This window comes from Rhipicephalus sanguineus, chromosome 4 (genome assembly GCF_013339695.2).
Source record: "Rhipicephalus sanguineus isolate Rsan-2018 chromosome 4, BIME_Rsan_1.4, whole genome shotgun sequence".
NCBI classification, from domain to species: Eukaryota; Metazoa; Arthropoda; class Arachnida; order Ixodida; family Ixodidae; genus Rhipicephalus; species Rhipicephalus sanguineus.
Window position 1 is genome coordinate 86,617,682 of NC_051179.1, and position 144,179 is coordinate 86,761,860.

Sequence of the window (144,179 nt, forward strand, 5' to 3'; positions counted from 1 at the left end):
CGATGAATCGCCGTCGCACTTCCTCGCTACCGATAGGCCTAGACGTCACGAGCCTCTGCGGAGAGCGCGTTTTGCTGTCGAGCCGACTGGCAGAACAGAAGCTGCGTCGGCACCGTGCATGACATCGTGGCTTACTCGAGACGCACGCGCGAGCGCTATTTATTCAGCGGAATAATTCTTGGTCCATGGTTGCGACTTTGGCAGCCCCAAGATCAAGCTGCACATGTTCTGACGCGCCGGCCGTGCGATTGCCGGTGATAGACGCCCCCAAACACGAGACTTTGGCGCAGTTTGGCGCAGTTTTCGTCGATATTATCAGGATGGCGCAGTAAATACAATTTGGCGCACTTTGGCGCAGTTGGCGCAGGAGTGGAATCACTGCACAATGCTCAATTGGTAGGGCATGCGACGCGTTATCCGATGGTTGTAGGTTCGGTCCCTACCTGCGGCAAGTTGATTTTTCACCCACTTTAATTCCTCACCATCTATATATAATAATTGCTACACTACACTTAAAAACTACAAATAAAGTCCCCTATGCTTCCCTTGGCTTCATTGCATGTTGGTTCAATTAGGTTGTGTCTAACAAATAAACAAATACCTTGAGCCAATACCTCTTTCGAACTTGTGTTGTGTTTTTCTCCATTCTTGCGTATTTTTACGGGTTTCGCACCATTTACTTCTATTTAATCTCTTTTTTGTAATAGAGTACGCTCAACGCTTAGGTTTACCACCGATATTTCATTCAATGTGGATGTAAAGTTGTCAAATCGATGCTACATCGCCAGGTTTCTGGGGAAGCGTTCTGTTGAGGTCTGAGCGTTCATTCACATAGGCGACTAGCACCGGTCAGCGACTGAGCCGTAGCTGCCGCTTTGGTCGAAAAGTGACCGCTCCAGCTCAGTCGCTCGCTGCTTCATTTTCGAGCGGCGCAAGTGCAGTAGCAAACCTCGTGAATCAGTCAGATGCGCAGGCATAGGCGTGCGCACGGGGGGGGGGGGGGGGGGGAGGCAAGGGGGGCGGCCGTTCACCTAAAAGAGGGGGCGCAAAGTCAGCCACACACATTGACAAAGTAGCGAGGGGGGCCCTGCGAACTCAGGGAGGCAGGGAGGGGGGGGGGGGCGAAATGTCAGCCCCATACATTGACGTAATTGGGAGGGGGGGCGCTGCGACGACCCCCCCCCTAAAGGGGAACCCTGCGCGCACCTCTGTGCGCAGGAACAGAATATCTGCTTGGTTCTACGAGGCAATGGAAGGGCGCGCACACGCGAATTTGGTGTGGCGGCGGATATGGGTTGCGCTAGGCGGTGTGAACATTAGTTACAAGACATTAGTTACACCTTACTGTTACTGGGCACCTTAGTTTCAACAATGGCCTGGATTCTCGTGCAAGCACCGCCTTTAAGAATCCTTACCTTGTTGCAGGTCGTGAGCTTCGCCGTTCCCTGGCTCCAAGTGCGAGAAATGACTAACAACGCCGTTTTTAACCACATCGTTTATTTCCTTCGATCTACTTCACTCAACTATCACTCCTTGTCGTTGTCGGAAAACAAGATCCACGTAGGAACATCCCCGTCACTTCTCTTTACAAAAATACTAGCCTCGCTAAAAGTGGCTTCGATCCGCCGAGGATTCACGTTAAAAGAAGACGTTAGTCAGTTGCTTCCATCGATAAGGTGGATGGAACCGGTGGGAGTCCTCGCTACCTTTGTCACATGACTCTACTGTTGCACTCTGACCAGGAGGAAAGGTAAACATTCGGGCAAACCGTCTTACAGACACATAAGGAATTTTGATAACTTTTCAAAGCAACAGTCGGCAGGTTTCCATGACGCGCATTATCTTCGAAACGTAAACATGTTCGTCAATTTTCCCCGAACTTTGCCGTCCCTTCAGCAATTTCCAGCTGTTGTTCTTATTTACCTATTAACTGTGGCTCACAGCCATTGTGAGGGATTGGCTAAGAATTGAATGGTGTTTAAATTTATATAAACTAATTTTTAGAGTAGAAAATTACCGAAATTGTTGAGGAAATCTTGGTGCAGGACAAAATGTACTCTAACCATTCCATTTCTTCCTCTTTGTTATTTTGTGTTTATAGCTTTTTTTCCGGCCCAATTGACCCTGACATATTGCACAATATGGCTATGAATAGTTTTTCTTTTCTTGCAGGATTGTCGCTAGGACATTTACCGAAACAACCTAAGCTCTCGGCACGAAACTCGCTACGCACATACAGGACATATATAAAGCGAAATGGCTTCGGACACTGTGCTTCATCGGGCCAAAGCAGCGGCAGTGAGGGTTTTGTGAATTTCTACGTACTTGAAGAACGAAAATTCTTTCGCGGACATATAGCTATAACGACAAAGACAAAGTGCGCGTCCCAGTTTTTATGTTTTAATTTCACTGGACTAACACACTGAGAGTGTTCCATGATGGACCCCAAGACCGAACACGCCTACAATCCCATCCGTCTAAAAACAGGTACAGTTGTCAACCACTAGTATCAACAGGTGTATCTCACTCTTTTTCGTTTTTATGAGAACGCTTACGCGCTATATCATTGCCGCTAAACGTTTTTCACCGAGTTACGGTGAGTGATAACTTGCCTTGCATGACACAACACAGGTACTCTATCATTCAGAGAAACAATGAGCAAAGTCTGAAATAGAGTAGGACTGTGCAACGGAGGAGTAAACGCCGAAAAACGTGGTAAATTGAGTGTCCGATTACCAACCACAATTCCGCAAGGGGGTCGAGCGTTTCTTAGCATTAGCACTGAGATGTAAATATCTCATTTCATGCGCCCGTTGCGGAGCGTAGTTACGACAACAACCTGTAGTCTCGCCAAACCATGTCCTTACGTGAATGAATCCCTATGTCCCACAATCCCTGCAATAAATGCAATCGTGTATTGTACACGCGGGAGCACGTTCGCTTGCATAGGGTCCTACGTGACCACGTGAGATCAGTGTCTGTCCCTTCTAAATGTTTCCGTATGGTATTCCAATAATATCATATGTTTCCTTTCAAAATCCGTACATTTTCGATATATTTGCAGTATATTTCCATAAATATCTTATGGAAACAAACAAAATTATTGGAATGGCACCGAGTAAAGTTGCAGTAGGTAGGTAGATGTTATAGGAGCATATGAATTATATTGAGGGATCGTAACGTACTGTATTTCGTTTGTGCTACCAGCTGATAACGCAGAACATTCAGCTCGGCGCGGCCATCAGTGATGGAATTCCTGTCTTCCTTTCAGCTATCCTGGACGCACAATGACAGCCATTTTGTAAGGCAGCTGGCTGGGCTAGTTGGTTATTCAAGCTGAAAGATTTTTCGTCCCCGCGTTTTTTTTTTTTTTGCGCGGTTTACTTTAAGTAAGAATTAGCCGAATGTTTATTATTTGTTTAGATGTGGACTTTTCTTTTGCATCTCCGAGCCTCTAATCAGGAAAGAACGTTGGGTCACCTTATCTTCGACGCATTTATTCGTATTGAGCATTAGAGATGGTCTCTCCTAAGAGGGCTCGCAAAGGAAATTGAATGGCGCAAATATTAGATATCAGTCTCTTAAAAATAAGATTCTGAAAGGAAAAACACTGTCACGTGCCTGTAGGGATCACTCGGACCGGTTTCTCAGTAGAAGTTAGTTTTCACGTTTCTTGTTTTTCTTTTAAAGCGTCCTGATGTAGGGATCTGATCTGGTGGGATCAGTGCTTTTCTGAGGTGGATGCTGAACGATATTTGAGCTGAATAGAACAAGAGGAGAACAAGTAGACTTAACATGTAGCGCGGTAATAGCACTACGGAAAAAGACCTGCGGGAAATCCGGAAGAGTGACGAAGTTTAATGAATGTAACACCCGAGAGTATAGCATAAATCGGGAGAACTAATTTTCCGCGGAGCTCGGTAAACACATGCATTCACTGTCACTATATCTTTGAGCTGTCGATAAATTGGCCAGCTTTGCGTGCCATTCGCTACACTGTCTTGGTTAGCAGAGATATTAAGGTGACCCTCCCCAGAAAGGCATTGGTCCTGGGTAGGATCCTATCATCAAGACGAATTGTTTACTAGACGATGAAACGGAATGAAACAAGTATGGACATGCTGTTTTTCCGTTTGATCCTTTCAGCGCGAGAAACAACACAAGAACAACATGATACAACACAGGCGCCTGTATTTTTCATATGTCACACTGTGTTTGTTTTGTTTCCTGCTCTAAAGCCTGAGGTGAAACTTATTTCCTGACAAACGAGTATACTTGTCCATTAGTTTCGTGCTACATGGTAGTAGGTTTTGTTTTTGTTTTTGTTTTTCACGGAATTGGCTCAACCTCGCGAATTTCACGTCGGATGCGCTAGAAGAGCAGCTTGGGCTAGTTGTGATTCCCCTCAACTAATATGTCAGAGAAAAAGGTGTAGTTCGCAGTTGTATACGAAGAAATAAATAGATTGGAAAACACATTTCAAAGATCTAAAGTACCCGAACTGTTGAACTGAGTGCACAGAGGCTGCGTTTGACCAGACAGAACTTACACGATATATAACTTAGGCAGTCAACAGTTATGTGCAAAAAGGCATGGGTAGCAAACCAGTTCATAACATGTTAACTATTATGGGGCAAATAGGGTGAATCGCGACACTTGGCAATACTGTCTGTGCTATAAAAGGGAATCATGAAATTAAATCAACAGAGTGGTTATTTTTCTCGTTATTTATTATTTATTTATTTATTTATTTATTTATTTATTTATTTATTTATTTATTTATTTATTTATTTATTTATTTTCATTTACCACGACACTATAAAAGAAGTTCAATGGCACAAAATGACGTTATAAGCGTTACCGTGATTAATAGCCTGTAAAAAGGTAACATCAATAATTGCAAAAATGTTGGCTCAGTGTTTTGACAATAAAAACGTAGTAACACGATAGGATGACAGCCATGTCCAAACACAAACTCTTTCTAGGCTCATATTCTCAAACGATCGCGAAAGGGGATAGTGTCGCGTTTGGTGACGTAGAATCTGATGCATGAAGAAACACTTGCCTGTGACGTCGTTTTTGCACTTGCCGCTGATGTTAAGAATGTCTCAAACCACAGGAGTGGGCGTACCGTGCGAGCGCAGAGCGACACGAGTGCATCGTTTTCGAGCGTATGCTGCCTTCTACGCAGTGACCAGGCTTGGCTGCGGCCACTTGAAATATAGGACGTGTTGAAACTGCTTTCAACGTTTTTTGTGCATTTTTTAACGCAAAGTATAATATTTAAAGAATGCAACTTGGCGTCAAATGTATTTTCGTTAAGAGTTTAACACGGCGTACTCAGAAAGCTCTGCTGTAGTGTGCCGCCGCAGCGACATCGCCTCAACATCTCAACATATTGCCGGAGCGCGTTAAACCACGCGTACAATGCACGGTTCATGTTCCTGGAACGTTCAAACCACGAAAAAACACGCGCTGGCAAAGAACGAGTACTGAAAGCACCCCAAGGTAATGCTCACTGAAAGCTTCAACGTAAAAAAACGGTGCGTACATCCACCGAGGATTGAATACTAGAAGCTACCGCCTGTATCACTGAAATGCAAGACTTCACCATCAACCTACGGTACTAAGGTGTGTTCGTTTCTTCGAGGAATGTCAGGAGCGCCGTAGAGCACCGTCACGTCGACGGAAATACTAGATGGCGCCCTCACTTTTCTAGTTTTTCTCAATAGCCAATCAGCGCGCACCAAAGGCAATATTTCTGCAATTGTCGCCTTTTGCGATCGTTTGAGAGTAAGGCCCCTGATGTAGTCGTGTTCTTATCGCTTTATCTACTGTTATTTAGTCAAGGAATTACGATTTCATAAATCTGTAATAAAAGACACTATCTTTTGAGTTGATCTCGTGCTTCCAGTTATCGTTCAATCGAGCGTATTGAACAAGCTCTATTTCAATTTGTGAGTACACCATGCCTGAGTTAGTCAAGCTCCAATTCGTGCGTGAATTGAATCCACGGATGACAACCACGCTGCTGGATAGCATGTCGCAAGGAACTTTGAAGCTGAAGTGCTGCCTACTTAATACGACATACACGGGGCCTTAATGTTTAGGGTGGCACCGCTTTCATTTCTATTTGCGTATTAGTGGACGAAGTTAGACGTCACCTTCGATGCTAATGCAAAACGACTACAAAGATTAACATGACAAAGTCAACGTGGCAGATGCCACTGTGTTCGTTTGCACTGTACGGCTCAGCCATTACACACATCACCTGTATACCGACGCCACAGCACACTTCTACCTGCATAGTTAATCTTGTGCCAGACCTCCCGTTTTTATTTGGGAAGCAACAAACCGACGAGCCGCGCTAAATCTTTGGAGGCCCAGTTCTAGACCGAAGCGCCGTTCTGATCACATGGTCCTCCATCTTTCTCCTTCAGGGTGTCTCATGCGAAAGCCAGCGATGCAACAGAGCAAATAAGGTCTTATCAGCTGCTGAGCACTATATAACGTCAGTTTCATCCGCGAAAGTCGCCTCAACCCTTTTGCAACTCGAAACTCCACATTCCTATAATAAGACGCAAATCTCAGTCGAACAGTTAATAATTCCAGTCCTGACTTTCTCTTGAGCAGTGCCAAGCCAGGAAATGATGTAACATACGTAAACTTGCGATGCAGGGCCGCGTTTTCTAAACGTCGTCTCTATTGGAAACAGCCATGTAAAATGGTTTGCGTACTGTCTATTGAAAATCATTTTCACGCGCATTCTTCGCAAACATGACGCATCGTGACCTACAGGATGTGAATAAAATACACGAAAACAATGAGCCGGCGAACCCATTTGAACTTGTTCGCGTTCGGGTTTTTGCAGAGCCCATGTACGAATCTTTTCTCAGTCGGTAAATAAAAAGTAGGATGCATCACATCATGCATAAGAATAGCACGCGTTGTTGGCCTCTGCGTCATTCAACAGCACATTCTCAGTCACAACCTAAGAAAAAAAATATAGGCCGTGCCCACAGCCATCGCGTTCCTTCGCCGAGATAGTTTGTTTAGATGCTCCGTCGAACTGCGCTTGCTCATTTTTGTGATATAAAATATTTTTGCGCATTTAAGGTTGTTCATTTTTCCATATACAGACATGCGTTTGCGAAGGTGGTATTAGGTAGAACGCTTGAATGTAACTAGAAATTTTATTTGAGATTTTGAATTCACTGCTCAGCCAAATACAATATTTTAGGTAGGAAGGGCGACCTTTTAATGCCAAATCAGCGTAGTGCGTGCATTAGCAGAAAGAAAGTGCTACGCTTCGAACGGAAACTAACTAGCCCGACTGTCTTACACAGGCACGCCGCGGCGCCGATCTTGCATTTTTTTATTACGTTGCAACCGACCAAATTATAACTTCAGTCAGAAATGCAGCCGGTGCGATTGAAATCCAGACTAGCTACAACAAATTAGACCCAGGTACCGTTCCACGTGGTTGCATTGACGTCTGAACGGGGCAAAAATTCTCACTGCGTCCTCTTGGGCCAGCTGTCATTACTTATTTGACATAGTTCGTAGTACACCATTGACCAAGAATCCAAATCACATCCAGTCGGTATGAGCATCTAGAGATATCTATCGCACTAGTCAGCATTCACGCCATTTCTCCTCCTTACTGCTTCGCGTAGCGTGAAACGCCTTACACTACGCGTAACGTGAAGTGCCTTACTGCACAGCGATAATGAGTAGACACATCAATTATTGCACACAAAAGGGAGACAGGAATGGTAAAAACCGACTGGTGGTGTAGTCTTAATGACGTCAACACCGTAATGTAGAGACCAAAACTTACAAACCCTCATCGTTTCCATCGAGATGCCAGCCACGCTTCAATATAACGCGGCTTTCTGACCTGAAATGCTGGATGGAGTGTCGAACCACGCTTGCACCAGCCTGCGTCCACAAGCATCGTGTTCACGTACACCGACTGCCTGTGTGCAGGAATTCGACATCACAGCACTTCCTGCTGAGCACGTTGACAGGAGCAGAGTAGTGCCTGTAGTGCTCTTTGTTATGGCTGATAGGAGGGACGTGCCCGCGATGACGTCGCATCTTCGCAAAGAAGGTAGTCCAGCCCACCAAGGCAGGGCACACGTAATGCTGAAAATTCTCCCTTCAAGGTGCTTCCTTTCTTTCTCCACTCATAAACAGGAAGATCAGACACTTGTTCGTGCTCGCTATACCTCCTAGTTATATTAGTCACTGATGCTTCATCTGCGACAGAAATTCAGGAACACTTCGCCGTCTTGACTACGACTTTACGGAAAGAAAACTGATCCGTGTCTCCGAGTTCCAGTCATCGATCGCAGCGAAGGCTCTTTGTGGCATGCAGGCAGTGCCTCCTCGTTCACACCGACGCCGACCGCCGGCGTCATAGGATGCGACAGCGGTCCCTTCGACCCTGGTCGCCGGCTCCACGCGCACCGAGTCCTCCCCCGTCGTCCAGGGCTCTCACGATCTCTCGGAAGAGCAGACCCACGTGCCAGTTGTACTTGGCCGAGCACTCGACGTAGCCGCACCGCCAGTGCTTCTTGACGAGGCCGGCGACCTCGCGGTGCTCGCGGGGCTCGCCCAGGTCGTGCTTGTTGCCGACCACGAAGACGGGCACGCCCTGCATGTTGCGCGACTCGAAGATCTGCTCGCGCATGTTCTTCACGTACTGGAAGGTCTCCGGCGCGTTCAGGTCGAACACGAGGACGTAGGCGGACGCGCTGCGCAGGCCGCAGTAGCGGAAGTCGCTCCACTCGTAGAACGAGTTGGCCGGGAAGTACGGCACCACGGGAAGGTCCGTCACCTGCGTCAAGGGAAACGGCGACAAAGTCGAAGTTGTTCGGAACGGCTTGACGTTGATCATGTCGGTGGGCATTTAACGCGAACGTAAGGAGGCCTACAAGAACGCACAGTACAAGAGAAGAGCCAACTGACAGGTGAAATACCGCAGAGATAGAGTCAAGAAATCGAAGAAACAAAACATGTCTTTACGCACTGAAGCATTGACAGCATTGTTTAATAGACGTCTGTGTCGCCTTTTTTGTTTCCACAGGTGTGTGGAGCAGTGCCTTTTGTGGCTCGACATAGCTTTTTCTGCATTTAGACAGGCGTGCAGGAGTGCTTTAGACAGGAGCGAAAACACCTGTTTAATACCGTAATACGCGATACGTAGTATTGCGGAATGTGCATTAAAGTGCGACTTAAGTAGCACGATAGGCCGCTGACATTCACGAATTGCCGCTAAGCCTCATTTCACATCATCCGCTCTTATTAACATTAATGCAAAGCTGAAACAACTAAGAATGCTACATTGACAAACGTTTTCTAAGTAATGTGTTTAAGCGGTTCGGCAGGACTGTCAAGACCGTTCATTTATATATGATTACTCACAGAACTTTATTAGAATGTTTGTAGCATTGATCAGTCTTTCTTTCTAGCAGGAAAAATAAAGGCACAATCTATAGTACGAACCTACGAGTAAAGCTATCATACTCGAGAATACTGGATAGCGCGGATTTACCACAGGACACAGGAAAGCGCTACTCGCAAGTAGCGAGCCCTTTCTGTGAGTGTTCTTCCTGTGTTCTGTACTGAATCCGCGCTATCCAGTATACCTGCGTATGAACGCCACCTTAAGGGTTTATCTTCAAGACCTGAATAAATTTTATCATACCATACCAGCTGGCCCAGCAACGAATTGTGTTACGTCATACTTAGGAAGCCAATATGGTATTTCCGTTTACCTGCAAGTCGTAGAGACGTCCGTTCACCACCACCGACGGGTGGTAAGTGCGTCGGCTCTCGGTGGGCACGTATGTCTCGCTGAACTCGCTCCACACGAACTGGTGGATGATGGACGTCTTGCCCACCGCCGGCGCGCCCAGCACCACCACCTTCACCAGGCTCATCCGGCATGCACCACCGGGCACCAGCACCATAGGCGACCACACGCCGCCAGGGCTGCACCGCCAGAGAGCAAATGCGCTGGGCTCGTACCTCAAATGGTGTGACTTATACACTATTTTACGAATAGGTTTCGGTGCCGCCATATTGGGCTGTAGCCTTGCGGTATTGTATCTTTACCAGTTAAACCAACAGTGATACGGTAGACGCATACGCATGAAAATGGTTGTGTTGATGCACTCGACGTGAAATGATGCTGTTAATTCACGTCGCAATATACAAAAAATTAGGGAAGGGCGAAACAAGTTTCAGCTCCACTAACGTGAAACCTGTGGAGGCGCGAAGCATGCAGTGTGCGCCGGTGTTTCCCACAGCAGAGTCACTGCAAATGGGCAATGAGAGACAGAAGAAAGATTAGGCACAGAGAGCTGCAGTCCGCTTATAGTTAACATGCACGCTGCGAATCTTTATTGTTCAACTACGCGCAAGAGAGATCTCCCACCGGCACTACATTGCAGGTCAATATCGAGCGGCTATATATACGGGGTGGTCGGTGCGCAGTTGTGCAGCGCGAGCGGTCGTTTTTATTGCGATAGCAATAATATGGACAGTCTTAGCTGGATTTTGCCGTCGCCGTCGCCGCCGTCATGCACCGTATATGTATAAGTATGTATATATATATGAAACCCCCCCAAAAAATAATTCGGAAAAATGCTTCCGAAGCGCGGAATCGAACCAGGGCTCCGAAGCGAGTGGCGCTAACCACTACGCCACGAAACGCAGATCCGCCACGTAGCTAACGGCGAGCGTTATATACACACCCTTTACCTCTGGACGGACTCAGAGACGGCAGGCGCTTGTAAGCGTTTCTTCATTACCAGTGAGATGGCGCTAGGAGCACGACGGGCGCATTTAAAGGTCGTCGGCGAGCTCGCTCGCTTCTTATATTTGCGCCGGGAGAACCTTGCCCTTCCGCTGTCTGCTCGCGCGGTTTTCTCGTGGTGAGGGGAAGAGGAATGCTTCAAGCTTTCACCGTGATGTCCGCGTTCATGTTACGGAGCGTACGAAAATAACTGGAGCTCAAGGGACGCCGCTAAACGAACAAACAGAAGGTGAGCGCGAACTATCAAGTTTCACAGCTCGACACTTGAAGCACGCTAGTTTCCTTCGCTGCTTCGGCCGCCTTTGCAACAGGAGCGCTGTTCAAACTGAGAGTATCCATTGGCGAGCCTCACTTCGTATAGCATTAGTTTCTTGCTATCGCATTCATTGCTTTGCCCTTGCGGTGAAACTGTGACTTCTTTTTTTTTTTCAATAAAGAAACTCGCTAGCAGACACTGCCTGCGTCAGCGTTGTCTCTCGCGGGTGAGGGCGTGTTCTCGTTCCTTGCGAGCTAGTAGTTCAGCGTTCATCGCAGAAAGAGCGTTTCCTTAGTCAACGCGCGCCGTTCGCTCTCTCTCGCCACGCGGCGAGCGTTGAGGCGATGGCGCCCTCTCTTGCGCTCAAGCAAATGGACCGTTGCGACAGCAGACGACGATGCACGCCAACACGCCGAGATCCTATAAGGTGCTTCGCCCCTAAAAAAATTCGTTTAATCGCGCCCCCACCTTGGGCGGCGCAATTAAACGAATTTTTTTTCTCGATTGCTTAGAAAATATTATCTGTGTAATGTAATTACTTTTGAGTACTAAGGTAAAAAAAAAGAAGCTGGTGCTGCACCTTGGCGTTGTCTCTAGGGCTGCTTGTTGACGTCGCAAGGAAGTACTTACCGTGTGTCATGACTCCCGTGGCTGAAGAACGGCTATGGTTGCCGGGCCGTGGCCCCTGAAGTGCCTCTCAGTCTGTCGCCATTTCTCCGTGCTTTACCTGCATATACAATAATAAAAAAAGATTCCTTGAGAAAGACCCTTTTCACAGCTGTTCTGTTTTTTTATGTTTTTAGCGCATCGCATCAACTAAGAGTTCGAAGACAGAAAGATCGCTCACTGTCAGGGTTGGTGTAAGGGCATATTCGAGCTTCCGTGGCCGGGCTTTTATTTTGGTCGCATAAAGATCCGCGAGCAAAAATGGTATCTCGATTGTAATGCATAAGTTGGCGAGGCGCCATCTTGATTGATTCTGTGCCACGAACAGCACTTGCCGAGTGGAGTGGTTCGAGTGACGGTTACTCCATAGCGACGACCCTCACGCCTTGAAATATTCACGCCACGATGTGTCGGGCAACAGTCGCTAAGATTAAAAATTTGAAGCTCCCGTCACAAGCGCCAAGAAGCGCTCCGAACCTCGAAAAGTCGCGGACATAACAAAAGAAGAGTGAACGTTGCTAAAATGATGGATGAAGGTGCGAGGCATTACAAGTGCATTACAATGGAGAATGTAAAAATTGCCGCAGCGTAGGGAGGAATAAATAGCCTCGGTAGTGGCCAGTCTTTTGTTCTTTTATTATTAAGTTATGAAGTCCTCTCAAATAGGAGTGCCGTGACGTTTCATAGTATGACAAGACAGAAAAGACTGAAGGAAGAATAAAATGTCCAAAATTAAAAAAAGACGTTGCACCCAATTTTCTTTAGGGCTTTCAGGAGGCCAGTCTGAGTAGGATGAGGTAATGTACGAATAAGAAGGAGCAGCAGATGAATTGGAGTGAGTTTCTCGGTTTCTAAAAAATTTTTCTTCTCGAAGCCCCTATGAATACCGTTGCAGGCATGTCTGCTCAGCGATAAGGAACAAATGGCTCTTTCAAGGCAATTTTTCTGCCGACGAATACAGTGCTCGGGGTTATTTTATATTCCTCCGATCATTCCTCGCATAGATATTTCTGTTCCTTTGCTATGAATAATAAATGGTTTTCTTGTTGCACCAAGGGAATCTTGGTTATTCTGTTATAATGGGCACGCGCAGTCACTAAAAAGAATGCAAAAGAAAACGTCGCATTACAGAAACTCTTTCAAAGACAAGTAGCAGTGCCGACAGACTACGCATCCAAACCGCACCACACATGCGGTAGATATTGGAGATTCCTGCAACCGTGGGTTGTCCACTAACTCTACAAGGCCGTGCTTATTGGTCATATCTTTGCCATAACAGTAGGATCCATTCAACGCGGCTCAAGGTGTGGCGGAAGAAGAGATATTCGTGAATTGTAAGTGACTGGCGCGCACGAAGCGCGCATTCGAATTTCCGAGAACAAGATTATCTACATCGCGTTACGACACCGGCTAAAACTAGCCTCTCGACTAGGTGAGAAAATGGCATAGGGAAGGGGAAGACGCCCCCCCCCCCTCCCCTCTTCCTTGTGCCCACTCCTATGAATTGCAGACAGCTTGGCGGTGAAAGCCGCTCTTTTAGCCTGTCGATTATTCCGGTGTCAGCGTTCATACACACCGAGAAATTCAAAAGACGAGCAGTAATTGAAGACTCTTGCAACACATTAGTTAATTACTTATCAAAACGAGTACCGGCACCTCTTGTTCCCTTGGCGTCTCTACCTGAAAATAGCAAGAGCTCTTCACGAAATTACGCCGTCGAGTTCCATAAAGTTGCAATTTTATACGCCTAGAGCTGGTCTGGCTCGTTTCCCTCCGTGCTCATTTTGTAATGACAGACAAGAGCGCATCCTCTTAATGCATATCGCGATGTATTCCATGTAGCCCACGCACAGTCGTTCCATTCAATCAAGTCTGTGCGGTCATTCGTGCTCCAACCACACTCACTTTGATTATTTCAAATAAAGTTGTATCCATCCATCCATCCTTCGCATTATCATGGGCGTATTCGCACAGCTCAAAGCAGCGCTCGAATGTGGCTGAAGTCATTTCTCGCGCGTAAGCATATTTGGCAAGAAGTATAGTTCTTTAGGTGTGGGCGGACTCAAATTTCCGGGCTCAGTGCTATTCTCCTACCGCATTGCGTGTCGACACGAGAGAATCTCGAATCGTGGCGGACGTTGGCGAGACGCCAATGAGAACAGGTTCTCTGCGACAGACCGAAATTTGTCTGCTTGCATACTGGCGACAGCCGCGGAAGTTGTATACAAAAGAAAGAAAGAAAGAAAGAAAGAAAGAAAGAAAGAAAGAAAGAAAGAAAGAAAGAAAGAAAGAAAGAAAGAAAGAAAGAAAGAAAGAAAGAAAGAAAGAAAGAAAGAAAGAAAGAAAGAAAGAAAGAATCGACCTCTTCGTCAACGGTCTCGTTTATTCGTTGTACGCAGCGCACAGAAGAACAAAGAAACAACGAAACAAAAGAATGGTATGCGAGGTAGAGAGCGGGCGTACTCGCTTCACATGTAACAGGCTAAAGAAGTAAGGCGAGTCAACGCGCATCGTCCTATTAAGGTCAAGGCCCAGGGTAGTTTTCATCAGAAGACGTCCTATCGCCTGTCTTTATTTGTGCTTGTTTTTCATCGTTGCAGACGGCGAGAAAGCGCGAGCTCGGGAGAGTCAGAAAGCGAGGCAGACCGTATCTGAGAACGAGTCGGAGAGCTATCCCCTTGCGTGGTCTCCGCTTAGCAATCTCGCCTCGTCGCCGAGTAGATTGCCGGGTGCCGGCTGATCTCATTGCGAGACAGCAATCTCTTGCTGTCGTCAGGACGCGCGCGCGCGTGTGTGTGCGCACACGAAGGAAGCCTGACGCTGGAATGAGGAGGGAAGCCTCGCTGATTCATTACGGAGCCGCTTTCCTCAAACAGCCTGGCTGCAGCGATATTGCGAAGCCAAGGTCCACGTAACGAAATCAAAATAAGATCACAGTAACGAGAACCAAGAACGTGACTGCTTCCTTGTCGATAGCGAGCGTGTGCACCACGATTTTGTGTTGTGTGTGTGTGTGTGTGTGTGTGTGTGTGTGTGTGTGTGTGTGTGTGTGTGTGTGTGTGCGTGCGTGCGTGCGTGCACGTGCGTGTTTGCATGTGTGTATATGCGGCGCATGAGTGGATGTGTATGTGTTCGGGTATAGGTATATGCGTGCCACCTGGTGGAACTTTACGGATGTGTGTTTGTGTGTGTTAACATGTGCTTGTCTGCACGTGTTGGATGTGTATGTGTTCCTATGTGGATTCGTACGTGTCAGCTAGTGTGTTTTCATACACTGTAATTGCAGCTTGCCTCGAGAGCAAAATGCACAGTGAAATTAAAAAAAAATGTCCAGCCTGTGAAGCTTTATCTGCTTTTCTGGAAGTCAGGAGCAACGAAAGCTTGACGGGACTCATTGCCATGGACGCAAGGTTCAGACCACCAGTCGCACTGCCACTTTACGAATAGCAGTACGTGACGTCCACGTCACTCTTTCCTTTGTTGTATCCTCCTCCGTAAGCGGTTCACAGTAGCCCGCCATTATAAGATTTATATTTTCATCATCTTCAAACAGCGAACACAAAACGAGACACAATATAGAAAAGACACAACGCTTGTGTCGTCTTTTGTCTCTATGCCATCGTGTACGTGTGCTGTTTGAAGGAGAAGCTACACCAGCTTGCCCAAATTGCTACGCTGCTTACATTAGCATCCTAACTTCACGGGTGTGGCCTCTCCAATAACTATAAATGCATAAAAAGTATCTACCGTGTCTTTGTCGCTTCGGTGGAACGCAAATGGGGCCCCTTGAACAAAACGCAACAGGTCGGTAGCGCCCGCCGATCGTTCCTATATACCGCTCTACTATGCGCCGCATTCTGACAGCAATCCCCGCGCCGCGGAGGTTTCCATGGAAACCGAAAACGCTGTTTGCTCGTCCCGAGGGGATTGTCGATCCAAAACGCATCGAGAAGATGGCCCAGGTAAACGACGGCACGTGGACCGCTTCGAAAGGTCACGCTGAGCCGCTTCTATGCGAGACATTCAGGACGTCTGTGCAGCAACCGTGAGCAATGTCGCGTCCTTTTCTAAAGCAAATACGATTACATGCGCGAGGTCCATTACCTCGGTCGTGCATGGCAAGCCATTTCGGGGAGCACTTGTAAAAACGCATCCGCTAAAGCTGGAGACAGCTCCTGCGAATGGCTTTGAACCGAGCGAAAGCTTTTGGATTCGTTGTGTGGCTGGATATGATACAGCGAAGGAGTTAAGTAATCGGTTGTCATGGTGATCGCTGGCGGGCTTGGGCACATTGGTTTATACTTGATATTCTGTGTACAGCGTCAGCGCAAGGGCGTCACAAAGAAATCGTGGCACGCATAAAGCTTTGTGTAATGTATACTCTCTCTTTGTGCTTAACCCTAGTGCGTGCCGTGCGTATAGGATTGATTGATTGATTGATTGATTGATTGATTGACTGATTGATTGATTGATTGATTGATTGATTGATTGATTGATTGATTGAGTGAGTGAGTGAGTGAGTGAGTGAGTGAGTGAGTGAGTGAGTGAGTGAGTGAGTGAGTGAGTGAGTGAGTGAGTGAGTGAGTGAGTGAGTGAGTGTGAGTGAGTGGTGAGTCACGGCGTTTGACGTACAAGATAAAGCGACTCTAAAAGACTCTTTGGCCACAAACCACCAATTTCTATGGCCTAAACCAGCGCAGAAGGTGCGCGTACATAATGAAGAACACTGGACCGTCTCAATTTGATATATGAGGCGAGTAGAAATACAATCATCAGTCAGCGGAAAAGCAAGTTGAAGCTCCAGTTGCAATAGAGAATGGAGGGCATGTGTCGCACTGTTGTCACATGATGATTCCTAAGTATCATTTGGACCCTCTCGTCCAAAATTAGCTGCGTAATATTTTTATGTGTAGCGCACGCATGCACTGTAAGCGGTTTGTTTCACTTAGCAAGTTAGGTTTTCAAGCTAGTAACTGGCGAAAAGATGAAGGAGATTCGCGTCCATATAATGCCGGTTGTGGCTGTGATGCATGTCAAAAGATCGCGTCCGCAAAAAAATTCTGTGCTAGTATTATTCCTACGAGGACATTTCAGTAAATCGTCAGTCCAGGCTCATTACTAGCAAAACCAAACACAAAGAAAAACTTACGAACGTCAGCCTCTGTGAATTCGGTCCCAGGTATTGAATTCATGAGGCTCTTTTTCGTTCGCAAGCGTTCCTTGCGAGTGGGCGGTTGCCTTAATTATTAACATGCTTCGCGACTGGCCGAATACTTTTTTTACGAGCATTTATAACGTTAAAGGGTTTTCTTTTTTTTGTGTGTGTGGATACGGACCCTGGACTTTTTATCCTCATCTCTCGGATAAACATGCTCTGGCTGGTGGGCGAGTGCTCAGAACGATCGGATCCCATTTTCAATGTTTCATCCACCTCCACTGCATAGTGGACCAAGCACTGTTAGGAAAAAAAAAAGAGTCCTTTGACTCTTTTTCGCGAGTTCGGACTTTTCGCCTCTCTCTTTAAACTCTCTTTAAAGAGACATGTGAACTCTTTTTGGGGATCATTATACTCTCATCGGGGAGTCGTGTGACCCAAGATAGAGTTAAGGAATCTCTTTAACGAGAGTCACGTACTTGGTGAATCAGGACTCACCGAAAAGAGTAGCATATATCCTTTTTTTTTCTTTTAGAGTAAACGGTCGCACCTAAAACTGCGTCCGTGGCAACATATCTGGCTGCGCATATTTTTTTTTTCAATACCACTAGCCTCTAATGCTTCCACTCATGTTAATTTAAAGTGTTTGTTAGTGACCATTCATTAGTAGGGAAACGATTGAATGGAGCTTTGCGAAGAAACTGCCTAGAGAACGAACTAATGAATAAAAAGGAAGACGCACTGATGAACCGTCCGAACACCAGAGTGACTTCTGCATTTCTTTATTCATCATCATTTTGTACAAGTAACTTTACGTTGACCAACATGCCTTCGCTCGTTTTATTCTCTAAGTCATCCCCTTGTTACACATCGCCTCACTCGGTCACGTTCGACATCTCGGCAACGACACTTTTGCTGATATATGTGATCTTAGTACGTGCTTCAATATGAGATCACCGCGAGCAACAAGTAAACGTGTCAGAAATTTTTCACGACGAACGCCGGCATCACGGAAGACGTCGCACGACCCTCTTGGTTAGTCCTAAATTTTCATTGCGAGACGAGACTGCTCGAGAACAGAAGAAGCAACGAGGAGTTCTAGAATCACTCGGCACCGAGATGACCCTAGGGCCTCGTTTCGCGAGTTGTTTATTTTATTTTATTTCTTTTTATGGTCTTACCCGTTTCCCAACACGAAAGAGCCGGCGACGACCGGCCAATAGCGCCAACATTTTTTCTGGCTCCTCTCTCCTTCACCGACTTGCACTACTTCAACACGTCTCCCCGACAACAGTCCTGCAATCTCATCACACATCCTTCTTGTTTTTTTTCCCGTTTTATACCGCGCTAGCTCTGTCCTCCTCAACGAGCGGCAGTGCTTCTTCCCGCGACGACGACGATCGCGTTTAACAACTCTTCGGCGGCGCTTCGGACTCGTAGTGCGGAACGAGGCCATCACAACAAAAGAGGGTCTCCCCGCTCTTAGCGCTCAAACGCAGTGTCTCGACGCTGTACTCAACGGACGAGCAGCGAATAAGAAGGAACTAGGGAAGCACGGAGTAAAAAAAAAAAGGATATAGTACACGGGATTGTCGCAAGTACTCGCTGACATTTCTTTTTTCGTTTTTCTCTCGACCATCAATTGCAGGCAAGAGGCCAGGCCATGGCTGATTTTTACTGCTCCTGGAGCGGCGATTACGACTGCTGGCTGACCACCCGCAGCCTGCACTGCCGTGTTCTGCGCGAGACAGAAAGAATCGTGACTTTATTTTCTTTTCTTTCTCTCTCTCTCTCTCTCTCGACCTTACTTATATACACTTAGTTCATTTTCTTTGTCACTTTGTTTAATTGTTTCCTTCTCCTCTCCACCGCCACGGCTATCCGGTTGGGGTATAATGTCAGCCATAAGCGACAAAGTTGAGAACTCAAGATACGGTGGACGTTAAGAGGCTCGACCGTGTCCGCTCGAGCCGGCCTTAGCTTACTTATTACGCAAGACAAATTTCACTCGTCCGACAAAGACTGGAATCGTCCGGACTTGTCTGTTTGTAGAAGGAAACGCAGACAAGACAAACAAAAACACTCCCGCTTGCGCTTATATATTTACAGCAACAAAAACGAAACGGACAAGCAGGGGCCACAGCTGTGGAGAACTGTATATTCGTAGATGTTCCACTCGTTCTATCGCGCAAGGAGAGGATGCGGATAGGGCGAGCGAGAGAAAGAATAAGCGTCTTTATTTGGGGAGATGGCTTAGGATAGCCGGCCTTAGTGCAGGATGTCTTGAGCTCGGGCCGTGCCCTGGGCCCTCGCGCCAAGACTTCGCTGACCGTCGAGAATGGCGGTGTGTAAGGCAGCCAGGCTCACCAAGGCAAATCTTTTGGTTCGCTACCGCACTTAAAGGGGTCATGAAGCACCCCTTGGGCTGATTGAAAAAACACATCCTGCGGAAAGCTGACACGGCTATGAACTGCTCTGCCAAATATTACAGTCGTGCGCGCCGCGTAATGGCCACAAGCGGAGCGCGAAGTTGCCGTTTCCCCAGGTACCCTCTTTTCAAACAGAGGCCGGTTCTCACTCTCGTCGGTGGGCGGGGCGTCTGTCCGCTGTACGTCGCAAAGACATAGCATGCTTATTGGCCGATAGCCGACGTAAATCGAGAGCGGCGTTCGGATCAGATGCGCTTTTTGCCGCGGAATGCCGCCACTTGCCGGCGCCGCACTCGCGCAAGCGAATCACAGCGAGAGAGCGATCGCGTTTCATGACGCGCGCTGGCGTAACTTCTTTCCCCCATGCCATCCCTCCCTGTCTAGCTTCCAGTGCGCTCGTCGGCACGAGAAAAGAGAGAAAGCGCTGGTAGCGTGCGCCAAACCCCCGTAACTCCGCTGATTCTTGACGGATTCGAGAAATTTTTGCGGCAATCGATTCGGGAGGCAGTACACTCCGATACTGAGGCCATTAGATCATTACTTGGAAAAGTGGTTCATAACCCCTTTAAGGAATAATTGTGATGAATGAAAGAACTTGCCCAAGCCTTAATCCTAGTAAAAAAGAAGAAAAGAGCAAAAGTTACAAAATTAAGAGCTCGATGGCCGCCTTCCTCTCTCCCATTTGCCGAGGCTCGCAAACCTCATGATTAGTACGAATATAACGTCGTTATTCGGCCCTTGTGGTGATGCGGTTTTCATATTCACACATTTCTTTTAACAGGTTGACAATTAGACGGCGGGATGCAAAAAAAAAAAAAGACAACGAGAACACTTTCAGCGAGCAAGCTTGAAAGATATCTATCTATCTATCTATCTATCTATCTATCTATCTATCTATCTATCTATCTATCTATCTATCTATCTATCTATCTATCTATACAGGCCTTGGTGATGTCACTGTGGTCGCTTTCCTACCTTGGTATGTATCAGAACATGGAGGAAGGAAAAACAAAGGAGGGAGCATGACGTCACGCGATTGAAGCCCACCGTGTCGGCCCAACACGTGATCAAAACGTCAGAGCGCGCGGGTAGGTTTTAGTACTACCGGTGGAGTTCCGTTTTTGAACGTCCTCTGTGAGCCGGCCGGTCTGCGCCGAACAAGTGCGCTTCGATTAAAAGCTACCGGGTGCCATACCCGAAATCTCGACAAACCTCATTTCTTGCGTGATTTTGACGCAAAAGGTCACGTGTTGGGCCGACACTGCTGGCTTCAAAGCGAGTTGGCTTGCCAAGGCTGGCTGCGTGACGTAATGCTACCTCCTTTCTTTTTCTTTCCTCGATGTATCAGAATGTTACATGTCATCACGTGCGTGTAGACATCAATGACGCAAACGACACGACGCCATATCGGCCGTTTCCGAAACTGGGATATCATATCGTGGTATGAATGGCAAGCATTTACGACATGAAGTAAATGTGAGCACAAACATGACCAGACAAGAATGGCATAATGAGACGATGTTGACGCTGTCGTTCTTTTTGTAGAGCTATAAAAATTCACACGCACGACATACTGTGAATAACGTGCAATGGCATGTGGAACGATAGGCATGTCATGACAAAAATAAGTTACATAACGTCACATTCGTGCTACTGTCGAGGTAAAATGGTAACATGCAAAACAGTAAAGACATGTACTGTTTCATCGACGCATGTAGTCATTGTGGGGAGTGAAAGGGCCACCAGTCTCAGCCATGCAGCAAGCGAACCACTCACCTTTACTTCTATAAATTTCGCACGCTCTCAATGGAGGTTCCTTATCTTTAAAATAAACCGTTGCAAGAAACATGTTCAGCCTTAGCTTCAGAGTGTTAGTTGTAATCTGTTTCTATATCCGTCGCCTGCTGAATCTCAACGTTCTCACTGATGCGTTCGTGCTGCATATTCACTGAGAAAGCTTTGCAGCCATCGTTACCATCACTGTGACGCGTGAGATCAAATGAGAAACTTATGCAAATGCTGGGATTCATAGAGGCAGTGCAGACAGCCCCTTAGTCTTCATTGCACGATAAAGACACAGGCTATCGTTCATACACTGGCCTCATTCGAGCTTTCGCTGCTATCAGCTGAAGCACAGTGACGTAGAAACTTTGGCAATAAATAAGACTCTAGTGACACTTGTTTCCTTTATCTTTTATGCACTTAATAAAAAAAGGAAGTCCATGGCACGTTCACAACAGCTGCAAGGACACGACAGCGAATTGAGGCAACCGTCGTGTTCAGAATTCGTGTTATAGTGCACTGTTTCGCTTCTGCTAAAGCACCAAAAACAATGAACACGACGGCCGAAACCCGGAAGTATCTAGGTTCATAAATTATGCCTGAAGCCTTAAAGTCGCTAGAAGACAAGAAAAAAGACGAAACAAGCTCAGTGGCCTTAACGATGGTTCTTCCCAGAATAATGCAGTTGCTTCGACTACGCGTCGCTTGCTGTCGTCGCGGGAGGTCACCACGACACACAAGAGAAGTCTGTTCGCATAACGGCAAGTGCCATGATCTACGGAGTTACACGGAGCGTGATAGCGTGCAAGAAAAAAAATTCTTTTTTATTTGCCCGTACACTATCCTGCTGATTGGTCGCTGACTATTGCGAATGTGGGGGAGGTGTCTGCTTGGCAGCTGTTTCCGGGAAAGACGAAAGGGTCGAGACCCGATGGACAAATATAAGACGGGCAAAGAATAGCGAAACCAGATGAGGGGTTTCCGGTGAGAAGCAACTACAAGAAAACGACGTCAACCTAACAAACGGACCAATCGGAAGGACGACCGAGTGGGAGAGGGAGTGCTAGAAAAGAAGCAACAAGCGTACGCGCCAACCCGTTCCTTCAGGATTGAGGAGTAAGGACGAGTGCCCCGGTGCTTCCATCCATCCATCCTTCCAGAAGGTTTGGCTCGGCACGTGCGCGCGCTCCATCGGAGAGAAAAGAAAACGGTCGTTGCTGTTGCTCCGTCTGGAGGGACGAGTTATACGACGGGACCGGAGTCGACAGGGGACCCGGGGCAGAGAGGAAAGGAAGGAATAAACATTGGGCATGCAGTCGGACAGCTAGGGGATGCTGCCTCGATATATATAGCCGGGACGGACGACGCGTTCCTCCGTCCATTTGTCACGGCAGATGTTTACGCCCTGCTTTTCCGGAGTTCCACCTGCTTTCGTCGGGTTTTCCGTCAAGAAAACGGTGTAGTGCGGGTGAAACCAAGCGGGAAAAGGAAATCGAGGCACGGTTTCAGAAATGCAGTCGTTCGGGCTTCGCTTCCTTCTCGGTGGTTAGGAGGCCTATAAGTATGGGGACATGCGTCGAGGGGACGGCCTCGGCTGCTTTGTAGATGTATACGTTCGCAACATCCGCTCCGAGTAAAGAAAGTACGTGTTTTCGGATTCCGTTTGTGTCATCAAATGTATTATGCCTTTACTCGCCATGTATACGTACCAGCGACGTTACTAACCGGCTGGCGACTGCGCGAAAGACACTTGTATAACTTGAAATAACGTAAGCTTGTGTCAGTTGGCAATCTATTTTAACGTTTATAGTGCACCGAAGGAAGGAGACACAGAGTGAACAAGCTGTGTCCGCGTCTTCCCTTTGCGCTCTGTTCCTATGGCATGCTATAAACGTTGAAATGCACATTGGTATGTTGATACATTTTTAAACAGAAGACTTAGCACACAGCACATGAAGATCATATTACAATCATGCAGACGCTCCTAATTGTGCAAGGTGTAATAAACTGTATCAATGTCTCTATAAGATCGCTGCCCATAACGCCACAGTTATGGTAATTTTGAAGTAGACTTGATTTCGGGCCAGCCCTCCTCGAAATGTGTATTCCGTAGCAGTCGCGCTCCAAGAAATATGCAACGCAGCCGCGTAGAATTTGATGTTGCTACTGAAGCCGAGCTCTTCAGACACGTCCGGTGGTCGCCTTTCGCCAATTTCGAAGCCCAGTTGACACATGCGAGGCGCATCTGTTATGCTTATTTGTTGCTGAAGACTAACACTGACCCACTTGGGTTGTACAAGGAACGGGCGTTTTAGGCTGTATACGCTTCTACACACCCAACTTGTTTTGCAACTTGTGTAAAGTATCTTGAGCCATCTCCTTTCCCGGTGGTACCAACTATTGCGTTTGTGTGTGTGTGTGTGTGTGTGTGTGTGTGTGTGTGTGTGTGTGTGTGTGTGTGTGTGTGTGTGTGTGTGTGTGTGTGTGTGCGTGCGCGCGCGCGTGCGTGCGTGCGTGCGTGCGTGCGTGCGTGCGCGTTATTTTCCCTATTTTGAGCCACCGTGTCTTGTTAAAAGCAAGTGACCGTGGCAAAAGTCGTCGGCAGAGTATGCAAGACGAGGATTCTCAAATTTAATTTGCAACCTTCCGCCGGCGGTGCTTTCACATGCTTCGACGCGTTGCTCTGGCAACGGCAGGAGTCAAGAGCCCACGTGTTCTCATCGGCAATGCAAGCGCTTTCAGTCTGGTCCGCCTTTCTCATCCCCTTCCCGGTTCTAACGCAATTCGCTTCATGCTGATGGTGCGTGCGTAGCATGTAATGAATTTGTCAGGCGCGGCGCTTCCGCCAGCACAATGCGCACACACACACACACACACACACACACACACACACACACACACACACACACACACACACACACACACACACACACCACACACACCACACCACACACACAACACACACACACACACACCCCACACACACACGCACGCACGCACCACACACACACGCACGCACACGCACACAAAAAAAAAAACTCGGACACATCGGGAAGTAACTGGCCTTGCTCTTCAATGCCGTCCAAGACTTAATGCTACTATTCAAAAATTCACTCACAGACGTCATTTTATCGAATATCTTGTCGCTGTTTCTTCAATGCCGTCCACGACTTTATGCTACTATTCAAAAATTCACTCACAGACGTCATTTTATCGAATATCTTGTCGCTGTTGTCGTTCTTGTTGTTCGGTGGTGGTAGTGGTAGTGACAGTGTGTTTATAAAACGCAAAGGGAGAAATCATATCCGGCTGTGGGCGCTGCAAAGCAAGACTAGTCAATGTAGCTTATATTCTGGAACCACTGAAGCAACACGAAAAGTTGCCTTTCTGTGTCGGCGCCAGTGGTCAAAACGCCCAAGGGCTGCTGCCAGAACGTAGTGGGAGTTGTTGCATGAGGTTGTATGCGTGACAGGCTGGCATGTCAGGAAGAACGTACTACGCCACTGTTCAGCGCAATACTGACGAGTCATTCACCGTCACCGTATTGGTAGCAGCTAGCAAAAACGTGTTGGGTTCCGCATGTGGCCAAAGTGTTCTAAATCTGGCTGACAACGTAATAGCATAGCACAGCACAGCACAGCCTAGCATAATAAGAATACCATAGGGCTAGCCCTGCCTCCATTGTCGCATAACGGCAATGCCCATGAAGATCAAGTATTTGGGTCCCAAAATATGTGTGTGTTTTTTTTCCCCAGCCCTACAGTTACAGTTTACAGTTACAGTTTAAGGCCTTGGGCCTTAAACGGCGCTCGTAGGCTTTCTCGACAGTGTTTCAGCACGTACAAAACGAAGCAAAGAATAAAAAAAAATAATGAAAGCACAGACCTATATCCTGTGGTTTTTGTTGTTGACGTGTTTGTCATGTTTTTCGTACGTACTCAAGTACTGCAGCGTGCAATTAATGCACCATCAGTGCTATTCTGCAAGCGAACGTTATCGAAGCAGGTCTCAGATCGTTTTATTACGCTGCTGTGCCAAGTAAAATAAAACATTGCCTCTTTCTTCTATCCGCCAACAGTTATATGACACCTCTTCCATCTACCTCCCCACACTACAGATGCAAGAAAGCACGTCAGCTTAAGCTCTGTGTGGACGCCTGATCTGTTCTGCCTCACTCTCTTGTTTCTCTCTCTCTCTCTCTCAAGGTTTGCGTGCGTAGCGTGCTTATTTTGAGGCACGCATGAACGCGTACACAATAGCGCATATCTTAATCTTTCGAAATGTGCACTCCCTGTATTGAGTGGCGCTGAGGAAAATTTTCAAGCGAAGTGTCTTTCGAAAAAAAAAGAAAAGAAAAACGAACGCGACTAGTTGGCGCCTGCGCGCCGTCCGAACAGTCAGGCGCGAAGGCAACGGGAAAAATAAAATGGAAGAAAGGGGCGCCTATGTCTCTCCGGCTTCTGTCTCTACGTGTTTCTTCGATGTATTTATGTTTCCTTTTTCTTCTCTCGCTGAGCATGTAAAAGCGTCCGCGCATACATTTGTCCGAAGCCCGACAGCCGGCAAAGAACGAAGCGTCCGCTCTGAGCGTGCGACTTGCAAGCGCACACGACGATTTGGCAGCCCAGAGAAAATCGCCCATGGAAAAGCCCCTATAACGGTTTCGAACGAGGAATATAGAAACGAGTACGCGAAAGAAGGGCTATAAACTTTGAATGGACGGAAGGCCGAAGTGAATAGAAGATAGTGGCTGGGACCAAATCGCGAAGCTTTACGATCGTAAGCCCTCGTTGTCATTGATATTTGGTAGTAACATATCCAGTCCCGGAACTGAAAGGAACTTTCTCGTACGAGCAATCCTAGTGTAAGAAGTTTCTTTTTTTTAATTTTTTTTTAAACAGCGACGCTCAATATGCCTAGGTTCTGGTGGATCGCGTTCGCGAACAAAATACGTCTAGAACAACAATTGCTGGCGAACCGATTAGCTCGTCTAATTCAGCGTTCTTGAGTCGAAAAAATAGACATTGCGTAAAATTAAGCATAAAGGTGCATGATCTCGCCGACTTGGCAGAAAGACATGAACAATTTTGCCTGAAATACAAGACCTCTTGTACAAGAAACGAACGTCGTGCCATGTTGCATGCACTTTCGAAACAACTGGGTTTCTCGTGTACTGCAGGATTTCACTTTGAGATCGCCGTTGTTCACCGCTGATGAGATAATATGCTTCATGCGCAAGTGACACACCGGGATCTTTGAGTGTACGTCTCCTTATTCGCTCAATATAGTCAGTAATGATAATATATAAATTCGCCATAGCCAATCAGTCAATACCAGATCCACCATAGCCACAGCTTCGCTGACTTTTCCATCTTCGAAGTAGTAGAAGGGCTCTGAATTTTTTGCTGAATACGGACAGCGTGTATCTTATAGTAAACAAGCGAACTCAAACGCCGGAGCCGTGAGGAGGAAAGAGTCACTGACAACTGCGGGCACTCCATCGACAAGCTCCAGGTCGACGGCGGCGCCATCTTGAAGTATCGATTCCTCTCCTCAAAAAAAAAAAAAAAGCGTCATTTCCTAATTGAAAAGCACTCCTTCGGGGTGGGCTGAAGGGCGAGTAGGAAGGATCCACTCCAGCTCTGCGGCTCCTTGGCGATGTGTTTCAGACAGGAGGAGAAGTGGGGAGGGAGAGAGGGAAGGTGCTACGCGAAAGGGTGTTCTCGCTATATGGAGCAGGATGTCTGCGAGTTGTAAGCTACTCTCCGTGTACGAGAGTGGAGTTATGGTATTTATGGGCTGTGTGGGCGTGGTCTACCGCGCTGTGTGCGTAGGGTTTGCTTAGAGCCACCACCGCTCTCGTCTCAGAGGTTATGATTTTCTGTTGATGCGGAAGCCGTCTTAGGCTAGGTCTCCGAAGAAACTCGTGTGGGCGTGCGTGTGTGTGGGTGAGTGCGAAACAGCCCGGCATAGTATCCAAACAAACAAAAAAAAAGAAAACAGTTGACGCGAAAATAAATTAAACCGCTACACTTGCCGCAAGACCGGGTGTCCCGGGATGCTACCAGAAGTCATTAGTACTTGCTAGTGTCGGTTAGTGTTGGCTAATAATAGTCAGTGTCGGCTAACTATAGCTATATCATGGTTGTCTCAGTCAGCGTTTCTATAGTATGTTGATCAAACGAATATTTTCCGAAGAATGCTTACTTGACGATTTCTGACCAAAGCGTTTCTGTTATCTCGTTTGCTTTTTTGTGTGATTGAGCTCCATTAATTTTATTTTATGCACCCCAAAGGACACCGTTAGGAATTGCGAAACGTTTTTCGTACAGCACATATAGTTTGCGAATGTATGACGAAACACTGTAACGAACAATATTCTCCGTTAACAATGACAGAAAACAGTTGCTGATGAAGCATTTCTATTTAAAAATTCGGACATTTTATGCGCATTGGTAGAAAGCATAGAACAGAACGCTTGCAATAGAAAACACGCGTAAGCATAAATACAGTGGCCTGAGATTGTCTCTTTTACACTGGCAAAAAAACGAATTAAGAAAGCGTGGCGGCCCTTAGAATATAGATGCCGCGGACTATTATTGCAAAAGGGTGAGAACGATCAGGAACATTCTTCGATGTTTGCGCTAGCGGTTTCCTAATCAACGAAAAAATAGTTTCATTACGTCTGAAGACATGTCCGCATTGAGTATGGCGGATGTTAGGTTACTAACCTGGCTAACTGACAACTGAATGCTTGACAGATCATAGGAAAGTCTTCAGGCCGAATTTACAGGGCTTGCCGTTTGTTACTCCTAGTTGGTTAGTTAGTTAGTTAGTTAGTTAGTTAGTTAGTTAGTTAGTTAGTTAGTTAGTTAGTTAGTTAGTTAGTTAGTTAGTTAGTTAGTTAGTTAGTCAGTTAGTTAGTTAGTTAGTTAGTTAGTTAGTTAGTTTTTCTTTGGCAAGGCGAGAGAGCACGCGATGTCCGCGATGCTGAGGCGAAAGGCGTCGGCATGAGTCACCTCAGTCCCTAAGCAATTTTAGTTCATCCCCTTAATTACCACAACTTCCGACAAAAAGAAAGCGAAAGCCCAAGCAAAACAGGAACATGATTTCTTGGATTGACAGAGGTTGTCTAGAGGCTATTTAATTGTAACGAAAGCCAGATAAATCAAACCTGAAGCGCAGATCACGACAGCCACTCCTTTCAAGTAAGAGGCGTTGAAAAAATACGTCACCGGCTCTTTGTGATGGCGTCAAGCAAAGGCGAGCCATCACCGGGCGTTCACGCCCCAGATGTTGAAGGTCGAATTTCGACCCCCCCATCTCCGATGACAGGCGGCGCACGCCCACAATAGGGCGGCCCGAGAATGAAAGCCCGTCGAACAAAGCCTCAAAAGGCGTTGCCAGAGGCGTCAGGACAAATAAGCAAATGAAGGAACGAGCGCCATAGAGATTGCCCATCAATACATCTATTGTTGAGAGGATGCGGAATGAGAGCGTGGCAGCGAGCACAATAGCATTGGTTTGGTGTGCGGCCTACACAGAATGGCTATTGCGGGCATTTTAGGTCGGCCAAAATGCGTTAATCGATAGAAGTTTATTTCGACTGCAGTTACTGAGGAGATAATTGTTTACTTGTTAAACCGGTTGTATCAACAGACAGCCGTTTTTGTAGATGCGCCGAACAGAAAGTGACGGATGACGATTAGTAATTCGAGGCAAAAAGGTGGTTGAAACGTGGTTGACGTATTTCCGTGACGGAAATACGTCACTAAAGTCTTGGTAGACCCGGACATAAAACACTTCCGTGTTTAAAATAAAAACTTCACAAATATTGAAAAAAAAAAATTGCCGCCCAAGTACACCGCAAGGAAGGCTAACCAGCGAAGCTAAAACGCGTAGCCCCGCTGTGTTTATGACTGGTTAATCGCGACGGTTCACCGAAGTCTTCCTCAATTATTGCTTACGTCTCCCCAGAAATCCTAATTGGTGCTTGCCGACCGTCTGTTCCCTTCACCATTTTTAGCGGACCAAGAGTGAGCAGTGGGATACGCCCAATATCTGTGGCACATACAAGCTGGGAGTTACTGCGTAGCTAGGACGGACGAATTTCGACCACGCCTACCCACATACAGCATCTCTGCGAAATGTCTGCGAAGTGTGTATGCATAATTTACACTTAGGCTGTAAGGACGCCTTTGAGGGGACTCAAGCGACAGACCCCTACTGTGACAGAAGGCAGTGGTGGATTGCGAATTTTTTTTGTTGCACGTTTTAGTTTTGCCGTGACACGAAAGGCGCTTGAGGCAAGATGTATACAATACTGGAAGGGTTACTGTGACCAGAGCCTGCATCGTTCTCATTCACTCTCAAGCTCTCACGCCCTCCGTAACAATTTCATCAGTATAGATTATCCAAAGGTACCCTTTCTGTTTTGTCGCGTACGGATACCTATTGGTTGACTTGGCTTGTTTTCCAGGCGCATCATCTGCACCAAACTAGGCAATCGTTCAATTTTTCTCTTGTTGGTATGAGATTATTTTTGCTTTTAACGCAGACCATAGAGAAGCATTTTTTTTTCTTTTTCTGCGCACATTTTTAGCATAGGCGTCCGACCAACGACAATGAAAACATACGAACCAAAGGCTCTGTCGATTCGTCCTCTTGTTTTTTTGGACTTGCATTTCTGCATAAGTTCATTTGTTATGCGCAACTTATACCCCTGCTGTTTTGGCTCTTACCGGGGCCCAATACATAAATAAGTACACAAATAATGCCTTCAGAATGCTCGCTAGCATCGTACCTTCATTACTCGAACCTTTTGTAATCCTGCAACTAAGAATCACCCTGTCCTTTATTTATCCTAAATGTCTCAAGCGGCGTGCCCCTTCGAGCTACGTCAAGTGATCACACAGCTGCCCAATAGAGATGTAAAAAAGATAACCTATCTAAAAGTGCTAAGCCCGGGCTTTTACTGTGTGTTGCGAGTCCACCCCATAATCGCGAGTGAAAATGGTAGATGCATGGATGCGCGGAGGCAAGATATATGTAACAGAAATCTCAGTCTTGAGAACTGCAATCGACTCGCCAGACGCAAATATGGATTCGTATCGATCCATTGCCTGTTTGTCCGGAGAGCGCACGAGCGCCCCGGATAGCTGTCCGCCTGAGTTCCTTTCTTCTCCTTCTTTTATTTTCTTTTTGCTTGAATAAAAATTTTATGCAAACGCGAAACCGAAAGGACCATCGCAGTTCAGGAAAACTAAAGAGCACGAGGGTGGAGACGCACAATGGTCTCTTCTAACTGGTTTGCTGTGGAGAAGTTGAGGCTGCTCCCCTAGGCTCCATTTCGAGGGTCGTATCCCCTAGGCTGCTCCATTTCTATAAGTTCGGTGGCACAAAACAACAAGAACAACAACATCAACAAACAACGAGAGGTTATTCAAAGATTAAAATGAAAAAGTGCAGAAAATACATATAGCAAACTGAAGCAAATAAAAAAGTAACACGGCAATGGACCTTTCGCTTGCAGGAGCTCACTTTTTAATAGAACACTTTGCAGAATGATTTGCAAGCCTTGCAGTGCGCAGGAAGATGCTCAAGTTCTTGCACATCTTCCTGCGCACTGCAAGGTCTGCAAATGCGAACCACGATTTCATGAGGTCAGGATTCTGGGTAAGAGCAAGCATCAGAGAGCACGTGAGTTATTAGAAGCCTTTTACGTTACTAAGGTGTGCGGTGGATGTATCAGTGACACGTCGATACAGCTCGTGGCCTTCAGAGACTAGATTATCGGAGAGCTGGCTAGGTTAGGCAGTGTTGTTGGCCAGTCTGAGCATGTGTATGTCACATGTATATGTATGCTCTTTTTCATGCCTGAAACAAATCAGTTGGAAGTGTCGCCCATGTCGTCGTGTTCCTGTCTTTCTTGTGTGTGTTATTTTAACTAGCGGCAAAATGTCATACAGTAAGCAATACCAACAAGGCCAAGAAGAAGTTCTCCTGAAGTGCACTTCCAGTACAGTTGGCCCTTCTTTTAGTGTTCTCTCTCCGATTGAACTGCCGAAGTGCGACTTGCTCGTCAGCCATATCGTTGCCACTTCTTGTCGGGAAAGGTATGTTGGTTTCTGCCTCAAAGAGAGTCTTATTATTCCCGAAATTACCTCGCTTTTTGGTCATGTGGCCCCTTCCATGCGTCATGCCAAGCGTCTCACACAAAATACTCTGCTCTGAACTGTGGCGGCAGGTTTGTCTACTCAACGTCTGACTACGGGTAGTCCACTTCGCTAAGGATCCCCCTTGGATAGCAGCACATAAGTTGAAAGATTCCGGGCGGTTGGCCCAGGAAATGACTAAGTACTGGTGGCGACTTAACCACGGTTTACTTCTGAAGGTCCGAAAGAATGATACAGAAGGAAGAAAATATGGTAATGAAGCGTTGGTGTTGACAGATACCAACACCCCTGGAAAAATGTCTGCCCTGCTTCCAAAAGGTCCAAAGTGCAGTGTTGAGCCCAGTGTTCCTGTTCACGAACTGGAGGCCTTCAACCGACAAGTTGCCAAAAAGGCGGCCCACGAAGACCAGGAAAGATGTCTGCTCGACGGAGTTGACTGTCTTCAGAAGAGTTTTGTACCTTCCAGAACAAGCTGAGCAGTGTTATCGATCCGTAAGATTGTGGACTTTTGCAAAGACAAGAATTTAGTAAGGTAATTTTAGAAGCCGACAAGGATTCTCGCTTTGTTGTTCCTTCTCAGGCCACATTCTGTGATAAAGCCTCCAAGGCATTGGAGAACAACTTTCTAGCTGTTAAGAAGTCCAACTCAGCAAGTAAAAGCAAGACAATTACATTATGTAACGACTTAAAACTTAGTGTGTTTTTCAATGAAAAAACACAAACGTCCGATACACCGTTAAGAACGGTAGTCAGCGAAAGAGGCACTTGACAACTTCATGCTAGCCAATACTTATTAAAAGCACTTACTTTCTTAAGGATGAGTTACCCTTTTATGACGAGTAATTCGCATGAGGTCGTGCAATTCCTTCACGATGGCCACAACAATGGTACTGCCTTCTCTATCGATATCGATGATCCATTTTACTCGATACCCCATAACGAACTTTTTGCAGCTGTGAATCGCGCATTGAAGAAAACGGCACGATTCCCTTCCAAAATTCAGCTAGTGTCACGGTGGATTTTTTTAACGCTTTTAGAATTTTATTTAAGGCGCACTTTTATTCTTTTTGACAAAGGGTTGTACTAGGGAGCCTTCATGTGTGCGCGCCCCCTCCGTAGGGGGCGCGCACACATGAAGGCTCCCTAGGTTGTACTGGTAAAACGCGACATTTGCATCGGCTCATGTAAGTATAGCGCCGGTCTTGTGTAACATTTTTCTAGCTATTGTTGATCGCCAGCCTGTCGATGCTTTAGAACAACACCACGGTCTCCAGATTTTAAAGGTTTTTAGATATGTTGATGACTTTTTAGTAGTTTTTAACCGACTTCGTTTACTGGAGCGTTACGACGATATTTTAAACCTGTTTAGACTGCACAAGAAAGGACTTCATTTCACCCATGAACTACCCCTCCGGAATTCGTTACATTCTTTTACTTATGTTTAACTTTCCACAATAGTCATGCTTGCTGTCAGTACTCGCCTCGTGCAAACAGGTTGTGGTTCCGTACGATTCAACTACCTCCAAGCTGATAAAGCGGGATGTTGCTATGCTCTGCCTGGGTTCTGCGCCAACGAAATCGTGCATTCAGAAGATGCAGGCTGCCTTTGACAGACAAGTTAGGCGCCTTATTATGGCATGCTTCCCTGGTTCAATGCTAACGTCAGTGGTGGAGACCCTTTTGCAGAAGATTAAAGGCAGCAAGAAAGCGGCGGTAGGAAGCACGGCTACTGGGACCGCAAGACCTGCAGCGGTTCCTTATATTCCTGCAGTGGTTGCCACATAGACCTGCAGTGGCTCCCACATCCTCAAAAAGGTGGCAGGCAGGTATGATATACCTCTTGTTTTCTCGGCCCCTGTGAAGCTGTCTCAGCTCTGCCCTCGCACCTCCGGTGAGAGAACTACAGGCTATGGTGTAAAACATGCTACGGCTTACACCAAATGTGAGACTGGAGTTGTCTATCAGATCCCCCTGACGTGCGGTAGGTACTATGTTGGACAGACTGGCCGCTGTTTGAATGTACGAGCCAGGAAACATGACCGAAATCTAAAGAAAGAAAATGAGCTTGCACATCTTCCTGCGCACTGCAAGGTCTGCAAATGCGAACCATTATTTCATGATGCCAGGATTCTGGTTAAAAGCAAGCATCAGACAGCACGTCAGTAATTGGAAGCCTTTTACATTACTAGGTTGTGCGGTAATGTATCAGTGACACGTCGATACAGCTGACGATCTTCAGAGACTAGAATATCGGAGAGCTGGCTAGGTTAGACAATGTTGTTGGCCGATCTGCGCATGTGTATGTCACATGAATTTGTACGCTGTGTTTCATGCGTGAAATATATCAGTTGGAAGTGCCGCCCATGTCGTCGTGTTCGTGTCTTTCTTGTTTGTGTTGTTTTCACTAGCGGCGAAATGTCATACAGTGCTTGGGGCGGGGGGGGGGGGGGGGGCGATTCATGGTGACCTTGAACTAACGCGCCTGTCCACGAGTAGGAAAGGGAAAAACACTTTTTTTCCCGCCGGCCTCAGTGGCGCAGTTCGCCCTTGCGCCCGATCAATCGCCGCCTCCGCTCACTTCGCCGTTGCCAAACGTCCGGACACTGACACAAGAACCACGTGGTGTCGTGTGACGCGAGAATGGGCAAACAATGGGAGACGATCGCCTTCACTTGTGCCCCGTACTTACCCAGGATTAAGCGGACGCGTTGTTGAACAAGCGCAAACGGAACTGAGCTTTTATTGACAATGGGATATTTTGCTTATTCCATTCCCTACAGGGTTTTTTTTTCTGAATTGCTTCAGGGGCCCTTTGTGTTTGCAAAATAAGTGAAACAGCAGCTTCCCATTGCAGCGGCTAAACAAGAAAAAAAAAGATGTCAAACTCCAGCCATTCCTTCGTCTGCGAATTGCCTCAGCAGTGCTGCCTCGCTGTCCACACCAGGGCTCGCATTCACCTCAACAAATTACGTTTTAAATTTTCGTAAGATAGTATTTCATAGAGTCATGATAAAGGACATATCATCAACTGAGTCAGCTGATGAGGAAACGAACACTTATAAAAGAGGTCTCGGAAATTCGGCCCCATATTATAACGACGCTACGGTTGGTTTCCTAAGATAATTTACGCATAGAGACGTTTGATTTCGTTAGTTCGAAACCTACTTATTAAAACCACTTTAGGAATCATTCACTGGTCGTATAAATGTTTTAGGGGTGAGATTTCTGATGTGTGTATTATGTTCCTAGCAGTGTGGTGAAACAGTACTAATTTGTGACGCCCTGACTCATAGGGGCGACATCCAGGCAACCACTTGCCCTGCGAGTTGACCATAGGTCGGCAACAAAACTAGGACTCACTCAGACTCAGTAGAGAAATATATTTTCTGCTTAGGGCTCAGTGGGACCCGGACTCGCCGATATTTTCGTCAACCGGACTCACTCGGACTCAGACCCCTTAAAGTTTCTTTAACCGGACTCAAACTCACCAAAACAGTGCTCACCCGGACTCACAGGTGAGTAACGTTTTGGTGAGACTCACGGCTCGGTCTGAGTAAGTCTGAGTGAGTCGACGCATGAGTTTGTTATCGCATAATTAGCTTTTCCGACCAAGGTGCCAGTGCCCTTTAACACTGCTGTACGTGGCGCCGTTTGATCTTGGACTTTCATATACGTGTCATCAGTGGTATCAATACAGCAAGGACATTTGTATTGAAAGACACCACTCGCAGATGTATTTTTATGAAGAACTTCCCGTGTAAGTGTGTGTGTGTGTCTGTGTGTGTGTGTGGGGGGGGGGAGGTTAGTGGGGCGAACAACGAGTGACTTGTTTTTCTTCCAAGCTCTTCCGGTCGATCTCTTACATCCGGTTTTCGGAACATCCGGGAAAAGTCGTCTCAAAAACCAAAGTCGCTGCTTCTGCTTCTAATTCAGAGTTATAATGGATACATATAATATAGGAGCACAAGTTTACTTAACCCGTATACGCCCAAACTCGAAAAAACTGAGCAAACAAATATTTTTATTCACGAATAGGGGATTTGTGCCCTCAATAAAACGCACAATATATTTATTTACTGTCGGGTAAATGCAACATGGTTTTGCAGCGCTTTTTGCACTGAGTTTCTTTTTTTTCGTGGCACTGAGCTCAAGTTGTATATTTGCAATAACGGGCAATAGTATGGTCACAGCTACCAAACTACTTTTAGCACGAATGGTGGAGTGGCGGGAAATGTGAAATAATTTGAAGAAAAAGAAAGCGTCATAACTTAGTCTATCCTCCGCTCCAGGGCCTCTCCCGACCAGAGTACACGTTCGCTCAGATGAAGTAGTCCGTACGTGGCAATATTAAGGGCAAGCAATGTGTAGGCTATAGCACATGTTTCGGCAGACACCTGCTTCATTTGCTATAAATGGCTCCAGTCTTTTCCTAAAGAAGTAGCGATTTTAAAGCACACCAAAGAAGCGTCCTACATGTAGGACACTGCGCATATATGGGTTAAGAGAAACCCCAATTAACTCTCGGGATAATTAACGAAAATTAATTGAATGAGTTCACTGACGGAGCAGACGGTTTTCTTGTGAGCAGCTGGGACCGTTGCGGCGCCTGGCGGAGCAGATCTCAACCACGTGCTTCCTTCTACGTGGCCTCTGGGATTCGCTTCGGCAGCCCTACAAAACGCGAAGGTAATCAACTTGACGCCACGGCACACAAACGCCGACCTGTGGGTGCCACTGCTACACGCCTAAATCAAAGATTAGGGTCGTCTCCATTGTTCTTCCCCGGAATCCAGCATTTCCTAATAACAAAATGCCGTCACTCCACCAACACGGACCACTGTTATCACTGCTGCAAGAGCTGCTGCTGTATCGTTAACGGCGGGTCCTGGCGCAAAAGGTCGCGGACCTTCGCCCGAACGAGTCGGGGATCGCGGCACGTGCCTAACTTGTATTGATTGTCGCCCGACAACCTACGCGTAGGAAAATGAGGATGAATGAACGGCAAGGGTAAACATCTCATCTGGCGATTGCGGCAACAAATAATATCGTGGGCGATGGCCGCCTTGAATCAGCGTCGCCAAAACTTCTCTTCTATAACGCTGAACTTTTCAATGTGGACATTGCAGCTTAAGGCACGGGAAAAGCAAATTTGTTCCCGAACGCAAAACAACGACGCCGCCTCAACATAAACAAATAAGGAATGAAGGGGGCGATAGGGATAATGTTTGCGAGTCGCATTAGCTCACGCCGCTTATTGGTTTGTTTATTTTGTCCAGGATCCTTAAGCGTAGGGACCGCTTGTTTATATTATGATAAAGGTTAACGCACAGATGCAAACATAGAGGCTAAGCATTAGAGCCTCCATTCAGTTTGTTTGAGAAAGGAGGCTCTCAGTTTTAGACGTATGTAAATGCAACGCTATTACAATGGAAATAGGACGAAAGGAACCGGCCTACGCGTATTTCCTCTGGGCGATGATTCCAGCGCTGCCCAGAGAGCACGCGTAGGCCGGTTTTAATATCAAACCCGAGTCGTAGTTCTTCTGAGAAAGTGCTTTATTTCTCGGCAACCGAACGGCATGCCATCGACAGTACACACACTCCCGCTGTGCGAAGTGAACGAAATTTTTAAGGGGTCATGAACCACTCCTCGGACTTTGTGAGGAAACACATCCTGCGGAAAGCAAAGCCGATACTGCTATGGGCAGCTCAGCCAAATATTGAAGTCGTGGGCGGCGATGAGAGCTTAGAAACGGTGCGAGAAGTTACGATTTTTTCAACCGCGCTCTTCTTCATACAGGGGTCCTTCCTCACTCTCGCCGGTGGCCGGGGCGCCTGCTGTATGACGTCGAACAACAAATGGCACGCTATTGGCCAATAGCCAGCATAAATAAAAAGCGGCGTTTGGATCAGATGCGCTTTTTGCCACGACGTTGCCCATGGATGGCGATCTTCCAATTTGGGCACACGGCAGCTTCCTCATTGAAGTTCCTCATTGCTCTCAATTGAGAAATTTAAACATTATTTTCTTATCTAAAAACAAAAATGTAATCATAAAACTTGCCACATAAGAAGAACTATTTATTCGCATTAGATTGAGGTATAAATGCATGGATGGATGCTAAGTTTTATTGAAAGTCCTGAAGTGCTCGACTCAGCGCGCAGCGGGCCGCTCTGACGTTGGATGGTCGGGCTTGGCCTGATTGCGGTATAAAGCTGATTTTTAATTGGAGCGCCAAGTCGTGTAAATTGCGTTTCAATGCGGTCCGAAATGATAATTTTCGCAGGTTTGTGATCTTTTCTCCTTACATTTAGAAACTTCAGTGCTTTGAAAATATTTTAGATGCGAAGGCGTAAAGGAAGTATTCATTACTCAGTTATTCATGCATAGCGCAATACTATAATGAGAAAAAATGCAAACGAGGAACATTTTGGCGAAATTACTGCAGGCGTATATCGCAGACAAATTGCAGTAATATTCTTGAGCTTCAAACACCTTACACAAACGTCGTTGCTCAATATGTAAGACAAATTTTGTATTGAACGAGAAACAATACTCTCAGAATACATTTTCTGGCAAACAACACTCGGACGACATTTTGGGAAATTCGAAAGGCTCCTACGGGACCAAAATCTTTTCTGTCCCTCCGAAATATTTCACCAATTCACTGTTTTCAATGCAATAAATCCGCGCGATCTCTTTCGAATACATTTTGAGATGGTCACCAAAATGGCTGGGACGTTTCGCGTGGAATGACCCAAACTTAATATTAATCTGAATGTTAGGCCGAATGCTAGCTCCGTGCTGAATATGACTCTGACTGAGCCAGCGGCTTAGCTGAAAGAGTCACGTGCATTCTATGTTTTTTCTAACTTAAACGACGCTCAACAAAAGCAAGGCGGCGGAGGGACAGCGCTAAACTCTATGCCATGACGTCGGTTAATGGCTTCTCCATCCTCAGCTACGCTCAGTGCCGCTGATACACAATATATAGAGTCGCAGTCGGCATTCATGGCAGCGGCACTGAAACGACGCTATCTCTGCTAAAGCAGAAGCAGTCACTCCTATCCGGACTCAATCTGTTGCTTACATTTTCCGACGCACTCTAGCTTGCAGCGATCCACAGCGTAACCGAATTTCTGCAACAATAGAAAATGGCTACAGAAGCCTGTGGCTCATATCGCGGGACCAGCATGTGCTCTCTGCCTTCACGGTTGTATAAAGACGAATTTTTTATTACCCGAGGCCGTAAAAGAACGGCTCAGTGCACGGGGTGTGTTTTTTCTAACAGCGCTATATCCGACCGGCGCCTGCGTTGCTTCTCCTATAGGCGAGGCAGGTCAATGCTGAGAGCTTATTTCTTTTTTTGTTTCCCGCGCGAGTCCGACGCTTTAAGTATCGCACTCGGCTTGAACTTCTATCTGCGTCGACGTCGCTGGAAGATTTAAAGTGATTGCGGGGAGCAGTTGAGGCGGGCAGCAATCGGAAAGAAGGTTCCAGAGCGGCTTGTCGTTCCTTCTTTGTGTGCAATGCACGTCGTCTTCGTCGTCGTCTTTGTTGTTGCTGTTGTTTTATGCGCTTGCACTGCGTTGTCTAAGAATGTAAATGCCAATGGCGTACCAAACTTCGGTGGTTCGAAAACATACAAGTTTGATCGCTATTTAAAACTTGGGAACACTTAGAAGAATAGACTGTTGGGCGAGTTGGTGATTCATAATGAATGAAAATGGCGCGAAAAAACATAGTACGAGAACCTGTTACTGTTCGAAACACCTGTTACTGCTCGAAAACCTAGGCGACAGTGCACGAATTTATGCCTAGCTGTCCTTTACATGCGTACTAGCCACTGTATAGTTGCTTCTCGAGATTGGCGCCTAAAGGTGCAGAGCTGGTTGCGGTAACCGAACTCGCTGGCGAAGCACCGTAACGCTACCTGTCCAGGATGGGACTTTGCATGAATGTAAAGCATACTTGTGGCGAGCCGTCCGCGTCTGGGCGACGACGAGGAAGTTGCGCTTCAGCAGCGCCGCGAGTTCGAGCCGAGCGCGAGAGAAGGTCCCGGCAAGAGAGACATCGCCTGTGGTTGTCCATGTCCGAAAGACGATGATTAAAACATGTGTGATAGAAAACGCCTCACGTCTTCCCACATACTCAAGCATCTTCTCTTTCGCCCTTCTCGCGGAATACGATCATGCTTTTGAACTGCAAAGTTTAACATCTAATACTGAGCTTCGAGCACTAGGGTTTCTTCAGTACCATCTGGCCATAGTAGAAATTAAATTAAACACGTGGTCATTAAAATGGTTCCTTTTTGAAAAACCGCATCGGAAATCAATTCGTTCTCTAAGATCACATCTTTCATCTTAAAGAACGGATTTCTTTAGAGAACAATTTTTTTTTCTTTTTTTTGACGGGTGCGCCCGTGTCGCTTGGCCGCTCGTAATATACGGTTCGAGCGCTGCACGTGTACAGGTGATAACTGTTTTAAGTGCGTAACACTTTAGCTGCCCGGATTGTCGTCCACCCACTGTCTCATGTCGCATGGGCACGCAGTGGCCAATACAGACCGAAAACAAAGCTAGCATGCTCAAAACCACTCCAAATAAACTAACAAAGTACAAGATAATATAAGCTGCAGAAACAAGCAGGAATTATTCGCAATAATTTGCCTAAAATCGCGAGAAACGCTTCTGAAACATCGGGCTGATATCCGCGGCGCTCAAGAGAGGGCGCAACCGCCTTGACAAGCGCGCGATTGCCAAGGAAATCGCTGTGTTACCCGTGCTACGCACTTCCTCAGGTTTCCTGGTAGTGGAGGTGCATTAAACACGGGTGTTAGAACTACACAGACACCTGCACAAGAACGCCATTAGCGTAGGATTTATTGTGGGATTTAGACATGGAGGTTTAAAAAAAATTCTGGAGTGGAAGCTCTCGCAACGCCTTGCCAGCAAAAGTGAAGCCAGCTTTTGCCCACCAAGGAGCTCGGAAACATACTCTTTTCTGGTGGCGCCTACTTAGAGATCAAATGGCTTTGATCTGTTACTGTAAATACTACATAAATTATAAAATAAAAGATCGTTGTTGCCGACAAAAGTAACCCCGTCGAGAGGAGTATTGGCGATTGATGTCCAATAAAGTTTGCTATGACTTTGAGGCTTATTTACGAAAACTAGTAACACAAAGACACACTTAGAGCAGTATCTGACCCGTAAAAGTTGCCGCATCGAAATCGTCTGGCGTATGTGGAAAACGCTCGCTTTCCTTCGCTGAAAGCCGGTTTATCATGCCCCTACTAAGATGGCGGGCGCAGCCGCCATCATTTTTGGGCACGGCTTCACTATTGCGCAATAATCGCCACTCCAGCAATTTTTTTTAATCTCCTTGGGTTTAGAACTACATCAGGGTCTACAGAAGAACGATTTTCTTTCTTTTTTTCTACGCTCGAACAATTTTTTTTTCGTAGATTTACTGCTATCAGTTCTTCTTTGGGTTGAACCAGGCCCCGGAAACTCAATGCTAGTTTCGTTTTCAAGGACCATGTGCGCTCCTAGCGGTTGCTGGGCATCCTAAGATCTCGTGGAAAAAAGTAATGTAGATGTGGATGTTAGCATTTCTTGTCACGCGTAAGTTTCAAGAAACAAAAAAAAATTGAATGAAAGGTGAAGAGCTCATCTTTCTGTGTAGTCAACTTTTTTACAGATTTTTTTTTGTGGATTTCAAATTGGGCGAAGCGCGGGAAGCGGATGATAACGTGCGTCCGTCGTGCTTGTCTCCGCTAACCCTCGCCACACGCTTAGCGGTATCGCAGGGCAGATTGCGCGTGGTCATATGCTCCGGTTGTCGTGACACGCTGCCAATCATGAAGATGGTGAAGATAAGATTGACAAGGGGCGCAACGAATGGTCGACGCTGGATTGACACTTCCGCACTCTGTGCAGGTCAGTCGCTTTTTGTACGAAATGTGTGAAATAAAATAAAGGAGAAGCGCTCAGAATTTACTTGTGTGGGGTTTGGGTTGATTAAGAAATCAGCCCGCTTTAGTTGATACACACCACAACAAACGAACAAAAACTAGCGAATGATTGTGCCAGGAAGGCTAGTTTAAGATAGGTGTCAGCACATCTGTCGACCTGTTAAACTTAATCACAAGGTAGCAGTTAAAAAGCAACTACTCCCAGAAAGGAGGAAATGTAGAATTTTAACGCCGAATAATTTACGACGAGCTATGTCCCAGTGCTTCAAGAAATCCGCGCTTGTAAGGTAAACGCGGCAGAAAGAATTTCGCAAACACCGCACACTTCAGCAGAATCGGCTCCGCGATTTGGCCAAGGGCGGCCCGCGGCAAGCGGACGAGCGAGAGAGCACATTTGCATGCGAATTGGGAAAGGAGGGCTTCCGTGGCAACCCTCCTCCCGGCTACGCACCCTCTTCCTCTACCTTCTGACGTCAGCAGTGACGTGTTGAAGGCATGTGTTTGGTTTGTGAATTATTTTCAGCAGGATGCCCGGCAGCCGCCAGTGGAAGAAGCAGCGCTGCCGCCGCATGTCGGCATGCGCCCGAGCGTACGTGGGAGGTATAGGGAGTTTCCGCCCCCTGGATGAACCGGCCCGCTTGCTTAGTGAGAAATTTGTGGCAGACATTTAAAAGGCACTATTTCAGGCAATTTCATTTCTAGCGGTTGTTTGATTAAAGGATAAACGGAAAGTAAGTTTCCTTCTCGCAATACTCTTTATTCCGTAGGTCATGACTGAAACTATTTCGGTACGTGGCAGAACTTGGCAATATAACCAGATCCAGCTCGGAGTCTTTTCAGGATTACTTTACCTAGATGCGCCCGTTTATGCGGCTGTAGTGACTTCTGTAGGCTCTTGCAAGCGACTCTTTGAAAATGTTCTTAGCGTCTATGATGGAACAAAGTTTTTCTAAACGCACGATAACAGGATAGCTACGCGCGCTCACACCGAATCGTTCACATGTTCTAAACACTTGATGCACACGTGTTGCAGTAGCTCGATAATCTTCTAGAATCGTCTCGACTTTAATACGATGTCATTACTTTTCCCATTACGGGACCCTGCTGTCACCAGAAAGCCGTGGCAGAAAAGTGGAACATAAATTACGTCATCTTCGTGGGCGCCTACGTGGTTGTGCGTAAATTAAGCGTTCAAATAACCACTTTCTGACGCGCGCTGCATTGACGTGCCGAATATTGCCCACGAGTGAATTAAACGAATATATAGGGTAGCGCTCCATTTTCATTCGTTTTAATTAGGACGTACGCCTCCAAGCTTAAGTAAAAATGTTCGCGAAGATGTTTTGCTCCCCAGCAGTAACCACAGACCCATATTTGCCTAGTGTCCTATGTGCAGGACGCTGAAACATTTCATTGTAAGACGAACATTTCTTTCTATAAAAAATTTGCAATTCCTTCCCCCTATCGGGAAATGGGGGCAGGCGAACCTTGGCGAGGCCGTGCCTGACCTACTGCTTTTCTTTCTTTCTTTCTTTCTTTCTTTCTTTCTTTCTTTCTTTCTTTCTTTCTTTCTTTCTTTCTTTCTTTCTTTCTTTCTTTCTTTCTTTCTCTCTTTCTTTCTTTCTTTCTTTCTTTCTTTCTTTCTTTCTTTCTTTCTTTCTTTCTCATTGCGCAATCCTTTCTCCTAACATAAGCGTTTCAGCTTTATTAGGCACTTTCGGATGAGCGTTTACGATGCGCTCCGGTCAGACCTGCGTATGCTAGAGGTTTACACACAAAGGCGTAGAAGGAACTGCAGTGCACGTGACGCGATGTTCACACAAACGCGTAGAAGGAACTGTAGTGCCCGTGAACGATCGTGCGAGCAGGGAAACGTAGATCGCATCTCTCGCTCCGCTTATGAAGTCAACGGAGCGGAGCGTGAAGGTGCGTCCGCTTGCTTTCGCCGTCGTTTTGCAGTCAAACTGACCGCGTCTGGGCAAGACGCGCTCGTCAAAAACGCGACATATATGCAGTTCCCTGCATTCTCTCGGGACGCTACGTCTGCACGGGGCTGAGCGTAACACCCGGAACGCTGTTTTCGGACTCAATCGGCATGCCGTGTTTCATGTTCTTTCCAGCGTTCGTCAGCCTCTAGAATGGCCCAATGAAAGGACCATCACGCGATCACGGAAACGTGGGTTGAGAATTAAATGTTCCCCAAGTCGAAATTTTCCTGAAATGTGCAATTCCTGATATCAACCTTACGCGTTCTCCAGCAGATCGCTTTTAGTCCGCCAACACGAAATATTTCAATGAAGCGCCCATAGCAAGTGCACCAATTCCCAATTGTCTTTTGCATCGTCGGTAGAACGCATTCTTATGTTTCAGTTCACATGGGGTAAGCATTGGTGTGCGGGCTAGTTTAGAGATTTTAGCCTAGTAAGCGTCTTTAGCGGACTTAATTATTACGGTTCCTTTTTAGTTATTTCTGTTAATTATATTATTTTAGACCTTGTTCGTTTATTTATCCAGGTTTTGAGCATTTCTAGCCTTGTTTTAAGCCTGTACATTCGACTGCATCGTGAGCGTGATCACGCCACATGAGATCAAAGGGTGGGCAACAAGCCTACGCAGCTTAAAAGCCAGCGCCACCTGACATGTGCTCGTGATGACCTGCCATTCTCACGTTCAAGTCTAAGCTATCGCGGGGCTACAACTCGTCACGTGCTTGCAGTCGCAACTATGTTGTTCCGGTGAGTGAGGCCGAGCGCCATGCCGCGAAAGAGAATGTAATATAAATTCAAAATGTTCTTGATGATCCCGATATTTTCGGCAATTGTTGCTGACTATTTGGGTGTGCGGAGAATTTCATATCACTGTGATACACGGAAAACCATTTTGTTAGCCGTCTCTCAAACACCGCTGTTCTACATGTAGGACGGTATGCAGATTCGGTTTCGTCATTTTGTCAATTTGGAAGCGCGCTGCGTCGTGCCCGTAATGGCTGAAGTATTGTAATGACATACATATGGATGTATAGAACTTTCGTGTTTTTATTTGCACTCTGGAGACTCCCTGCAGTTAATCTTGCTAAAGAAAAACAAACCCGCAAACGCTCGATGACAATTTGGACCATGTGGACTCTGGCGAAGATGTGACTTCAGCTGTGGCCCCTACTCCGCCTGGCAATTACGCGGTGATGAAGACGGCACGAGCATGGACCATCTGCCAGGAATTTCTCTTCGGGCTGAAGTTGTGAACGCGTGTTCAGGGCCAAGTGACGGTAAGAAAGACGAAGAGTCACCAGCTAAACTGCAGAAACGCCGAGTCAATCGGGATAAACGTGACACAAACTCGAGCTTCCCAGTTGGCGACTCTTGTGAGTCAGCCTCCGCCGAAGGAACACCGCTAACTCCAGTAGAGTCGTTTGAAAAATATTTAGATCACGGAGTCATCAGCCTGCTTGTTGAAAACACTCCAACACCTACGCACAACAGGAGAATCGGTTGCTGAATGTGAATGAGCGTTTTCTTGGCATTCAGCTTCTCAGCGGCGATGCACCAGTCCCAAGGCGTAGAATGTTGTCTCTCGTGATTAGCACAGTGAACTTGTCGCGACCTCTACGAGGCGTGACCGATTTGAAGCCATTTTCACAAACCTTCATGCGGCTGGCAACAAGAAAACCAGTGCAAGAAGATAAATTCGCAAAACGGCGACCACTGTCAAGGCTGTTGAGTAAGGGGTTTCATTTGTACGCTACGCTACTATATTGCATCAGAAGACTACTTGCTAAGCGTTTAGCCTTACTAAGGGAATTATGGCGTCAACATCGACGATAAAGACAGGATCGGCCTAGGAGGATCTCTTGTTGCAGGTTAATAATTTGATGTTATTTTGTTCGGTTTTGTTATTTTATGCACCCCACTCCTCTCTGTAAAGCTTTGTGCGATCGAGGGTAAAATAAATGAAATGAAATGAAACGGTTTCCAGGATGAAAGCAAAGCTTGATTATTGTTTTCGTGCGTTTTGCGACAACTTCTTTTCAAGCCTAGAGCTCGTTAGAATGCTTTCGTCTATGGGTGTCCAGTGCACAGGCGCCGAGTGTGATAACCTTATAGAAAACTGCCTCATCCTCACGCAAAAACAAATGAAGAAGACTCGATGATTCTACGAGTCTAGAGTAGACCCTGAATAAAAAATTATTGTATGTCGTAAGAAGGACAGCAGCACGGTCACCGTGGTCTCAAATGCTCACGGGCTCGAACCAAAGCAAATGGTAAAAAGGTATTCCAGAGAAAACAGATCCATGGTCACGGTGAAGCATCCTTTATTTTGTCTTCTAGATGGGAGGTGTTGACAGACTGGATCACTCCCATTAGGGGAAAGAAGTTGTATTCATCATTCCTGACGTATCTTCTTGATGCACGAGTCGATAACGCATTTCAGTTATACAGAAGGGGAACCGAAAACCGTGCTGTTCACATTTCGAAGGACGATAGCGATGTTCTGGAAACCCAGAGACTATTTGACCGCGTTGGCCACGCACTGATCCCTCAAGACAAGCAAACAAGATGCGCTCATTGCTATAAGAAGACCACCACACGTTGTTGAAAACGTGACATCGGAGTACACGTGACACGGTTCAGATTGTATCACTCAAATGAGTAGTGTATCCGCCTAGTGTCCTGCATGTGGGACGGCTCCAAAAACACGATTCGAAAAAAATTTTGTGCGTGAGTAAAAGGCTCATTCTGTTTTCCGAGACCGTAGAATCAATCATTCAGGAAAAATAAGTCAGTTTGGTTAATTTCCCCAAGTTCAGACATATATGGGTTAAAGGAGCACTGACATCAAATTTCAAGATCGAGATGTGCCCATCATTCGATCGCTTGGTATGCATAGGTCTTCTTGGCCAAATTTGAACGGCATCCGTCGCGTGGAAGTTATTTTAATTCGATGTCAAACAGCGTAGGAGAAAAAACAAAAAATCGGCTGCCCTGCAACATCGACACTAGTGCTACGTGTTCGGTGTGATACATTGCACAAAAATCACCCTGAGTGACGATACGCTAGTAACAATGACGTCGACGATCTCTGAGTGTGTTTGGAGCCGACTGCCAGCCAGGGCTGGGCAGAGATACTCGGAAAAGTATTCCGGAATACAGATATCGAAATACATGGACTGGAAGCCTAAAATACAGATACTGAGATACATTTGCCTTTAGCGTAACGGGATATTTCGAAGATACTTTCGCGATAGGACAAAAAAAGTATTCCGGAATACAGATACAGCAATACAGATACTGGAATACTTTTTTTTTTATTTCATGGATGCTCATACTCCGCAAAGACATCTATAAGTGCACCATAATGTTGTTAGTAAAGTTGCAACGCATTGATACTTTCAGTTTATTTATTTATTTATTTATTTATTTATTTATTTATTTATTTATTTATTTATTTATTTATTTATTACAGTACCCTCAGCGCCAATAAGACATTGCAGAGGGAGGGGGGTTACAAAGTACATAATTAGTAATAATGACATAGTTACACGTATCAATTGCAATAAAAAAGTACGCTATTTCACAGCAAGAGTAACAAGCATTGGACACCGAAATCGACATACTTGGTGACAGCAAAATGAGCTAAGCTAGAAATAGCACAGTCTAAGCAAATCACTCGAATCACTAATGAACTCCAGTGAATTGAAAGAAGTATGCATACATTTTGCACATAAGATCTGCTTTGCTGAGAAGGTTGCTGTGTAGACTTCTCAAATAGGCTGTTTTCTAGACAGCGTCGGTTCGACCTCAGCACAAGACTCGCGAAAGAATAAATGTCTCTCTACCGCTGCAGACGAGCACAATTTCGTGTTATAGTGAATAAATGCCGCCTTCATAGCCGGATAGCCCTGCAGCGTGGCGATATCTCTTCTCGGGTCATCTGGATACCGAAACACTTCCGCCCTCACGTGGGTTGTTCTGTCTGTTCAGAAGCTGATGTCGGTCTCTATCCTCGGATCCTCAACCGTCTGGTTCGGTCAGCGCCAGGTCAGACGGCTGAGGATTCCGCTGCCCATATAGGCTGGCCATAATTACCTAAGCGCAATGGAACCCAATGCGTCAAAACTGCACAATTTATACATTGGCTTCCTAAAATCACGTTGTTTGGGAGTGAGAGAGTTTAAGACCTCCCAAGTCGCTCCTGCCAGCTTTCTAAAAAGACGTGGAAACAGGTACAGCGGCTCAGAGCGCCCCATCAGACACTACAGCAAGCACTCATCGCCTGGGCCGAAAGGGTCACTCTTCAATAAAGCTATCACCACCACCAACGCTACCAGCACCCATTTCAGCAAGCCGCCACAGGCGAAGTCGGCGCCGACGGTGGGGGAGCCTGGTACCACAAAAGACGGTTTCACGCTTGTGATCAATTAGGAACGTACCCCGACACGCTGGAGAGGTGGCTGAAAGCGCGACAAAGATAGCCATCTTTTAGTCACTTCCGCCGCGACCACGGGAACTGCTTTTCGAAGTGCCGCCGCTTTGAGAACTGAACGCACACGAAGTATTGCAAACCCTCGGTTGCAAGGCGGTATCTGCGCGGGAGGGTCACGAAGTAATGGCTTGCCACCCGAAAAAAATTAGGCGTGCTGCACTGGCCTTGAAAGACAGCGACTTTCGTCGGCAGAGGCCGACAACACTGCCTCCGCGATTCTGCCGTCTGTGGCGTCGCGCACTTTACCACATGGGCCATTCTGCGCATGAGGGGAAACCATCGCCGCCCTTTCTGTCGGCGACCGGCAGCGCGCCTTTGCTTGTCTTGGCACAAAAAAAAAAGAAAAAAAAAAGACGTCATTGCCCCCTTGTAAACACGCCTCAACTCATTCCCGACAAAAAAAAAATGTAACGGGATACCCGTGTCCTGCGTTGTATCACGATACAAACGATACATTGTAAATGTATTTCACTACTGAGATACAAATACATTTTTCAAATGTATCTCGATACAGAAATACAGATACTCAAATGTATCTCTGAAATACTATCGCGATATTCTTGTATCGCGATACTGCCCAGCCCTGCTGCCAGCCATGCTTTCACTCTCTTTGCTGTGTCGAAGCGTGCGGCGTGCGTTTGTGGGGCGCACATGCACAATACGACGACTGGCACCCGGCGAGGCCTATTGTTCCGCACCCCTCTCGCTTTGTTGTCGGGCTGCTCTCGAGGTAGTTTTCGTGAGGGGTCACGCGCTTAACAGGTTTAACCCATACCGAGGCACCCACATACTTTCAATCTCTACCGCGCGCGGGGCCCCGATTTGAAAACCGCGCTTTCTACGTCACCACAGCTTGAGTGCACGTGGTCTTTGACGCTCCCCGCATGGGTCGCTAGTTTCTTGTGGTTTTTAGGCGGGCGTTTTGAAGTGACGCTAAAATGGTCACAATTAACCACGCTAGAATTAGTTATACGATACGCTAGAGCATTTACGATTTAACTTAGGGATTACCAGACCCAAAGCTACAAATTACAGTAAAAAAGTCACCAACAAAAATTTTGCTGTCAGGGGTCCTTTAAGTAAAGTTATGCTCAGATATCATGTGTGTCCAATATAACTCTTAACTTGAACCAGAACTATCGATTTCTTAATTGAAGACTTCTTTTGAATATCCGGAAAACCGGAAGTAAGTGCTTGGCCGGAAGTGTTCGGAAGAGAAACAAGAGCGTTACTCGGCGCCCGTGCCACTAAAGAGGAATCGTGGACAACAAGGCAGAAGAAAGGAAGAAACATGTATTGTAAGCTAATTGAAGGTTTCTAGAGGTCACTACATCATGTCTCGCTCCTACAAAAGACACGTATGCACAAGGGAGAGCGCGCCAGCCGAGCAACGTGCTAGAAACTAGAGTCCGATCATGCTGACAGTTTCTTTTCACCCTGCATGACCTAACTTCGAGCTTTCGCTGTTAATAACTGACTTACCGACGAATCTCTTCATCTGTAACTTGTGACTGCGGTTATTGTGTGTTCAAATAAAGCAAATGCAACAACTGTTTGTTTCTCTCTGCCGCGCCAGGACATTTAAAGAAAACAGCGACGTCGTCTGGTACAAGTGTCGTCTGCTGCACCTCTCCTGAGCCTTTTGTTACGAATGGCGGTGTGCAGTACCTCGTGAACAGTTCAGGGGCATCGAACGGACCCTGTAGCAGCCGTTTTGTCCTGAATTGAAGTTCACGAAGCTCAGCAAAGTTCAGCAGTCCTATTTCACCACCCTGACTGTGTTAGGCTGACCAATCCAAATCCGCTCGCGAGGTTCAGAATTAGCCATTCTTTTATCCGAAACAAAACCAAAATACACTCAGTATAAACAAAGCCCCAAGTGCGTTCGAAGTCGCAAGCACGAAGACTACATGGCAAATCCATGTATTACCCATCATTCCCACGGTGGCTGTAGGATGCCTCGATGTGCGCGCGCCTCCGCTTTCAGGGTGGAGACACCTTTTGAAAGACTCGGCGCCGCCTGGCAGCCATATTGGTTCAAAAGTGTCCGGCGGTGCGCAGATGCTAAGCGCGGGAACGGTGCTGTAAACACGTTGTTCTTGACCTATCGAGATCCGTTCTTTGGCCGCTATGAAAGGCTGCTGTGTGCCACTGTGTACTAGTTCACACGTGAAAGGCCAGCGGATGTTTCGCTCCCCTCGTAACAGCGAGCGAAGAAAAAAACGCCAGGCCTGCGCTGAAACCGCAGCACAGTCACAGCGAAAGCTGGAAGAGCGGCGTTTCTAGAGCCCGTTAAGCTCTCTCGGGGCTACAATACAAGTACACTAGAAAGGTACCCACTACGCCATAAATCACAATTTTTGTGAAGTTGGGAAGCACTTATTAAGCCATTATTCGTCATTCTGCGGAGAAGCGAGGCACCAGCTACACGTCTGTAAGGCATTATGTGCACTTTGTTGACGCGACGACTGATGACGTTGAAGATTTATGGCTCAGCCCTTTGTAATGGGTTAGAATCTTTAAACGCCCCACCGGTTATGTAATTTGCATTGGGTGACGCCCGGTCGCTATTTCCCTCTCCCGTCATACTGTATAACATACGTTGACGAGGTAGAGAGACCGGGGGGGGGGGCAAAGAACTTTACTGAGACCCCGAGGAGAGAGAGAGAAAGAGCAGAGGAAGGCAGGGAAATGGATCATGCGCTTATGGGCTTCATTGGTAACCAATACAAGTGCACTTGCGAGGAACCCACTACGCTATAAATCATTGTAATTTTTGAGAAGTAGGGCAGCAGGCACTGTGCCATTTTTCGTCATTCTACGGAGAGCGTTGGTACCCGCTAAACGCATGTAAGGCATTATGCGCACTTTGTTGATGCTGTGCCTGATGACGATGAAGAATTATGGCAGAGCCCTTTGTAATGGGTTGGAAGCATTCAACAGCCTACTCGTTGCGCAATTCGCATTGTGTGACGCCTGGTTACAGAATTCGCGTTGTGCGACGCTTGGTGCTTATTCTACTCTTCTACCACGCTATATTGCATATGCTAATGTGGTTCCTTCCCGACATGAAGCCTGTATAGGACCTTTTTGCAAAGCAGTTTCAAGCACCGGCATGGCTCAGAGGTTGAATACTGGGCTCCCACGCAGAGGACCCAGGATGTCTTTATTGTTTGATGTACATGTCTAATAACAGGCAATAAAGCAAAAAAAAAAAGGTTCGAACCTCGTTCCGTCCTGGAATTTTTTGCTTATGTTGTTTTTTTTCTTATTTAGAGCGGTACTGGTTACGGACACCGGCGGCGGCGGCGGCGGACAACTACGGCGCCAAAAACGGCCGGTGAAATGATCTCATAACAGCTTTCGCTGTAAAAACTGGGAAGCACAAGTGAAACGCGACCGCTGGCATCCGACCGACAGCACCAAGATATGCGAGGTTAGTTGTTGACTTGTCCAGCATGTGGCCGTGCATTTTTTATCGCTGGCAGTGACCACGCTGTTAAAGAAATCCTTGCTTGTCTCGCTAAAGCTGCATCTCATAATCATCGCGTGAAGCTGCTTTTACAAAGAGGGTGTTAAAGAGACACTAAAGGCAAATAGGAATTTATGTCAGAGTGAAAGTTCAATGTATGACAACGTCTAAAACGGCAGTATTATCAACAGCCGTGCCCTACTTACCGAGAAATTAAGCTAAATGTATCGCACGATGAGCGCCACGAGTGGGACATTTTGGAAGTGATCCCGATAACGTGGGAGAGTCGTGGTACAGTTTTCACCCTCATGATTAGAGATAGATACGCACGTGCGGTTTGCCGCTCATGCGCCACATTCATGCTTTCGATCGCGCAGTGCTGCCTAACCGGGTGTGCTGCGCCTGTCAATGGTAATGACAGGACGGCGCGCGCCATAGAGTTGCTAATGTTTGGGCAAGGCGCTCCACCGCTCGTGTTTCATTTGACGTCGATAGTACAGCTTGGTAAAAAGTAGGAAAAATCGGAGAAAGGGGCCAGGAAGGGGAGAAAGAGCGCTCTTCCCCATCATTTTCTTGGCACCTTCGGCCGATAATTGCTACTCTTCACCGCGACGTAACAAGATTGAATAGTATTTCGTACAATGATCGTATCACGCTCTATCAGGACTCGACCATTGAGAGTGATTTACACATTTTTATTGCAAATACATGTTAATACGACTTTCCGATGCGAAAGCTTTGTACCTATCTGCGCTCGTATGATTACACTAATTCTGTTCAGCATACTTTCACACGACGGCGAACGAGTCAGAAAACGTCGATTTATTACCTTGGGATTAAAGCACGTTGCATAAAAATTAGCGTAGCTAGCATTAATCAGCAATACCAGGGTCGCGACCTCCAATGAAGGCCTTCGGGAGCGTTGGCGGACTACGCTGCTCAGTTCGGGCCAGGACAAGCAACTCTGGGCGATCCAGCAGGCCGAGGAAGCTGCCAGGAGACACGGTGTCTCCGTTAGCTCCTAGTTGGGAGCCCAGCCCAGCAATCTGCCGGAAATGAATAAAAGTTTTCTTCTTCTTCGCACTAAGTCGCGCAAGGCTGAGTCAGAGCAGAGTTCGTGAGCACGTATCAGGTTCTCTTGTTAACCGTCTGTGTACAGAATGATTGGGGGGTCATTGAGCGCTGGCCCGTTCATGATGATGATAATTTTCAATCTACGTCACGCGAAAAACCTCGAGCATAAGAGCTCTGCTGTAAAACCGCCGCACAACCTGTCAACACTTCGTATCACCGTCCTGCATCCCCTTTTTTATTGCGATATCAATTATATTAAACACTCTCGACTGATTTTCGTGCTTTCACCGCAAACTTTGCGTTGAAGTTACTACGCGCACGAAGGTCGCTTCTGTCGCTGCAGCGGCGGCGTTTGCGAAAGGAGCTCGCTGTTCAAACCCAAGGAAGTAACAACTGTGGCAGTTGTTAGTTCGCGCTCGTCCTGTGGGTTCTTTTCGTGCGTCCTTTGTGCTTGAACAGCGCGCTTCACGTTTCGAGCTGCTTGCCGTTCTTCGCGCGACATTCGAACTTGTTGCTATCGCACCCAGTGCTTCGCCCTCGCGGCGAAACTGACTTTTTCCTTTGTACTCCCAACCTTTTTATTGTCTTATTTAAATTTTAAGTACACGACGCGCTGACACACGTGAATATAATCAAAGGCTGTAGCCTATAACAATCACTTAACTTATTTCAATGACATCACACGCCATTTTACATGTGCTTAGAACTCCGAATAATGGAATTGAACCTACGGAGAAGGTTTGTAAATCGAACACGCGCAGCACGCTATAACGCAGACACGGAAGCCGAAGCCCAAACGTTGAAGTCAGTGATCAAAATGAGGCCAACAAGTCATTTTGAGTGCACCACAGCCATAAAACAGTCATAGAAAACAAATCCACGCCAAACATGCAAATTTACGTGATGATCGCTAGCATACGACACCAGGAGCAATGGAGACTGAACGAGCCCCTGAAGGAAACTCCGCTCGATTTCGCGGAGCATTTTACTTGAACATTAAGCGGAAATTGTTTTAAGAACATGACCACAAATGTTTCCATAACTCGAGCTGGGCAGGCTGGCCGGCAGCGTCGAGCAACTTTCACGTAGCGAGCGAGCGAGCGCGCGCGCGGAGAGCAACACCCGATTCCCCTAATAACGTCACACGCGAGAGAGCGCCACTGAAATATATTCCTGCGCAAGTCCGACGCGCGAAGTATCGAGCTCGGCTTGAATTGGCTATCTGCGTCGACGTTGCTGGAAGACCTAAAGTGATTGCGGAGGGCATTTGAGACGGTGAGCAGCCGGAAAGATGGTTCGAGAGTGGCTTGTCGTGCCTTCTTTTCGTGCAATGCGCGCCGTCTTCGTTATTGTTGTTGTTGTGTTTGCTGCTGCTTGCGGCTGTTGTATGCGCTTGGACTGCGTTGTCTAAGAATGCAAATGTCAATGGAGTACCAAACTTCGGTTGTCCGAAAGCATACAAGCTTGATCGTTACATTAAACATTTCAACTCGTGGGCATCGAAACACCTGTTACTGCTGGAAAACCTTGGCGACCGTGCACGAGTTTATGCCTAGTGGTCCTTTACATGTGTACTAGGCACTGTAGTTGATTCGTGAGAAAACCTCAGCTTATTGGCGCATAAAGGGGCAGTGCGGGTTGCGGTGCCCGAACTCGCTGACACAGAAACGTAACGCTACCTGGTGGTAATGACATTTTAATGGAAAGTATAGCATACTGAAGCACCTTCTCTTTCCCACTTTTTGCGGAACACGATGGAGCTCTCGTACTGCATAAGAACGTTTAACTTGGCAAGTTGGTGTGATTCCATCTTGAATGAATAAAACGCGCAAAAGGACGAGGACGAAGAGAAGGTCTGCTGTTTCTTCTGTTCGTCCTCGTTCTTTCGCGCGTTTTATTCATTCGAGATTCAGCTCTTGCACCGCAAGGCTTAACATCTAATGCTGAGCTTGGAACACTGGGGTTTGTTAAGTCACGTTAGGACATAGTAGTAATTTAATAAAACACGTGGTCACTAAAACGGTTCCTTTGCGAAAAAAAAAACCGCATCGGAACTAAATTTGATGTCTAAGACCCCATCTGTGATGTTACAGAACAAATTTTTTTAGAGAACGAATTTCTTTTCCTGTTTCTGAGTGCTGCGCCCTATCGCTAGAGCGCATGCAACATATATGGTTGGACTAGTCACTGTATATGCTACCTTTAGGTAGCAGAGTAGCGCATAGGTCCGGCTAGCAACCACAGCTATGCGGTGAAGTCGCACTCTACTTTTGCAGGCGACATGCCTACCGCGTCGCCGATAAATATGTCTGGCGTGTCGAAGGCCGGCGATAAACATTGGCTGTCGATGACTAGTGTTAATTGAGTGAGCTGCAGCGGCGGCGTCGAGAAATACAAAAATTGGCCCGAGCGTCAGCTTCTCCGCAATGCATGGTTGCTAGCGGCGTTTGGAAAACAGATGCGCAACTCTGCTACCTAAAGGTAGCATATACAGTAACTCTAGGTTGGACATCCGCAGATCTATGGGTTGTAAACGTTTTAGGGGCGAAGCTCCTTAAGGCGGCACCCGTTCGTCCCTCGTAGTCGTAGTGCGTAACCAGTCTTACGCTTTGACCTCCAAGGTGGTGCCGGTGGGAGATTTTTCCTGTGCGTTGTTGAACAATAAAAAATTCGCAGCGTGCGCGTTAACTAAAAGCCGAATTCTTCTGTCTCTCATTCCCCATTAGCAGCCATTGGCATGTTCCAGTAGGAAACGTTAGTAGAAGTAGAAGTGTAAGTGTTAGCTAAAAGCCGACTTCTTCTGTCTCTCATTCCCATTAGCAGCCATTGTTTACCTCCAAGGCAGTGCCTGGTGAGATTTCTCCTGTGCGTGATTAAACAATAAAAACTTTGTTCAAAACGCCGTTGATTGATGAAATAAACCAACGAAAGACGCCAGATGTTTTGTAAAAGCAAAACGAAAGAACGCCAGATGTTTCTAAAGCAAAACGAAAAGACGCCTGCTGCTTAACGAAAGACGCCAGATGTTTTCTAAAGCAATGGTTTTCTAAACAATGAAAATTCACAGCGTACATGTAAAATTAAAGTGAGCTGCAAGTCGTCATAACTCATCGAACCTTTAGTATAAACGCGCCCGATCTCACGTCGGTGATGATGTACTGGGCAGAATTCACGGAAGATTCACGGTTTACCGATGAACCTCCGCAGCTTCGCCCACTCATCATCATTCACTCCGTGGATATGCTGTGATTTTTTCGCTCGTTCATTCATTCATTCATTCATTCATTCATTCATTCATTCATTCATTCATTTATTCATTCATTCATTCATTCAATTTATTGCTACGGCTATCAGTTATTTTGGTTGAACCTGCCACTTGCTTGGTGAGCAATTCGTGGCAGACATTTAAAAGGCACCATTGCAGGCATTTTTATTTATAACAGTCGTTTGATTAAAGGATGAAAGGGCAAGTTAATTTTCTTTTCGCCGCACTTTTTATTCCATTGGTTATTACTAAAACAATTTCGGCAGGCAGCAGAACTCTGCAATATAACCAGATCCAGCACGGAGTCTTTTCAGGATGACTTAAGTTGGTGCGCCCTGTCAGTTTGGCTTTGTAGATAGCTTCATCCCGTGCGGCGGTATCAAACTCGCATTCAGGGACTGATGTATGCAGCCCTCCTTTAGAAGAGTACCTTCTACTCTAAATCGTTGATGTTTCTTTCATACACAGCATGCTTAGGGCACGCGCGATGAGAGGCAGCCAGCTTCGTAACTCTGTCCACGGCCGCTCGATGAGAAAAAAGCTGCACCTCCCCGAAGGGGATCGTGAGGAAATGCGAATGCATTTGGCTGCACCCGATGAGTGTGCGATTAAATAACGAAGGGAGACGAGAGTGTGCACGTAGAGGCGTAATGCTCGAGTTGCACTGTGTTACACTTCGTCCTAGAGGTATCGTTGCCGCGAGAGATTCGACTTCACCGACTTCCATCGCTATCAAGACACCAAAGCGCACGCTCCCTGCACGATATATATAGGTCCAAGCGCGGACAGGAGGAGCGCCCGAGCTCTACCGTTGTCAGAAAGGAAGGGGAGCTTGGCACTCGAAAGCACCATGTCCCAGAGTTTATAACACTCATCAACCCCTCATCATCCAAATACGTCCGCCCTGGCAGGGTTCCCGCCCCGGGTTACAGAGTGGGATCTTTTTGTTTTGAGCTAACGGTCCTCCCCGGACAAGGGTGCCGCGCCCACTCAGCGCGAAGCGCCGAACAGACGCGACAACTCTCGCGGCCCCACGCCGACGAGAGGATCGGTACCTTACCCAGGCAAGGGGGTCACTCTTTTGCACAGCAGACGAAGTCAGTGCGCACGGAGATGTGGCCATTCCATACCACCGGGCGGTTGAAAGCCGCCTCGGTTCCCGTTCTACGCGAACGGGTACGCTACGGTCCGTCGCGACGAACAAGATCGTCGCGCACGAGACAAACGTAGCAGAGTTGTGCCTGCTGGTTTCCGGCCAGCGAGACGACCAATGCACCCACGCCGAAAGCGCGGCGAGCGAAGGAAACGAGTTCGGGGCGGAAGGGGAAAGAATGCGAGCGCCTCCTCTCTCCGCCGAGCGAGCTTCGCGATGCGAGCGCCCTCACCGGGTACACTCCTCCTCTCTCTTACCCTCCGCTGCTCCGCGATGCGAGCGCCATGACACGCCCGCGCGCTCCTCCTCTCCCTTACCCTCCGCCGCTCACCACCTGCTCCGGTTGCTAGGCGCGGCGCAGCTGTTGCTAGGGGCGAGGAGAAGCGCGCGCGGAGAGATCTGTGCGCACGCCGACCAGGGACGCACGACAACCCCCGGCTAAGAAATGCATCCGCATTTAAAAGCACACGGTGCGGCCTGCCGCGTCGCGGCGCAGGCAATGGGCGAGAGCGGGAAGGCGGAGTTGACAGTTGTCGCCGCATTTCGCTAGGAGGGCGCCAGTAGTAGGGGAGGGAGGGCTCCACGCGACGCGTGGGCGGGAAGGAGCGCGCGTTCAGCGGGTAGGTCGATGTAGTGGTTGTTTTTTCTCCACATGAATCGCTCGCACTGAGTGTCACTCAAGACAGTTTGCGCATGTGTGATATTTTATACGTTAGGCAAAATGCCGTGTAACTGTTGTGTGCCGTTGTGTTCCACGAATGCATCGAAGGACCCGCAAATACGCTACCACGAGTTTCCCAGTAACGCAGAACGCAGGGCAGCATAGCTGCGAAACATTTCCCGTGAAGGACCCGGCGGGAAGGGAACACTATGGCAGCCTAATGACAGGTCCCTGGTGTGCGCCTTGCATTTTACGGAGCAGGACTACAAGAAGATCGAGAAGTTGAGGATACTTTTGCCAACGGCTGTGCCGACAGTGTTCCCCGGTTATCCTAGCTACATGAGCACGAGGAGCGCGCCTACTCCGAGGAAGAAGCGGCCACGCTCCGAAATAGAAGCCGATAATGCGCACTCGCGTGCCGAGTGCTCGGGCAATGCTGCTTCAAAATAGCCGTTTTGTCATTAGCCAAAACGGCTCGTCAAGTGACAGCGCTGAAGCCACGACGCCCAACAACGTTGAACTAGGGAATGAAACGTGTGTGGAAATGGCATCGATGCATCATGTCAAACTACATTCGACCTTGTTAAACTGACAGAAGAAGCTAAAAAAACGCGCTGCTTCCACGCGAAGATCGCTCATGTGAAAGGAGCACTGCAGGCCCTTCAAGAAGAAGTGGATGAGGCTGAGGAGCGCGTGCAGTTTTATGAAAATAACACGGACATTGCCTGTTTTATGAAGGTGCTCAATGGTGCTGCGCAAGATGACAAGACTGCCGAGTTCGTCAGAAACCAAGTCCGCAGTTTCTCGACGAAGAAGCCCCACTACAGTGACGTCATTCTAAGGGAATGCGTAATTTGAAAGGCATGCTTCAACAAAAGTTATGAGCATGCAAGGGCCAGAAATATCTTTCAGCTCACTTGTCGCTCAACGCTCCAGAAATATGTAGGCCATTTAACAGGTGGAATCGGCGTCACTTCGTTGATAAAGGAGCGGCTGTGCATCGAATTCAAGGGCCTCACTGTAGAGCAAGAAGCGTTCTGCTCCCTGATCGTTGACGAGATGGTCATACAGCAGAGGGTCATATACGACCGACAAGTCGACAAACTTTTTGGTTTCGTTGACCGTGGTGAAGAAGAGCACTCAACAGCGGTATCCCAAGTGGCAAACCGATTACTATGTTTTGTAATAAGAGGCTTGTCAACATCATATATTATTCCTGTCGGATATTTTTTCACGAGATGTCTGAAGGTGACCAGCTGTTCTCTATGACCATGGAAGTGCTGAAAGTGGACTTGCGGGGCGGACGACCACGCCATGGAAGTCTGGAAAGTTTTCATCAGAAAGCACTTACGAACGCTTCTTGCCAACTGGGCAGGAAATGTTAATATGTCTGTTGAGCGTCTCGTACGCTTGGCGCAAAAACCTCTGGCCAGGAAAGTGCTGCGCGTGCGATTCCAATAACCCAGTGATCCTTTTTTCACGCACGTGCAATAAAGCAATTATGACTCCCCTGATGTTCACAATGCTTTTGTTTATGAGGTGTGAGCAACAGTCATTCCGGAAATACAACCGCACCTGTCAATGAGCGACACTCCAGTTGATAAAATAACTGTAGCACTAACATACATTATCGAGGGTGAACAGCGGAACGGCAACAGAAGAGAGAAAACATGACGCGAAAAAGCGCAACTCGCACGAGCAACCACTTCAGATAAAACTAACACTTGTTATATTTAGGTTGAAGCATCGCCGGCGCACATTCGGTAGGACGATTACCATTATAGTTAACGCTATAGAAAGTTTATTGTAACCCTTTAAAAACTAACAAGCGCATAACAGCTGCGCTGTCAAGCCGCGATCCGCCGCAATAATTCCGGCGCTCTCGCTCTCGGTCTCCCCAGAGCATGGAGGAAGGAATAACTAAGGAGAGGCCCTATCGTATCCCAATGCATTGCGAAAAGTGTGGCGGAAGTGACGTCAGATTTATGGGGCAAACAAACCGGTATGGGGCAAACAAAACAGCAGACGCCCCGCGGCGTGCTCTCCGCGGTGGTTCGCTTCTGCTCGGATTTGTAGTCCCGGCGTAAACTTAGCGCGTATTGTGCGGTTCGCACGCAGTAAAATGTTGCAAGCAGACGTTTACCAGGCTGTTCGTGCGTGGCTGCGTGCTGAAATTCTTCGCGGAGCGCTTTTGTGCAACAGTACAGAAAGTACCGGTACGTGCCGTAATCAACAACATTCAGCCTTTGCCTCATCGTATTCGAACTCACCTCGCAGTGACTTACGCGTTCTGCTGGGCGTTAGGCCTTTCTTTTCCTTTCTCGTAGCCCGATTTCCAGATCTATTGCCCGATTAGCGGTTATTTGCTCGTGTATATGGAGTGAGCGCAGTAGCTATTCGGCGCAACGCCAACCTATAGTTGACGTAACGTCACGTCGAAAAGAAGACGCCGCTGTATTGTATACGCGATCGTGCACGTAAAGTTTGTAATTCCAGTGCGCACGCAACGAGCGCACACCGCACTCCGTACAGTCACCGCACAGTCCGATAACAACAACAAAAGTTTATTGCCATTTCGCTTGCACGGCACAGCCTCTAAAACGTACGATGCCTTCAGCGCCAGACGCCAAAAACAAAATTTCAGCTGTGTTCCGAGTTGACACAACGAGTAAGAAGCAACAGAGCGCACATCCGAGAGCTCCGCATGCAAATGCCATGCCTTAGTGATCAGTACTGAAGCGAACGTATACGTACACATGAAAAGTGACAACCGGTACTGCCCGCAGTGCACGCGATTTGCACAGGGTATACGCAACAGCTGGGCATTGCGTAGCTTTCCTAACGAATACACAGAAAGAGCAGCACGCGTGAATCGACTACACCGCTTGCACGGCGAAAAACAAACTAAAAAAAAGACTGCAAAGTTTCGCGATGCGCGCATGCGCTTGCGAACGTCGCGGCGGAAGTCGTGAAATGTTTCGCTGCGCCTTCGCTAGGAGGCGATGCGGGTGTTTGCGATGTGGAGGCTTCACGAATGTGACGTCAGGGTAGAGTGACCTAGAATAGGGGGAGTGTCCAAAGCGCCGCGCGAATACATGGGAGGAGCGAGGGCCTTTTGCGGTGAACTTCCGCGCCGCGGCGCTGCCGTGCCGGACCCGTGGGCTTTCTCCGCGGCGGAAGCCGCGTCAAAGCGGCGAGCGTCTGCTACGCGCGTGATATTTAGGCCGCTATTAGCTAAAATTGCGGAAATTTGGGCAATATTTAATACTGCGTCACTGCAGCATAATACAGCAGCGACTCATCACACAGAAAACGTGTTTGTTAGTTTGTGTGTTGTGAAACGGGAATTTTGTATATATTCTTTCAGCTGGTTTGTCACCGCATTGGTCCACACTTCCGCGGCTGTTTGAGGAACGCATCCTGCGCGCAATTCAGCGTGAGAAAAGGCGCTTAACTTACTTTCGTGTGGAATGACGAGCGAAAACTTGCTGCAGGAAAGAATAAACTGGAGATAACCAGGAGAACGTAGCACATAATGCACGTAGTAACTAGCTCACGCATGCTAACGCGTTTGCACCCGTCATATCCCATCTTTTATTTCGTGCATTCGATTTGTTTTACAAGGCTGCCTACGGCGCTCTGCTGTTTCAAGCCATTTCATGCGAAGCGGAATGTGTCAGTCGGCGCGGCCGCGGTACCAAAAGTAAAAAATTACTCGCGTCTCGTTCACGTGGTATACACAAAAATTAGCACGGAGGGGCACGAATGTACGTATGCCCAACACGACCGATAGGTCATGGCATCACTAACTTGACATGCTTGCCATTTGCGTAACGACTAACAATAATAATATGGTGTGTGGCGCGCAAACCCGCTTTCTGTAGCCAGAAATAATTCTGACGATGTGTGGTCTGACGATTTGTTTCCGTCAGGTTATAAAAAACGTGGTGGTCACCTGTATCGATGTAAACATGTTAGACTTACCCATACATTTTAAAGAACTGACCGCATAGGTAAAATGTATGCGAAAAAATTACACGAAAAAAAAAACATGGTCTCTCATGCATTCGCTTGAGATGACTCGAAAGCGAAAGCCATCTTTTTCGTCAGTCGATGCATTGATCTTCCCTAGCCCCTCTCCGAAAGCTTTCTTCTGTACATAACGTGCTTTCGGACTGCCGACAGGATCGAATGCATTGCAAGCTTTCTGCACCTCACCTGCCTTTACAGTGCCTCTGTGATTGGCCCCCGATCACGGAGGCAATGCAAAGCGATCGTGTCATGCGATGGTGTCATCATATGACGTCACGTTGAATGATGTCATAGTGACGTCACAAGTTCTGTCGATGTCATCGCGTGATGATATTGTGCATCACTCGTGTATGCTACGCGGGACGCCGACGGTCAATTTTCGTGTTTTATGAGGCATCTAAGGTTCTACCTTAAAAAAAAACAAGACAAATCAAAGTAAATGAAACGATAACAGTGCATCATCGTGTATGCCTCACTTCAAGTTACGAGCGATCGCCCGAAAACAAACGTGATTCTCAGTTCAGAGCAGCTGATTGCACGCGTCTGCGGGACAAAAGAGGCTTGCTTTACCCGTCTGGTCACCTCTTTATATTTATTCAAGAGATGACCAGACTCGCTATTTAAGTACTCTGGAGCTTCAGCACGAAATTGTGGTGGACACTATGTTGAGGTCATCAGGAAAAAGCGGGAAATTGCGGTCGGGTGCCCTGTTGGCGCGCACTCAACTGCCGCGGAAACAATTGTATTTTATGTAACTGCTCGTCCACATCTTTTTGTAAAGTCTCTGAACCGGGCGAACGCTAACCTCCGAGAACTGTGAAAACATCTGAAGTTGAGAATAAGTTGTTTGAAACTGTTTTCATTTCATACTGACGTCAGCGATCCAATGCAACGTGTGAATATATATATATATATATATATATATATATATATATATATATATATATATATATATATATATATATTACCGCATGTTGATATTTTCAGGCTAGGTACATAAGAGATCTCTGCATTTGAACAATTTTCTGAAGTGATTGAGATATTACACTTTTTTTGTCAATTTCTTACCCTATTTTCGTTCAGGCAGCTGGTACAGCTAGAATGGGGGAATTTGTAACTTTGCTGCATGATATCTGGATATTTGTAAAGCATTTTCTATATTATGCCTTTTATGCAAAATCTTGTGGAATAAAGTTAGTTTACCTGGCATTGCTTTTCGTTCAAACGTTTGCGCATGGTGAGCCTTGTTGTACGATACCTCAGAAGCAAAAACATAAGCCAACAGCATTGCGGTCGTGTGGCGGTCTCTACTCTTTTTTCTCTTTTTTTGTTTCCCTTGCGTCTTCCCGGTGTGCTCCGTCCATAATAAAGAGCTAGTGGAGGCTAATGAATTGTCGAATAAAGCGGTGTGCGTATGGCTAGCAAACAAGTGGCGACCATGAGTAAAATGCTCGTAGTGTGAAGCGGTCACTGCGAGCAAGTATTTCAGTTGACAGCGCGTGCAATTTACTTTTTTTTATTACTCTTAATTCGAGCATGCGTGATGCTATTGCCCGATTACTCGTGCGAATAAGGTTTCTTGTTTTCGTTCTTTGCGTGTGCGTGTCCGTTTTGCGCGCTTTTACACACGCACCAACGTTCTCGAACTCTGTGACCGGAACTAGGCCACGCTGATGCCGCTTGACACATGATATTTTGCATTCTGTTGTTGCCCCAGCACTAACACGACGCTTAAAGATAGATAAGCTCGATTCCGCACCGCATTATAAAAGTTAAGTAGACTTCAAGTGCCCTGTGTGGAAACGCGGCGCAAGAAACTAGAGCGCGTAGCAGACGCCCCTCGCTTTCCGCGCGCTTCCCGAGCGCGCAAAGCCCACGGGTCCGGCGAAGCAGCGGCGCGGCGCGGGAGTTCACGGCAAAAGGCCCACGCGGGAGCCGGCGCTTTGGACACTCCCCCTATTCTAGGTCACTCTAGTCAGGGCCTCTCCTTAGTATTCCTTCCTCCATGCCCCAGAGGCTCCCTCACTGGTGGCGCCGCGGCGGCAGCCAGGAGCACTAGGCGCGCGACGCAGTATCTGCTCCACGCGGCAGGCCGCACCGTGTGTTTTTCATCGAGCGGCCGTGCTCTCTCATAGTCGCCTAGAATGCAACACAGTACGATAATACACTAACTCTTGATTTTAATGCGAGAGCAACTACATTACTCGTTGAGAGGCCCATCAGGGGACAAAAGGTGCGGCAGAAAAGCGTTACATAAATCACGTCATCTTCGTGGAGCACGTACGTGGTTATTCGGAAAGCGAGCGTCCAAATATCTATTTTCTTACGCGTGTTACGCCTAACAGCGATATACCGAGTAATGTGCACGAATGAATTCAACGAAGGTATAAGGTAAAGTAGAACAGCTCCATTATTCTTCCGTTTATTTAGGGCGTACGCCTCCAAGTTTAAATAATTGTGTTGGCGAAGGTCTTTTACATAGCAGCAGAAACCACTCACCCATAATTTGTCTAGTGTCCTATACGTAGGACGATGAAACTATTCATTGTAACACGAACATTTTCCCTGTAAAATATTCAGGAGCTCTTCCTCTGCCGGGGAAACGGGGGCCAGCGAACCTAGGCGTAGGCGTGGCTGACCTACTGCATTTTACAGCCAAGCTGTATACCTCTACCCCGGAATGGTTTCGAATCCGTGGACTAAGCGCAAAAAAGTCACAGTTTCACCGCAAGGGCGAAGCACTGAATGCGATAGCAACAAATTGTAGCGTCACATGAAGTGAGGCTGGCAGCTAACTGTTTTGTATCTGATCTCCCGTAACTACAAAACGCTGGTGTAAGAGAATACGGCCGCTCCAGGGAGAGATGCTCTCCGCATAGTCACTTCCCGTTGAGATCGCAGTACATAGAAGGGTATACGAGTCGCCAGCTGTGATGGCTGTCGAGATAGAGCGCGCGCCAGCGATCGCAACCGCGCCGTTAGATTCAAAGTTCAAAGTTACTTCTCGCGCGACACCCTCCCCCCCTCCCCCCTCCGAGCGAATGCACCCTCCGAGCGACAGAGGGTGCATGAGTCTTTTCATGTTCGTTAAAGACGGGTGGGGCGTTTCCTGTCTGCTTCGACGGCAGGCCTCCCGAGCGGGGTGATGTTATCGCATGCACCCTTCGAGCGACGGAAACAGGCCAGCTCGTTTGATCTCTGCTTCGGCCGCATTCGTCGCCCCCGCTCGCGCGCTTTTACCCGCGGTAGAACATACGATGCGCGGGAAGATCTTATGAATTTGGACTTCATACTGGAGGTACATGACGGCTACGGCGACGGCAAAAACCCGTCGAGACTGTCCATATAATTGTTATCGCAATAAAACGCCAAGCCCTAAATCACCAACAGACGCTCGCGCTCGCGTGCTCCTCTGCTATACTCGCGGACAACGTTCCTTGGCATTGAAGGGAAAGCTATGGGGGTGGAGCTGCTGCACATGTACTCCTACGCGAAGCAGTGCGCTATGGCGCGCGTTCCGTAACGCTGCGGAGCGGAAAGTGATGGCTGCGCGCAGTTAGCGTTGCGTATCGACGCGGACGCCGCTTAGCGTTCTAGGTAGACGTAAAAGGCGCGACTTCTCACGCGTGCAAAAGCGCAAAGTGACAACATATAATGTAAAAGAAATACAAATATCTCACTGGTGTGTGTTGCGTCCTGTCTCAAAGAGCTACATGTAGAAAATGGAGGAGTATTTTTATATATCACGCAGAAAATACGCACGTAATTGCGAAACTACCTTCATTAGCTGTGGGATACGCGCCATTTCGCTGCGTTGCCTTCGCTTCATTGCCAAGAAAAGTTGTTCGCGAGTATAGCAGATGCGCGCATTCGTTGCGTTTTCACCTTTAACAATTGCAGGGAAACGGCATACCTTTTTTTGCAATCAGGCACACACCATAGCGCTCAGTATTCGTTTCAATAAAGAATACCAAAAAATAAGCATCAAAACCGCATGTTAGGTGACAAGGCTCCTGTGAACAATGGGAACGCCCTCCCACGTGTTCCCGGTAAAGATTAGGTTGCAACTGCTTTGCACTTCACACGAGGGCTTCGAATGACGTCAAACGGCCTTCCTTCTCCCCGCGTGTGTTTCTTGCTTTCATATTAAAAGTGAGCCCCGTCTAGGAACTCATTCATTTCATTACAAGACTGGCATGGGAAAACCGCGGAAATTAAGTACACCAGAAGAGCAGCGTGAACACAATGCTCGATGAAAGGAACAAATTTGTCTTCCTGAAAATGGTTGCGGAACCAATCAAGGTCTACCACAGCGACCACAAAGCGATTATCACTACTATTACTCTAAGGTAATAATAAAACATGCCCCCCACCCCTCTCCCTCAGCATGTGTGGGGTTTGATACAGCTTCGCTAGCATTCACGCTCACAGGGCTGTATGGCGGTCAATCTTTTTATTATTGCTTTAGAGTAATGGTATTCATAATCGCTTTGTGGTCGCTGTAGTAGACCGTGATTAGTTCCGCAGCCATTTTCAGCAAGACGAATCTGTTCTTTTCGTCGACCATTGCATTCATGGTACTCTTCTGGTGTCTTTAATTTCCGTGGTCTACTCATGGCAATCATAAAATGAACTGAATGAGTTGCTAGACGTGTCTCCCTTTTATATATGAAAGAGGGAAACACGCGGGGAGAAGGAAGGGCCATTTGAAGTCATTCGAAGTCATCGTGTGAAGTGCAAAGGAGCTGCAACCTAATCTTTACCGGGACGCGTCGGAAAGTGTTTCCATTGTTCGCAGGCGCCTCATAATCCAGCATGCGGTTTTGATCTTTGTTTTGTGGTTTTCGTTATTGAAACGAATACTGAGCTGTCTGCCGTATGCCTCATTGCAAAGAACGATGTCCCGTTTGCCTTCAATTGTTAAAGGGCCCCTAACCACCCAGACATATGAATTTAGTTGTGGCGTTCCAATTGTGCAAGAGTATACAGCGAACGCGTTCGTCGGCTCGTCTGTCCACCTCCCCGAATGCCCTTCCTCAGAGTCGGAGGTGAAAACGCAGGGAATGCGCGCATCTGCTAGTAGAGTAGCGCGCGAGCGCGAGCGTCTGTTGGCGTTCTAGGGCTCGGGCGTTTCTGCCCACGGAGCCGAAACCGTTCCGGGTTAGAGGCTTACAGCTTCGCCGTAAAATTTAAGTCACATAGATTGAAAATGTTCTTCATGCTGCCGATATCTTTCTGACTTGTTGCTGAGCAATGCAGTGGGCAGAGAATTTCGTATCGCTGTCATGCACGGAAAAAATTTTTGTTGGACGCTAGGCAGGTCGGGTGTCGTTTTCTTAATTTGGAACGCGCACAGTGTCCTGCCCGTAAGACTTGAAGTATTGTAATGACATGTGTACGGATGTATAGCTCTTTCGTGTTTTTTTTTAATTTTATTTGCAGTCAGGAGATCCCCTGCATTTGATTTCCTTAAAAAAATACTGCGAACGCTTATTCACATTTGCAAGGGTGTGGACGCTGGCGATGATGTGCCTTCAATTGTGGCCATTCTTCCGCCCCACGATGATGACGAAAGCGGTGATGAAGAAGGCACCAGCAAGGACAATTTACCAGAGGGTACTCTTCGGCTTATGTCATAGACACGTGTTCAGGGCCAAGTGACGTAAAAAACGCCAAAAAAAAGCTACCAGCTAAACTGCAGAAACTTCATGTCAAGTGGGATAGCGCGTCTTGAACTCAAACTTCGCAGTTGGCGACTAGTGTGAGTCAGACTCCGCCGAAGCAACACCTCTGACTCCAGAAGAGGCGCTTAAAACGTTTTCGACGAAGAAGTTGTGAACCTGCTCGTTGAAAACGTCCAATACCTACGCACAACAGAAAAATCGGTTGTTGAATGTGAATGCTTGTGAGATTAAATGTTTTCTCGCTATTCTGCTTCTCAGCGGCGATGTACCATTTCCAAGGCATCGAATGTTGCGGGAAATCTCGCGTGATTCGCACAATGAACCCGTCGCGAACTCCATGAGGGGTGACCAATATGAAGCCATCTTCAAAAACCTACATGTGGCTAGCAACAAGAATCTAGTGCAAGGAGACATTCGCAAAAGTGCGACCACTGTCAAAGCTGTTGAACGAGCGGTTTCTGTTGTATTCTCTTTTACTATATTGCATCAGAATTGATGAAAGCGTGTGTGAGTATTTCGGAAAGCATGTATACAAGCAGTTTATGAAAGGGAAACTCTGCTTCGGCTAGAAACGGGTGCCTTTGCACCCGACTTGGCTACTTGCCATCCATTGGGCATTACCAAGGCAAGTATAGCGTTAACACTGACGAGAAAAACAAGTTCGGCTTACGAGGATCTCTTGTTAGAGAAATAGTTTCCAGGATTAAACTAGAGCTTGATCAACGTTTTCATGTGTTTTTCGGCAGCTTCTTTGGAAGCCTGAAGCGGGTTCGATTGCTTTCGTCAATGGGTAGCACATAGACAAGCACCGTGTAGGATAACCGCGAGGCTTGGGCTCAAGCCGACACTTCGCGGTGTGTTAAACAAAGTAGCTGACTGGGCTAGTTGGTTATGCATATTTGAAATAAACACCGCAAAAAACTGACGGCTTTCGGTGGCCGTCAGTTTCCTGCTCTGTTTATTTCGAGGAGTGTTAAAGCGTTGACGACATTACACTTCTATTGGAAACGCGCCGAATGGGACGGTCGTAGCAACAGCGCGTTGCAGGACCTAATGGTGGAGGCAACGATGTTTTTTTTTTTTTTTTTTACCCTGGTGGCACACATGTCACCGCCCCGTTTTGAAGGGGACGCTCATATCATCCATCCATCCGTGTGTGAAAGATAGAAGGCACGTTCATGTAGCCTTCCTTATGTGTTTGGCGGTAGCTCAGTGGGCTAAACGCCCGCCAGCCATAATCGCGGACCGGGAGGTCGTTGGTTCGACTCCTGACAACGGAACTTTTTCTTATAGTTTTATTCCTTGCGCCATCTGATCGCGTTTATTTTGCTCAAAGGTTTTCGTGGCGGAAATACGTCATGAAAGTCTTGGTGGACCCCGGAATAAAACACTTTCGTGTTAAAATAACACTCGAGGATTCTACGACTCTAGAGTCGACGCCGAATCAGAAATTATTGTATGTCGCTCAAAGGACAACAGGGCAGTCACCGCGGTCTGAAGTGCTCATGGGCTCGAACCAAAGCAAATGGTTAAAATGTATTCCAGAGAAAACAGATCCATGGTCGTGGTGGAGCAACCTTTTTTGTTTTCGGGATACAGTCACTAGAGGCCATTACAGCCATAGAGTCATTAGAGAAATAAGTTGTATTCATCATTCCTGGCGTATCCTCTTGATGCACATCAGGAGGATACGCAAATAACGCATTTCAGTTATACAGAAAGGGAGCAGACAATACGGAGCTCCTCACATTTCGAAGGACGATAGCGATGTGGTACTAGAAGAGTTACGGCACCAAACCATTGCGTGGAAGAAGCCGGCAATCTCCTCTAGAAGCCCAAAGTCAATTTGACCGCGTTGACCGCACAGTGATCCCCCAAGACAAGCAAACAAGGAGCGCCCATTGCTATGGGAAGACCACCAAACGTTGTAAAAATTGTGCCGTCGGAGTATATGTGACATGCTTCAAAGTGTATCATTCAAATAAGTGGTGGATCTGCCTAGTGTCCTACATGTAGGACGCCTCCAAAAACGCTGTTCGAAATAAAAAATTGTGAATAAAAGGCTTATTCTGTCTCCCGAGGTTGTAGAAGCAATTATTCCGGGAAAATAAATCAGTTTTATTAATTTACTTATGTTTAGGCATATATCGGTTATGTAAAGCTGAGCACCGGTATCATATGTGTCCAGTATAACTGTTAACCTGAACCCACGGAGAAAGAAGTATTTGAGGAGGAGAATCTCTAGGCCGCGGCAGCGCGCATGGGCGGCGCGATATCGTCACGGCAGAATGCGGTTTACGCCGAAGCACGACAGATGACGCTTTCTGCCTGTGGCCATCTTTTACAGGCTCTTCTATGGACGCGAAGCATAAAAATCGTGATAGCGTCTCGCACCAGATTTCTGTCTGTAACATCAATCGGTAGATATCACAGATATTTTAGCTGCAGTTACCAATCGACACTGCCAGAATTATAGGCCGTAAGGCGCTTGAAATGAAGTGCTAGTAGTGTCCCCTGAGCAGACGACGTCTGCCACCGCATGCACGCGCCCCTCGCTCCTCGCTCGCATGTTGTGCGCGCGAATGCGTAGGTGGCCTTGGGAGGGAATGTGCCCTTCGCGATTTGCTGGTTTCTTTCTCTTTAGCGTTCTCAGTATGTCTCGGCGCCGACTCCTCGATGTCTGCGTGCGCTTTTCTCACCGCGACAAAGGAGAGTGCTTTGCAGATTTCGACCAGTGCTTCTTCAGGTTGGGCGGAAATGTTTCGCGTCGAACTCCCGCAGTGGGTACGCGTCCTGCAAGGAGAAGGTTACTTTTAATTACCTTCAAAGTTCCTAGTGACCCAGTGAGGTTGGAAGCGTGAGCTCATGCCATACCAAGAAAAGACCAACAGCTGACACCTCGTGACTACGTTTGCGAGAAGCACTTCTCGGACAGTGACATAGACAGGTGGCGCTATTATGGCTAGCTTGGTGGCGAAGTTCTCCTTCACAAACCGAAACGGCCAGTGTTGTTACGAGACGCCGCCCTTCAATCTTTCCGCGCGCTGTCCCAGCTACTTGTCTGCTGTTCGCAAAAAAGACAACGTGAAATTTCCACCACCTGGGGTTTGTAACGTGCACCTAAATGTAAGCACACGGGCCTTTAGCATTTCGCCTTCATCTAAATGCGGCCGCCGCAACAACCTAAATCTGAATTGATGGCATATAGGGTAAGTCCCATCATCCGTTGAAATAAATTATACCTAAATTATTGAGTTCACGTTATCAAAAATTATTGATTTCGCGTGATACAAAATATATCACGCTTGTGATTTTCCTGTATGCGACGCCATTTTTCTCGTTAATTTACAGAAAAAACTTGGAGTGCGCTTGAGCTTCACCTTTAAGAGTAGAACGCGATAGCGTATTCGAGCCCCGTGCGCATCGCCTTCTCAATTGCTAGCGTCACCAACGCCGACACCGGTATTTCCGCAGCTCTTTAACGCTGTCGCGTTAAAATTTGGAGCCAGCTAGGACGCACAAAAACACGTCCATTCGGGCCCGAAGCGCGAACGGCGAATCGGCGACGAATGGCCTTGAACTGACGAGCTTCGACGGAGAGCGCGGCGAGAGGAACGCGCGCATTTTTCTTTCTCCGCTAGCGGTCTCTCACGACAGAGGGCGCGTGAGCGCTGTGCCCGATTCCGTGACTTTATTAGGACGCCCGAGGGAACGCAGTTTCGCCTCAAGAATTCTTGCTCCGTGACCTGAACCATAGCCATCGATTTCGAATCAAAGACCGGAAGTAAGCGCTCGACCGGAAGTGCCTGGAAGAGAAACACTCTGTGTCCGTGCCACTAAAAAGTAGTGGGGACAACATGGCAGAAGAAAAAAAAAAGCAACGAGCACTGTAAGCTAATTGAAGGACTACAACATGTCTCACTTCTGCAAGAGACATATATATATATATATATATATATATATATATATATATATATATATATATATATATATATATATATATATATACACACCAATGAGACGAATACGAACAGCCGAGGCATATGCACTGCAGTGATTTCCGTCTTCCAATAACTCCACCGTGATGTTACCACAGTTTACTGTCAGGCAAGAATACAGAGCGAGAAACAACGACTAGAGAGTCAATGTCTGTTTCACATTTGAACTTCCATTTGAAGCGACTGTGATTTGCTTACGGACCGTAATTACTCCCTGTACCTAACGGCCGCTTGCACAACGTCGCGAACTTGAACTTTCTAGTTAATAGGCGTCGGAGCTGCCATACAGTTTACTTTCCGGTTAGGTCATCATTCTGCGGTACACCTGTGATTAGTGTCACGTACTCAGTATTACGTATATAGCTAGATATTCACGACTCTGATGTATCAAATGCTACAGGGTCCTGTGTAATGCACTGGTAGGATTTACAAAGCTTTCACTTTAATACCCCCATCTGCGACTGCTGTGCAAACACATACTCATTAACACACTCACTAGCAAGCTCACTTGCTCACTCACCTCCACAATTACTCGTTCACTGACTGAATCGCTAGCTTGATCACTAGTATACGCATTCACTAGCTCTCGCAATCGTCGCTCGCTCGCTCGCTCGCTCGCTCACTCACTCACTCACTCACTCACTCACTCACTCACTCACTCACTCACTCACTCACTCACTCACTCACTCACTCGCTCGCTCGCTCGCTCACTCACTCACTCACTCACTCACTCACTCACTCACTCACTCACTCACTCACTCACTCACTCACTCACTCACTCACTCGCTCGCTCGCTCACTCACTCACTCACTCACTCACTCACTCACTCACTCACTCACTCACTCACTCACTCACTCACTCACTCACTCACTCACTCACTCACTCACTCACTCACTCACTCACTCACTCACTCACTCACTCACTCACAATGCAAGTGAGTTCCGCAATACCAGCACACCCCCTGCTTACAATTTTTTCATTTCCGCAGTACGAGTAATAAAAATGGCAATTTCTTGAAGTGTCGTCGACAGAGACGACACGCGAGCCTACGTTATTTTCCTTGAGTGTTGGATCAAATGCCATGCAGAATATTACTTTAAGTCAGCGAGCCGCTTAGCTGAAATAGTCACCTGCATTTCGTGCTTCTAAAGTGAGCAACGCTCAACACAAGCAAGGCTGCGGAGGCACTGCGCTAAACTCCAAGCCATGAGCTTCTCCCACGTCGGCTACACTCAATGTCGCGTATACAATATATAGAGTCGTAGTCGGCATTCAAGGCAGTGGCACCGCAACGAAGTTACCTCTGCCAAAGCACAAGCAGTCACTCCTATCCTGACTCAGTCTATTGCTTACATTTTCCGACGCACTCTATAGCCTGCAGCGATCCACGGCGTAACCGAAGTTCTGGAACAATGGAAAGCGGTTGCAGCGCCCTGTAGTTCATATCACCGGCCCAGTTTGCTTGCCCTGCCTTCACGGCTGTATAAAGGCGAAATTTGTATTACCCGAGGCCGTAAAGAAACGGCTCAGTGCACGGTGTGTCTTTCTTTTCAAACAGCGCGATATCTGACCAGCGTCTGGGCGGCTTATCATAATAGACGAGGCCGGCCAATTTTGAAAGCTTATTGTTTTTCTTGTTTGTTTGTTTGTTTGTTCCCGCGCGAGTCTGACGCGTAAAGTATCGCGCTCGGCTTGATTTGCTATCTGCGTCGACGTTGCTGAAAGATTTGAAGTTATTGCGGAGGGCATTTGAGACGGGGAGCAATCGGGAAGATGGTTCAAGGGCCGGTTTTTCGTGCATTCTTCTTGCGCAGTGCACGTCGTTCGTCGTCGCTGTTGTTGTTGTTGTTGTTGTGGCTGTTGTTGTTGTTGTATGCGCTAGCACTGCGTTGTCTATAAATGTAAATGCCAATGAAGTACCAAACTTTGTTCGTCAGCAAGCATACAAGCTTTATCCTTATCTTAGACATTTGGACTCGTGAGTATCGATTCACCTGTCACCGGTGGAAAACCTTCGCGACAGTGAAATTAAGCTTGGCTGTCCTTTATTGGAGAGCTAGGTGCCTAAGTGTCCTTTATTGGACAGATATGCAGTGCAGCTGCTTCGTGAGAAAGGCTCAAATTATTAGCGCCTAAATATTCAAAGCTGGTTGCGGTGACCGAACTCGCTGGCAAAGGAATGTAACGTACCAGTTCAGAATAGGATTTTAATAGAATGTGAAGCATACTCAAGCATCTTCTCTTTCGCCCTTATCGCGGAAGACGCTGAAAGTTTTGAACCGCAAAGCTTGACATCTGATACTGAGCTTGGAACACTATGGTTTGTTCAGTCACGTCAGGACATAGTGGAAATAAATCAAACACGTGGTCATTAAAACGGTTCCTTTTTAAAAAAAATCGCATCGGAACACAACTCGTTCTCTAAGATCGCATCTGTCATCTTAGAGAACGTATTTCTTATTCGTTTTTTGAGTGGCGCGCACGTTTCGCTTGGACGCACGTAACATACGGTTAGACGGTTCGGCCACTGCATGTGCACACGTGATAACTATTTTTCATTCATTCATCCACTGCTACGGCTATCACTTCTTTTGGTTGAACCTGCTTCTTGCCTGGCGAGAAATTAGTGGCAGACATTTAAAAGGTAGCATTCGAGGCATTTTCATTTCTTGCAGTCGTTTGGTTAAAGGTGGAAATGGAAACTTATTTTGCTTCTTTCCATTCTGTAGGTTGTGACTAAAACAATTTAGGTAGGCAGCACAACTCTGAAATATAGCCAGATCCAGCGCGGAGTGTTTTCAGGATGACTTAAGCTAGGTGCGCACTCGTACTTGGCTTTATGGACGGTGTAGATTAGGATCCCATTGTCGTCTAAAATCAACACGACACGATAGTACTCTAAATCGTCTCGATTGTAATGTGAGAACAGAGCTTGGCTCATTGTGAGACCCTGGTGTCGCCAGGAAGCCATGGAAGAAAAGCGAAGCATAAATTACGTCATCATCGTGGGCGTGTAAATGGTTGTTCAGAAATAAAGCTTTCAAATAAATCCTTGCTTACGCGTGCTACGTCTAACAGAAGGAGGTTCAAAAAAATTTTTAGATGCGAAAACATCTATGCACGCGGCAACGTCCGTTCTGCGGCGTCCGCACCCATACTGCGCATGCGCCCACTCTCCTCCCTCTCCTTGCGTGAGCGCGAGAGGGTGAGGTGGAGCAGGTGGCGTGAGCTGCATCCGCTTTGTTTCTCCTCTCCGCTTTCTTTCTCTCTGCCACAGCTGTGCGCTCGTATATAATGCGGCGCGCGCTCGCTCCCATTGCACTCTCCTTCGCAACGGCGCTATGGACGCCCGTGAAGCTGAACGTAAACGGCAACGCCGGAATACGAATCTCGAAGCTGCGAAAGCGCGCTTTCGCTCTGCTTCCGTCATTCTCTCTCTGTGCAAGGGTGAGCGAAACGCCATGAACAAAGTCGGCGCTAGTTGCAGCGGCAGTGACACCGCCGCGGAGCAGAGGAAGTTTCGCGAAGCCGAACGTAAACGTCAGCGTCTGCAAGCTGCAATTCAAACGCCTCGGCAACCACCGTCTCATAAGTCACATAAGAGAAACGGAAACTGGATGCGCACCCCCCGCGATGCTTTCGCATCCCACCATGGTTGCCCGTAGGGGGAGATGATGTGTAATTTTTTAGGGGCGAAGCTCCTTAAAGCGGCACCCGTTCGTCCCCGTCGTAGTGCGTAACCAGTCTTAACGCTAGTACCAGATCATGACCTCCAAGGTGGTGCCGGTGGGAGATTTCTCTTGTGCATTGTTGAACAATAAAAAATTCGCAGCGTGCGCGTTAACTAAAAGCCGTATTCTTCTGTCTCTCATTCCCCACTAGCAGCCATTGGCATATTCCAGTAGGAAACGTTAGTAGAAGTAGAAGTGTAAGTGTTAGCTAAAAGCCGACTTCTGTCGCTCATTCCCATTAGCAGCCATTGTTTACCTCCAAGGTAGTGCCTGGTGAGATTTCTCCTGTGCGTGATTAAACAATAAAAATTTTGTTCAAAACGCCGTTGATTGACGAAATAAACCAACGAAAGACGCCAGATGTTTTCTAAAAGCAAAACGAAAAGACGCCAGATGTTTCTAAAGCAAAACGAAAAGACGGCAGCTGCTTAACGAAAGACGCCAGATGTTTTCTAAAGCAATGGTTTTCTAAATAATGAAAATTCACAGCGTACATGTAAAATTAAAGTGAGCTGCAAGTCGTCATAACTCTCATCGAACCTTTAGTATAAACGCGCCCGATCTCACGTCGGTGATGATGTACTGGGCAGGATTCACGGAAGATTTACGGTTTACCGATGAACCTCTGCAGCTTCGCCCACTCATCATCATTCACTCCGTGGATATGCTGTGATTTTTTAAGCTCCTTGGTCTAACATCGATATGTCGAATGAATTAAACGAACGTAGGAGGCAGAGTAAGGCAGCTCCCCTTTCCTTCGTTTTATTTTGCACTTACGCCTCCAAGCTTAAATAAAAATGTTCGCGAGGATGTCTTCCTCCGCAGGAGCAACCAGAGACCCATATTTGCCTAGTGTGCTATATGTAGGACGCTCAAACATTTCATTACAACACGAACGTTTTGTTTTTCTGTAAAAAATTAAGGAGCCATTGGCCCTCTCGGGACAATGGGGGCAAGCGAACCTCGGTTTGGGCGTGCGTTACCTACCGCTTTCTTTCTTTTTACAGCGAAAGCTGTTATCAGATCATTTCACCGGCCGTTTTTGGCGCCGTAGTTGTCCGCCGCCGCCGCCGCCGGTGTCCGTAACCAGTATCGCTCGAAATAAGAAAAAAAAAACCGAAATAAGAAAAAAAATGTCCAGGATGGAACGAGGTTCGAACCTGGGCCCTCTGCGTGGGAGCCCAGTATTCAACCTCTGAGCCATGCCGGTGCTTGAAACTGCGGTGCAAGAAGGTCCTATACAGGCGTCATGTCGGGAAGGAACCACATTAGCATATGCAATATAGCGTGGTAGAAGAGTAAAATAAGCACCAAGCGTCGCACAACGCGAATTCTGTAACCAGGGGTCACACAATGCGAATTGCGCAACGAGTAGCTTGTTGAATGCTTCCATCCCATTACAAAGGGCTCTGCAATAATTCTTCATCGTCATCAGGCACAGCATCAACAAAGTGCGCATAATGCCTTACATGTGTTTAGCAGGTACCAACGCTCTCCGTAGAATGACAAAAAATGGCACAGTGCCTGCTGCCCTACTTCTCAAAAATTACATTGATTTATAGCGTAGTGGGTTCCTCGCAAGTGCATTTGTATTGGTTGCCAAGGAAGCCCATAAGCGCATGATCCACTTCCTCGGGGTCACAGTAAAATTACAATGATTTATAGCGTAGTGGGTTCCTCGCAAGTGCACTTGTATTGGTTGCCAAGGAAGCCCATAGGCGCATGATCCATTTCCTCAGGGTCTCAGTAAAGTTCTTTGCCCCCCCCCCCCCCCCGTCTCTCTCCCACGTCAACGTATGTTATACAGCATGGCGGGAGAGGGAAATAGCGACCGGGCGTCACCCAATGCAAATTACATAACTGGTGGGCCGTTTAAAGATTCCAACCCATTACAAAGGGCTGAGCCGTAATTCTTCATCGTCATCAGTCGTCGCGTCAACAAAATGCACATAATGCCTTACAGACGTGTAGCTGGTGCCTCGCTTCTCCGCAGAATGACGAATAATGGCTTATTAGGTGCTTCCCAACTTCACAAAAATTTTGATTTATGGCGTAGTGGGTACCTTTCTAGTGTACTTGTATTGTAGCCCCAAGAGAGCTTAACGGGCTCCAGAAACGCCGCTCTTCCAGCTTTCGCTGTGACTGTGCTGTGACTGGTTTCAGCGCAGGCCTGGCGTTTTTTTTTTAATGCGAAGCATTTCTTAGCGAACTTCTGCGACTTTGAGCGTATCTATCTATCTATCTATCTAGCCGCCTACGACTTTGTGCTCTCCTGGTCGCTTCGTTCATCGAATGTGCACCAAAATTGGTATGGCGTAACATGACTGTATGACGAACATAAATGACAAGTCATAACATGAAAATAATGACACGCATGTCATGTACAGCATGATTTACATGCTACGCTCATAGTGCGCTGGCGGCCGTTTCGCTAGTTTGATATAAACCAAAATTGGTATCTTCCAACGTGACTGTGTGGCGAACATAAATAACACGAGTTAACATGAAAATCATGACACGCATGTCATGCACAGCATGACTTACGTGCCACGCTCATGGTGCGCTGGCGACAGTTTCGCTAGCTTGATCTACCCCGAAATTGGTATTGCGCGACGTGACTGTATGACGAACATAAAAACTCGAGTTAACATGAAAATCATGACACGCGTGTCATGTACAGCATGACTTACGTGGCATGCTCATGGGGCGCTGGCGGCAGTTTCGCTAGCTTGATCTACCCCGAAATTGGTATTGCGCGACGTGACTGTATGACGAACATAAAAACTCGAGTTAACATGAAAATCATGACACGCGTGTCATGTACAGCATGACTTACGTGCCACGCTCATGGAGCGCTGGCGGCAGTTTCGCTAGCTTGATATACACCAAAATTGGTATCTTGTGACGTGACTGTGCAATGAACATAAATAACACGAGTTAACATGAAAATCATGACACGCATGTCATGTACAGCATGACTTCCGTGCCACGCTCATGGAGCGCTGGCGTCCGTTTCGCTAGCTTGATCTACCCCGAAATTGGCATTGCGTGACGTGACTGTGTAACGAACACAAATAACACGAGTTAACATGAAAATCGTGACACGCATGTCATGTAGTACAGCATGACTTACGTGCCACGCTCATGGGGCGCTGGCGGCGGTGTCGCTAGATTTATATACACCAAAATTGGTATCTTGTGACGTGGCTGTGTAACGAACATAAATAACACGAGTTAACATGAAAATCATGACACGCATGTCATGTACAGCATGACTTCCGTGCCACGCTCATGGAGCGCTGGCGTCCGTTTCGCTAGCTTGATCTACGCCGAAATTGGCATTGCGTGACGTGACTGTGTAACGAACACAAATAACACGAGTTAACATGAAAATCGTGACACGCATGTCATGTACAGCATGACTTACGTGCCACGCTCATGGAGCGCTGGCGGCGGTGTCGCTAGATTTATATACACCAAAATTGGTATCTTGTGACGTGGCTGTGTAACGAACATAAATAACACGAGTTAACATGAAAATCATGACACGCATGTCATGTACAGCATGACTTACGTGCCACGCTCATGGGGCGCTGGCGGCCGTTTCGCTAGCTTGATCTACCCCGAAATTAGTTTTGCGCGATGTGACTGTGCGACGAACATAAAAACACGAGTTAACATGAAAGTCATGGCACGCATGTCATGTACAGCATGACTTACGTGCCACGCTCATGGGGTGCTGGCGGCCGTTTCGCTAGCTTGATATACACCAAAATCGGTATCTTGCGACGTGACCGTGTGAGGAACATAAATAATAGGAGTTAACATGAAAACCATGACACGCATTTTCCTCATTGACATACAAGACGATGGATGCAGCTCTTTGCTGGCTGCTTCGCATTACATCGATTCCCACAATGCGTGGGATCTGCCGGCTTTTTTTCTTTTTTTTCTAGCTTTCTTTCTTTCTTTCTTTCTTTCTTTCTTTCTTTCTTTCTTTCTTTCTTTCTTTCTTTCTTTCTTTGTTTGTTTGTTTGTTTGTTTGTTTGTTTCTTTCTTTCTTTCTTTGTTTGTCTCTTTCTAGGTAGCGGCCCTCCCCGAAACGCTGTTTTCGGGCTGAATCGGCGTGGCGTCTGTCATTTTCTTTCCAGGGTTCGTCAGCCTGTAGAACGGACCAACGGAAGCACCATCATGGAAACGCGGTTTAGAAATGCAATTTTCTCGGAGTAGGAATTTTTCTGAAGAGCGCAATTCCTAGATATAGACCTTACGCGTTGTCCAGTAGATCGCTTTTAGTCTGCCAACACCAAATATTGCAATGAAGCGCCCACAGCAAGTGTACTGCTTCCCAATTGTTGTTTTTCTTCTTTTTTGTTTTTCTTTTTTGAATCGTCGGTAGAATGAATTCATGTGCTTTCAGTCCACATTGCGCAAGCGTGGGCGCGTGGCCTAGTGCTCAAGGCACTCGTTTTCGGACCGCGGGGAGCAGTGTTCACACCCCAGGTACGGATGGAAAATTTATATTGTTTCATTTATTATTTGTTTGGTGCGCGCGCGAACGCTGTGAATGAGGAAGGTTTTTTGGAACACCACCATCTACACAGGTTTGCCAATATAAGCTTCGCCTGAAATATTTCTGGAGTGGAAGAGATGACGCAAGAGGTAAGCCAAGAATATTCGCCATCTTACTAGGGGCAAGATAAAACATTAGCGTGTAGCGAAGCTAAAGCAGCGTTTTCCTCACATGCCCTGCCACATTAAAGGGATTAACTTGTTGGGACAGATGTGCTCAATGTGTGCCTTTGTGTTACAATTTTTCTGAAGAAACCTCAACATCTAGGCAAACTTTAATGGAGGTCAAGTCATCAGTACTCTTCTCAATAGGTTGCTTTCTCTGGGAACAACGATGTCATATAATATAATTAGCCCAGCGTTTACATTAACAGAGCAAAACCAGTTTACCTCTAAGCGGAAACCACCCGAAAAGAGCGTGATTCCGAGACAAACCAGCGGCAAATCGTGTCTTCACTTTTGCCGGCAATGCTTTGCGAGAGCTTTCACACCAGAATTTTGTAGCGTTAGCTACACTTTAGCTACACTTGCCTAGCCGGCGCCGATTTCGCGCGGATCCTCATGAGCCGCGCTGCGCATGCGCGAGGATCAGTGATGTCACACAGCTGGCTCACCGGAGCCGGCATCTCACGCGCTCTCCGCCACAGCCGGCGCGACTCGCCGCTGCTGGTCTGCGCGTTCGGGAGGAGTGGCGTCGTAGCCGCGGCAGACACACTGGCGCCGGCGCGCGCGCAGACTCCGCCACCGCCGCGCGCGACTCGCCGCTGCTGGTCTGCGCATTCGAGAGGAGTGACGTCGTAGCCATGACAGACACACTGGTGCCGGCGCGCGCGCAGCTATTCGCCTTCGCTGTGCAGTCGCCATCTGACACTGCGTTGGAGCCGCTTGATAGCGCCTCTGATTGGCGTTTGCAGGCGAGCAACGCCATGGAGAAGGAGAGCGCAAATGCTGCTCAACGGCGCAGAAGAGCCGAGAAGCTTATCTGATCGGATCCCGAAGTAGTTGCCTGGAAATTAGCGGTTCAGCGTACGAAGAATGAACAGAAGAAGGCTAATAATCCTAGACAATCTGGAAAGCTAAGAATAATCAGCTGAAACTTTGCTAACGCTACGTATGTCCTGGCATAGCCGAGCTAAGCCACTGCAATTTTTTTTAAATCCCCCTTGGCAACGACATACTCATATGGATGTATAGAACATTTATGTTTTTATTTTATTTCCATTCAGGACATTCCTTGCAAATCATACACCACATTGCGTGGTGTATGGCAGCGTGGTGTAGTCATACGCCACCAGCGTGGTTCCCTTGTTAACCATCTCTACAGAATGCTTGGGCGGTCACTGAGTGCGCGCCGGTTCTTGATGATGATAATTTTCTGTCTATAACACGCGGCAGATCTCGACCATAAGAGCTCTGCTGTACAAGAACTCCGCACAACCTGTCAATACTTCATATCACCGTCGTGCATCCCCTTTTTCCGTGTACTCCCAGCCTGTACATTGTCTTGTTTAAATTGAAGTGCACGGTGCGCTCACGCAGCAACTGCTGAAAGCCTGGATATAATTAAAGGCTGTTGCCAGTAACGATTACTTAATTTGTTTGAATGACATCACACGCCGTTTGACATGTGCTTAACACTCCGAATAACGAAATTGAACCCACGGAGCAGGCTTGTAAACCGAACACGATCAGCACGCTGTCTACATACATTGTGCTATAACGCAAACACATAAGCAGCAGCCCAGACGCTGAAGTCAGTGATCGAAACGGGGCCGGCAAGCCATGTTGTGTGTGCCAGGGCCATAGAACAGTGATAGAAAAAGGAATCTACGCCATGCATGCAAATGTATAGTCCGATCCACTGTTAAAGGGAACGCTTGGATTAGCACCTTTCGTATTGTTAGCCCCCTAACGGTAAGTTGATGCCGAAATAATATTTGCACATGACACTATTCTGTCAAACGAAGTCAGAACTGTCAACCACCAGTAGTATCATGCAAATCGAAGCCACTATGCTTTTGCGAGAGAACGAAATACGGATACGTCCTGCACGCAAGTGTTCCATTTAACAGTGGACCCTTCCGTACACATTTACGGCTAGCAGACGACACAAGGAGCAATCGACACTGAACGTACTCCTAACAGAGACTCCGCTCGATTTGGCGGAGCATTTTGCTTGAACATTCAGCGCAAATTGTTTTAGGAACTTCACCACTAATGTTTCCGTAACTCGAGCAGGACAGACTGGCCGGCAGCGTCGAGAAACGTTCACGCAGCGAGCGAGTGAGCGCGCGCGGGAAGAGCAGCACACGAGCCCCCTGCTGACGTCACACGCGAGAGAGCGCGCCTCAAAGATCTCGGGGCGAATAGACGAGGCAGGACAATTTTGAGAGCTTATGGTTTTTTGTGTTTTGTGTTTTGTTTTCCGATGCGAGTCCGACGCGTAAAGTATTGCGCTCGGCTTGAATTGCTATCTGCGTCGACGTTGTTGGAAGATTTAAAGTTATTGCACAGGGCAACTGAGACGGGAAGCAATCGGAAAGATGGTTCAAGAGCAGGCTTATTGTGCCTTCTTTTTGTGCAATGCACGTCCTCGTCGTCGTCCTCGTTCTCGTCTTCGTTATTGTTATCGTTGTAGCTGAAGCTGCTGCTGCTGTGGCGGTTGTATGCGCTTGCATTACGTTGTCGAAGAACGTAAATGTCAATGGAGTACCAAACATCGGTTGTCCGAAAGCATACACGTTTGACGTGCATCTTAAACCTTTGGACTCACGTGCATCGAAACACGTGTTACTTCTGGATAACCTTGGCGACAGTGCACGAGTTTATGACAAGCTGTCCTTTATATGTGCACTAGCCACTGTAGCTGCTTCGTGAGCAACGCTCAGGTTATTAGCTCCTAAAGGATCAGAGCTGGTTGCGGTGCCCAAACTCGCTGGCAAAGGAACGTAGCCCTACCTGTTCGGAATCGGATATTAAGGGAATGTATAGCATAGTAAAGCACCTTCTCTTTTACATTTTTCGCGGAACACGATGAAGCTTTTGAACCGCAAGGCTTAACATCTAATACTGAGCTTGGAACACTAGGGTTTCTTCAGTCACGTCAGGACACGGTAGTAGTTTAATCAAGCACGCGGTCATTAAAAGGGTTCCTTTGTGAAAAAAAAAACCGCACCGGAACTCAATTCGATCTCTGAGACCACATCTGTGATCTTACAGTAAATTCTTTATAACGAATTTCTTTTCTCTCTTTGAGTGCTGCTCCCATATCGCTATAGCGCAAGCAACGTACGGTTCGATCTCCGCACATCTATACGTTATAACTTTTAGGGGCGAAGCTCCTTAAGGCGGCACCCGTTCGTCCTCGTCGTAGTACCGGTAGTACGTAACCAGTCTTAACGCTAGTACCAGATCTTGACCTCCAAGGTGGTGCCGGTGGGAGATTGCTCCTGTGCGTTGTTGAACAATAAAAAATTCGCAGCGTGCGCGTTAACTAAAAGCCGACTTCTTCTGTCTCTCATTCCCATTAGCAGCCATTGTTTACCTCCAAGGTAGTGCCAGGCTAGTGAAAGAAACCCACGTGACCGGTATGGCAAATTGAGGCGCCATCTGTCGACTGGGATCAGAGTCAAAATCTGCGTTCCGTCTCTTTCCTCCCAACTCTCTTCAACCCCCTCTCTGGCGGGATCAACTCCCTTTCCTGCGGGAGGCGCGCTTCCGCCGCCTTGCTGGCGCCGCCGACTTTGAAATCCGTTGGAAAGTTTCGTGTCTGGCGTTGGTAAGGCGTGCGTTAGCCGTCGTCGCTCGTCCGTTTCATGGTACTCGCTCGCTGTGTGCTTGTGCGACGCGATGTTTTACGACTCGCGCTGTTCGTGCATAGTGCTTTGTTGCTTGAATACTTCCAGAACAAGTCCCGGAATATATGTGCCGGCCCCCAAAAGAACGACAGGTGAGCGTGCCCTTTGACAGACAGACAGACAACGAACTTTGAGTCGCGGTTTTCATTGTGTCAATTTGAATTCACGTCCATACCGAGTAGCTGTTCTCTGCAGTGGGGCTACAGTTACTGTTTTCGAAAATGACTGATTTGAAAAGGGCAGGATGCTGCGTTTAAATCGTTATACATAGTGTGCACGTACGTCACCGAGCGGCGATTCGTCACTTCCGGTATGCGCCGCCGACACGCCTGGGTACCTACTGACGCTGTCCCAGTCCGCTGCTGTGTTGTGAAGTTGTGTGTACGCTCGCTCAGTTCGGCTTCACGATGCCCATTTGTGCGATTTTCGGCTGCAGGAGCAGAAGCAAGTCGTCGTCGAAGCCCACGAACAGGGAACAAGGCGTGGGAATGTTTTCCTTGCCGAAGGTTATAACCCGGCATTGCGACCGCTCATTCAGACTTTCCGATGAGCGCCGGCGTGTTTGGCTGGCGCGCATTAACAGAAATGACCTAAAGAACTTGGATAACATTCGCGTCTGCGGACGTCACTTTATCACGGGTAAGTACGATCGAAGTAAACAGATAGTTTACCATGATTACTCTACTTACAAGCTCTTCGTCACGACCGGCCATTTCGCGCAGGCTACGTGCGATTCGCTGCATGTGATTGAGGGCCCTGTACTTCGGTTGCTCGTAGGTAACGATAAGTTGCTTGTGTATGTAAGCTGTGTTCATGGCGGAGGGGAGAAGGGTGGCTTGGAGGAGTTGCATTGCGCTAAGTTTAGAAACGCGGATCTCATTTACAGTGACAGCGATCGTTTTCGTTAGTGCATGCTCCTCGCTGCGGCCAAAGTCCACGCATGTCGATTACGTTCCGCGCAGCAAGGCCTTCGTTGTGGGTGACTGAGAACCTCTTTGTTTACGCTGCTGTTGACATTGCACTTATGCACACTGTTTGGTGGATTGCAGCCCGAGAGTACTTGCATCAAACTAAAAACACGGGTCACGATTTGACAAACTATGCTTGCTTGCAGGAAAGCCCTCTAATCTCATGGACGACAACAACCCAGATTGGGCACCTAGCCAGCATCTAGGCTATGGTGGGGATGACAGAGGTGTACTTGAGAGGACTGAACGTTATGTACGCTCTAAGCAGCGCAGCAGAAAAGCGATCACCATCACGCCAAGTCTGCCGTCCACCCTGTCAGCTGCGGCTGATACATCCACGTCAATGGATCTAGTACCTGAAAGCGGACCAACCCTCCCTGGTAGCTCTCTGGACGAGGAGCCCTACAAAGGTTAGCTTGTCCTACCAGTCTTTCCTCAACACAAACAACACCTGTTGCCTAGAACTTGTATCTGATGGCACTGGTTTTAATTGCTCTTGCAGATGCAACTGTTCAGACAGACCTGACCATGGCAGACCTACAAGCAATGCAGGTGGAAAATGAAAGGCTGACCTGCAGCCTCCACAGTGTAGAGCAGCAAAATCAGCATTTAAGCACTGCGTCACAAGCCCTGGACAGAGACAACAAGAGGTTGTCTAATGAGCTGCGCCTCCTAGCCGCAGAGAAAGAAAAGTTGGAAGTGACAGAGGCATCGCTGAAGCAAGATAACGCAAAAGTTTTCTTTTATACAGGGATAGCCAACTTTGCCCTCCTTTATGCAATTTTTCAACTTGTTGAAGTTGACGTGAAGCATACCGCTCATAATGGCCTGGAAAAATTCCAGGAATTTGTTGTTTTTTTAATGAAGCTAAAATGGAACTTCCCTCTCCAGGATCTTGCCTACAGGTTTGGAATCTCACACTCCACAGCAAGTAGGATCCTGGAAAGGTGGCTGCAAGCCGCATTTTGGCGACTTCAGTCTCAAATAGTATGGCCAAGAAGAAGCGAACTGCAGAGGACAATGCCGCAGGCATTTGTCGACTCTTTTGGGATGAAAGTGGCAGTCGTAATAGACTGCTTCGAGATTAAGCTTGAACGACCGTCATCTTTGCTCCCAAGAAGTGAGACGTGGTCACAGTACAAAGCGAGTAACACTGCTAAATTTCTAATTGGTATAAGTCCCCAAGGCTCAATAACATTCGTTTCAGAAGGGTGGGGAGGAAGATCAAGTGACAAACATATCACAGAGCAATGTGGCCTCCTTGACAAACTCTCGCATGGGGACGTCGTGCTTGCAGACAGGGGCTTTGACATTGCAGATAGTGTCGGCCTGTACTGTGCCACTCTTCGCATCCCAGCCTTCACAAAAGGCAAAAGTCAGTTGTCGGCACTGGAAGTTGCCAACACCCGCAAACTTGCCAGTGTACGCATACATGTGGAAAGGGTCATTGGTCTGGTTCGCAACAAATTTATTATCATGAAGGCTGTTCAGCCAATAGATTTTGTGACATGCAAGCCAAGTGACAAATATACCACGTTGGATAAGATTGTTACAGTGTGCTGCGCACTTGCAAATATGTGTCCATCTGTAGTGCCACTGAACCAGAGCGACGATCTGTAGTAGCTGAAAATGTAGTCACTAACTCACTACACCTTTTTAACGGCTTGTTGCACGCAGAAGTTGCAGTTAGCCAATTTGTTATTCTTTAGGCTTGTGTCGGTGCACCTTTCGCGTGCGTATAAATGCTTGTCAAGTAAATGGTGAGCAAGTGCTTTTCAGCAAGCAGTTATGGCTGAAACTTTGCATGATGTTGTTTAGCCTATGTATTTTTCTTTCTGTGGATAATGTTTGTAATAAAGGTTTTAGTTGTATCAAAATCTTGTGTGTTTTATTACATTATTATTATTACACCCAGCATATTTGAGCGATATGCAGGAAGGCAGACTTGGTGCATGATTAAAGACAAAGTCACTGCTGAGAGTACAAGCCACCATCAATATGTTGACAGGCTTCATGAAGGTATTTTATTCGCTGGGCAAAAATCATGACAAAGACATCGCTTGAAAATGGCAGGTATTATAGGCATATGCTGGAGATAATCCTCAGCTGCTTTTCTCTGCGGCACATTCAGAGCACAACCACGTCTTCTGTTTTGGAGCGCGCTTGATTCCCAGACAGCTGTAGTGAAACCATTTATATTTGCATTGCCTCCCATCGCATGCTACCATTTTACCGGCTTCGGGTCCTCCACAGTAGCAGAAGGATTCTGCGTCACTTCTCTTTGCAGGGTCCACAGTCTCCTTTCTTGAGAAGTACTGTGCAAAGAGCTCTGGTAAGATAACGTGGGTAAAGAATTTCTTTGCCCGTGGCAGCACACTTTGAAAAAAGGTGTCATCTCTAGGCACTCTTTCGATGTGGAGAAATGTAGGGGACCATACCACGAAATCGCAGTACGCAACCCTACACACAGCTATTTGCGTCTGGATTTGGTAATAATAGCTGTGGGCCCGTTTCAACTGAAGATTTTCATTGGCATACTCGAGGCAAAAGTCTGCTTTACTGCATGCTGCCTGAAGCCCAGCAGTAACCAGAGTCAATGGGCACTTTATTTCAACAGTGCCCTTACCGCAGCAAGTGCACTGCACCAAGACATCTGGGCTTGCAGCCAAGAATGGATTTTCTGTGCAGAGCCAGACACCTGTCTTGGAGTACGAGAAGTTGAGGTGGCACTGTTTACTTTTCTCAACGTAGCTGCACAAGGCATCACTTTCGTGCTGCAATCCCCACGTTGTTGCTGAAGTAGAAAATTTATGGCTGTTAGGATAGCAAATCCTCTTGAGCAAGCTGAGTGAGGGTTTATCAGTGCTTGTACAGCAAACACTCTTCATGACTGACGCTGTTACGCGGCCAGCCCTGTACGAATACCATTTCGGACACTCCGACTGCATCCTTGTGCTTTCCTCGACATGCTTAGCCATCTCTTCGGTTATTTGCTGCTCCGCAAGAAATTTCTCGCTTCGAGAGATAAGTGCTGACAAGTCCTCGGAGCGGGCTTGTGGGGATGACAAAGTGCAAAACAGCTGTGGCTCCCTGTTTTGTGGTGGCTCGAACATTTCACAGTAGTGCGGGAGGACCATAAATATAGCCGGCTTTACACCCGAAGCTAGTACTCTGTCGTAAAACAGCTGCAGCTCCTCTTGTGTCGGTGCAGACGGCACAGGAAGGCTTTGCTGTGCAATGTCAGGCTCATCGCTATTTAAACCTGGCCTGGCGCTCTCTATTTGCCTCTTCTTTGCCTGAGCCGAAGAAAAGTCTATGTCCCTCAGACGCTTGTACTTGGCACGGGAATTGTGCGCTGGCAGCCAGATATTGTCTCTTTCGGTACATGTCCTTGCGTCTCTTATGCGTACTGCGGTGCCAATTGCAAATAATGCTGCTCCAACATGCGAGCAGGCCTCGCCTATGCCTGCCATGCATGTGCAATGCGCAGTAACGATGGTGCCGTCAGCATTGACTAAAACCCACGTCTTCAGCGGCTGGTCCCGGAGCCTCTGAGAGTGGTTGACCTGGGAAAAACAAGAATCGCTTTACAAAAAATGCGAGCATAGCAAGAAATGAGATACCACCAAAGATTTTAACGAGGAAATTTTTGGCAAAAGTGCACAGGCAAGTGATGTGCACTCTGCGTTCTTGCACAGTCAGCAGGGAGGTAGGGAGGCTGTCGCAGGAGTGAGGGGGCTTACTTTTAATGATGCTGTGAAGCAAACAAATTTAATTTACTGGCAGTTTTACGTACAGCACAAATAAGTCCACTATGTTGACCTTCTGATCGATTCGAGTTGGGGGGAGGGGGGTAGATAACCTCTCAACGGTATGCCACTGCCCGCTAGTGCAAAACAGCGGCAAAAAATTAGAAGGCAAAAATCGAGACAGAAAGAAAGAGTGACATAGGCATTCTTTCTATGCAGTACGATCACGCTAAGTCGCTAGCTTGCACTCAGGAACGAGTCTCATATCTGTCACCCTTTAAAACACGTGGAAAGTCGCACATTAGCGCTGCTAGAATTACGTCCGTGACTCAGGTCGTATCTCGCGTAAGCTTACCTCGCTTAGCACGACGACTCGTTTCGATGGGAGCTCCTTCGCTGCGAGACCCTTCACCCATCACACTCGTGAAGAAGTTGTGGGCCTCGAGGGACTTGTAGGCTTTCATTTGTTCTTGTGTCACATAATTTGTTGTGAACACGAGATAATTAAATATGTCCGCGTAGGTCGTGGCGGGCAACAAGTCGGCGTCCGTCGTGGCGTCCCTTCCGATAGAAAGCCGGTACGGGTCAATGTCGTCGCACATTTTTATCTTGGTCTCGTATCGAGCTCTTGCTGGTCCGACGAGCTCGTCGAAGTACGACGGCAAAAACCCAGATGGTCTGGTATCCGACATCGCGTGCAGCAACCAGCGACAAGCCTTCAACACCATGCACTGCGGCGCGTAGGCAGCCACGGAGGTACCCAGGGATGTCGGAAAAGGGCGAGCGCGGCGGAAGTGACGTCACATGAACACTATGTATACGAACAAGCAGCGGACATGAAGCCCATGCAAAGTAACTATAGTTACAGGTTTACAACTCTCACAGAACCGCGTGCTTGAGTGTGTGCTTTGCATTTGTCTCCGGTTAATTACTCGCCATCGCCTATAACCACGTTTGTGAGACATTAGGTAGATGTATGAAAACTTATGCTGCTCTGAGACGAACAAACGAGTTCACTTTTTCACGAATCGACGGCGCTCTTTATCTGATTGAAACTTGCCCTTTTCTTTAGGGCGTATTTCGGAACGCAACACAGCTGATCGGTGCGCCCAGAGAAAAGCTGAAGAATTGCAGAATCGGCGCACTTCAAGAAGAGATGCCATGAATCATCCGATATCAGCCGTTCATTTTCTCCGCGTTTATCATCACTAGTTATATGAAAATCAACGTTTTTGGAAATGTAGTCAATAAAGTGCGGCCAATATTAGTTGTGTTATATGTGGACTTAATTTTGACATCTTTAAAATGATCGTTACATTATTATTCTACTTTTAGGTATTTCAACTGCTTTCATTGTTTTTGCATTTCAGGAGTGTTCAATTTTGTTAGTTATAATAATTTTGTGCAATATCGTGCTCATATATCAGAAGCTGTTCTGCACTTTTGTCAGTATAAATATTGTGTATTTGAATATGTGCCCTAGTGTTACGTTGTTTTTTTTTCACTGTTCTTTAAATTCTTAACATTGCCGAGAACTTTCGTGTTGTTTAGTGATCATGAACACGTGTATGTTAATATCCTGAGCCTGTATCGCACCACATTTGATAGAATGTTGATTTTCGGAAACGAGGAGAATAAAAAGAGACCAAAGATATTTTGTGTTGTGAGTGCAATTCATTCTTTTGCGTTCTGGCACATGCTGCACGACTGCAGTGTTTGCAGAATGCCTGATTGCAAATTGCGCACATTCAAACGCACAACGAACGCGCGGCGCAGCACGCGCAGCTGATGCAAAAAAAAAAAGCGCCCGGCGCGCTGCACGGCGCAGCACGCGGAGGAGGGTCGAGGGGGTCATAAAAGAAAGGCAGAGGGAGCCCGCGTACGCAAACAACAAAAAGAGAAAAACCCGGAGCGCGCGAGGGTGCTGGGAGAGGAGGCGCGGCTGGTGTTAGTGTTGCCATGACGACGCATACCGTGTGCACCGCCATTCTGCCGTTCGAGTCTCTGAATCCCAGCCACCAGGATATTAACTGAAGGGACGTTTGGCGCTGCCAGCGCTGACGTCATGAATTAAGGCATCCTATGGGAGGTATACGGAGTAACCTCCCCCTGGTAGTGCCTGGTGAGATTTCTCCTGTGCGTGATTAAACAATAAAAACTTTGTTCAAAACGCCGTTGATTGATGAAATAAACCAACGAAAGACGCCAGATGTTTTCTAAAAGCAAAACGAAAAGACGTCAGATGTCTCTAAAGCAAAACGAAAAGACGGCAGCTGCTTAACGAAAGACGCCAGATGTTTTCTAAAGCAATGGTTTTCTAAACAATGAAAATTCACAGCGTACATGTAAAATTAAAGTGAGCTGCAAGTCGTCATAACTCTCATCGAACCTTTACTATAAACGCGCCCGATCTCGCGTCGGTGATGATGTACTGGGCAGAATTCACGGAAGATTCACGGTTTACCGATGAACCTCCGCAGCTTCGCCCACTCATCATCATTCACTCCGTGGATATTTCATTCATTCATTCATTCATTCATTCATTCATTCATTCATTCATTCATTCATTCATTCATTCATTCGTTGCTATGGCTTTCGGTTATTTGGTTGAACCTGCCGCTTGCTTGGTGAGCAATTCGTGGCAGACATTTAAAGGCACCATTCCAGGCATTTTAACTTCTTGCAGTCGTTTGGTTAAAGGATGAAATCGAAAGTTAATTTCCTTCTCGTGGCACTTTTTATTCTTTAGGCTATGGCTAAAACGATTTCGGTAGATAGCAGAACTCTGCAGTACAACCAGATCCAGCGCGGAGTCTTTTCAGTATGACTTAAGGTGGGCGCGCTGTCATTATTCGGCTCCATGGACACGTGAACGTGCCGTGCTTTGTGCTTTGCAGTATCAATTGGTAGTCAGGGACAGCCGCATGCAACCCTACGTAGTATAGTACAATGTACTTTAAATCGTTGGCCTTTTGTTCCAAACACAATGTGCTTGGTGTACACACGATGAGAGGCAGCTGGCTTCGTAACTCGCTCATCTCAACACAGTGGGATAGTACACTAAGTCTTGATTTTAATGCGAGAGCAACTGCATTACTCATTGTAGGGACCTTCAGTGGGCAAAAAGCAGTGGCAGAAAAGCGGAACACAAATCACGCCATCTTCGTGGAGCACCCACGAGGTTGTTTGGAAAGCGAGCGTTGAAATATCTCCTTGCTTGCGCGTGCGACGTCTAACATCGATATGCCGAATAATGTACATGAATGGATTAAGCGAAGGTATAAGGTAGAGCAAAACCGTTTCATTTTTTTTTCGTTTATTGAGGACGTACGCCTCCGAGCCTAAATGAATATGTTAGTGAAGATGTCTAACTCCGCAGCAGCAACCTCAAAACCGCGCCGCTTGCAACAGCTGACCCGTCTCACCGCAACCGCAGTACACTCCTGGGAACCATGTATAACGACGTATGCACGCTGAACGATGACCGCGAATGCTGGCACGGCAAATCTTTTATCATCATCCGTCACATGAGCGTGCTTTGCCCTTAGTTCCCTGTCACGTTTGCTGCTTTCCTTAGAGCCACGCGGTCTCATTAACTATTCCATCTCGTCAGTTTCGAACCTAACCAGCTCCGCACTGCTTGCAAACATTCTCTTTTTCTTTCGACAAATCTGCTGCTAACGCCGCTTGCTTGGCAAGAAATTCCGTCTTCTAACGGTGCGTGGATTGAAACAAAAGAAAACAAATAAATGAGCTGTGCTTTAACGTTCGCTATCTAAGTGCAATGCTCCGAAAGCGCGTACATCATATAGCGCTGTATCAAGAAGAGAAAAATGAAATATAACGGCCCGGCACTGTGCCGTTTCACTTGCTCGCTGCCCTGAGCTATATTTTTACGACCGTGCCGGTTCCCGCTCAGTGCGCAATAAACACCGTCATTACTCCGTATCTCTCTCTCTCTCTATTGCTCGTGACCGCGCGTCTCGTTTCAGTGGAATACAGAAACGCACCGCATCATCCGCTTAAGACTAGGAATAGAAACGTTAATGTCGATGCAGCTTTCACAAAAGTCCTTTGTGTTAGACCACGAGCAGAATAAATCCTAAAGTGGATGCAGACATACACTGGAAGTTAGTCCTATTTGTCATCAGTGCATGGGCGTTCATAAGGTTGCCACGCACACTCGTGTCGCGTAGCATGACCCTCTTTGGTCTGATATAGAATATTATTGCGGGCCAGATGGTGCATGTTGAACTGATGAAAACGGCGCTAGGACGGGACACAGGAAGCAGCAACAGACCAAGCGCTGGTTGTTGTTAGTCGGCGCTTGGTGCTTTCAAAAAGCGCTGTTTCAAAAAGTGTCTTTGATTATAGATAGATAGATAGATAGATAGATAGATAGATAGATAGATAGATAGATAGATAGATAGATAGATAGATAGATAGATAGATAGATAGATAGATAGATAGATAGATAGATAGATAGATAGATAGATAGATAGATAGATAGATAGATAGATAGATAGATAGATAGATAGATAGATAGATAGATAGATAGATAGATAGATAGATTCCGATAACCTCTATAGACCTGCGTATTGATTATTGACGAATAACGGTTCATTTAATTGATCGATGTGTTTCATTGATTGATATCCTGTACTTGTTTTTCCTGACTTCAATGTCTTCTTTGACAGCTAGAGCGTATTGTTGATGGCTTTCAGCTGCTGATATCCAACAACCTCAACGCAAACTGGTGTTAAATATTAACAAAAGCGAAAAAAAATATCACTACGAATAGGACAAGAAAGACCACAGACGAAGTGCTTCGTCTGTAGTCTGTCTCGTCTCCCGTGCCCGTGTTTTTGTTTTGTTTTTTAACGCAGTTATTATGATTTAGCATGCATCGCCATCTCACCCAGAAATAATTACTCTCCTAATTAGCAAACGGGCTGCACGGGCTACACGAAAGAAGAAGTTAAACATGTATAACTTGGTTCGTCCCACAATCAAACACTCCGTGAAGAACCAAAATACTCCACATGCAAGAAACATACTGGAGTCGCGTGGCGTACACACGACATCGCGGTCGCTTATGAATGTGCCCCGAAGTGACCACAGGGCCCTCGACGTATCGATCGTGCTTGATTACAGCGTTTCATATGTCTCGCTAAGACGTCGGGTGCCTTAATAAGAAGAAAAAAAAATTGATGACCCGGCTCATGTGCTACGTCTAGATTAAACGAGAGGAAAGGAGCTCACGCTGCTAGTAGGAGCATTAAGAGGTCAGAGATGGCTATCAGTCAAAATCACAAGCAACGTAAAGCGATTAATCGCAATCTAAATGCGCTTAACTACGGGCCTGAGCTTACATACAATGCATCTAATCTCGACGGTAGACTTGAACCGCCCATACCAAAAACGAAGACGATGTAATGGCAAGGATATCAACGCCAAATAATAGGTGTTCGTAATGTGTTGTACTAAATACAAGACACTTAATGAGAGACAGAGAGAGAAAAGGCAGGCAGGTCAGCCTGGATAGAAGCTGCTGATTCTCTACCCTACACTAGGAAAAAAAATGAATTGAAAGGAATTGAGTAGAAATGATGTACACATTCTAAGCGAAACTTATGGGAGGTCGGGCCGGGAGAATTATAATGTCTCTGTTATGCTGTTTGAGCACATTTGTATAAGGTTTAATGGACGTACTTGCAGCATAGAAAATCGATCGGACGTGACGAAAAGAAATCAAGACAGGTGCTTACAAATACAGGCGACTATGTCCCCTCCTCTATTCCTGTGGTTTTACTTACCTTTCTTTCGTTTCTTCTTTATTTCTTTGCTTCTAATATGTCAAATCAGATAAACGAACTAGTCCAGAATTTCGCTTTAACGAATGTTTTAAGTGAATGCACATGTGTAGCTCTTCCTTGCTATTTTTGGTCATTTTTTTCTTTATACGGTGGCAAAATTCGCCATCGTGCATCTCAACCTAGGACAGAACGTACCAAACAAGCTCGACTTAGTGTACTGTCGCAAAATGTACCAATAAAAATTTTCAATAATGCCTCGACCGACTTCGGGTGTCACTACTGATTACGTCTGTCATCCCATGAAGGAACAAATAGTGCATAGCATGGAAGGACATACCGGTATATAACGAGAGATAAAAGACATACGAATTAGAGAACATTGCACCACGCGTAGTGTTACGTTCGCCACATATCCGATGCATTTCGGACAGCAGAGAAACCGACTCCTAGAACTACAGAAGAGTGCTACACCTCTTTCAGCTTCGCCGTCTTTAACGTACTATTTATTTGCTCGAACATGCGTGCATTGCGAATGTGTGTGTTAAGGTATTTAGCCTTCGCACAATAGGATACGACATGATATGGTATCATATCTTTTGAGTTATCATCCTTCCAACCGCCATCGCACACTGAGCAGGGACGACATGTTCCTCCTGGCAAATGCGGGAGCAGCCACCTGGCAATCTGCCAAGTACACACGAAATTGTTGCTTCCACTTGATCAGGGCAAAATGCGACAGCCACGACCGAGGCAGATATTTTCGAAGAAATTGTGAATATTCGATCACTGTTCGAGAAACTGGACTTAGGATAATGCAACGGAAATTGAAGTATTGTTTAGTTGTTCAGCCATTGGCAACATTGAAGCCCAAAAGCAAACCGTGTCGCTACTCAAACACGCCGCGTTTCATTCAATGAAAAGAAAATTAACTTGGTTCTTCCAAGCGAACTTTCATGGTAGTTAAAGTGATAAAAATCTATCCTCATACTGCGCGTACTTCTCTGCTCAGTGTGCTTAATAATCATATGATAGCTCGGTGCGTAAGGACCCAGAAATTATATGATTACTTCTCGCCTCAGCGCTGCTCCATATATTTAGCAAAGCAATGAATGAAAGGTAAATAACGTTTCGCCCGTGGAAGGGCCTACAGCTTATATTAGCATATGTCGAAAATTTAGCTTCTGTAAATAAGTCCTGCTTGTATGAGAGACAATACGGAAGCGTAGGATTAACACTGGCTCAGCCAGCCGCAGTAGTTCGTCACTGCTATTTTCGTAACATCGAGTACCGTGAGCAGCGAATGCGGCATCAACGCGTTCGTATTCGTGTACTGATAGATGGACCACTGCTAACTTCGGAGACGAAGCTAGACTTCGAGATAGACGGAATGGACTCTAACGTCGTCATTTCAAAATAAATAGGTTTAGTCTTTGACTCTCTGTGAACGGTAAGCGTCATACGCGGTCAATCGTTGCTGGTGCGGCAGAAAAAGATACGCCAATCCCGTGAGCTCTGGAAACCGGTGGAATTGATGCCCTCCCGCATATTGTCAGTAAGTTGTTGCTAGCGCAATTTAAAAAAAAAAATAATAATTTTCAAAAGGCAGTTTTGTCATCTCTGTATTTTTGTCTTGCCTTAAGGAAGGACACTTACGTCCGCTGATGAGTAACTCAGGGGACGAATCGCTACTCATCATTACCGAATTGGACAAGGAAAGCATAACGGTAGGTCTGAAAATTAATATGCAGAAAACTCAAGTTATGTGCAACAGTCTCGGAAGAGAACAGCGCTTTGCGATAGGTAACGAGTCACTGGAAGTGGTAAAGGAGTGCGTTTACTTAGGACAGGTAGTGACCGTGGAGCCGAACCACGATACTGAAGTAACTAGAAGAATAAGAATTGGGTGGAGCGCATTCGGTACGCATTCTCAAATCATGAATGATGGTTTACGACTATCCTTCAAGAGGAAGGTATATAACAACTGCATCTTACCGGTAATTACCTACGGAGCAGAAACCTAAAGGCTTACAAAGGGGATTCAACTTAAATTGAGGACCACGCAGCGCGCAGTGGAAAGGAAAACGATAGGCGTAACCTTAAGGAACAAGAAGATAGCAGAGTGGGTCAGGGAACAAACGGGTGTTAAGGACATCTTAGTCGACATCAAGAAGAAGAAATGGACATGGGCAGGGCATGTAGCGCGTAGGCAAGGTGACCGTTGCGGTCATTAAGATTAACTGACTGGATTACAAGAGAAGGCAAACGCGTGAGGGGGCGACAGAAAGTTAGGTGGGCAGACGAGATTAAGAAGCTTGCGGGTATAACGTGGCCCCAGAAAGCACAGGCCCGGGTTGAATGGCGGGACATGGGAGAGGCCTTTGCCCTGCAGTGGACGCAGTCACGCTCACCATGATGACGACTTGCGTCTTTTACGAGCGGGTATCTTCTACGCTATACTGCTAGACGCTGAACCGTCCGTTACAAGCAGGGATCTTCTACACTAGAAACACCCTACAATGTACCAAATAAAGCGTGCACGCGGCACAAGTACTGCCAGATACTGTTGTCGTTATTTGTGTTTGTTTTTAATTTGCATTAGGACGGTATCATTAAGGCTTCAAATAAAAGCAGCGCAAGAAACAGATGGCCAGTCAAAAATAAGGACACAGACAACAGCCGTGCAAGTATCAGCAGATATAGAGCTTGTTTGAACTGTCAAGATCGTAAAAAGCGTGAGCAAACGAAGCAGTTCTTATTATCATCTCAACTTCATGGGTATTTTAAGCCTTTGCAGCGAACGTAGACGACACACCGCGTCGATTTTCTTGTCGCGACATGACTTCAGATGTCAGGCGTTCGCAGATGTCTCGCCTACCGATTACAGCGCCAGAAGTGGCACTGTCACTAACGTGACAAAGGGCATTCTCTCAAACAGCCGTCATTTACTTCCTTCAGGGTTTTCTATGTAGCGGTATTGTCACTTTCTTCTATATTTTATTAATGGTATTCGTTTTCTTATATCGCATCGAAACTGTGGAACACTTTAACTGATCGCATCACGTTGTCCACGTCTTTCTGTTTACATGAGCAACTTCTTGCCGTTCATCTGCATAACTTGCGAAAGTAACCAGGGTAACGAAAAAAAACATGGCTGATCCCTCGTCATAGGAATCGGTATAACACGAAAGTGAAACGTGTCTTCACAGATGTAGTGCTTATTGTGTAGTGATATATGAAAGCTTGTACAATGTCTATTCGTGTTTGGCAGCTACAGCACCGTTTGACGTGGATGCACCCGTGTTGACAGCATGTCTCTATCGCGACGACTAACGCCCATGATCATGATTAAACCGTTGTGGTAGCTGACGGTGTGAACATATATTTGGACACAGCGAATCGGGAATCCCGCGTAAGGATGATATCAACAAGTTCATAATCAACACTGGTACCCGGTATGCACTTCTTCAAAGAGAGAAACGGCATGGTGTGCGCTTTCTAGTAATGGTAGCCCACGCGTGTGCTCATGCATACATAACACACACTGCGCTTCAGAAACACGGGAGGTAGAGGTTAGTAGCCTGAGCCGCAAAAGCGTGCGTCCCGCTGGCCTCTGTCTCGCAGGCGCTGCTCTCGCTCCACCAAGGCACGACATTCGCCCGTCGAAATCGCGTCCTTTCCGCAACGCATATTGCAGCAGTTTTGTTAGTCGGTGCTCTCGCAATTGAAGCAGTCGGCGGCGGAGAAATCCCGTTGGTACACATGGAAGTTGCACTACTCCGATGAGCCGACGCACGCTAACACGAAGCCAAAGGCAAAGAACGTAACTGCGTCAAGGGTGCCTCGGCGACGCCAGCGCGGCCAGTCTACCTCTCTAGTATCGAGACGCTTTAACCATGACCTCCAATATCGCGTGCAATCTCGGAGTAAGCGCTAGTAAGTGTCAATCGTGAAGCATTACTTCTTTTCACATCTCTCAGACGGCGGCACCGCCCCGCTCCGCCCCCCGCGAAAGAGAATGTGTGAAAGATATGAGGCGCGTTCGCGCCGTGTCTAGCATCTCCCGAGTTAGCTTATACGGTAGGGCGACGGGCGCTTGCCGTCGCGGCCGCAACGGTGTGGGTTCGATACCCAGCGGGGTATCTTTTTCTTTCTCACCCGTTGGCGTCCATTTTATCAACGTCATATCCGTGACGGATGTACTTGGTGGACCCCGGTATAAAACACTTTCGTGTTTAAAAAAACACAGAACGTTTTGCATGCATTTGCAACGGAGCGATTTGAACACTCGCATTGGTTTGCCTTATCATTCAATAGTAACACTCCTGTTAAAAACGGCCCCAGGAACGACCATTCAAATGATACTGGGGTCCCGCCCGTATAAGCGTAATGTGTCATTATATTGATTGATTGATTGATTGATTGATTGATTGATTGATTGATTGATTGATTGATTGATTGATTGATACTGGACATTCCAACACAGGATAGCATACATATTTTGTGGCCGCGCTAACATCAACATATAGTGAAGTATAGAGATGACTTATCAACAAACCTACGCAGCCACCCTTATTCGCTGAAAGAACTCCCGCGTGAATGCCAGACAGAGTAAATGAAACCGCATTCAAGATTTAAAAAAAAAATGGTAGGTGGCATTTGTATATAGGCCCGCTTTGCCTAATCCACCGTAATGCGCCGGCAGACGTATTCACTAAAATGCATGTTACGCTATATTTGTTCGTGGAAGACTATTCCAGCCAATCCGGAATCTGCGCGTATCATTAGTGAAGTCGGCTGGCCAATAGCAAAGAGCCCTTACGAACTTCAAGCTTGGTGAATGCTGCCTCAGAAGCCCCTGGACGCAGCGCGTCAAGATAAAAGGAAAGGGTGCGACGACGAACCAAAAGCCTCGTTTAGCGCGTTAAGTGATTCAGCTCGGCCTCCAGTTCGAGTCGTATTCATCAGCGCGCCGGACGTGTCAGGCGTCTCCCTCGACAGAACGACGACAAACCGCGTCAGGCGAGAATCTAATCAGGGCGCACGCGCTTTGACGCTCGCTTTTGGAGCTCTGCGCGCGCCACTTGACGCGATTGCTGGAGGAGGCACACGCCGAGAGCCGCAACATCTCGCTTCCTCGTTGCTCCCTCGTCACGCGCATTCAGTCGCATCGTTGTCACCTACTTTTTTTTTCTCTCTCTCTCTCTCTTTGTACAAGACCTCCAGCGACATTACAGTGCCTCCCCGTGCATGGCTATAGCTAATGGATGGAATAAATGTTCTTCTCTTGCAGACAAAAGAAAATTGCTGCATATCGATTGATTCATTCCCACTACTCACGCGGCAAACACGTCCCCGTCTCATTATTCTTTCCCCAAACGACATCGCACTCTCCTCCATTTTCGCTCTCTCCGTTTGATTCCATCGAATGTATTCCGAGAGAAAGCTGCCGTTGTCGACGGCTGCATGGAGCAGCAAAGAAATTGTATCGGCGCGCAGCCAGACGTCTCGAATTCGGTAAGGCACGGAGTTGCTGCGTACCGTAGGAGCACCCAGAGCGATGAATCCTGTGCATATAGCCTTCAATTTTACTCACGTACCTAATACGCGCCCCTTCATTTCCGGAGCACGCATTTGAAGTGAGCCTCCTCACGTGCATATTAACTAACGCATTCGAATCAATGCGCTGGTTAATTATTGGGGAAATACATACATGAAGAGCTGATAGAAGATTAAAATGTGGCAATGTTCAGTGAAACAATCGGATGAGTGCCTGTTTCGTCTAAGCTAGCTGTGGTATGTATCAAATATCAAATTTCAAGTATCAAGTATGTCATGCGCCCTGAATTGATTTGAACTTGTTCATGGCGCTGTGATTTCAGAAGATATGAGGATGCTATCCGAGTCGTGTGTGCTACGGCCTTATCGATGCCCACGCAACTCTGTTGTCCGCTGCTGAAGGCAGACTAGGGGAACAAGCCATAGTTTTGTAACGTTTCCCGGCAACAATAGCGAGAGTGTCGCATATGAAGAAAAAGAAACATTTACACAATATTAGGAATCAAAGGTAATCGCGTATGTCATTTCTTGCGTTAACATTGGGCCTCCTTCACATCACGGAGCATCGCCGTCAGTCACCACGGAGGCGAACCGCGGTACAGCCGAGATTCACGCGTCGCGGAAGTGCCCCGTACTGCGGAGTCGCGCGTTCAGCCGTGCTCGTGAGCGCCTGATTCGCGGAGCGCGCGAGAGGCGCGCGCGTGACCAAGAGCCCCGCGAGACTTCCCTCGAGAGCATCGGAATGGAGCAGGGAGCAACTTACCGTCTGCCGTCGATGCGGCCGCTCGACCACGGAATGCGCCATCTTCCGCAACTCGGATGAAACCTCCCTTACTCTTGCCCCCTTCCTTCGAGAGGCACCCGCTACCCGTTCTCCCCGGGACGCGCTTTCCCCTCGTCGTTCGACGTCGCTCCCTCCTTTCCCTAAAGGGGACACGTGACCCGGACTGTTTCCATGGTAACGGGAAAGGAGAGTCGGTGATGGGGAAAGCAAGAAAAGGCGCGCCGGGCTTCTACCCGCCTTCAAATTGATTCACGCTGACCCTCCTTCACGCCGTACGCTACAGCCGGACGGTCGGCGAAGGGGCGGACGGGCAGGCGAGCGAGCAGCATCCCAGACGCATCCTGGCGTGCGGTTATTAACGCTGCCTGTGCAGCCGCCGCGGGAAGCGCGCGTTGCTGATGCTCCCGACAACTGCTGCTCACATCAACGCGTCTTCCCGTCGTGCATAGGTAGATGCGCGATAAATGCCGCGCCACCCGCCTCCTATTTGTCTTTATCCAAGTGTTTATACAAGGGGTCTCGAACTCACCTCACCTAGCGGGCCGCAGTCACGAAATGAAGTCCCGCGAGCGGGCCGGGACAGTGAAGAAGGTTGGAACAAGAGGAGAGGGGGAAGGGGGGGGGGTACGAGATGAAAGAAGCCCTTTTTCATATATCATGCATAGGTCATTTTTGAAGGCGACCTAAAAACATGCGACGAGAAACCCATCCGTCGGTCTTGCCTGCCAAGCAGAAAAACGTGTTGGAGGGCGAGTTGGAGCTTGTTAAGAGACATAATGCAGCGCTAAAACACAATCACTAAGAAGAGGAACACAAGACGACGAACACAGGATACGTCTTGTGTTCCTCTTCTTAGTGATTGTGTTTTAGCGCTGCATTATGTCTATTGCCTACCAAGGTCATTTCTGGTGCGGACCGCTATTCACTGCGGGATGAGGGCTCACGAGCATACTTTTAAGAAAAATGAAAGCATGTAGGACGAACAGTCATGTGCAGGCCGGGCCGCTAGCGAAAGGTCCGCAGGCCGTGTGCTTGAACCCGTGTGCTTGAACCCTTTTATCTCGAGTATATGAATGAATAAATTCATATACAAAACAGTATAGTGGAGCCGCTCGGTATGAGCAGTAATTTCGACTAGCTCGGTTTCTTTAACGGGAACTGGAAACACAGCACCTAAACGGGTTTGAATTCCGCCTCCTCCGAAATGTGGCCGCAGCTTTCGGAAGTCGAACGCGCGACTTCGCGCTCAGTAGCGGAATGTCAAAGCCGTGCACTGCAGCGGGGGAGCCTTGGAAAGAGAGCACGATTAGACGAAATTCTTCTTTTGAACAGGTGTTTTGTCGTTAGCCTCACGTGATCTCCAGTGGCGTTAGCACTCATAACGTCTGAAGTTAAGTCAAAGCGATTCCCTTGCTAGTAAACGCAACACCTAGCTGCCCTGAAGCAATCACATAATGATTACTGTAGTAGTGGCTGTTGCGGTGGCCGTTACGTCTCCGTGCAACACAGGACAGCGCGCCAGTAGGATCGTTGCGTATCCGTGTACGACAGACTGATAGCTCGTGCACTTCCCTAACTTAAAAAATATTTCAGGCTAACCACACGTAAGAGGACCGCATCGACTATCGACGTTCGAAGAGCCCCAGAGATGCTGACGAGGCGAGTAGACCGGACAGCGCTTTCCGTATGATCGCATTCATGGAGAACCGCGGTGTCTGACCACCTGTGTTTGACACTAAAGCAACAGCTGATGCATAACTACGTCAGGAGGACAACGCGTATGTTGCCGTGTTCCAACAACCACGCTAGACGTCAAAGCAGTCGGCTATGGCAATTTCAAATCTCGTTCCTATTATAAAGAAGGTGGCAAAAGAAAACAAAGAAGACAGTTTCGCATAGGCAGCAGATAATTAAAAAGCTATGCTAGCTTCTGTACAATCCAAACAAGACGGCGGGAGCAATCGAGAGCAATCCTGTTTTGATTCCACCATTCGTTCGGCATCTTAGCTCTGATGCTGCACTTAAATGTGGAAAGGCTCTGTGCAGCGTGCCATGTTTACGCATACAATTTTGCACATTCAGTTAAGCAGAGCGCCAGCGTTCACACTCTTTTGCGCCTAATTGCGAATAACGGTTAAGTGCTTAGACTACCGACGGAAGAAAGGACAGCTCGCAAACGCCAACTTTCTCGCCCATTCGGTTTCTTGCGTCTGTTGAAATAACTCTAATAGGTCCCCGATTTGGCTGTGGATCCGACTAGGCCGACAATAACTAATGTTAAGTCTCCCAAGCGGGTGCAAACCAGGGTACGAATCACCGCTTGCGAAACGAGGCTACGAAAACCCAATTACCCACCTTTATTCCAAAGTATTAATGCGGAGCCGACGCAGTCCAATAATTCAGTGCTGGAAATTGGCCATTCTGAACGCCAAGGCAGGAGTGTACACGGCTACCTTTTTTTTTTTGCGCACGCCGTGGAGCTTTTAAAAACTCAGCCAAAAGGGAGTCTTACCTTTCCATTCAAGGATTTGTTTTTTGCTTTTTCAACCTAAGCATCCGACCTAATTAACGTCTTGGCGTGGGAGGTTCAAAAGAACAAGTTGATTTAATATGAAATAAAGCGTGTTGCCCATACTTTTTTAAATCTCTATTTCTGTGCATTCAGTGGGGAATGGGGGACCGGCGCTTTTTCAATACAGGTTTTCTGCGCCTATTCAACGTCCAGCACGGCAAGCTAAACGTGGGAGTTCTGCAGTCGTTCCGCTCTTTTCAGCTGGGTCCAATCATATCGAGCGCCATGTGGGCTTTTTAAAGGGGAAATGAGTGTTCCACTTGCGAATCCAATTTCGTGTAGACGGTGAACGGCAATTTCATTTGGTATTTCGATGAGTTACAAGCAGTACAGAAAATCTAGCGTGGGCTGTTCTAATCATATATACATCTGGGGCGCCTCCAACTAGACGTTTCTTTTGCTTGATTTCATTCAACGCGCGTCCGTCTGGTCAACGCTATTCAGGCGATAACATACAGCTGACAAATAATAAAACCTTATAGGAAATCAAAATGATACATACTTCATTTCAGCTACGTTATGTGTTGCGAAATTACAACGCCAAACCATAATGTCGCTGTTGTTCCATGGGGTTTTCAACCAGCGCCCCCAATGCGGAGATTGCGCTGGAAATAACCCTTTCCGTGACACTCGCACACTCACGTAGCCGCTCACCCGCCCAATCCTTCATTCACATAATCGTATATCATCACACACTCACTCACCCATCTAACTCACTCACACACACACACTCACTCAATCGCTTCCTAACTCATTCACATACTCACCCAATCGTTCACCCAATCAGTCACTCCCTCAAATGCCTATTCCCTTATCCAATGACTCACTCACCTGCTCACTCACATGCGCAAGCCCTAACTCACAAACACCTAACCGCTCTCACTTACTCGCTCAGTCAATAAGCCACTCTCTCACACACTCAGTCACTTACTAATTCATTAAACTATTCACTCACTCACTCACATACCCAACTACTCAACCACCTCTAAACTCCCATACTCACTCGACCACACTCTTAATCAGGTCCCGCTTAACGTGCTGGATATAGTCAGGAAACAGGACATTTTTCGTCTGGTTTCCTTGATATAGCCACTCCCTCACACACTCACTCACCAAATCTCTTCCTAACTCACCTATCCACTCGCACAATGACTTACCCACCTACCCACAAAGACCCAACGACTCACACACTCAATCCCTCACTCACTCGCTCTCCCAATCCCACATTCACTCAACCAATTACTCAGCCACGCGCAGCACACGGAGGTAAGGAGGAGGAAAGAATGTCAGTGTGCATGTCCTCCCTCTTGCTTCACTCAGTTCACCCGTTGTTGTCGTTCTTTTCCTCCAGGCGTAATGCCAAGAACTCGACTTACTATAATCAATCAATAGATTATGTCTGAGGCTGTTTCCAGAAAATGGGACGCCGCTATACTCGAAATTAAGCGATCAACGGGTGCAGCAATTATGTCTCTGTCATTCTTACTTCAAACAGCCACTATCACCAACGCGTCTACCTGTTTCTTTGATCTTATCCCGTGCAGACAAGACACGCCCTCGTGCTTCTCGTTGTCAAAGCATCCTTTGCGTAAAAAATTCGCTCGCTGCGCGCCGCGACATCACTCATGCAGCACGCAGCCATTGGTGATGGAGGGCTTTGTACCTTTGTGTACGGGGCTTAATTACATCCTGCGCCGTTTTGGCCTGGCTCGACTCCGATAAGTGCACACGCACGTACGCTTGTCCTAATTACTCACGCGGACACGTATAGCGACGTAGGAGCGACCGAATGTTTTATAAATTGGACGCGATGAATGTCCATAACGAGTCGGAAAAAATATTGATAACGCGTAGCGTTATCGATAAAAGATAGCACTGTGACCGAGTTGCCTAGCTCTTCAAGAGGCAGCTAAGAGAAAGGAAATACGGAATCAAGCGGTCGACACAGCACAAGCGCTACATGTAGCATCCAGTGTGTCTCCTTTCCGCAATCGATTTATCAATCAATCAATCAATCAATCAAAAAAATTATTTTTCCATGAGACATATGGGGCCGACGGAAAAAAACATAAGCCGCGAGAACCACAGCTCGCATCGTTCTTATGCTTTAATAGAGTTACTTATGGTCTTGTTAAGTTGTTATGAATCTTTCGGGCACTACTAATACCTACTCGACCTCTTCAACCAGGATAACAATAGCCTGTGTTTGCTCCATTTCAGCTTCAGGGCAGCAAGCTATAGCTTAAAAGTTTCTCCACCGAAAAATGCCCGAGTTGATTCCCGCTTTCGTTCGTCCTTAACGCATCAGAAGCAATTTTCAACTAGGGCCAGCTAGTCGCGTGCCTCTAATTCCTCTCATGAACAAGTTCTCGCGCTTAACGCTGTAGAGGTGCCATCGTCGTGGCTACACAATCCCGTCATATCCGCCGCTGTTTTCGTACGCATGCACGACTTTCACGGGCACCTACGCACACAAACACACGCACACACAGAAGAAGACAGCGCTGCAAAAATATACGAAGACGAAATACGTTTATGTTTCTATACACTTACTATACAACACTTGCCGGCAGGCATACTGTCCCGCGCAGCTAGATTACCTCACTGCGCACGCGCAGCGTTCGCGCATCTTTAAGATAAAAAAAACGCACAACCAGCGCATCGCGCAGCACCAAGCCACGGGCACCGTCCGAGCCACCGACGAAGTCCGCAATACATGGGGACACACATTGCCAGTCTCTTCCGAACCGAACACTTCCGACTCGTATGACACGTGGCTGGCGGCGGCGGGGTGTCAGCGCAGACCTCGGGTCACCCTGACCGGCCCTTGGCGCGCAGGCTGTGCCCGAAGGTGTGGTTCCTGAGCAAGATGTCCCGTGCTCGGGCCAGCAGCGGTCGACCGAAGGTCCCCCGGAAGTCGTCCATGCAGATGTCCCACACGGCGATGCCCCTGCTGAAGAGGAGCAGGTGGGCCTTGCTCTGCAGCAACACGTCGTCCTCGAAGCCCACCCACTGGTCGCCGTTGACGACGTACGAGCACTGGGCGACCCGGTCGAACTGGCGCGACCAGCTCAGGTCGTGCGCGAGCATCTGCTCCAGCTCGTAGTGGCTCAGCGTGCCCGGCTGCCGTGTGAACAGGCCGGCCTTGCCCGGACCCGCCGATGGGTCGCCCGCCTGTGTACAGGGGGAAAGAGCATACCAAGGGAAACTTTCCACATAAGTTCTAGCTAGTAAGAACAACATATTACGAAAAAAATGTACAATAGCGTGTGGCCTAGATCAGTTCTAAAATATGCAGAACAATGGTTGGTTTCAGTGTGTTGTACATAAAGCAGTGTGTTCCACATATTAGTGTCTGGATAATGGTTCCTGTCGAATGAGTCGTCGTACGTCTCCTTGCAACCGCCTAATGACACTGAACTAATCCGTACTGCCTTACCGATGTTTGCCAGTGCATTATGCAGGGATAGCGGCGAGTGTACGTTCATTCTGTTATGCGTGTCTAACGTGCTCGGAGATATTCGCGCAAGCGTGAGACGCGTAGAGACGCGCAGCCAAGGACTCTGGAGACAGTGTCGTGACACTGCATACGAGCGCGACGCGTATGCGTGTCGCAATAACCAGTCGACGAGCTGCGCTCTCGGTGACGAAAGGAAAAACTCCCCTCTTTATTGTGCCGGTCGATAATATACACTCCGGGGAACATCACGTGGTTAAGGTAGCTTGGCGCACACAGGTGTCGCCCCGCTATCTGTTCTGACGTCACACGCCGAACACGGGCAAGCGGTACCAGCACATCCCCCCTTTTTATTCCAAGCACCGGAACATGCGCACATACATGATAGAGAATATCTGTTGTACAAAACAAAACAGAATATATGTTATACAAAACAAAACACCAAACCACTACTCATCAATGCCCAGTCGTATGGGCTTCTTTACCACTCTACCAAACCGCGTTACAATGGGAGTGGGTTCACTATTGGCCACAACGCGAGTCGGAGGCACCGCTGAATCTGTTGCTGTCGAGCCATCTGGGCTACGAGCCCTTTGTGCCCCGCTTGGCTCCTCCGAGTTTTCTGGAAATTCGTAAGTTTCCGTGTGCGCCCTTTCTTTTGGTAGACGGTTAAGCATTCTCCTGTTTCGGCGGAGGACCACACCGTCGTCTGTTCGCACTACATATGACCGCGGTTTTGGTGCTGGTTCGAGGACTGTGGCCTTGGATTGCATGTCTGTCACCCAGACCAGGTCCCCTGCTTCTAGCTTGGAAAGCCGTCTGGCACGATGGCGTTGGTTGTAGTAGCGGCACTGCCGCTGCCTGACCTCCTGGTCGCGGGCCACGACTTCTTTCGGGCCGCTTTTTACCGGATTTCGATGACGCTGTAGCATTGCGACTCTTGTCCTCAATCGCCTACCCATAAGTACTTCAGCAGGACTGACTCCAAGAATGCCGGGCGTCGCCCTGTAAGCCAGCAATGCCAGGTAAGGGTCTTTAGACTTTAGAATGAGGTGCTTAACCGTCTGAACCATTCGCTCTACTTCCCCGTTCCCCTGTGGGTGCCTCGGACTCACGGTGACGTGGCGAAACCCGTATGACACCGCGAACTGTTCAAACTCGGTGGCCACGAACTGAGGACCGTTGTCTGTCACCACACACTCAGGGATTCCATGCCTAGCAAAAATATCTTTCAGTCTATCAATGACCGTTCCAGACTTTGTGGAGGGAAGATTGACTACCTCAGGGTACCGTGAAAAATAATCCACTGCGACAAGGTATGCCTGGCCGTTGATTACGCACAGATCTACTCCCACTCTCTCCCAAGGAAACGATGGCGTTGCGGTTGCTATCATGGGCTCGGCCAGTTACTGAGCATGCTGTGCGCAAACAGTGCACTGATTCACGAACTGTGCCAATTCGGTGCTTAACCCTGGCCACCAGACAGAACGTTTAGCCACACTGCGACAACGCCCAATCCCCTGATGCCCATCATGCAATCTGCGCAGCACATCTGTTCTTAGAGATAGTGGGATTACCAGCCTTGTTCCTTTCAGCAAGAGACCATCAATCATATTAAGGCATGCGCTATCTTGCCAGTAAGGCATGAGGAAAGACGGAACATTCGGTTTCCTTGGCCAATTGGCCTTACACAGCCTGCGCAGGTGTTTACAAATGGGATCATTCATTTGACATTCTCTCACTCTAGACAAAAAATTGTCGCCCGTTTCCAAGCCAAGCAAACACGCCTTAGAGTATGCTGTGACATCTGACACACACAAGCCCTTTTCAAAATTGCTGCATGCAACTGGAGACCGCGAAAGGGTGTCGGCTGTGACTAGCGATTTGCCGGGAACGTACTGAACACTGAAAAGATAGCGCATTAGTCGGAGCCGAAAGCGTTGAATTCTCGGGGGCATATCATCAATGGCCATCTGGCCTAGTAAGGACACTAAGGTCTTGTGATCCCTTTCGAAGGTAACGTTTAGGCCACGGATGTACTCGTCAAATCTTTCGACTGCCCACGTCAGTGCTAGCGCTTCCTTTTCTATCTGGGAGTATCGCCGCTCTGTGTTCGTGAGGGATCGAGATGCGAAAGCTATTGGTCTACGGTGGCCGTTTTTCTGCGTTTGAAAAAGTACAGCTCCCAGTCCGAAAGAGGATGCGTCCGCTGAAAGGACGGTAGGAAGTGTTGCATCGTACATGACCATACACTGCGCAGAACAAATTAGCCCTTTCAGCTCGTTGAGCGCCTTTTCTTGGTCACGCCCCCAGACCCATTCGCTATCTTTATGCAAAAGAGCACGCATCGGAGCAGTAGTCTGCGCCAGGTGAGGCAAAAAGCGACCTAGGTGATTAGCCATGCCGAGCAAGCTTCTGAGTTCGGTGACATTTTTCGGGGCGTTTAGATTTTTAACAGCGCTAACCTTTGCTGGATCAGGCTCAATTCCATTCTCATTCAGAATATAGCCCAGAAATTTCACTTTGTTAACGCCGAACTGGCACTTTTCCTTGTTCAGAGTCACGTTTGCGCTAGCCAGGCGTGACATAACCTCTGCTAAACGTTCGTCGTGTTGGGATTTCGTATTACCAAACACTAGAATGTCATCCATGACGTTGACAACACCTGGCAGGCCGCATAGGATTTCGGACATCCTTTTCTGGAAATACTCCGGAGCGGACGTAATTCTGAACGGTAGTCTAGTAAAACAGTACCTCCCGAATGGAGTCAAGAATGTAGTTAGTTCTTCACAGTCCCTACTTAGTCGGACTTGATGGAACCCCGAGTAGGCGTCAAGCTTCGAAAACCATTTCGCACCGGCCAGAGAGCCTAATGCTTGATCCACCGTTGGTAGCGTGAAGCGCTCACGAACGACGCACTTATTTAGCTTTGTGAGGTCGACGCATACTCTCAGTTCGCCCGACTGTTTCGTTACCAGGACTATTCCTGCGCACCAATCCGTGGGGCCGTCTACCTTTCTAATTACTCCCATGCGCACGAGTCTCTCGATTTCGTGCTTTAGCTTTCCCACGAGCGGAATCGGCACTCGCCGTGGAACGGTTATGGCATGCGGAATGGCACCCGGTTGTAGCCTAATAGTGTATTCTCCTGGGATTGTGCCTAGACTTCGCCCCATGCGCGGAAAAAGAGTTTCATACCGTTGCTCGTCTGCACTAAGCGCGTCGGCAAATTTGACAACACCTAAAGCCTCTAAGGCTGGCAGCCCGAGAAGTACGTCGCGAAGAGGGCTAACGACATAGCACGTTGACGGACCGTCCTCCCTTTCCACGCAATCTCTGCGACAAATTTGCCTAGAACATTGAGCTTGTTGCCGCCCCTGTAGCACCTCGTCTGCGTTATCCAGGCGGGTGGGTAATCCTGGAAATGTAGAAGGTAGAACCGACACTTCCGCACCGGAATCAACTTTAGCAAGGATAGGCACAGAGTTAATCAGAACATGCACATAGCGCGCTTTCCCGGCCGCGTCAATCGCGCCAATGAAAGTTTCTCCGGTATCGCACTCGACAGCCCAGACGCGTACCTTTCTTTCTGCTGACCCAGCTTTCTTGAGGCAGGCCCTCGCAAAATGTCCTTTGTTACCACAGCAGTGGCACTTGGAAGCTCGGGCCGGGCACGTCGACCTCGGGTGCGCGTCGCCGACGCAGTAGGGACACCGTCCCCCGTTGTGTTGCGGGCGTTTCTGGTGGCCCACGGCGTCCACGACGGCGCCTTGGTCCTGAAGTTCTGGCAGGCCACCGATGTGCACCCCTTCCGGTCGAAGGCTCTGCTGCTGCTGTCGCACGGTTTCCTTGAGGCGAGCCTTGGCCAGCGCCGTAGCCAATGTCAGCTGCGGGTCCATCTGCAAGGCCTCGGATAGTTGAGCGTCCCGGAGCCCGACGATAAACCGGTCTCGGATGAGTCTCTTCTTCATATCTCCGAAGTCGCAGCGGTCTGCCAGCACGTGAACTGCGGTTGCGAACTGATCCACCGATTCTTCTGGCCGTTGTTGGCGTCTGTGAAAGCAGGCACTTTCATAAACAATGTTCCTTTCTTTGACGAAATGACTGCCGAACTTTTGCTTGACGACATCATAACTTTTTGCTTCTTCGCCGGTCAGCCCAAATGTAGCAAAGACTTCGCGGGCTTGGCGACCCATTGTGTAAAGTAGCGTGCGTACCTGGGCCTCTCCCGAACGTTCATTGAGAGCTGTGGCGAAGCGGTAGTCATCGAAGTGGTCGATCCACGCCGGCCACTCCGACGTTTTGTCGAAGTCCAGCGGTGGTGGCTGCTGGAGCCCCGGGATTACCGTTGTGGGCTTGTCTGCAATTTCGTGGGAATGCTGCCGTCCACGGCCTCAGCGAGATAGTTGACCAGTCCACACTTCTGACACCATGTCGTGACACTGCATACGAGCGCGACGCGTATGCGTGTCGCAATAACCAGTCGACGAGCTGCGCTCTCGGTGACGAAAGGAAAAACTCCCCTCATTATTGTGCCGGTCGATAATATACACTCCGGGGAACATCACGTGGTTAAGGTAGCTTGGCGCACACAGTTGTCGCCCCGCTATCTGTTCTGACGTCACACGCCGAACACGGGCAAGCGGTACCAGCACAACAGACACCATCTGTACTTCAGGTGACCATCTCAGTGTTCAGATTCCAATAATTTCTCTCTCTCTCTCTTTCTTTCCCCTCTTCCCTCTCGCTATCGCTCTTGCAGTGCCTCGTGCCAACCAATCAATAACGAAAACAGGCTGTGCACTGCAAGAGAAAAATGGGCTCACCCGTTGTTCGCTACTAAGCCGTCCCTCCAAGTTGTATTTGGTCGGCGCGCCTGCATGGAGGGCGATCGCAGGAGGCCGGTGGAGGGTATAAATTTTAATACCTAACCATTCTTGGGCACGTGCCTCCGTCTGTGTGCTTGCCCACCTGCGATACATTAGTGGTGCAGGCTCTTCTCACATTCTGTGTGCGTGCCCATCTGTGACGTGACACGTTAACAATAAATGGGTCGATACTGGAGAAGGTCCAGAGAGGTTAACGGTTGAGGGTGTCCAGGCCTACCGTATTTGCTGGCTTACTGTTAACACTCGATGAACCGTATTTACTTGCGTGTTGGTCTACCGCATTCACGTGCACAGAATCAGCGGTAGTTATCACAGGCCAATGCCGGCTAGTATTACCTCAATCAAGGCTATATAGCACCTACTGTGCGTTGACTAGCGGTTGCTATGTCTGTTATTATTGGCTAAATTATAGCTAACTACCGGCTAATGTCGGCCTATGATGTCTAATTTGGCTAGTGTGAAATTGTGCTTAAATGACGTAATTTTAGATAATGCTTAGGCCATGTCAGGCATATGTTTTTTTCCGCAAGTTTTAGGCGACATGTAGCTTAGCTGCACTACACGAGGATGACGTTGTAGAATATAGCTAGAAGATTATGTTTGCAGCACTTCCTTGGGGCCTTTTTCTTGTTTTTGTTTGTTTTTGTGAAAACTTTACGCTCGATGTCGCGTGCTCAAAATATGTCCGAGTTATCGTCAACTTACAGTACTTTCTTTGTGATGTACTTAAGGTTGTACTTAATGCAGCTCTTTCTTGATATCTCATCAAATTATTTATTTTTTTCCTGAGAAGCATGCGATTTTCTTTCCAATACTTTTTTTTTTCTCGCAGCAAGGAAACGACAAAATAGCTGCAGTGCAGTATAGCGGATCCTTCAAGCATTAATAGATTTCTTTTTTATAGCTGCGCTCATCCCATCTGTACTTTACCCTTTACGCTTAAGATTTAATATACATATATCACTCAATAAATATTTACTCGACTTACGACTCCCGTCCGGTGTGCTATGCATCTTTACATCTTTCTCGCTTTTTTGAAGAGTCTCAAGGAGAATGCAGCATATCAATTCGTTGGCTGAAATTATGTAGGACGGCAAGGTTGGGGTGGGGGGGGGGGGGGGGCTGCTAATCTCCCCAACCCTGCGTTGGAGTGTGTGTGGCGGAAGTGACGTCATCGTTTCGCGTAGGCTTTCTGGGGCTGCTGGCCCAATCCCACACTTTCCGCTAGTAAAATTCTAGGGAAGTTCTCGTTGCTCAGGGCTACCGGAAAGTAAGCAAAGAACTTTTGCCCCGTGGATTTCTCGCAACACATGCCGTTCATGATCGACACGAGCTGCATTTGTATAGCGTGGCCTGTGTTCCCCAACAAGACATGCAACACACGTGATGTTATCATGGCGCGGATCTCCGCCGTCGTCTTCAACTCGCCACAGAAACACGCAGCTATGCGACTGGCTCACTAACACTAATACAGGCATTTGCCACCTTTCGTTCTGACGTGTGTCGGCTGTGCTTCTTCACTATCGGAGCCTCATCGCGGTGCAAGCTAGAAACTTGCACCGTTGTGCTGCGGGCGAATTGATCGCAGAAGCAGAGATACGTAAGACGGTCCTCCAAGATGACTGCAGATCTCGCTTCAGGGAATGTGCCGTGAGGGCTTCTATTTTCTTTATTTTCCTCCATAGCCGTGAAAGCGCAAAGCCCGCATAATCATACGCTGAAGTATAGGCGATGCGCAAAGCGCCGACCACGCCATCTGCCGCCATGGCTCGGAAGCGCTCGCGGGGCCCCGCGAACAGTGTTTCAGCGAGCGTCTACGCGAGTGCACGGATGGATGTGTTTTTCAACGTGATTTAACGACTCTCTCGGGCTTCAGCGATGTCGAAAAATGACTGCTGCGTTGTCGGCTGCTCAAACACTTACAAAAACTCGCCAGGAACGCACTTCTACATGTTTCCGGTGCTATTTCATGAGCGAGAGCGACGGCGACGGTGGATTGCGGCTGTCCGACGCAAAAGGTAAGCAATCGCGCTTTGTTTAGGCAGTGTTAGAACGATTACCGTGTTTTTATTTCACCATTTATGTCGCTACGTCTTCAGCGAACGCTACTACGTTTACATTTGGTCGCCTCGCCTACATTATAGACGCTACAATGCACATGAGGTTGTTATCTCACTGATAAGACGCGATGCCCAGGCTCTCTTGAAAAACGAATGGCGCGAAGCGCTATGCCAGAGAATGTGGGGCAGGTGGCGGCTACTTTACAGAAGCGCCGTGGAATCACACGTGTGCTGCACGAAATGGGCTGCATTCTACCTAATGATGGCACTGGAATGCGATCACCGGTGCAGAATGTTCGCTGTGCGCTCGCCTCAACTGTATGCATATTAGCTGTAAAACATGGCACCTGTTCGCACTGAAGGCTTTTGACAGAACATTCAACCGTGTCCACCTCCCTTTGAATGCCTCGTAACATGACTTCATGCTAATAAAAAACACCTTTGATGTATCCCACTAATACTCATTCGCTTTACACAAGCTGTGTTATGAGTGGGGCCATAGGCGTGCTCACGGGGCGTGGGGGCTTTCCTAGTTGCCTAAGAGGGGGTGGGGGGTGGGGGCGCAAAATCTGCCCCTTCTGCCCCATCTGTCTGTCTGGCGCGGCTAAGACGCCACTCCTCCTGAAGGCGCACGCCAGAAGAAGCCTCATCCATCAGAGAAACCGACATTTTGTGCCAGAACTGTTTCAACCGCTTCAAACAGATCGCCGTAGAGTCTCTGGATGCATCTCAATCTGACGAAAATTTTGTTCCCGAACAAATTGCTGTCGAAGAGCTACACGTATTCGTGAAGACAACAAAATATATATTTTTTTTCAGCGAAATTACGGGGGGTCGACGGACATGCACCGACGTTCTTCTCTGAAGACACCCAGCAAATACGTAGCCAAGCTGCTATGACAAGCTAGGTGACCACCAGCTCCGCAGTGACTCAGTCCCGCGCCACTATAGCAAACTGCCGAGATATTTTTTCGCAAGTTTATCGTGCTGGTTTGAAAGTTTTACCAACGCTGACCATTCGCGTGGCCGCACCCGTGAAATCCATGCGCCGGCGCGACAGCGCTCCCTCAAAATCTACTATATAAACACATGGCACGTAAACGAAGCTACTGCGTCGAGAAAAAACGTTGGTTCATGCGTCAACGCATGCAGGCATTAGTGATCGGGACGTTGTAAAGAAAGCGGTGTACTTAAGATGATGAGCTCCACTTCGTAAGGAAGCTTGTTGATGCTTGTCTGTGGCAAACACTTGGCGCGTATAGTGACATTGTCGTCCCACACAGCTGTTACATCGCACACATGTCCACTATTATAAAGCGCGGCTCCTTTGCGCACACTATCGCCGCAAAAGTAATTATCAGGGACGCGCACAAGCGGCAAATCGCACGCGCGCGCTTCCGTCATGCTTGCAGTGAAAGGAGGCGTCCGCTACGCGACCCGCATGCGGTTCCAACGGCCGCCGCTACGCGGCTTTCAGTGGCGCCCCTATAGGCGTTGCGCATCGCGGATAGTAAGCCATGTTAGATGTCACCGGGATGAACTTAACTTGGGAGACGGATAACTGGGACGCAAGACAAGCTCACAAGGATGCCATGGTCCCGAGAGTAGAGTAACATAAATAAGACTTCATTTCAAGCGTCCTTTTTCGCAACGCCTACTTATTTTGGTCGGCGCATCTTTTCTCTTTCCTGCAATACGCAACTTCAGTAAATATCAGTCGGCATTTTACACAACCGAGAAGACCAGCACGCACAACATATCCGACGAACGCTGCGAAAGTTGAATACGGATGAAATGTCAAGCTATGTTCTACCGCTGTCGTTTATGTTTCACTATATAAAAATCACTGGAGCTAGCGATTTCTATTCACTGGAGCTAGCGATATCACTGGAGCTAGCGATATACGCCGGAGCTGGCTGCGTTTCGAAACTAGGTCCCAAGGGTAATAAAACTCCCAAGATTCCATATGCATTCACTCAAAGGCGACTACAAGGCAAAAGCCATCTTTTTCTTCTCACTGGGTGCATTGGTTCTCCCCCACCTTCGGAAGCTTTGTGCGCCTAACATGGTTTTTCACAGCCTATGTGATCGGCCCACCTCTGACCAAACGTCACGTGGCGTCACGTTATGGGACGTCACATGAACGGCATGTTATATTACGTCATACTGATGTCATGATGACGTCCTAAATTTTGGCGATCTATGACGTAATGGTGACGTTGTCACGTATAGATGGTTTTTATGCATTGTTCGAGTTGACGCCGACGGTCAATTTTCGCGTTTGATGAGGCATCTGAAGCCTTAATAAGCAGTGCATCCAGCACGCTCGCAAATCCTTGTCCTTGATTATTCTGCGTGCGGACTTTGGTGGAAAAGCCAAAGGCAGGCACGAAAAACTATAGCCTGCTGCGAAACGAGCTTCTGTTGCGAAATCGAGGCGCGGACGATGATTGCGCGTAGGTTTTACTCTATCGTGTTCAGCGTCTGTGCGTCGTATTTCTTCATTTTGTCCAACTGCACGTGGCATGGCGCGTGGCTGCTATTGCTTAGCGGTCCCGTGCTCACGCACGTGCCTGACCACCGCTGTCTGATCACCGCAGTATGCTCAATTGTCTACGTCTCGCGTGCCGATTTAACAATCATCTACCCGTGTAGATCAAGTTTCGAGGCTTCTACGATCGTCGAAAGAAGTTATTGATTATTTGATTATAGTGACTTGAACCAACGCAGAAATATTTTGAGACACCGCAGTGCAGAGCTTCAGGTTATAGTAAAATTCCTGAACTGTTTTATTTGGTTGCTTTTAATTTTTTGCTCATTTTGCCGTCTTAAGTAAAACCAGTAATTATGAAAGGAGCCATATTTTAGTGCCTCGGGTTAACAGGAAGATTTAGAATGGTGGCTCCAACTTAAAGGTATTCCAAGAAGGAACTAAAATTTGTGTATGAGAGCTCTGTTGGGAGCGGCTTTCAGAATCGGCTTCCCAGCTCGCATTATCGTCGCATAATTGCACTTTCCTTACGGCTGGAATTTGAATAAATTCTCGTGTCCACGATGAGGTCCCGCATCAGGGCGGAAGACTTCGGAAGCGATGTTGTTTAGAGAAACCAGATTATGAGATACTAGCGTACGTATACTTGTTAACCATTACGCCTAACCTAACCTAGCCTAATCCCTGGCTGAAATTGAGGCTGTACGACAAAACTGCCAATAGTGTCGAATCGAGATCGACGCAGTAGAGCTGACATTATCATCAAACTTGAGATCAAGATAAAACAAAAGCTCACAGGGTTCCTTATGCATTCACCTAAGACGACTCGAAGGCGACAGCTATCTTCTTTTTCTTCTAAGTCGATGCATTCATCCTGCCCCGCCACCCACCGAAAGCTTCCCGCACCTAACGTAATTTTGCACTGCCTCAAGGATCGGAGGCGTTGCAAGCTTTCTGCAGCTTACCTGGTTTTGCACTGCCTCCGTGATGGGCCCACCTATGACCAAGCGACGCTCTCGTGTGATAATGTCATCATGTGATGTCATATTGATGTCATGATGACGCCACCAATTTAAGCGATCTGTGATGTCATGACGGCGTCATATGGTGGCGTTAACCATGTTATGATAATTTTTGTATCACTCCTGTTGGCTCCGACGCCGCGGGACGCCGTTCAGTTTTCGCGTTTGATAAGGCATTTAAGGCTTTCGCCTTAAAGAAAAAGAAACCCTAGCTGAAGCCTTCCCTCTTCACTCCTTTCACCTATGGCATCGATAACCTACTGGGAGTTGACTGGTGCTCACCCTTCAAAAATTGTCCCTATCATCAAATTTATAGAAAGCGATAGCCTATGACATGCTTTGCTTCTAACACAATTTGTGCTATTCAGAAATCGTGCGAGATTTCTGAATAAATAACAATAACGCATCGGTCGCATTATTTCCTTTTTATCCTTTTCTTCGACGTTGCACATATAAAAACGGGACGGGTCATTAATTATTGGTCCTTCCCGAATGTTTTGCCGCAAACTGCATTAAAATCGGATAATTTGTAACAAACAGCGCGATGAAATAGACCAGTTGTAAAAGAATCACCTTGTACTATACTGGCAGATTATATAGGGTGGTTGCTGAGCCAGCTCTATCTGTACGCCTGCACAGACATTCCGTTTAGAAAAAAAGGTTTCAAGTTTCAGACCACTATGTTCTCTGCGATAGTCGGTTACAGCCTAACAATAAATGCAAGCTCCGCCCCCTGAGCTGCGGCGCGCTTGCCATTCGTCTGGCACAAGAGTCGTGCTAGGAGGTCTCTGTTCTAACCGTAAATACTTTTCCTCTGCTAGTGCAAGCACTACGCACATTTGAATTAAAATTCGTCATCACTGCTTAGATTATTGCGATTGGGTAAGCAGCGATGTCGGAATCTTCGCTGAAATTTGCCGGTAAGTTACAGTTTCCGACCGAAAATCAGCGAAACGAACATGTGTTTAATGGGAAAGTAGACAGCGCTAGTCCTGTGAGCATCATGGCCATGTCTACGTCATGGTGTTTTTAACTACGAATACGTACGAACCGGCTCGCATCGACTCACTCTTACGGGAAGGTGTTTGCACAGAAGGAGCTCTTATTTGCTGGAAGACAGCTCAAGTCCCGTATTTTTAAGGCAAGCTTCTGAGGTTTCCAGCGCTTGCTGGAGGTTTTAAGGAAGCGACAGCCTCTTAGCTGCCTCCACGTTCACCTAAACACCAGGGATGGAGGCAGTATCCCCAGGTGTAACACAATCAAGGTCCTTGGTGTGGTCATTGGGGCGGTGGTAACGGTGACAGCGGTGACAACGTGGAGACACTCAAACGCATAGAAAAGAGTGTCCTTAACTTCACCAGGATCATATCACCAGTTGCCAGCAGAAGGGGCGGCCTGAAAGAGGACAACCTCATGAAAGCATTTCACGCCTTTGTCATCAGCCACGTAACGTGCGCCGCCCTTTTCCTCAACTGGAAGACGATGGAGCTCAACAACATCGATACACTAATTAGAACAGGATTGAAACGTTCGCCTACACACGAGGAATGGAGGCAGTATCCCCAGGTGTAACACAATCAAGGTCCTTGGTGTGGTCATTGGGGCGGTGATAACGGTGACAGCGGTGACAACGTGGAGACACTCAAACGCATAGAAAAGTGTGTCCTTAACTTCACCAGGATCATATCACCAGTCGCCAGCAGAAGGGGCGGCCTGAAAGAGGACAACTTCATGAAAGCATTTCACGTCTTTGTCATCAGCCACGTAACGTGCGCCGCCCTTTTCCTCAACTGGAAGACGATGGAGCTCAACAACATCGATACACTAATTAGAACAGGATTGAAACGTTCGCCTACGCACGAGGAATGGAGGCAGTATCCCCAGGTGTAACACAATCAAGGTCCTTGGTGTGGTCATTGGGGCGGTGATAACGGTGACAGCGGTGACAACGTGGAGACACTCAAACGCATAGAAAAGTGTGTCCTTAACTTCACCAGGATCATATCAACGGTCGCCAGCAGAAGGGACGGCCTGAAAGAGGACAACCTCATGAAAGCATTTCACGCCTTTGTCATCAGCCACGTAACGTGCGCCGCCCTTTTCCTCAACTGGAAGAAGATGGAGCTCAACAACATCGATACACTAATTAGAACAGGATTGAAACGTTCACCTACACACAAGGAATGGAGGCAGTATCCCCAGGTGTAACACAATCAAGGTCCTTGGTGTGGTCATTGGGGCGGTGATAACGGCGACAGCGGTGACAACGTGGAGACACTCAAACGCATAGAAAAGAGTGTCCTTAACTTCACCAGGATCATATCACCAGTCGCCAGCAGAAGGGGCGGCCTGAAAGAGGACATCCTCATGAAAGCATTTCACGCCTTTCTTATCAGCCACGTAACGTACGCCGCCCCTTTCCTCAACTGGAAGAAGATAGAGCTCAACAAAATCGATACACTAATTAGAACAGGATTGAAACGTTCACCTACACACCAGGGATGGAGGCAGTATCCCCAGGTGTAACGAAATCAAGGTCCTTGATGTGGTCATTGGGGCGGTGATAACGGTGACAGCGGTGACAACGTGGAGACACTCAAACGCATTGAAAAGTGTGTCCTTAACTTCACCAGGATCATATCACCGGTCGCCAGCAGAAGGGACGGCCTGAAATAGGACAACCTCATGAAAGCATTTTACGCCTTTCTCATCAGCCACGTAACGTACGCCGCCCCTTTCCTCAACTGGAAGAAGATGGAGCTCAACTAAATCGATGCACTAATTAGAACAGGAGTGAAAAGGGTCTTGAGCCTCCCTCGAAACACTAGTACGAAACGACTCCTCCAACTGGGCCTGCACAATACAGCTACCGAACTGTTTGAGGCACAGCGGCACGCCCAATTTAGTCGGCTGTCACTCTCAAGGGCGGGCAACGAGATCTTGCTAGGAGCCCGCGTTCAGCCCTTCTTCATGCCGCCAGAGAAGTCACAACTTCACAAAAACGCCACGAAAGCGATAACAGTTGAGCCAATTTCCAGTAACATACACCCGACCTACAACGAACGACGGAGAAAAGCGAGAGCCAAGGCCATACTCGCCAAGATCATGCGCAACGAAACGCAAGTTCTCTCTGTTGACGCTGCAAGATATTGGAATCGAGGCGCCTATGACGTCTCCGCGGTGGACGCCCATGACTCGCTCGTCAGCGCAGCCACAGTATTTACCAACTTCACCCACGAAGCAGAAGTGCCCATTGCGGTGGCCTTCGAAGCTGTACGGGAGCCTCTGTCATTTACTCGGACTCCAGAACAGCTATAAGAACTTTTAGGGGCGAAGCTCCTTATGCCGTGGGTCTGTCCATCCTCCGTTTGTTTGTAGCGTTGTAGTAGCCACCTCTAGCTCGTGAGAAGCGCGCGTTCTGGTATGCAGTAGAAGAAGACGACGTTGACGAGTGACACTCTCGTGCGTGTTCGCTTGTGTGGCGTTCTTTCTTTTTTACAACGTCTCGTGTTTTCAACGACACCCGAAGGCAACATTTCAGAAGTAACGCGCCATGAGGCTCCCTCTTGGCACGCTTTCTCTTTAGCTCGGAGTCGCCAGATGGAAGACAAGGCTGCGGAACAGAGGGCACGGAAGGCGGCGGCAGCACGCGCTCGCAGACAGAATCCTGAGGTGAGAGCCCGCGAGGCCGAAGCTGCTCGACAAGCTGCAGGGCTGCGGCGAGAACCCGCCGTTCGAGCCCGCGAGGCCGAAGCTGCACGGCTGCGGCGCGAATCGGATCTTCAAATGTGAAGGACCGTGAAGCGGCGAGAAAGCGCGCCTACCGGCAGGCAGAGCCCGAGGCCGTGCGAGCACGTGAAGTGGCTGCAAAACGCATCAGGCGGGCTCTGCCCGAAGGCGCCGACGCGCGCTTCCAGCGGGACTTCCTTGATAACAGTTTCGGCCATATTTGCGCTGTCTGCAGCAGATTGTGGTTCTCAAACAATCTAGTCACAATATCTTCCATCAAGAATTACCATGCTCGCGCCAATGCCATCGCGGTGCTGCAGCGCGAGTTTGCTTCGCCCCACTCATCATCATTCACCACGTGGATATGCTGTGATTTTTTCAGCGGCCCTCGTCTCTTCGAAGGCAGCTACGGTTTTCAACAAGCTCTTCAACCAAGAACGGGGAAAATATAATTTCCCTTCCTCGCACGTCACATGGTTCCCGGCTCACATGGGAAACATTTCCGGATCTCCCGACTGCAACCCAAAGGAGCGGGCACACAAACTGGTGCGAGAACTCAATTTCCGCGTGCGGTCCATCCCCTCGCTTCAGTGCAGCCTGCAGAAACCTCAACAACAAAAACCCGCTCGTGCCATACCGCAAACTCACCTCTCATCATAGGTTAGGACGTAGAACTTTTCCTCCTCCTCACACAAACCTCAACAGAGCACAAGCAATCACTTACAGACAGTAGCAGACTCGAACATACATCCCACCAACGACACTAAGCAGGATCAATCCTGAAATTCCTACTGTATGCCCACACTGTGGCCACGAATATAACAACTTCGAACACATGCTCTGGATGTGCCCTGCCAACGCGGGCGGAGACTTTTCTGACTAGTCCTCATGGGACTCAGCGCTTAGAAGAACAAAGCTCATCGCTCAGCTCAAGGCTTTATAGAGGGTCCGGGCCATCGCCGAATGACTCGGTCTACCGGCCCCGACCTGGGTGGAACCGCCGGATTGTTTGGCGGGGCTTTCGGCATCGCTTTCTTTCTCCTCAGGGTCTCAATAAAGTTCATATTCCTTCACTTACGGGAAAGTCACCTACCTGTAACAAGAGGCCCATGATATCATTGAAAAAATTGGCCGCGTATCTGCGTGCTTCGCTGCAAATGTCGTCTAAAGACGATAGAAGAGGCGCTGCGTGAGATATGGACGCCATCTGGCAATACGTCGGGAAACATGAGTGCTGTGTTGCGGGCTGGTAGTCCCGGCGCAGCGGCAGGCGAAAACCGGCGGTGACCAACGCGACCGATGGGGACGCCGGCCAGCCCGAACACGCTGTTTGGCGCGATGCGCGCAAGGAGAAGAAACGTCCGCACTCAACGAGTACTCTCCACAAACTCTCTTACTTACACGTCGCCTGGGTAAAACAGGAATGCCAGAGTGGCGCCCCCTGTCATTCGTACAATGCAATACTGAACCGAAACCGAAACACAACATGAGCTTATTCAGAGGACACGGAGGAAGACAAGTTTCAGCGCAGTCGCATTTTTAGCGCACCTTAAGAAACTAGGGTTGTAACATTGTAGGGCGAGTAGGGCCAGAATGACCGTCGCGACGAAAACCTGCCTCCTCAGTCGTATTCGCCTGGAACGTTGGTGTGGCTTCGCGTTCCCTCCTCCGCTCCTGGCCTTTCCACAAAGCTACTGCCTAAGTACGAAGGCCCCTACCGCGTCCTACGTCAAGCATCCCCAGTTAACTATATGATTGAGCCTGTTCAATCATCTACGGACCGCCGTCGTCGCGGCGGCGAGACTGTTCACGTCGATCGACTGAAGCCGCATTATGACCCACCAGTTGTACCTGTTCCTTAGGTCGCCAGGATGGCTCCTTTTCCGCGGGGGAGTGATTTGTAACATAGTAGGGCGCAGGCAAGAACGCCTGCGAAAGAAGAAGACGAAGACGGTTGTTGTTGGCGCTCGCGCTTGCTCGGCTTGGACCGCTGATCGCTTCAGCTGTGGCAATCGTTTAATAAACGCGTTACTGTCTCAACGTTAAACGAATACCATCAAGGTCCTTAAAATTGCGTATCTATGTATTTTCTATTAAAGGAACACACCACCTAATACTTACCTAATGATGTTACGCCTCAGATATGCGTAATATTTACTTTTTGATCGACAACGTTCACAAGAATGAACAGCCGTACCAGTTCAAGATGGGTGGGCGGTAAGCAAGTGGTTCAACTTTGGCCGGTTAGCTTTATCGGGTGCCGTGCCGACAAACAGAAAGACAGGCCAAAATTTCTGCGTTTAAGTTCCCCAAGAAAGACTATCGTCTTTAATAAGTAAATGCGATTGAGTGACCTTTTACGCAAATTCTGTCAGGTCGAGACAGCGATAGCTGTAGCCAGAGAGTATATGTTCATATCATCAATACACGCACACAGGTCCTACCGATGAAGCCAAGCGTCCACAGCCACGCCTAGCTTAAGTCATCGTGCAAAGCCTCCATCCTCTATCTGGTTATATTGCAGAGTTCTGCTCACAGTTAAATAGTTTCACTCATAGTCTAACCAGTAAAATTGTACTGCAAGAAAAGAAATTATGCTTCAGTTTCATTCTTTACAGAAGCCATTTCAAGGTAATGAAAATACCTGGAATAGTGCCGTTTAAATATCTGCCACAAGTTCCTCACCAATAGAGGGGCAGGTTCGACCAAAGGAAGCTCTGATAGCCAGAGCAAAGAATGAATAAATAAAACTCAAAAGAAATATTTGGGGAGGGGTGAAGCATGTAGGGGAGGGTGTTTTAGCTCCACGAACGTGAAATCTGTGGAGAGGCAAAGCATGCACTGGGCGCCGGTGTTTCCCACCGCAAAATCACTGCTAATGGACAATGAGAGACAGAAGAAAGATTATACACAGAGACCCGCAGTCCGCTTTTAGTTCACGTGCACGCTGCGAAGCTTTATTGTTCAACTACGCACGACATAAATCTCCCACCGGCACTACATTGCAGGTAAAGATCCAGTGCCTATATATACAGGGTGGCCGGTGAACGGTTGTGCAGCGCGAGCAGTCGGCTTTTTTTTTTTTCAATCAAGAAACTCGCTAGCAGACGCTGCCTGCGTCGACGTTGTCGCTCGCGGGCGAGGGCGCGTTCTCATTCCTTGCGAACTGGTAGTTCAGCGTTCATCGTAGAAATAGCGTTTCCATAGACGACGCGCGCCGTTCGCTCTCTCTCGCCACACGGCGAGCGCTGAGGCTGCGGCGCCCTCTCTTGCGCTCAAGCAAATGGACCGTCCCGACAGCGACGGCGATTCACGATGCGAGCCAACACGCGGAGATATATGTATTCACAATGCGATGGTCGAACTGTGTGTCATGTGTGCCCAAGTGACACGGGCAGACCACTCAAGCGACTATTCTAATCGACATCAAGAAATAGAAATGGCCCGGGCCGGCCACGTAATGCGTAGGACAGACAGCAGATGGACAATGAGAGCAACAGAGTGGTTACTAAGGGATGGAAAACGCAGTCCAGAAAGGCAGAGAGTCACATGGAATGACGAAATAAGGAGGTTCCAGTCGGTGCTAAATGGAATCAGCTCGCACAAGATAGGGTGTATTCGGAGAAGCATTCGTTCTGCAGTAGATTTAAAGGGACACTAAAGTGAAACAATGAATTGGTTTATATTGGTAAATTGTATTGTGAGAAATTTTATAAAACTTCATACGTTAAGTATATGTCACTCTCAGAGGACAACTTACTTCACTTCTGCTAATTGGGAACTACGTATGACCTAGTAGACGCCGTCAAAATCCATGACGTCACGACTTATTGTGCGGGAATTTAAAGGTGGCTTCGCCACCCGCATTTTCATTTTGCGCGTCTGCTCGCGGCAAGCGTGGTGATTTGGTAATTGTGGAAGACCAATTTACTAATATGAGAAAAGTCGTTTGTTTCTTCACTGTCCCTTTAAATAGGCTGATGCTGATGACGCGTCGCCATGCCGTTCGGATGCCGCGCGTGTATAGGTGCTCCGCTGTCACCGTAGCATAGTTTAAAAGAGGCCGGCCCCCCTCACAGTAGTGAGCGTATATGCAAAAAAGTAGCCTGCATTATCCAACACTAACCAGCAACATAACCGACACAAGCCAATACAAGTCATGATTTAGCCAACAGTAGCCAACATTAGCCATCATTTAGGTTACACTATATTTCGTGTGGTACGGTTACTTGTAGGGGCAACCGTTCAGTCCTGCATTCCTTGTGCAGTAATGCGGCACTGCGATATAGTAGCCAATGTAAGAACCCACGCGTTCGTCTGGACAGCAGCGCGTTACACTGCGGACACACGCTGTTTTTAAGTGTTGTGCACATTAGAGGCCCGGCCTGTGGTCTCCTGTAACCTCTTGTCATCTCACGTCGTCGCTTGGCCTCACGCAGGCAAAATCATATGTATAGCGTAGCTATGTACAGCAAAATAGAGCAAGGGGGAGGGCAAGGAAAGCGATAGTGAGGAGGAGTGATGTGAGGGTGAGGGTGAGAGAAAGGAGGAGGGGATAAGGGTAAAGCATGGTGTAGCCATGTAGGGCATCACGCACGCAAAAAATCATGTATAGCATAGCCATATAAGTATATAAGTATATAAGCATAGCCATATAAGTATGGGCGGGAAAGGGAGGCTCACATGCAAGCATTTCTAACTGCTATTTGAATGCTTTTCAAAGAACCGCAGGAAAAAAATGTAGGCTTTAAAGGGACACTAAAGAGAAACAATGAATCTGTTTAAATCGATAAATTGCACTCTGAGAACTCTAATGTCGCTAATTTCGCCATCATAGATTATAAAGGAGATAATCAAGTACAAACTTTCCTTCTTAAATTGCGCCGAAATCTCCCCGCGTGACGTCACGGGTTTCAAGGTGTATTTATCGTATTTCGGCACCATTGGCTCAACAAAATTTCCCCAAACTTTGTACGTCAGCTCTATGGCCCCTTCAGAGGAGAATGTACTTCATTTTTACCGATTAGGAACTACGTAGTAGGCGGTGTAAAAACAAGTGACGTCACAGCGAATGGTGCGGAAACTTCAAGGTGGTGTCGCCACCCACATTTTCTTTTTGCGGGCTTTCTTGCTTACTAAGCGCCTTGTCGCAGCAAGCGCGGTGCTTTTGGTATCGTGAAAGAGTAGTTTACTAATATGAGAAAAATCGTTGTGCTCTTTAGTGTCCCTTTAAGAGGTTAAGCGGCACACTGTCTTTCGCGAGAAATCTTGGACATTATTATGGGGACGTGACGAGATCCGTGCTTGTACAGCCCCTGCCTCGCGTGCTCTGCTCCAGAGTGGTCGTTGAATAACAGCTCGCGTGAGAGCGAGTCGTTTTGAAAGCGTCGACGAAAAGCTTGAGGACGTAAACCGCCGTTGGTTTTTGATGGCCGGCAGAAGATAACGCACGGCTACGTCAAACAATGAGATTAAAGTTTCATGGAAGGTAGTATCGATTTTTAATTTGAAATATATTACCAGGTGGACGCGTTTATCTCTGCGTTCTTCATTTTCACTCGCTCGCGTCTTTTCTCCAGTTTTCTCTCCCCGCTAGAGATGTGGGTTGGCGCAATTATTTTTGTTTTAGCGATACCAGAAACGAGGGACCCTGTTGTTGCTCTTACAAGTACTTCCGGTGCAGCACTTACTTCCGGTTTACCGAATTCTGAAAACGTGTTTTAAAATATATATGTGGTACTCAAATCGATGGTTGTGTTCAGGCCAAGCGTTATGTCGGATAAATATGATATCGGAGCACATGTTCGCTTAAAATAAGAGCCAGATAACTGCCAGGATAATTTATGAAAATTGATTTGATGAGTTCATGGAAGGAACAGACGGTTTTCATGTTAGCAGCTGGGATCGTTTCGACACCTGGCGGAGCAGATCTCAACCAGGCGCTTCTTTCTACGTGGCTTCCGAGATCCGCTTGGGCAATAGAACGCACCAAAAAGTTAATCCAAGGAATACACCAGAGAACACGAACGCCGACGTGCGAGTGCCAGCTACCAGACACCTAAGTCAAGGATTAATAATGATTGTTGGGGTTTAGCATTCAAAAACCACGATATGATTGTGAGAGACGCCGCCGTGGAGGGCTCTGCAAATTTCGACCAACTGGGGTTTCTTAACGTGCGCCTGAATCTAAGTTCACGGGCCTCAAACATTTCCGCCTCCAGCGATAACAAGGACGAGAAATGGCTCCGAAACCAACCCCAGACCCATAATGAAATCTTTCAGCACTATCGTCGTGAACGGCGAAAGTTTCCGTTACCTTACCCTCGACTAAAACGACCACGAGCACTATCCTTCCGTCTCCTACAGACAGGAGCATATCCCTCACCGGCAGTTTATGTAAGATTCATAAGCGAAATAAGGCGGGGATGCCCCCGATGTGGCATACCGCGATGTAACTTAACACACATGCTGTGGCAATGCCCCGAGTTGCGCGCGGACGACGGGTCTCCAACCACAGAAAAGGACTGGGACCCACCCCTCACAAGTCTCCACGAGGACGACCAACTTCGGGCCGTCCAGAGGGCTCACGACATGGCCGTCGAGTTTCAACTCCCGGTCCCGTCGTGGGCGCAGCCCGCATATGAGGCCCCCAAGGGCCATCGCCTCTTCAGGACCAAATAAAGTTATTCAGTCAGTCCAACGAAAACGCGGCCGCAGCGGCCGGCATTCAATCCCGCGACCCTCGGGTCAACAGTCGAGCACACCATAGCCACTAGACCAGCGTGGCGGGTCTAAGTCACGGATTAGGACCGCCTCTCATTAAAATTGTTTGACACAACTTTCGTTACAGTTCTTGTTCAAGCGCTGGCTTCAAGAACATTTCTTTTTCAACAGCTTCTTGTTAGCTGAAGCCTCTGTCTTGGCATGAAAGTCTATCGTGCTTGGAAAGTATAAAAGCGGTTTTAGTGCAAGAAACAGATAATCTAAGCACTGCGCAAGGACAGGACGAAGTAGCGACCAGCACGTCAATCTCAACTCACACGCCTCACACGACTCGAAGGCGAAAGCTATGTTCTTCTTTTTCTTCTGTCAATGTATTAACGCTGCCTCGCCCTACTCCAAAAGCTTTCTGCATTCTGCTAAAATTGTTGCCGTAACGCAAGGCCATGGCCTTGCGTTACGGCAACAATTTTAGGTGAAACGTATTTTTCTGCAAGCCTCGTGTGAATCTATACTTATGATTACTTTATTCCATGCCTGCCTGAATGAACCAATGAAAGAATAAACATGCGAATGAATGAATTAATGAACGTTGCCAACACTTTCTTAAGCCAAGCTGGGCGAATAAAACAACCCATTGATTGATTGATTGATTGATTGATTGATTGATTGATTGATTGATTGATTGATTGATTGATTGATTGATTGATTGATTGATTGATTGATTGATTGATTGATTGATTGATTGAAGAAAGCTTGATGTACAAGACGTGTTAGTAAGTAGACAAGGGAGGTGAAGCCGGAGGCACCTCGGAATAGCACTGACTACTTTTGGTTGCCTACACGTAAATCTACGCGCGCAGAGATTTCGGCATCCCGAAACCACGTTGGCATTGCAATTTGTCACACACACTACCTTACGCTTCGCAGGAGCATGCCAAAATCGTCGAGTCAGCTAACCACCCTCCCTTAGAAGTTACCCGCGGCGTACCTTGTTGGCGACGACGTTCTTGAGCGTGAAGGAGGCGCCGTCGAGCGTGACGCCGAAGACGACCTTGTCTATCTGGGTAAGCTCGAGCGACATGTCTCCCAGCACGTGCGACAGGCCCGTCTGTCCACGGCGCTTGGCCTGCGTGTTGACGCGAAGCGGGCTGTAGAAGCTCGTCACGGGAAATGACGCCGGCTCCATGGTCCGGTGGGTCTCCACGAACATCACATCCACCAGCTACAAAAGTCGCGTGAGAAAAAAAAAATTGGCTGAGGCTTGTAAACCTAGTTATAACGATCGAAAGGTACGTTAGGTTTAGTTTTGCAAAGACTATGCACACTGTGACTCATTAAAGTTCGACTTCTTGCTGTCGTTGTTCGTGTTGCTGAACGACGGCGGTGGCTGCAGTTGCTTCGATCTTGCCTTCTCTATATAGCGTACAAATCAGGCCTCTCTTTACTCGTGTTTCAGCAGGCAACTGTGCCATCGCTTGAGATTTCGCTGCAACTGATGCTGTCGAGTGTGCGAACAAGAATATGTTTCTTTGCTAGCAGGTGCAAGCACTCCCTGCTCCTACTCATCGTACGTCAAAGAGGAGCCCTCGCAGAGATCAAGAGGCGCATAGACGAAGAGCGAAGAATAAAGCGAAATGGGCAGTGGGCCGCGTTTTAATTGTCAATCGCATGTAACCCCGCTAGCGTTCGGTATAGACTCGTTGCACAACTGCAACGCCACAACTAAATTCTGACCTCTGGTTGGTTTGGAAGCTTTTTAAACATTCGCCTGGGCCCGTGGTATCGCAGTGGCGAGGCTTCGAGCAAGCACAGCTGCGACGTCTTTCCGCAGCGGATAACGTGGCGTGGCGTCACGCCTGGCACACTTGCGCTCCGGTGGCACAAGACCATTGCTACGCGAAGGATGACCTTGTAAAGCATGGCGTAGTGAAGCTTTCACTCTTAAACTCGAGCGTTACAATAACGTGGGCCACGGGGAACTCTTTCAAGGCTAGTATCTCGCAGTGATGGCTGCTTTTTTGTCGCAAATACCTTTTCGTGCTGTGCGAGTGATAGAGCGACGATACGCCCATGCTATCCACGGCATCAGCGAGCCGTGAGCAGTGGGTCATAACACTAGCATTGAATATAAAGCATAACGCATCACTACGAAATAGCGGCTCAGATTAGATGCAAGTCCGGACTTCATGCAAACGATACTTTCCCGCCAGAAGCAGGTTGTGCTTACGAATCATAATGTTGTTCTTAATAAATTGGAAAAGTGTTAAGTCGAGAATTTCGCAACACGTCTGATATTTTGCGATCTAGTACGTCGTCAAGCTCGTCGTGAAGATAAATATCCGCACGTTTACGCCTATTATGTTTTCTGCGTTTCTCAGCAGTTTTTATTATATAGGTTAGGGAGCTCGAACGATAGTTCCAATCGATCAATTCGTTTCAATATCAGGGACATTGGAGTTCACCAGCAAAAGGAGTGCCTATCGAAGTTCGACAGCATGTGCACTCCCTAACAATGGCAAATGGTGTAGGTAATAATACGGCACATGATAAACACTGACTGAAAAGTGTACTGAAATTAGGTGCCTTATTCGAAGAGATAATAAACCAGCTAATGAATTCCTTAAACACAAAAAATACGATAAAAGTTTTCATTCGTTCTACCTGCCCCGCATTCCTGATTACCTATCATCCTACAGGATCCAGTTTCACAAAGCTAATATTTTAGATAAGCCCCTATGTTCAATGATCCCATAGGTGTAAGACATGGAACATAAGGATTTCTTTTCCATTTAACAAATCGCTGGGCTTCAAACGCTTGTACACATAAATACGTTCCTCTAAGTACGCGCACACCGCAGTTCAGTGCCCATCGTTTCGCGAAGCATCCAACAAAATTAAAAATTGAAAGCGATATCATTAGAGATAAAACATGTAGGTGTCTCGTACGTGGATCTAGGAATTAATAAATAGCACACGTAATTGGTACTTTTGCAGCCGATTGCCGCTGCTGATGCAGCGTTCCAGGTACTATCCATAGTTCATGCCACCTATTTGTATGAACGTGCTCTGCCTTGCATTATCTCTCACTAATTTGTACAGTATGTTAGAAGATGCTTGATAGACAGTTCTTGCTTTTATTTAAATGACCTCGGTTGTTTTTTTAAGCACAAGGAGTAATTTGAATATAGCCTTACATTTTTAATATCGGGAATTCGTCTGCACCTTATGCTCGTTTTATTACTACTAAATATATACGGCCGCCTTAATGCAATTTTTTTTTCTGCCTGTAAAGTATACTTATTTCCTATCTGTACAATACAGAGGAAAAGCAGCCAACTTCAAGGACAAGTCGGTGATAACATATGTGCGAGCTCGATATCTTTATTCAGCACTATTATGTGTATAAGGTACACATTTGTTATGTTTTAGCTTTGGTTTCTCGCCCAGCACGATCGATAAGTTTGCAAAATTGAGTCGCTCGAAGAGCCACCCCCGCTCAGTTATACGTGGGTATTCAAACGATTGCTTGCAGACCGCAGAATGAAAGGCGTTTCATGATTGTTCACTTGCTTGCACTGATCTTGTGTTCAACTGTCCTTATGTGGTATAATCTGGAAAAAGCTTTTTGAAACATTACATCTTAAAGTGGTCGTTTCATCAGTTCCGTGGCAGCTTGAACATGCCAGGTATTTCCTTGCAAAAGATCACGAAATTATGTGATCAATTACCGAGCAAGATATCTTCGCTGCAAATCACAATCTGGTGTTACAATTTAGATAATTGCAGTAACTTTTTTAACACGAAAGTGTTTTATGCAGGGGTCCACCAAGACTTTAATGACGTATTTCCATCACGGAAACACGTCAGCAAAATGAACGCCATCATATGGCACAGAAAAAAAAACCATGAGAAAAGTTCTGTTCACAGGAGTCGAACCCACGACCTCTAGGTCCGCGGCCATGGCTGGCGGGCGTTTAGCCCACTGAGCTACCATCGAACTTTTTTTTTTATTGAGCTACCATCGAACACATAACAGAGCCTACATCGACGCGCCTTTTATCTTTCACACTTTCCAGTCAGTGTGGTGCTCTTGGAAGGATGGATGGATGCTATGAGCGTCCCCTTTATAACGGGGTGGTGACATGTGTGCCACATTGTACAAGCTCTCATATATCAATGCACTATAAACAATCAACTACTTCTGCGACGATACGTTTCACTTTCGCGTTATACCGATTCCTATGACAGAGGGATCAACCATCTTTTTTTTATTATTATCCGCTGTAGGGCACGCATCCGTAATACTGAGTTGAAAAGCAGCTGTGATGTTTATGTCGACTGTACACGAATCCTAAGCTTCGAATAAGGTGTTGAGAAATACGAGCAGATATCCTACAATTACGGCTCGGTGCTCTGATGTTCCGTGTAAAGCTTGACAGGATTGCAAAAAAAAGTCAGTACACCTGATAAATAAGAACGTAAGCATTGGCATAGCAATGTGCCTCTCTCCTCTGTGTAAGCGTTAGCCGGTGATCAACAACGGACCGGTCGCCTGCTCTCATGCCCGCGTAACACAGGAGGCACATACCTTCAACTGCGCCAAATTTTAGGGCATTAGTGTATTAAGCGCGGTTAAAGCTTATTTCGCTTTTTCATGGCGTCGCAAATTTAATAAGCTCAAGTGTAGCGAGATTTCACTCGCAGCGTTCCCGTGGCGCTTTTGGTGACCGGCGATTCTTTGTTGGGCGTCTTTTTTATCAATATTTATAAATAGCGCCGGGGATCAAACGTCGCTCAAACAATTCCAGAGGGGAAAAAAAAGAAAGGGCCAAGCGCTGCATCTCGTTTAGGGGCGGTAATATCGATGAATGATTGATCTATTGATCGTTGCGAAGTGTCACGAAACGATTTATTCGTTCATAATGAAAAGCGCAAAAAACGAGACACTGCACAACACAACACTGCACAACACTCTTCTTTGTGTCTCGTTTTTGCGCTGTTCATTTTGAAACCCAACAAACTACCCAACTCTCCTTTTTGCTGCGATTCATTCGTCATTGATTTCCACTTTTCCTTTAACCGACTTAATCGATTAAACGCTTTCTATTACTCGATTTACAGACAGTGACAGGAGTGACGCGAAACTACTGTAATCATACTGTAGAATACTGAGCAAGAGCGGCGACTGTGATGCTTCGGCGAGTGCATGATGGGCGAATGAGATCGAGACTCTAGGGTCGACTGTTTTGTGGGGTTCCAAGTGATGAAGCAGCCGTCGAAGTCAAGCGTTCTCCGTCTCTTCCACCGCACTGCGCATGCGTTACGTCGCGCACTCAACGTTGACATCGAACTCTCCCTGAAGACATTTCCTGCTTATGTTACCGCGTTGTATCGGTCCAAACCATACTAGTGAAGAAACGTTTGGTACAGGGTAGTCATTCGTCTGTGAAACAGAGTCGTTGTACAGTCACTTACAACCTAATAATAAATACAACTCCGCCCGCAAATCCGCGACACGCTTGTCAATCACCCATGTAAGAGAGTCGTGCAAGCTGGTTTTCTTCTGAACCGTAGGTAATTTTCTGTGCTAATGTAAATATCAAGCGTATAAGAACTAAAGCTTCGTCGTTCCTACGTAAAATATAACCTTTGGAGTGATGCCAGACTCTCTGATGAATTTCCCCAGATCATTCAATGTTTGGACTTCTAGTCAGCGACACGAACAAGTAGATTACCTAGTGTGAGTCATCCTGAAAAGCCTCCGTGCACGATATAGCTATACGACAAGCTTTTACTGCCTATCCAAATAGCCCTACTCATAGCCTAAAGAGTAAAAAGGTACTGCAAGAAAAGAAACTAAGTTTCCATTTCATCTTTTAACCAAACGACTGCAAGATTATGAAAATGCCTGCAATGGTGCCATTTCAATGTCTGCAAGTTCCTCATCAAAAAGGGGCAGGTTCAACCAAAAGAAGCACTGATAGCCATTGCAATGAATGAATGATTGAATGAATGAATGAATGAATGAATGAATGAATGAATGAATGAATGAATGAATGAATGAACGGTGCTTGAAACAGCGTTGCAAAAAGACCCCATACAGTTTTCATGTCGGGAAGGAACCACATTAACATATGTAATGTAGTGTGATAGAATAGTAAAATAACAGCGAGGCGTCACACAAACGCGAATTCTGTAACCGGGCGTCAGACAATGCAAATTGCGCAACGAGTGGGTTGTTGAGTGCTTCCAACCCATTACAAAGGCCTCTATGATAATTCTTCATCGTCATCAGCCACAGCATCGAAAAAGTGCACATAATTCCTTATAGGCGTTTAGCGAGCACCACGGTTCTCCGCATAATGACGAAAAATTGCATAGTGGCTGCTTCCCTACTTCACAAAAATTATGATGATTTATAGCGTAGTGGGTTCCTGCAACTGCGCTTCTCTTGGTTGCCAAGGAAGCCCATAAGGCTCATGATCTCCTTTAGCGGGAGATGGTGTAATTTTTTTCGGAGCGCTGGGAGCGTTTTTTGTAAATAAAATTTTCGATTCCATGCAACTTGAATGTGCTCACATAACATGTAAAAAACCCAAACAAAACAAAAATATCGACCAGATATGTATGTTCAATCTCTTGCGGAATCACCATACTGCTGTGTTCTATGTACTATCGTGGCCTATGGATGTATGATAGGTGCGTGCCGTTAACATCACGGCGGCAAGAGCGCACAACACGCAAACACCGCAAAAACTGCACACGCCGGCGAACGCTCGCATCATGTAACGGAACATCACGAAACTCCATATCAATGTTGGCGACTAGGACGGGATCCGATATGGCGGCGGCAGAGCACGGCTGACCATAACGACGACTCCGATAAGTCTCAAGAGCGAACAATGACCCGCCTACCTCAGCTGGAGACCTGCAGGTTATCCCCAAGCATAGCCTGCCTGCACGGCCAGCCTGGTGCCCGCGCTCAACACTCGCTTCAAGCTACAACGGAACTTTCGAGGAATTCAAAGCTAGCGTCGCGGCGCGCGCGCAGCTTTGTCGGCACGGCGGCAGGCTGCCATTGGCTGCTTTAACTTTGAATCTCCATCCACCCTAGCCCCAATTTCGCCTTCAGTTATGGCGCGTTCACACTGAGACATTCGGCGGCGAGAGCGCGCGGAATCCGCTTCGGCGGCAGCGAGATCCGCCGGAAAAGCCCATTCCGCGCCGAACTGTCGTGGACCGATTTCTGCGGCCGCCGGATTCCCTCACCGCGAACCAATCGGAACGCGAGTCGAACATTCGAAAAATGGCGGCGCGCTTTTGTAATATCGCAGTCGTCGAAACCCGCAGCAACAGCGAAGTCTTTCGTAATCATCCTGTAGCTCTCGACAACTGCCAAGTGTTGTCGCGATTAGCATCTTTGCAATACATCATCGCGATCTCGCAAAACGGGTAGCATTATCTCGGCTCGACCAAGCTTCTCGCGTCTTGCAAATCAGGACGAACTAACCACAACTGCTTGCGTCGTTTCTTGTTCGGCGAATGCATGTTTCTCCTCGTCAGACATTGCCAGAAAGTTGCTTTCCAGCAGGCCCAGCAGTTCGACGACCCTGCTCTTGTTGATGCGCTTCGCCGTAACGAAACGCGTACACAACGCAGAGCGCGTCGATGCCAGCGTTCCTTCGCGCGAAGGGACGATGACAACTATACTCGGGAACAACTTTCTGTGGCAATGAAAGGAAAGCTACAGAGCCACAATGCACGTATCCTAGCGCTAATGAATGTAGTCCCACAATTGCGTCCGTATTTTCTGCGTGAGATATATAAAATTCTCCTTCATTTCCTACATGTAGCTTTTTGAGACGGAACGCAGCGCACACAAGAGAGATATTTGTATTTCTTTTACTTTATACGTTGTCACTTTGCGTTTTTGCGTGCGTGAAAAAGTCGCGCCTTTTACCCCTTAGACGCTAAGCAGCGTTTGCGTCGAAATGCAACGCTAGCCATCACTTTCCACGCCGTTACGAGACGCGCGCCAAACTGGACTACTTCGCGTAGCACTACATGTGCAGACGCTCCTGACGCTCCGCCCCCATAGCTTTTCTTGCATTGCCACAGAAAGTTGCTAAGTGGTGTGAACAATGTGGAATTTCGGCGGCACGCGAATTCCGGTGGTATTGCCAGGCTATCCCCTAGGATGGCTGGGGCCCATACTGCGCCGCTATTGGCTGGAGATGGTCACGTGACCTACGTGCGCTTCCGGTATTTTTTTGTTTGTTTTCAATCAACATGGCGGCGCCCACGTTCGCGTTTTGTTTTGCGCTGAAGCCGTGCCCGCCGTAGAGATGACGCTGAAATGTTTAAGCCTTTTGCTGACAAACGCCCATACGCCGATCGTTTTACGATGATTCAAGTGGTAATCAACATTAATCCGGGAGCGTGTACACGGCGTCGCCCCCTTTGGCGTGCTTTATAACGCGATCGTGTTATTAAAGACGATAGTCTTTCTTGGGGAACTTAAACGCAGAAATTTTGGTCTGTCTTTCTGTCTGTCTGCCTTTCTGTTTGTCGGCACGTCCCTCGATTCAGCCACTCGGCCAAAGTTGAACCACTTGCCCAAGGGCCAGCCGTCTTGAACTGGTACGCCTGTTCACACTTGTAAACGTTGTCGATCAAAAAGTAAATATCATGCATGTCTGAGGTGCAACATCACTAGGTAAGTATTAGGTGGCGTGTTCCTTTAATAGAAAATGCATACATACGTAATTTTAAGGACCCTAGTTTCTTAAGCTGCGCTGAAAATGCATAAGAATGGAAGCTTGAGCGAGTTGGTATGCGTTCATCTTTGTTGAAACAGCGCTCACTAGACGACGACGAAGTAAAAGAAGGCACAGGACAGGCAGCGCCTGTCCTGTGCCTTCTTTTACTTCGTCGTCGTCTAGTGAGCGCTGTTTCAACAAAGCTGAAAATGCGACTGCGCTGAAATTTGCCTTCCTCCGTGCCCTTCGCACGAGCTCATTGTTGTGTTTCGGTTTCGGTTCTGTATTGCACTGTACGAATGCCATGGGTTGGTGTTGAAAAACTTTAATTTTGAGAAGGCCAAGAAGGTGAAAAAAAATATTTAAAAAATGAAAAAGCAGCCTTCAGGCTGCCGGTTGTGGGCGCCGCTCTGGCGTTCCTGTTTTACTCAGGCGACGTGTAAATAAAAGAGTGTGTGGAGAGTACTCGTTGAGTGCGGACGTTTCTCTGCTTCAGCGCTTCGCGCCAAACCGCGTTTTCGGGCTGGCTGGCGTCCCCGCCGGTCGCGTTGGTCACCGCCGGTCTTCGCCTGCTGCTGCGCCGGGACTACCAGCACGCAACACAGCACTCATGTTTCCCGACGTATTGCCAGATGGCGTCCATATCTCACACAGCGCCTCTTCTATCGTCTTTACACGACATTTGCAGCGAAGCACGCAGATACGCGGCCAATTTTTTTCTCGCGGAGATGTCCCTCATTTGCTACTGGATATCTACGCATGTGGGTATTGATGACAATGAAGACGCCGATCACCTAGCTTCAAGTTGTGCCCACAACGAATGTGACTGCCAAGAAATTTCATGCCTGTTTGACAACGCTCGTCTGTTGATCCGCTGACATCTTCTGAAGCAGCACCCTGACCGGCGTGTAGCAAGCGGATTGTTCCCTCCCCGTATACGCTGGTCGTGGATTGCCTCGTCGTGACAGAGCCCTCTTATATAAGCTAAAAGTTGGCTCTGTATGAGTGCGTGGGATATTATTCCGTCAAGAACGTGTAGACAGTCCGTCATGTGGGTCATGTGAGACACTAAGCACAATTTTTAGTGTCCCGCATTCGTTATGCAGCGAGCACGTGCTTATTTGTGTTTACGTCTGTGTTATTTGTTTTTTTCTCCTCTTTCTTTCCCCCCTATCTTCATTTCCTCTGTTCCCCCTGCCCGTTCGAGCAGGCAGGCGTTGTGCCCCTTTAGGTGGCAGTTGTCAGCCTGTACCCTCTCTGTTTCCTCTGATGGAGGCGAAAATGTTTGAGGCCCGTGTACTTAGATTTAGGTGCACGTTAAAGAACCCCAGGTGGTCGAAATTTCCGGAGCCCTCCACTACGGCGTCTCTCATAATCATATGGTGGTTTTGGGACGTTAAACCCCATATATTATTATTATTATTATTATCTGTTTCCTCTGTGTCTTCGTGTTCTCTATGTATTAAAACCTAATAATAATAATAATAATAACAATAACAATTGACACGACGCAAGAAACCCTATAACTTAATTTTGCTGGCGTATGAGTGCATTCTTATTCAGCTATGGTGAAAAAAAAAAGAGAAAGAAAAGACAGGAGGCACTTTGTGGATATTTGTTCATTCACAACACGGCTCGATGCCGTTAAAATTAAATTTAGCGCAATATAAATGTAAAAAAAACACGTTTCGGGAATTGCGTTTTCTAAATGATAAACTTCCAAGCTTCTGGTAAGTGTACCTCATTTTGAAAAAGGCAGGGAGCAAAGCATACACCTTTATGTGAACTAATGTAATGTTAATGGGTGCTCTGCTGCATTGAACTACTACTTCAACATGTAATGGGACATGTTATGTACATGTCAGCATGCAATGCATCCATCACAGTGAATTGGACATGCAGAACCAAGTAGTAACGCCAATTGATTGCCCATCAGGGCCCAAATATCAAAACCAAAACAGGACATACATTGAAATGAAGGACGGTTAACAAACTTAACGACATGATCAGAAAAAAAAGAGCACGAACAGAAGAAAGCAGAAGTCGATTCAAGAAATGATGTACCTGGAGAATATACCTATATTTTGCAAACTCTCAACGTGGTACATTATAGTAGGAACATGTTTACTGTAAGAAATATGAAAAGACAAAATATACAGCACCCCTAGAACTACCCCCCACCCCCTGCCATCCAGTAATTACTCCAGTAAATGGATGCACATACCAGTTGAATATGAAGTACAGAAATAACGACATATGTCGTGAAATTGGAGCACAGACTCTTCTTTATTAATGTTATGTTCAAGGTTCACTAATGACATTAAAATAGCACGCAAAATCCTATCCTTAAAAAAGCGGCAGGCCTGCGCTGAAACCGCAGCACAGTCACAGCGAAAGCTGGAAGAGCGGCGTTTCTAGAGCCCGTTGTAAGCTCTCTTGGGGCTACAATACAAGTACACTAGAAAGGTACCCACTACGCCATAAATCACACTTTTTCTGAAGTTGGGAAGCACCTACTAAGCCATTATTCGTCATTCGGCGGAGAAGCGAGGCACCAGCTACAGGTCTGTAAGGCATTATGTGCACTTTGTTGACGCGACGACTGATGACGATGAAGAATTATGGCTCAGCCCTTTGTAATGGGTTGGAATCTTTAAACGGCCCACCAGTTACGCAAATTGCATTGGGTGACGCCCGGTCGCTATTTCCCTCTCCCGTCATGATGTATAACATACGTTGTCGTGGGCGAGAGACGGGGGGGGGGCGAAGAACTTTACTGAGACCCCGAAGAAATAGATCATGCGCTTATGGGCTTCTTTGGCAACCAATACAAGTGCACTTGCGAAGAACCCACTACGCTATAAACCATTGTAATTTGACTGAGACCCCGATCAAATGGATCATGCGCTTATGGGCTTCCTTGGCAACCAATACAAGTGCACTTGCGAGGAACCCACTACGCTATAAATCATTGCAATTTTACTGAGACCCCCAGGAAATGGATCATGCGCTTATGGGCTTCTTTGGCAACCAATACAAGTGCACGTGCGAGGAACCCACTACGCTATAAATCATTGTAATTTTTGAGAAGTAGGGCAGCAGGTACTGTGCCATTTTTCGTCATTCTACAGAGAGCCGTGGTACCTGCTAAATGCCTGTAAGGCATTATGCGCACTTTGTTGATGTTGTGTCTGATGACGATGAAGAATTATGGCAGAGTCCTTTGTAATGGGTTAGAAGCATTCAACAACCTACTCGTTGCGCAATTCGCATTGTTTGACGCCTGGTTACAGAATTCGCGTTGTGCGACGCTTGGTGCTTATTTTACTCTTCTACCACGCTATATTGCATATGCTAATGTGGTTCCTTCCCGACATGAAGCCTGTATAGGACCTTTTTGCAAGGCAGTTTCAAGCACCGGCATGGCTCAGAGGTTAAATACTGGGCTCCCACGCAGAGGGCCCAGGTTCGAACCTCGTTCCATCCTGGAATTTTTTCTTATTTCGTTTTTTTTCTTATTTCGAGCGATACTGGTTACGGACACCGGCGGCGGCGGCGGCGGCGGCGGCGGCGGCGGCGGACAACTACGCCACCAAAAACGGCCGGTGAAATGATCTCATAACAGCTTTCGCTGTAAAAGTGTTTGTTTTCCCTTTCCACTTGTCTAACAGAACAGTGCACTGTTTATTCTGATGTATACATCATTACCTGCCCAACAGCACATATATTTCTTAACGAGAAACCAAATGCCAGCTGGAACCTCTTCAACTTGTAAACCATGCTGCTATTTTCCTGCGCCAGGAGTTGCGCCATCGTGCGCCAGGAGTTGCGGCAAGCCTTTACATCGCCCGCGCCATGTCCTGAGCCGCGTCCGTTCAGCTATGCTGATGTGGTCCGTCGTCCTCCACCTTCACCTGAGGCAACGCCCTTCCAGCCACCGCCCGCTCCCGTGCCTTGGTGGCAACGGGATTCTGCGAGACGACCACCAGTTCGCAGAACCGACTTGTGGCGCACGGCTGACCGTCGACCCCTTTGCTTCCACTGTGGGGAACCAGGCCACATTTCACGCTACTGCCGTCATCGAGATGCTGGATTTGGCAACTTTTCACGCCCCGCTTCTTTTCGCTTTGAAGACCGTCGCGCCCACGATGGTGACCGCTTGTCGACCAGCCAAGTACCTTCACCGAGTCGTCGTTGGCAATCTCCGTCACCTGTGCGTCACACTTCCCCGAACCGCCAGAGCTCCGCTGACGTTACCAGAGGCTGTTCCCCGAGCCCACGCCGGGGAAACTAACTGCTGCGACCTCCGGGGGCAAGGTTGCCAATCGTCGAGACGCCGAAAAGTCCCCCCTACCGCCGCAAGAAGACGATATGACGACGACGACGAATACTAATGCCGATGACGTCGTACGGGCCGATCTCAGTGTTTTCATAGACGGACACCACGTGACAGCACTGGTTGACACAGGCGCTGACTTCTCGATTATGCGGCAAGAGCTCGCCAACCGCCTTCGGAAGGTCAAGACGCCGTGGACAGGGCCGCACATAAGAAGTGCTGGGGGTCAGCTAATGACTCCAACGGGTAAATGCACCGCTCGGCTCATAATCGGCGATTCCAGCTTCGTTGCCACTTTTGTCCTTCTACCAGAATGCTGTAAAGAGCTCATTTTGGGTATGGATTTTCTGCGAGAGTACGACGCTGTCATCAACATTCCGGACCGTATGGTGACGTTTTCCGCACATCCGTATGTCGACACCACCACGGATACCACTGACGACCGACACGTGCGTTTGCGAGTATCCGACGATGTGACGCTCCCGCCGAGATCCTGCTGCCTTGTGTCCGTATCATGTGAGCAGCCGTGTCATAAGGATGTGATAGCGGAGCAAATAGCTACGCTATTGCTTACGCAAGGTGTTTCCGTCGCGAGAGGCGTTCTGGCACTAGCTGGTGGGCAGGCAGAAGTACTCCTCACCAACTTCAGCAACGAGCGGCGTCACATCCAGAAGGGTACCGCGATTGCCTACTACGACGACATCGACCAAACGAGGGATTGTTTCGCTTTGCAACCTCACGACGCGACCACGCCTGCCTCGACGCCTTTGTCTGTCGACGTCAGCTCTACTCTGTCACCCTCTGATAGGCAGCGCCTACTGGAACTGATACACCAGTTCGAAGATTGTTTTTCGTGTACATCGAAGGTCAGGCAAACACCATTGACCAAGCACCGAATAGTTGTTGAAGATAACACGAGACCGATCCGACAAAATCCCTACCGTGTGGCTCCGAAAGAACGCGAGGAGATTCAAAAGCAAGTACAGAAGATGCTCCAGGATGACGTCATACAGCCTTCAAAAAGTCCTTGGGCATCCCCCGTGGTATTGGTTAAAAAGAAAGACGGCAGCTTGCGCTTCTGTATAGATTACCGCAAGTTAAACCAAGTCACGAAGAAAGACGTCTACCCGCTGCCACGTATAGACGATTCTCTGGATAGACTGCGGCATGCACGCTATTTCTCATCAATGGACCTACGAAGCGGCTATTGGCAGATAGAGGTCGACGAGCGCGATCGTGAGAAAACTGCCTTCGTGACGCCCGACGGTCTTTATGAATTTAAAGTCCTTCCATTCGGGTTATGCTCAGCGCCAGCCACTTTTCAGCGTTTGATGGATACCGTGCTATCAGGCCTGAAATGGCAAACATGCTTGGTATATCTAGACGACGTTATTGTCTTTTCAGCTACATTTGAAGAACATCTAAGCCGGTTATTCACAGTTCTCCAAGCTATACGTTCGGCTGGCCTCACGTTAAAACCAGAAAAATGTCATTTTGGCTTCAGTGAGCTTTCCTTCCTCGGCCACGTCGTAAGTCACGAGGGTGTTCGACCTGACCCAGCCAAAATAGACGCTGTTGCAAACTTTCCTGCACCACACGACAAAAAAGCAGTGAGGCGCTTCTTAGGACTATGTGCCTATTACCGACGATTCATCGCGGACTTTTCATCTATTGCGGCACCTTTGACACGACTCACACGAGAGGATGTTCCCTTTCTTTGGGGAGAAAAGGAACAAATGGCATTTACCGACTTACGTCAACGCCTCCAAACGCCTCCAGTTCTTGCGCACTTTGACCAAGAAGCGCCAACAGCACTGCACACCGACGCCAGCAATGTAGGCCTGGGCGCCGTACTGGTACAGTGGCAAGATGGCACTGAAAAAGTGATAGCCTATGCCAGCAGAGCTCTCTCTCGCACCGAGGAGAACTACTCGACTACCGAGAAAGAATGTCTCGCTGTGGTGTGGGCAGTTATCAAATTTCGACCATATTTGTACGGGCGCTCATTCAAGGTCGTCAGCGATCACCATTCGCTCTGCTGGCTCACTAACCTGAAAGACCCATCTGGCCGTTTGGCGCGCTGGAGCCTTCGGCTTCAAGAATTTGATATGAGCATAACTTATAAATCCGGAAAGAGACATACTGACGCCGACTGCCTCTCGCGGTCGCCCGTTGAGCCTGCCGCTGTTGATGACGAATCCATGGACGCCGCATTCTTGGGAGTCGTCAACACGGCTACTATTTCACAAGAGCAGCGCAGCGACCTAGAGCTGCTTCCGCTCATCGATTTCTTGGAAGGACGACGTAAAGACGTGCCGCGAATTTTTGCCAGAGGACTGCCGTCTTTTTGTTTACGGAACGACGTTCTCTACAAGAAGAACTTTTCTCCAACCGGCAGCGCGTACTTGCTCGTCGTGCCTTCATCACTGCGAAAAGAAATTTTAGAAGCCTGCCATGACGAGGCCACTTCCGGTCACCTAGGCTACACCCGAACGTTGTCCCGACTGCGACGAAAATACTACTGGCCCAAACTACCTGCTGCTGTGAAACATCACGTCCAGACTTGTGCTGACTGCCAAAGACGCAAAGCGCCACCCGGTAAACCAGCGGGCCTATTACATTCTGTTGAAGTACCAGCACGGCCATTCGCCCAAATTGGAATGGATTTCCTGGGCCCATTCCCAACTTCTACTGCAGGGAACCGATGGATCATTGTCGCCACTGATTACCTCTCTCGCTACGCGGAGACTAAAGCTATGCAGAGGTGCACAGCAGCAGAAGCGGCTCACTTCTTCATCGAAAACGTCGTCCTTCGGCACGGCGCCCCAACAGTGGTCATCACAGACAGAGGAACTGCCTTCACGGCGGAACTTTTGGAGTCGGTTCTCAGGCTCAGTGGTACAGCTCACCGGAGAACAACTGCGTACCATCCCCAAACAAACGGACTAACGGAGCGCCTTAATAAGACCCTCGCAGACATGCTCTCCATGTACATCGACACGGAACATAAAACCTGGGACGAAATCTTGCCTTACGTGACCTTCGCCTATAATACAGCTCGACAGGAAACTACTGGAATGACACCGTTCAGTTTAATCCATGGTCGCGAGGTCACGACAACGTTGGACGCTATGCTGCCGCACGAGGGTGACGACATTGATACCGACGCTGAAGAATTTACTCAGCGCGCCGAGGAAGCCAGACAGCTCGCCCGCGTACGCATTGGTCATCAGCAACATAAAGATGCGAAACGGTACGACCTGCGACACAGATTCGTTACCTACACACCAGGCGACAAGGTATGGGTCTGGATCCCAATACGTCGACGCGGACTTTCTGAAAAACTGCTGAGACGCTACTTTGGTCCATACAGAGTCATCCGACGCTTGAACGACGTGAACTACGAGGTCGGTCCCGACAGTGATTGCTGTTCCAGTCGCCGGAAGCATTCACCCGAAGTCGTGCATGTCGTGCGGATGAAACCGTACCTGTCCAGCTAACTCTGGTTGGGTTCCAGTGCATATGTGCGCGCTTTTCTAAGTAGAGCGCCTAGGCTGTGCATCGGGACGATGCCTCTTTCGGAGGGAGGCAAATGCCACGTGCGTGCTATGAGAAAGACGAAGACGACAGCGCAAAGGCCCATACGCGTTATACAGGAGCCATAAAGAACAAAGAAGAAGAACTCGCTGGCGCGCGGTATTAAAAAGACCGACCCGCTGTTATTCTCTCTATCTTGGCGTTACGACCTCTCTCTTGACGTCGCGACAATATTATCATTTTACACTGACTGCGACTTTCCATTCAATTGTATATTGTGTCTAGTTTTTTATCAGGCTTGCTTATCACATCAGTAAGTAGATTGCTAGTACAATACATTGTTTGCTAAGGCTCAATACTTCGTTAACGATTTGCTGTTTTATTAGCAAAAGTATAATATATAGCAGGTTCTTGATGCAAGCAAAAATATCTGTGAAAGTGCTTCAATGAACTATTACCGACTCTTCATTCTAAAAAGACAGGGCGTG

The 144,179-nt window shown here is 47.6% G+C and overlaps 1 protein-coding gene across 1 annotated transcript; it reads right to left on the reverse strand.

Moving 5' to 3' along the window:
• Nucleotides 1-7,698: 7,698 nt before the first annotated feature.
• Nucleotides 7,699-100,232, reverse strand: LOC119390373 (ras-like protein family member 10B). The gene is made up of 4 exons (XM_037657981.2): nucleotides 100,096-100,232; nucleotides 11,712-11,808; nucleotides 9,783-9,999; nucleotides 7,699-8,842 (listed from the first exon to the last, which is right to left on the reverse strand). Exons 3-4 carry the CDS (start codon nucleotides 9,975-9,977, stop codon nucleotides 8,420-8,422), a joined length of 618 nt encoding a protein of 205 aa, XP_037513909.1. The 5' UTR covers nucleotides 9,978-9,999; nucleotides 11,712-11,808; nucleotides 100,096-100,232; the 3' UTR covers nucleotides 7,699-8,419.
• Nucleotides 100,233-144,179: the final 43,947 nt, after the last annotated feature.

Bases quoted from the DNA above. Each gene is read 5' to 3' on its own strand.
- LOC119390373 (XM_037657981.2), bottom strand. From the start codon at position 9,977: ATGGTGCTGGTGCCCGGTGGTGCATGCCGGATGAGCCTGGTGAAGGTG. The intron at 8,843-9,782 runs GTAAACGGAAAT...CCCTTGACGCAG, and splicing joins GACGTCTCTACGACTTGCAG to GTGACGGACCTTCCCGTGGT.